At 43.2% G+C, this 126,815-nt stretch overlaps 2 protein-coding genes, 1 long non-coding RNA gene and 1 pseudogene across 3 annotated transcripts in view; 1 reads left to right on the top strand and 3 right to left on the bottom strand.

The window, feature by feature from the left end:
- The window catches only part of TRAF1 (TNF receptor associated factor 1), a 16,695-nt gene extending 7,919 nt beyond the window's left edge, over positions 1–8,776 (bottom strand). The window contains exons 1-4 of the mRNA XM_004594963.2: positions 7,988–8,776; positions 6,300–6,384; positions 833–898; positions 1–69 (exon numbers count right to left, since the gene is read on the bottom strand). The exon at positions 1–69 is cut by the window's left edge and continues 342 nt beyond it. Of these exons, the coding sequence (XP_004595020.1) occupies positions 1–69; positions 833–898; positions 6,300–6,384; positions 7,988–8,127 (360 nt within the window). The 5' untranslated portion in view covers positions 8,128–8,776. The remainder of the gene's footprint in view (positions 70–832; positions 899–6,299; positions 6,385–7,987) is intronic.
- A 24,284-nt stretch (positions 8,777–33,060) lies between these two features.
- C5 (complement C5) lies at positions 33,061–111,395 on the bottom strand. Its single transcript, XM_058672642.1, has 41 exons — positions 111,331–111,395; positions 107,786–107,978; positions 107,064–107,226; positions 103,279–103,349; positions 101,754–101,845; positions 98,602–98,684; positions 96,275–96,365; positions 94,664–94,778; positions 92,120–92,246; positions 89,879–89,994; positions 88,215–88,400; positions 86,641–86,844; positions 85,361–85,570; positions 85,088–85,237; positions 82,698–82,827; positions 81,042–81,104; positions 79,833–80,030; positions 77,975–78,065; positions 76,565–76,638; positions 75,057–75,196; positions 74,524–74,751; positions 74,039–74,099; positions 69,849–69,938; positions 68,063–68,272; positions 67,540–67,615; positions 64,128–64,287; positions 61,244–61,339; positions 59,490–59,661; positions 56,538–56,749; positions 54,222–54,374; positions 51,650–51,712; positions 49,041–49,122; positions 48,017–48,074; positions 43,267–43,369; positions 42,877–42,951; positions 42,654–42,759; positions 41,514–41,597; positions 39,599–39,688; positions 36,433–36,516; positions 34,403–34,541; positions 33,061–33,832 (listed from the first exon to the last, which is right to left on the bottom strand). The coding sequence occupies exons 1-41, from the start codon at positions 111,393–111,395 to the stop codon at positions 33,694–33,696; spliced, it is 5,043 nt and encodes a 1,680-aa protein (XP_058528625.1). The 3' UTR covers positions 33,061–33,693.
- Positions 70,931–72,604, top strand: LOC131481933 (dnaJ homolog subfamily A member 1-like; annotated as a pseudogene).
- Positions 111,396–115,266: 3,871 nt separating the features above from the next.
- LOC131481897 (uncharacterized) lies at positions 115,267–123,230 on the bottom strand. Its single transcript, XR_009246632.1, has 3 exons — positions 123,012–123,230; positions 117,350–117,463; positions 115,267–116,077 (listed from the first exon to the last, which is right to left on the bottom strand). It is a non-coding gene; the product is annotated as an uncharacterized LOC131481897 (long non-coding RNA).
- Between the last annotated feature and the right edge of the window lie 3,585 nt (positions 123,231–126,815).

Genomic DNA, 126,815 nt, shown 5'->3' with positions numbered 1-126,815 from the left:
TCCCAGCAATAGGTTAAGATGGGAGGCCTGGGAGGTGGCCTCGTGCTCTTGCAAGGATTCTGCATTCCCCTGCCAAGACAGCGAGGATGGTCAGTGACCACAGAGGTGGAGGAGGGACCACAGAGCAGTGGGGAGCCCCACCTGTCACAGGTCTGTTCACGCAGCACCTGTCTGTGCAATGGGGGAGAAGGGTTTGCAGGAGAAAGGGTCTATATCAGACAGGACCACAGTCAGCCAGTATTATCCCAGACCTGAGGGCAACAGTCTTGCACAGGCCTTACACCACAGCATGATTCAGCACCAAGGAGAGAGACACAGGGCCATTTTGATGCTGCTAGACCAATGCTTCGGTGGTATAGAAAACACCACAATGGGCCCGGTGACGTGGCCTAGTGGCTAAAGTCCTCACCTTGAACACGCTGGGATCCCATATGAGTGCCGGTTCTAATCCCGGCAGCTCCGCTTTCCATCCAGCTCCCTGCTTGTGGCCTGGGAAAGCAGTCGAGGACGGTCCCAATGCTTTGGGACCCTGCACCCATGTGGGAGACCTGGAAGAGGTTCCTGGTTCCTGGCTTGGGGAGTGAATCATCGGATGGAAGATCTTCCTCTCTGTCTCTCCTATTCTCTGTATATCTGACTTTGTAATAAAAATAAATAAATCTTAAAGAAAAAAAAGAGAACACCACAATGAGTTAATAGTGAGATTTGTATCTTGGGCAAGTCATTATTTAGAAGGGACAGCTCCAGGAAAATTCTGGTGGGGTTGGAATGGGGGACCCGAAGTTCTGGGGCTGAGGAGGGCACATATCTTTTCTCACAGGTTAACACTCACCTTGAAGCAGCAGCCGACGCCTGCGAAGGGGCACCCGGCTCCAGCCTCAGCCACCTCTGGAAGAAGCTGGAAATAAGAACTGTGTCACTGGATTTTCTGGGGATCGCTATGGCCACCTTCAGGGCTCTTGCCAGGGCAGGAACCAGGCGGGGTCACTTGATTGCACCCCTGCTGCTCCCTGTGGCCCCCTTGTGCCTCAGTTCTAGTCCCTTCCTTTGAAAAGGACCAGGGTTTCTGTGATGACCCAACCAGCATGGCTGCTTGTCCTGTCAAAATACATTCCATTCACTGTTGGGTTGTCTCCCAGTCTAGGGGCTCTGGGAGGGTTACAGTTGCATTCCCAGCACCTCACCCACAGCAGACACATAATGTCCCCCTCCTCCTGAAGTCTGTGGGGACAATGCTTCTCATTGTTCCCATTGGTATCCCTTCTTGTCCATCTATCCTTCACTGAGGTGTGCCAGCACCACGAGGACGTGGGTCAGGGCTCTGGGGACCTGGGTCAACAGGACCAGGATTTGTGGTGCCTGGTTCCATGTGCAAGGTTCTCCCTCTCCACTACATAGTCTTCACCTTGACCAAAGGATGGCCTCACCTGAAGCTGGGAATCAATGCAATGGGGGATGGGATCAGGCTTTGGGTGTGAGGCAAGAGATGGGGCTCCATCCCAGGCCTAGCCTGGTGAATTTCTGAAAGCCCACATGGCCTTTGGGAGTGGCCTTGCTGCTTGTAAATGAGAATGAAACTTGCAGTGGAATTTCCTTGGAGGAGCAAAGAGCAAGAGCGTGACCCAGATGTGAGCCTGGTGAAGGCTGGGCCTTCTGTTTGCATCTCCACTCTCTGGCTGTGCAGGAGCCTCGCTGGCCACCCAGGCCCTTCACAGCACGCCACTCAGGCTCTCAGGGGGAGGCCCTGGCTGGGAGACCTGAAGAGTGTTCCAGAAGGTGGGTGTTGAGAGGAAGCAAGCAGCCTGCGTGCCACTGCTGTGCAGAATAACGAGGACCCGGACACGCCAGGCACTGCCCACTCTGCTGGGCCAGGCCCCAGGGGCTGACCGGGCTTCTGGCTGCCCCAGGGCTGTTTCTGCTAGTGCTGAGAGGGAGATGGGGAGGGACGGGGCTGGGCCCATGTATCAGACCAGCTTGCTCTCTGCTAACTTCTGCTCAGCTCAGTCTGATTTTTCTGGGTGAAAGTGGCCTTGCCCATTCCTCTTTTTCTCATAGTTGGTGGTTCCAACATTTCAGGCCGACTGTTATTCAAACCCGCATCAGCCATGTGGAGGTTGACCCTCCACATGGAAGCCACAGGAGGAGATGCTGCCGGCCCAGGAGCCGGAGTTTACCCCTGCCTCTCACTTGGTGTGACTTTGCTGTGACTTTCAATGCAGGCAGGCCTCCTTGCAAAGCCTTGAGGTATCACCAACCATTAGAATAGAGACACCATGACCATCTACCGCATAGGATGCCACTGTGATGAATGCAAATATCAGGATCAGAAGTGTAGGATCCAGTGGTTCATTTCCAAGTGTCACACACTTCAGGAGACACAGATAAATGGAATATATGCACCGCAGGGCAGAGGGACCAGGGACAGGCTCAAGAAAACCAGGGTTAGTGCCTTCTCACAGGTCAGGGCTGTCTCAGGGAACAGGAAGATGACCTGCCCTGTGGTGGCCCCAATAGGAGACAGACTTCAGCTTAACACAAATAAAGAACAAACACTGTCCTAGGCAGAGTCCTGCCCATGTGGAGGACTCAGTTCCCTGCGTGATGAGGTTCCTGTGTTGGAAAGGACACAAAGGAATCTAGAACCAAAGGGCAACTGCCTGGGGTGGCTGGCACTCCTGGCATTTTCTGATTCTAAAGTAGGTAAAGGTGGTGCTTGGAGGCCCTGGCATCAGAGACCAGCTTATTTCTGGCTTGCACATATGGGCCTTGGAGAGCAGCGAGAGCGAGAAACCATCCATTTGCGCAGTCTTGCCCAGCAGAATGGTATGTGATTTGCCAACCATAGCAGTCATCCCCTGCTTTACTATCCCTTCTGGGGAAAGATCACTGCAGGCAAGGACGGAGACTCTAAGAAGGGCAACATTAATGCGCCTCTGACTGAGCAAATAGGCTGCGGCTCTGGACAATTCTAGGGGGCTGTATTGCTAACAAACTCAGGATGGGCACACACTGATAAGCAGGTGAACGAAAGGCAGGTGCAAAGATGGATACCTTTGGGCTTAGGCCAGCAGCTCTCCTGGTGGGGGATCCCTTCCTGCAATCCCAGGAGGGAATGCCCAAACTTAGGAACTACCACTCGTGCAAAGTGGTGACTTACAATCAAAAGTCCCCTTAAAGTTCCCACGAGGGCCGGGAATCAGTGGAGCCCCTGGGTTTTCTGGTGTGTGGCTTTGTGCAGATCAGGCTGCTGACCCCACATCCCACAGGCCCCTCCCTGGGAAGCAGGACCACACCAGATTCAGAGAGGGTCTGTCCACTAAGGGTTCTGTCTCAGAAGCTCTGACTCCAATGTGGTGATATTGACCTCTGTTTCTGCTTCTCTCTCTGTAGCTTGCCTTTCCAACAAAAACAAATAATTTTTTTTACGAGTGAGTCCAACCATGGAATTGTTTTATCTTTCTGTCCGGCCACATGCTTTCTCTCTTACATGTGCTCCCACCACAGTGGTGCTCCTCCCCAGAGCCCACGCTGAGGTCAGTGTCATGCTCTGGGACCTCCACAGCTGTGCACTAAATAAACTTGTTTTCCTTAATAAGTTACCCAGTCTCAGGCATTTCTTTATAGTAATGAAATGGACTAATACAGTGGGGAAGCCGGTAGGGAGGGCAGGGCTGGTGCTCCTGGAAAGTCTGCCTGCATCAGACACGTCCCTGCCCCACGACACAGGCAACCTCTTCTCCTCCTCAGCCTGTTAGAACACCTGCCATTTTATCATGTAAGACACCTCATCAGATTTAGGGCAGCAAGACTCAAACTGTGCTCTTCAGGAGCCTAGGAATCCCCAAGGTCGCTCAGGAGCTGTGACAGGGCAAGGAAACAGGGTAACTGAGAAGATGGGGGCCAGGCTCCTCTCCCACTGTCATCACATTTTGCTTCAAGAAAGGTACAAGCGTGAATGCCAGTGGATTAGAGATATTTATATATGTCTTGCCTATGCTATTTAAGATATGTGCAGTGGATATGTGTTGCTTTTGTCAAGAGCAAAGCATACGACAAGTTAGAAGCAGCAGGCAGGAGCCACTTCTGCAGGTGGGTCCTGAGACTGGATCTGAATGAATGCACTGATAGGACAGAAGATGGCACAAGTTGGGGGTGAAGACATTACTAGGTAAGATTAAAAGCAGGCTTCGGCAGGGGTGACGATACTCCCACTGCAGATTGAAGTACCTGGATTTGACACCCAGCTCCAGCTCCTACCCCAGCTTCCTGCTGATCAGGGCCGTGGGAGGTGGCAGGGGCTGCTGGCAGTCGGCAGGCTGTAGGTATCTGCTTGTGTCTTACTGCTAGTCCCTGAAGAAGGCCGGACGAGCAGGCTCAGGGTGCTAATCCACAGACCCCTGTACCACAGGAATGCTCTGTCTAGAGTGTCAAGTTGGGGGTAAATGCATTTCATACTTACTGTCATTCCCCCAGGGGGCCTGCCAGAGGAGGGCTAGGAAAGCCCTCAGAACCAGCTCAGCACAGGGCAGGAAATTCCCCTGAATTCTCCGAAAGGCAGGGGCCTGTGTGAGACAGGAGGAGTGGGGGGACTCACAGCCTCAGGTTCAACAGCGCGAGGGCGAGCCGCCCTGGCCACTGCTGACTCACACCTGGACAGCCCCAGCGCTGGGGAGGCCACGCAGCGCCTCGTGAGCACCTGGAAACACAGGACCCAGGACTCGCCTCCAGCGCCCTCCTAGGACGCTTGGCTGCCCACACCCCCCCTAACCCCCAATCACAGCTTGTTGCAAGGGGAAACTTTGGCAGAAAAAAGTCGGGCATCTCAAGGTGGGGGCAGGGAGGTAGTTGGGCAGTGACATTCTTGGCCTTGAGACTTCCCTGTGGGGAGTGGGGGGACTCCACGTGAAAGGAAGGGTAGGTTTCAAACAGTGATTTCTATGTGTTTGGATTCCTGGACCAATACAGGTGGGTTTTTGTTGTTATTTAACTGAGACATTAACATAAAAATGTTATCTTTAAATTTTTTCTTATTTATTTATTTGAGAGCCAGAGAAACAGAAAGCAAGAAAGAGTTTTCATCCACTGGTTCATTTCCCAAACGCCTGCAATGACTGGGGTAGCGCTAGGCCAAAGCCAGGAGTTGGGAACAAATTCAAGTGTCTCACACAGGTGGCAGGGACCCAAATACTTGAGCCTAAACCCCTTGCCTCTTAGGGTCTACACCAGCAGGAAGCTGGAGTTGGGAACTGGGAGCTGCGTGCTGAACCAAAGTCCTTGGATATGGGTGTCAACAGGCCAGGCCAAATGTCTACTCTAAGTCCCAATCCTGTCCAAAACTTAACCACCTGCTATCATATCGTGTCATCTACACAAATACATCTATAGGAAGGACACAATCTCCCAGTAATGGTTGATTCTATCAATGGAAAACATCTAGTTTTCTTTAAAAAACAAAACAAAACAAACCTTCATTCTAGTTTCTTCATTATTAGTTCACCCCGCCCCCATTGTTTTGTGAGGAACTGGTGAGAGTGGCTGATTTGTGGCTGGTATGGGGGACCCTCTGGGCTGAAGACAGCACCCCTGAGCCACTCCTCTTTCAGTTGGCAAGGCCCCGGGTGCTGCATTGGGGTGCCTAGGAAGGTCTTTGCCCTCCCCCCCATGCTCCTCAGGGTGCCCCAGAGCTGTGCCAACAGTGGCTTCTCCCTGCTGGAAAAGGGCGGGTAGGGCAGACAGAACCATCTAGACCGAGGGCTGGTGCCCCTCTTTTACCAAGGAGTAGACCAGCAGCTTTTTTGGGTTCCAACGTCTCTGTGCAAGTATCAAGTGGCACTGCCTTAGGGAGCCAGTGGCCACAGGAAACATCCAAGGGAGAGGGTGTGGCTGGGTCCCAAGACAGCTTCTCTTAAGGATACTGCAATTTGAATTGCCCATCATTTTCATGTTACCCCCAATATCATTCTTCTTTTGATATTTTCTTTCCAGCTATTCAAATATATAAAAACTCAAGGGCTGCCACAAAGCAGGTGATGGGTCTAGAGCTAGTCTTTGTTGGCCTCTTGCCTGGAAGTCATTGTCACCCTCACGGTCTCTGTCCCCCAGACAAGTCAGTGACTGGGGGGTCTGGTCTTCTGCCACTGTGAATACCAGCCTCTTCACAGACACATTCAGGGTAGAAATACATTCAAAACCACAAGGGAGATGCTAACCAGCGGCCACGCAGGTAGCTGTCTAGCTGGCCTCAATTCAAGACAACCTGAACAACGGAGGGACACTGTTTCCTGGCTTTGCCAATGTACCTTCTCCTGTGTCCGCAGGCTTCCTGGGCTCGCAGACTGGAGATCGTCCCCTTTGCAGGCGAGACAGATCCGGTCCTCGCTGTTCCTGGGGAATAAAAAGGGAACAAATCCCCTGGGTGAGACTCCATGCCCCTTGCACTCTCCTGCCAGCTCCTAAAGCCTCCACAGTGCTGGGCATGGTGATAGCTGCCTTAACGACCCCTACCGACCGGGCAGGTCTGTGATCTGCAATCCTGCAGCCACCCAGGCTCTGAGCACCTGCTGCTCTCCTGAGTCTGTCATAACCTATCCCAGCCCTGACTTGTCCCACATGGTGCAGTGCACACATTTTCTTGCAGAAACATTCGCATGCTTGAGAATAGGGTGCCACTCCAGTTCTTCACTGGAGGAATTACGGGACTTGCTCTTGCACACCTGAAGGCACCTGCAATTCCCAAGCCCTGGTGTGCGGGCAGGGGAATGTGGGCGTGCGAGGGCCTGGATCCTTCTCTGGGTCCTCTGCTTGGGGCTGGGCTCCCATTTCTGATGACCCCACAACTCTCAGAACAAGGAAGGGTCTCTGAGACCTAGGCTGGCAGGTCCTAGGCAGGCGTGGCCTGTGTCACTGCAGGAGACACCCCAAGGCATTGCAATTCTGGCTGGGGCAGGGATTGTAAGGGAGAGAAATGAGGTCCCGGGGCATGTGGGTTAGCCTCAGCTGCATGAGTCAGGAGCAGCACTGGGCAGCCACTTGGGCCCAGCCCCCTTGGGCCAGCCCCGGCCAGCTCCTTCCTCCTGCTCTGATAGGTTGTAGGAGGATGGAGAGGGAAGCCCAGGAACTCTGCACAAAAGCCCCAGACCAACCTCCAGCCCAGATCTTGCTGGGGAAATGGGCCAGTGCTGACCCTGACCCCTGCCGCCCCCTCTGCTACCCTTACCTTCTTGACATCATGGCCTCCTCCCGTGATGCCCCCACCCATCCCTTGCCCGGGCTGGTCCTCCCACCTCCTGTAGCTGTAAAGCCCCGAGGAAAAGGTCAGGTTAAAGGCTTGTTTTCTTCAGGGAAGTGACCTGGGACCATCTGACCTCATCTTTGGACTGTATATCCCTTGCAAACATAGGATGAGAAAAGTTCTGATCTGACCAGGCTGCTCGGAAGATCTGGGGACACAGTTCTTGGCACACAGTTGGGGTATAATAGTTGCTCAAGGAAAGATGCTGATGAGGGTCCTGGTGTCATACCTTTCTGGGTTATATATATTTTCAACACAAATACATACGTAGATAAAAGTATATACTTATATACATAGATGCATATATGTAATAAGGACGTATGATATATATATAGTATACGTGTGCTATGTGTCTCTATACTTTGGCCACCTGTTGCGGGGCTGCCGGCTCACAGTAGGACTCGTTTCTATGAGCCCAGGCTTCCTCCTCATTATTCTAAGTACTTTCTGACTCCCATGCGTGGGACCTCGTGTCACCTCTGTGAGGCAGCAAACAGCCTTTCCGAGGCAGGTGACCACCAGGCACTCAACAAGCAGGTGCCTCTGCTTTTGCTTCCAGCAACTTCAGGGAGGCAGTGCCAGGGCCCAGGAAGGGAGGGGGTGCAAGCTGAGACCCATCCCAAGTCTGGGACGGTCACCTGCCACCAGGGCGCCCCATGCCCCGCCCCCACACCCCACTCAGCCTTGGCCCCTCACCTCAGGTTTTCTGGAAGGCAGACTGTGCAGCAAAGGGCCCTGGGCTCCGACGGGTCCTGGGAGGCGGTCGGGGGACACCCAAAGGGAAACTCGTTCTCATCGGGGGCTGGGTGGGGGCTGCCAGCCGAGCTCGAGGCCATCTTGGGGGCGCAGGGAGGTCGCAGGCAGGCTGTAGGAACTGCTGTAGGCAGAGGGGGCCAGCTGTGTCGACGGTGATGAGAGGAGAACCAGCTGGTGGCCCCAAGCCGCCCTCTAGGGCGCGCGGGAGCCTGACGATTTTATCTTCTCCCTGGTGAGTGGGGTTCAACGTCACGGCTGAGTCACCGCAGGGATGGGGGTGGGAATTACCCTCTGTGGTGAGAAAAATTCCCCTGGATGCTGAATGAAGGCTTGAGGAGTGTGCAGTCATTTTTTGGAGTGAGCAAGAATGAGACACACAGAGAGAGCGAGAGAAACACCAAGTCAGACGTTCAGGAACCACAGAGGCAGAGCACCACAGGCTTCGTCTGCTGCCCCTGGCTTCCTCCTTCGCTCCCCAGCACTGGGCGAGCAGGGCGAGGAGGGTGAACAGGCAGCCCCAGCCGGCTCCAGCTGGCCCTGAGCAGTCCTACTGTTCGGCCATAGTGCTTGCCTGGTCGCTGGAAAACCCCAGGATCCTGGAAGCAGGTTGCAAAAGTTCTAGGTGCTTTAGAACATCTGGGTGATCTCAGGTAAAAATCACTTCCGCACCGCGGGTTTCAGATAGCCCATCTGGAAAAGCAGAAGTTACAAGGGGCTGTGCTGGTACTCTCACACCAGGCTACTGGAGGCGGCAGGGTGGAGCGGCCACTCCTCCCTAGTGTGGCAGGGACCACACACAGGCCCACCTCCCCCCCCCCCGCCCCCCTTTGAAGTCTGTGTTGTTTGGAATGCAGCCTCTGCAGGGCCCTGTCCCTGCTGCCTGATTCAGGAAGTCACAGGTGGCTGTGTGCTCGGGTCAGGCGCCACCACTTCCCCGTCCTGAGAGCAAAGCAAACGCGACATCACAGGGGGCTTGCTCTCAGCAGCCCAGTGGGACACAGGTGGATTTTTACAGTAAAAGAGAACCTTGGAAACACAGCTCCAGACACATCCACTGCTCCTAGGGTGAGGTGGGTGAGGTGGTCCCTCACAGTCCTTACAGCAGCCTGCCAGGAACTCGGTGGGTTCAGAGACGCAGCAGGCTGAGTCTCCATGCCGGTGGAGTGGGAAGTCACACCAGGGCTGTGGGACTGAGAGCTGTGCTCTTCCACCAGACAAGAGAGACAGAAGCAAACAGGTTGGGTGTGGGGGAGGCTAGGATGATGGGCAGGGCATCCACCTGCCACACCCACTGAGGGGATGGGACAAGTTGCTGCTGCTGGGGTTGCCTGCATCCCATGTTGGAATGTCTGGCTCCCCCACTTCCAATTCAGCTTCCTGCTAACGCACAGCCTAGGAGGCTATAGAAGATAGGTTAAATCTCTGAGTCCCTGCCAGCCAAGTGGCATACCTGGATGGAATTCTGTGCTCCTGCTTTTGGCCTGGGCCCATCTTGGCTTTTGTGGACATTAGGGGAATGAACCAGCGGGTGGACAATCTCTGTCTTTCTCTCACTGTCTGGCAACCTTTACAATAAATGGACATTAAAAAGAGAAAGAAGGTGAACCCTGCACATTTTTCTACCCTGTTGGGGCTTTGAATTTTATTATTGTAGGCTTTAGAATCATACAGCTCTGAATTGTGATCAGGGTTGACCAGTTGCTAATGGTGAGTATTGCCACAAAGACCCTCACAGTGACTTGTCCCATACACACACACACACACACACACACATATATATATATATATGTGCATTTTAAGATTGACTTATTTATTTGAAAGGCATATTATGGAGAGATCTTCCATTTGCTCAGTCACCCTCCAAAATGGCCCTGCCCAGACCTGGGTTAGGCCAAAGCCAGGAGCCAGGAACTCCCGAGTCTCCCACATGGGTGTGGAGGCCACCCTCTGGTGCTTTCCCAAATGCATTTGTAGGGAGCTGGACTAGAAGTGGAGCAGCTGAGATTGAACTTGCACCTACATGGGATGCCATCATTGTAGGCAATGGGTCAACCCGCTACACCACAAAGCTGGCCCCAAAACTATAGTTTTTGATCTATAAAATGGGGATAGCAACGGGACCTTCATCCCGCCCTCTCCCCTCCAAACCCTCTGTTCGCACCTGTGGACAGGTACTGTGTGGTACAGGAAAGGCTTCGCCACCTTACTCAGATGATGGCCCAAACCCCGCTAGCTGTTGCAAATCAGGGACCTGGGCTAATGTCATCTTTCACATCTGTCACCGGAAAGGGACCCTGCCAGGCAGGCAGAGCCTGTCAGATGGTGTCATCTGAGCTTAGAAAAATTCAGCAGTCCCTCTCTTCCTCTGGAAGGACAGCAACAGCTAGGAGCTGCAGGCAAAGTGGGCATGGCCCCCAACGGCTGCCTGGTGTGTGGGGACCGACACCTATACCTGAGCCCAGTGTCCAGTTCATTCAGTGAGCCTGATGCCGTGCATAAAGGGGCCCCCTTGACTGTACGCCCCAAGCCACAAACTGCCCTGGCTTCCCCTTCCCAGGGCTGGGAGAGAGGAACCCAGCCCCTCCCTACAACAGCCTCTGGGTCCTTGTTGTCACCCAATCTGCTCTTGTCAGAAAAGTGAAGATGTCCTGCGTTTTAGTGCTGGGCCAAGTCCTTTGGCAGACCTCACCTCTCCTAATTGTCACCTGAACCCTAGGAAGCAGGGAACGCCTACATCATGCCCATTTCACAGATGAGGAAACTGAGGCAGAGTCCAAGCACCTGCTCAAGGCTGGGGAAGGGGAGGACCTTCTGAACTCAGAACCCATGCCTGAATCCAACAGACTTTAACCAGTTCTTCCTTCCTTCTCCAAGTCCCCCCACCCCCACCTGCCCTTTGGTCCTCCAACAGTGGAACTTGTAGAAAAGGTGCCCACAGGGGCTTTACAGGGCAGACAACCATTTCCCCAAGATGGCCTGCCTCCTTTCTACCCACCCTGTCCCTTGGCCAGCACCTGGGAAGGGCCCCAGGCCCTGCCTTCAGGAATCACTTTCCCCCAGGGAGCCCTCTCGGGTCTCCCCAGCTCTTTCTTCTGAAGTCCCATCTCACATTCCACCCACGGGAGTGCCCAGGGCCAGATGGCCTAGGCTCAGGCTCAGGCCACGGGGCCAGCTCAGGAGGAGGCCTCTGGGGTTGCCCTACACTCAGCCTGCGATCGTTCCCCCCACGGCCAGCGCAGGTGGCTGTCACCTCGCCACCACCAAACCTCCTACTGTGAGCAGCAGGGTCCCAGCCTGTTGGAGACTGAAGAAGCTGCAGCGGGGGAGGGGAGGGTTGGGCTATGCCCGTGACCGATGGTGCCTGCAGAGCTGGCAGCGCGTTGGCGTCGTGGGGTTTGGGGAGCGGAGCCGAGCGGGCTGCAGGGCAACCACCTTTGGCGCAGCCATCCTCTCTGGCCGGGTCCGGGTGGTGACCCGGTGCCCGCGTCTGAGGCAGTCCCGGGGGAGAAAATGTTGGCCCCCCCCCGCCCCCGGCTGGGGAAACAGGCCTGGCGGGTCACCAAGCGTACTAACAACCTGGCTCCCTGCCTGTCTGCTGCAAAGTCGCGGGACCCACGCCTTAGCCCACGCGGATTTCCGTGCGGGAACCTCAGGCTGGCTGTCCACGCTTACCCTACATGCTCGCTCGGCTAGGAGCTTCCAGTCGACCGGTGCGTTACGGAGCTATTTCTGTGTTTTGTTTATGCACATGCCCGCACGCAACAGGGGACCCAGATCCTAGATACACGGCGGTACGCGTGTGTGTAAATGGAACACTGGGGCAGACTTTTCATGCAAAAGTTACAAGCAGACTTTATTTTTGCATCCCACAGTGAGACAAGGGGTCCTCTGTGAAATGCCGGCCTTGGGGTCCTGTCAGGTTTGACCTTCTGGTGACGCTGTGATATTTTCTTTATGTAGCAGCGTTTTTATGTCTTGACGCCCAGCTGCATTCTGGGAGCAGGGGACTGGGCTAGCTTTGACTTCCTGTGACTTTTTTTTTTGTTTTTTGAACCTGGGAAGGATGGGAGTCTCTCATGCCTGTCACAGCCAACTACTATCTTGAGCTTACAGTGGATAGGCCTATACAGCAGGACCCGCCTGTTGGTGAAGAGAAGTGTGGGTCCCCTGGCCCAGGAAGGGGGGATGCCAGCTTGGGGACAAACAGGGGTAATCTTAGGAACCTTCGGAAAAAATCTGAGAGAAAACAACTGAAGTCTGTTAGGGGCCGGGCTGTGGCTCAGCGGAGTAAGCTGCTGCCTACAGATACTGGCATCCCACATGAGCACAGGTTCCTGTCTTAGCTACTCTGCTTCTGATCCAGCTCCCTGCTCATGCGCTCCGGACAACCAATCAATAAAGGATTGTCAAAGACCTTGGGTCCCTGTGTGCACGTGGGAGACCCAGTTGAAGCGCCAGGCTTCTGGCTTTGGTCTGGCCCAGCCCTGGCTGGTGATGGAAGATCTCTCTCTGTCTCTATTTCTCTTTTTCTCTGTGTAAAATAAACAGGTCTTTTAAAAACCTGTACTGATTCTTGGGCCCTGCGCAATGGCTCGATTGGCTAATCCTCCCCCTTCAAGCACCGGGATCCCATATGGGCACTGGTTTGTGTCCCAGCTGCTCCACTTTCCATCCAGTTCCCTGCTTGTTGTCTGTGAAAGCAGTGAAGAATGGTCTAAACCCTTGGGACCCTTGCATGGGAGACCCAGAGAGGGCTCCTGCCTCCTGGCTTTGGATTGGCTCAGCTCCGGCCTTTTGGCCATCTGGGGAGAGAACCAGATAGAAGATAGGAGATCTTTCTGTCTCTCCTTCTATCTGTCTTTCCAATAAAAATAAATGAAACTTTAAAAGAAAGTATTGATTGTTGATGAAGTCCATGAGACAAGGTTTCCCGGGGATTTGAGACCCTGGGCCCAGGCTCTCCGCAGCCCCCAGGCCCCCTGAACCCCTTTCTGCCGCCCTAAGGCAGTGTGAGCCACAAAAGCAGGCCATCTGACCTCACTCTCTTCAATGCGCCACATCCTGTTTTCAGATTAATGAGCTCACTTGCTGGAAATTTACCAAGGGAAATAGTTTAATTTTGGAAAGTACCAAAAACTTATCTGCAGTCACTTGGCTTCATTTGGGGGGGCTCCTGAACTACAGGGGGCATCACCGGAGGCTCTGGGAGCACCCCGGGAAAGGCATGAATGTAGAGACTGAGACCCAAGCCCAGCGAGGCAGAACCTGACTCAGAAAGGAAATAAACCCTTTTGGAGACCACTCAGCTATACCAAGGAGAATTTCTTTTTCTAAAAATAAGCTTGAAAAGAGAAATTAGCCCATCTGGCCAAGGCCTCAGGTCTGGCAGTTGAGGAACCAGAAAGTGAACACAGGGAAGTAGGTGAGGGTTGCATCGTGGCCACCTCTCTGCAGCCTGTCTAGCCAGCTTCGAGGCCACCTGCCCCCTTACCCCAGCAAAGGCGTTCATTCTCTGATTTGGCCCTAATCTCTTAGCCATCAGACCCTTGACTTTGAAGTCTCCTCCCTGGCCCCATAGTCTTCTGGTTTGTGCTTCCTGCAATCAGCTCGAGACAGGCTTTCTGGAAGAATTCTGGTTGACTTAAAGATGGATGGGCCATTCTGTGTCAAAGATGGTAGAACATAAGCGGATCCCTCTAACCTTTGCCTCTAAGTATCTCAATGCCTCCTGGCCCACTGCTTCATAGGGCGGAAGCGTCTTGTCCATTTCAAGATGGGCAAGGCAGAAAACGGTGCAAACTGATCAGGTCCTGCCAGTGTATTCCTGAGGTGAAGGAAACGTGCTTCCCCATAGCCCGGCTGAGTGACATGAGTGGTGGCCCGGCCGTCAGGAACCCTGGGTTTTGATTTTGTCCTTGTCCACTAACTCAGCTGCTTCAGGGGAAGGGACAGACAAATCAAAGAAGGCTTAAGTAGTAACTGAGAAATAATAATACCCAGATTTCCCAGTCATGGTTGTTTAGCAGCAAACAACTCTTAACATTTATTTATTTAATTTTAAAGATATTTATTTATTTATTTTTATTGGAAAGGCAGATTTACAGAGAGGAGGCGAGACAGAGCGGGAAAGATCTTCCATCTGCTGGTTCTCTCCCTAAATGTTCAAATGGCTGGAGCTGAGCCAATTTGAAGTCAGATGCCAGGAGCTTCTTCCAGATCTCCCACACAAGTACAGGGTCCCAAGGCTTTGGGTCATCCTCTATTGCTTTTGTAGGCCACGAGCAGGGAGCTGGATGTGAAGTGAAGCAGCTGGGACATGAACCAGTGCCTGTAGGGGATGCAGTGCTTGGAGGTAGAGGATTACCCAGCTGAGCCAATTGAGCCAGCCCAGCAAACAGTTTAAACATCTTGCAATGCACTTGGTTTTTCTAATTTGGTACGAGCTGTAGGACCACAGGCTTGAAATACCATCTTATCTGCAACCCAACAATGCAGAGAGAAGTGGCAAGGCTGGGCTAACTAGCACAGGTGGCCAAGAGCCTCTGCACTAGGCTTTTTACTTCCCTAACTTGATTGCAGGGCTCCAGGCCCCTGCACGTTCCCACAGTTTGCAAAGCACAGAGCCCACTGGATGTGGAGACTGCCATTCTCCCTCCTGGCTTGCTGCCTCACCTCTGTCCTCTCAGCCCTTTCCCTGACAGAGGCTGCCTCACCTATGTCCTGGCCCAGGGCGCTGGTGACAAAAGGCACAGTTAGAGAAGGGACAGGTAACTCACGCCTGGGTCATCAGCCCTCCCTCCCCTCATGGGGTTGGGAAGGTCAGACCAGATTCGAGCTTAAACATCTGGAGGACTGGGGTCTGTGGTTGTGGAGAAAGTAGTCAGAGATAAACAATGGGTGCCTGTCGCTTAGCGTCAGCAGCTGCTCCAAGCACTCGGCAGGCGGGGCTCCTGTTCGTCGTGAATAGCATCACTAAGCAGCAGTGAGTAAACAGTTTTGTGCTTTCCAGATGAGAAAACCAAGACATGCTGAGCCCAATCACGTGATGAGGCTCATACAGTTGGCAGGCTGTGGGTGGGTGCAGTGCATTCGCTCCAGGATCTAGACGCATTTGTCATTTGTTCTGAGTCTGGAGCATGTTGGGATCCCTCCTGGTCCCCTCCATGGGCCAGCCTGGAGTTGTCTTCTTGCTCGGGGCTTCGACAAGGATGGAATAACAAATTTTCAGGATCCTTGGCATGCCGAAGTTCTCAGTGTAGGAGATCCAGGAGTGGTGGTTTGGGAGGGCCTCAGGGAGGACCACCTGACTCCCCGTGCAGAATCCATGCGTCAGCTGGCTCTCCCCCTTGATGCATGAAGTTGTTTTTCAGACGAGAGAGACGGATCTGTGCTGTAGTGTGGCTCCCATTCCTGTCTAAGCCTCAGGAGGGCCGGGGGAACAGGGAGAGTGCAGGGGTGGGGAGGGGTTGGGGGAAGGTTTCATGGAGGGGTGGAGGGAATGGCTGGTGGGGGCCCTTGAGGCTGCAGCCGTTTTCATGGGCTCTCTTCCTCCTTCCCTTCCAACACATACACTGGTCGAATATGTATGAACTGCTAGGGCATAAGCATGGTTCCAGTTCAGCAGCTGACATGGGTCCCAGACCCTAATGACTTTTGTCTTCTGGAGCAGGAGGGTGGGAGGGAAGTAGGGAGTGAATGCTGTCAGCTAATAACAACTGTTTGGGCAAGCTTTTGGTTGTCAACATGTAACATGGCACCCTGGAGGAGACAGCCACGTGTTCTCCGAGGGCCCTAAGGCCTTCTTGGGTGGGATTTATGTTCCATATTTCTCTGGCAACAACAGCATGCCTGGTGTCTGCTATACTCACGCTTGTACTTGGCACAGTTGGTGAGCACAATTTCTGTTAGCAGCATCTTGATTTTCCCTGATCACTCTTGTCCCGAGTCATCATTGACTAAATGGTGACATGATCTCAGCGACCTGCTAGATTAGAAGAGTCCATGGTGTCTTCCTAAGAACCAATTACAACAACAAAACCAAGCAACGCACCAACTCAGCTCATAAATACTCGCATACCAAGCTGCGTGTTTGGGTGTGCCAATGAAAACAGAGCTCAAGGTTTCCTTCTTCAGTCATAAAACCAAATGAATTAGAGATGCGAAAGCAAAGCTGGGTCTGGGGGAGAGAGGAGCCCTCTCCTGCGTGTTGAGCTGGTGAAGTGACTAACCGGTCAGGCATTCTACACGAAGGTTTTGATCTGGGCCACAGGGGGTGATTTCACTGCCTTCGGGTACATGGAACACCTTTGGCCTAGTCTCTCTCTCTCCCTGGGTGTTGGGAAGTTAAAGATGGGAATGCAGCCAAAACTTGCAAAGAGGTTGTTTCTGGAAGGGGTTTCTCCATCGAGTGACTTTCCCTGGAGAGGGACTCAGCCTTGCAGCCAGACTGAGCGGCCTGTGGGAGTTCTTTGTAGGCAGCAGGCTGTCCCTGGGGCTTTTCTCTTAGTCTTAGTCATTGGCTGCCTTAGTGGCTTCCTGGGGATGGCAGTTTAGGATCTGGGTGTCGTGCTCGCTTCAGCAGCACATTTACTAAAATTGGAGCAGTACAGAAAAGATTAGCATAGGATCTTGGTGCCAATGACACCCTGGTCAGAGGATGTGCTACAAGAGAAAGGTTTGATCGATGAAGCCCTGGGACAAGGGATGCAAGGAAGAGGGGGTGCACACCAGCCACTCCTTTGCTTCTCTTTGCCACCTCAGGCCACGCACACACTCTGGTTTTAGCTCTACGTCAGGCCCTTCTGTGTGGAAGCTGGAAGCCAAGACACTGGACCAGGGCCTTTGGTTGGGTACAGCACAGTGACTTCCCTCTGTACTTGCCTTGGTGAAGCTGCGGTGCTGGCTAGGGCAGAACAATAACTTGGTGTTGGGGACTCAACCGTGGTCAACATTTGGTTTGGGAGGGATGTAGCCTGAGTGCTCAACCTGGGAGAGTAACGCTGAGGAGTGGGGAGGGCTCTCACACAGCAACCAGGAGATCCACTTCTGCCACTGACTGCAGGTCTCAGGGAGAAAATTCTTCCCATCTTTAGACCTTAACATTCCCACATGCTAAGCAAGAGAATGGCCTCAGAGGACGCCTAACCTGTGAGCAGACCCTGATGCTGGGACAGAAGTACAATGATACCACCTGTCGGAGGACTGCGCTTCCCATCTGGACTTGGGGTGGTACCAGGGACCTTGGTGTCAGATGCTAGACCTTGTTTTTTAAATTAGGGAAGCTGTGTGAAAACCCTCCTTGGGTGGATTTCTTTGAGAGGTCAGTCCAGACAAGTTCCCAACAGAAGCCAAGGATTGAGAGCAGGAATGTGGGTGGCAGCAAGAGGCTCAGCACCCAGCCTGCACCCCTCACATCCTTGCAGAATGCCAAGGCGTGGCGCTGGGAGGAGTTGTGAAAGTGGGGTTGGTGTTGGTTCATTTCCTGTGGCCTTTTTGTCCTACGGAAGGGAGAAAAACAAGCTTGCACAGGAAGTTAGAGCTCCAGAGGCCTCATTCAGGTCCCTTTGTCCCCAGAGAGTTCTATCCTTTTGTCCCTGCATCCACCGCTCGCCACAAGACTGTGTTTCCAGAGGGCCAAGAAGCAGGGCAGATACAAGGGATGTTCAAAATTTCATGGAAAATGCGTATTATCTAAAAACTGTGCATGGATTTTATAATGTTTTTGACCCTAAAGAAGCTCATCTTTTCTTAAGTGCTCTCTTTCTCTCTCTCTCTCTCTCAATTTGAAAAGCAATAATGATGGAGAGAAAGGGACATATTTTCTATCCACTGGTTCACTCCCCAAATGGCAGCAATGGCCAGAGCTGGGGTGATCCAAAGTCAGGAGCCAGGAGCCTCCTCCAGGTCCCCTATGTGGGTGCAGGGACCCAAGCATCCGGTCCATTTTCTGATGCTTCCAGGAACATTAATTGGAAGCTGGACCAGAGGTAGAGCATCCTTGAACTGGCATCTGTATGGGATGCTGGCACTGCAGATAGTGGCCCAAACCACTATGCCACAATGCCTTTCCCTTAAGTTTGTCTTCTAATTTCATTTTCCCCCATGGGCTTTTTGAAGTCCCTGATAGCTTTTTAGCTCCTTTCCTTGACCCCCATGTCCAGTCCCTTTCTTGTACATAGCAAGGCACAGTAGGCATCTATGGGAGGGGCTGGTTTGCCAACATTAGAGGGTTCAGGGATGCTAGGAAAACATCAGTGTTATCTTTCACACCTGTGAGCTCCCCCTGTTTTGTTTTTTTTTTTTAACGAGTTTGTTTTCAGCTTCTCCCGGGAGATCTTAATCATTCCAGAGCTACACTTGTAACAGTGGCTTACTTCAGAGGAAGAGAGAAGAATAAAGATCCTATTTAGTGGTACCTCCCAAAATACTGCACAGTGGCAGGGCTGGGTTGGCCTGAGTCAGAGAGCTAGGCCTGGGAACCCAATCCAGTTCTCCCACATGGGCAGCAGCAAGAGTCCTGTGACCTGAGCCATCACTGCCTCCTCCCAGGCTCTGTTCTAGAAGGAAGCTGAAATCAGGAGCCAGAGGCAGACACTGAACCCAAGGTACTCTGTATATTGCCACAGGTGTCTTAACCACTGGGTCAAATGCCTGCCTTTCCTTTGAACGTTTTAAAATGCAAAATCAAGTAAATGAAACAAGCCACGATGTTGATTTCCTGCTTCCTCTGTTAGCATCCTCCGGAGCCAGGGCAGAGCCGCCAGGGAGAGGCCCAGGATACCTCCCTGTCCCCACTGCACCCTCCTGCAGCAGCTGGCTCCTCCTCTCCCCCACAGCAGGGCTGCACATAAGCTCAACCGAGCCGCCGTGGCACCCTGCCAAGTACAGCCCTGGAGACCGGCCAGGAGGGCGGGCACCCTGGGGACCGACAATAGCATCAGGAAGCAGGGCTGTGGCGGGCAGGCACACACACGTGCACACTGGAGGCTTGCATCCTTCCAGGCTGCAAGAGAACTGAAAATCTGGGGTTTTATGTGAAATGTCTTGTTTTTTAGAGCACTACCTGAGCCAAAGTACAAACTCACACCACACAATAACACTCCTTGGTTGTGTCCACGGGTCACTGTGACCTTTGGGGTAGACTGGCATTCCATCCACACATCCTAAGCAGACGTGCAAACATGCCAATATGTAACTTGTGCATTGCCTTTCCATCAATGCAGACATGCATGCGGGATGGAGCCCCTCGCTGCACACTGACACACAGTCTACATCCCAGGATGGGGTTTGCATCCTTGTATTTTATAGCCAAGAAGGGTAAATGTCCCAGAGACCACCAAAATCACATAGTGGCTGGCTGACCTTGAAGCCCAGGCTTACCAGACCACCAAGCTGGGGTTCTGACCTGCTACACAAAGTACGCCTCCTAACACCTGGGCAAAGGATTAAAGGTGCCTGCTAGCTTGCTCCTCCATTAAGCTCCAGGGGTTGGGGACTATGTTTCATTTGCTGTCACTTCTGCATCTAGCATTGTGCCCAGGGATGCCCTGTGAGTTGACACAAAGGGGATGGGCATGGCATGGGTAAACCTACAAACCCCCACTGTGTCCAATAACATGTGCTCCCCACACCCACATGCACCCTGCCCACCCTTGTCTCCCATCTCCCAGGGCACTGGAACCCCAGTTGAGCTACCCCAAGTTCCTCCTGCCAGCCCAAAACCTCCAGCCCAAAACCTCCTGGAGAGTGTCCTGGACCTCAAGGCGGTTGTAATGTTCTCTTTCCTTAACTCGGCAGACAGCTCAGCAGTTTTATTTTTCAATGTCTGGGATTCATAAACCTGTAATCCTCTGTTCATATTTTCCACCAGAATTTTCCCTGGCCTATTGCTTTTTTCCCCTTAGGCCAAGGAGGTTACTCTCAGAGTGCCCCCTGCTGGGCACTGTCTTCCCAACCCTGGGGGTAGTTGCCAAGCACATGGAGGGGACCAAGGGGGACCTATTTCATGCTGCTTGGTAACTGGGGAAACTGAGTCAGATGCTGGCAGTGGGGAGAAGCTGGAGGACGTAGGCTCATCCCCAGTGGGTACCAGTGCATGTCACTAGCGTGTGGTGTTTTGTTTCATTGGAACAGGTGTTTCATATAAGGAACAGGTGCAGGCCCTCTGCTTGCCCCACAACTCCTGGTGGAGCTGAGGGGTGAGGTTTACAAACTTCACCTGATTCACGTTCCCTTGAGTTATTCCACATCGTCTTAGTGTGGAGTCTGGGATATAGAAAGGTGCGGAGAGAAGAGGTGAGGTTGAGAGTCACAGACTTGTCGCTACATGCTGCTAACATTTGCCCACCTCTGTAACCTCTGACCTTTGCAGACACCATTGGGAGGAAGGTGGCTTCCTTCCATTATACAGATTAATTTGCAGAGGCTCGATGAGGCCTCAAGGCCAGAAAGGACAGGGGGAAACACTGGGACATTTGTGGGAAGCCCCCTTGTTTCTTGGCCTTGCAGCCTCCTGGGTGTTCCCCCTTTGGCTTCAGGACTGGTCTGCTCTCAGCACACGCACACGGTAGTTTGAGCATGGAAGGCAGATGTTGGCACCTGAGAAGGCTCAAGGCTGTGACACAGGCAGCATCTAGGAAAGGGCAGCTCTGCTTGGAGTCCCCGACCTTCCGAAGCTGGTCTGGGCAGAGGACACTGTGTCCATGCCCAAGAAGAGCTGATGCCAGGCCTCGGGGGTAAGCCCCAGGCACTGGTGGAAGTGCGCAGTGGGCTACAGGGCGTGCACCCTGTGAAGAATGGGGGTCCTCAGCGATAGGGATATTTGTCCATGCACAAATGAGTCAACTGAAATGCCCCCAGAAGCCATCGTGATCAAGTCAGAGCGCTCCTGGTTTCTCTTTTTCCCTACCTCTCCTTGCTGCTCCATCCCTTCCACAGAAGTCACACTGAGCCTATACAAACATGCTACTGCACTCCGTGAGCTTAGAAGTGGCTGAGGCACTAAGGTTTACGCCCCACGTTTTACAGGTGGACTGGCACAGGTGGATGAAGCTGCAGGTAGCAAGCTTGGGAAGATGGTTCTGGGGAAAAGGACCTGCCTGTGCCCCATTTCCGGCTTTGTGGGCCCTCACCTGCAGCAGAGCACGGCTAGGAAAGAAGGCTGAATTCTAACGGAAGCTTGCAATTTTGTCCTTGCATGGGACTGAACATTTAATTGACGAATGGGATTGTCTGGTCACGGACATCATCAGCAAACTTCTTGCTTCCTCGGAGTGATCAGAACGGGCTCATGAGATGCCTGAGTTTTCTCAAAAGTCCAGAAAAAGGACTTCTGAATACATTTTATAGAGGATTAGAAGACAAAATAAAGTTGATTCATGCCAGGCAGTGATAGGGAATAGATCTGCTAAATGAGAGCTCTTCTGCTGTCGTTTCCCGGTTGCTTCTATCACTGTCGTCCAAAACCATGCTGGCCTCACAGCCATCACCTGAAAGTTCAGCTGTGCTGCTAACTAGGGACCGTGGAGCAACAGAAATGCCTCCTTCCACACTTCTGGAGGTGAGACTTCTGAGATCAAAGTGTCACCAGGATGGCTCTCTTTAGGGGCCCTGGGGAGAATCTGCTTCCTGTGTCTCTCCCACCTTTGGGGTTGACGTGGCCGTCTACTCCTTGGTGTGGTCTTCAGGCTGTGCTCTCGCTGCTGTCTCTGACTTGGTGTTCAGGGTTGTTTGTACTCGTAGGAATAGCCGTGGTGTTGTGACTTCTGCTTAACTACTCATCATCATCTACTTGCGATAAAGCCACACCCTGGTGTCCTTCGGGTAGCATATCTTTTAGGGGCACACGGCTCAATTCCTAACTTCTTCCTTCCGTGTTTCTCTACATTGTTTCTTAGATTGGTTCCTACAACTTCTGGGGGCAAGAATCCATGACTCATCATCAATTCTTCTGCTTTCATGACCCACAGTTCTTTCAGCCCCACTCCTGACATACGCTGCCTCCATCCATCTCTCTCTGCCTCTGTTTCCACCCTCTACTTCCGGTTGGGATCACCTCTCTCCCCCAGCTGCTCCCCTTGCCACTCTTCTCACTGCCAGTCTGGCCTCCAGACCTGTACTAGGTGCTGTCAGGTGATAATACCCCCAAATTCTCCCTAGTGCTAATTCCCTGCCCCCCGGCCCCTCTCGCTCTGCTGGCCCCTTCTCCCAGTCTGGGCTTTTTTTGTATGCAGCCCCACCAACCTCCCTGGCCCACTGACTGCTTAGGGTCATCAGGCTCCTTTTCTGGAATGTTCTCTTCTGAACCTTCAACAGCCTGGTTGTCCTTCTCCACAGACCCTTTATTTTAATTATCTCTGGTCGGGGCCAATGCAGTGGCATAGTGGAATAGTGAGTAAGTTGCCGCCTATGATTCTGGCATCCCATATGGACACTGGTTCAGGTCCTGGATGCTCCACTTCAATCTAGCTCCCTGCTAATGCTCCTGGGAAAGCAGAAGGGGATGGCCCAAGTACTTGAGCCCCTGCACACCCACGTGGGAGGCTGGGAAGAATCTCCTGGCTCCTGTCTGTAGTCTGGTCTAGCTCTGGCCGTGGCAGCCATTTGTGGAGGGAACCAGTAGATGGAAGATCTTGCCCTCTATTTCTGTAACTCTGACTTCCAAATTTAAAAAAATGAATATTTAAAAAGTGACTTGTAGGGGAATTAGGAAAGCTGTCATTTTCCTGATTTCTGTAAGTGTTAATCATCTGTCTCCCAAGGCTGCCCACCTTCAGGAGAGCAGGACCTTGATTACCAGGAATTCCCCACTTGGAATCCTCCAGTCCTGCTCATAGGATAGGATGCACTCTACAAATACATACTGAATGGATAACTCATCTTCCACACAAGACCTTTGTGTGCATTTCCTTTTTTAAAATTTTTTTCCATTTGTAGATTTACTCTGAATACATAATTCAACAGGAAGATTTCTCGAGCAAGAGATGCAGTCATGTTCTGGATCATGAGATGTATTGTCAAGTGGTCTGTAAAGAGGAGAGATCCATTTCTCTTCACTGGGTAACTTTTTGAATTCCCTGTGCCAAGGCCGGGACTTACAGTATGTGGAAGGGGGGAAGGAAAGCCAGGTTCTGGGTGTGGGGATGCAGGTGAGAGAGGACTGCCTTGGTGGGACAGGAAGCAAGTGGCGACAGTCATTGACCAGCCTAGAGCCTGTGCCACAGCCTGTCAGGAGGCACCCACGTGGGGGCAGAGCTCCCGTATGTGCTTGGGTCTGGTGCTAGAAATCGAAGTGAATGGAAAAACTGGCGAGCACACCTGCTCTTCCAGTCAGGGAGGTCCTAGAGGCACGACTGGGGAGTCGTGAGGGGCAGGGAACCGGGACACAGCATGGGTGTGGATGTGGAACCGAGGCCCTTTACAGAGGTTATTGTTTCCTTTCTTTAAGGTTTCTATCAGAAAGGCAGAGTTAGAGAGAGAGAGGGAGAGTGAGAAAGAGAGAAAGGGACACAGAGAGAGTGGAAGAGAAAGAGAGAGAGAGAGAGATCTTCTGTTACTTTCCAGATGACCGCAACAGCCAGGCAGTACTAGGGCAGGTCATGAGTAATTCTGGATTATTCCATCAGATTTCCCTTATGAATGGCAGGTGCCCAAGCACTTGGGTCACCATTGGCTGCTTTCCCAGGCCCATGAGCAGGGAGCTGGATCAGAAACGGGGCAGCAAGAACTCTAACCAGGAGTTTGATATAGTATGCCAGCATTGCAGGTAATGGCTTAATCCTCTGAGCCATTTTGTCAACCCTGGAAGCTACTTTGAATGGGACTTCATCTCTTTAGGACACTGGACCCGGGGCATTTAGCGACACGAGTTCCTGCACACCTCACAAGCAGAGCGGCCTGTTTTATGTAGGCACGCAAAGCCAGGTCTATTTGGCTGTGTTCTGCCCTGTGTTCTCATGTTTGCTTCTAGGTTAGCAAGTACAATATAGGCAGAATTTTTTTTTTCAAATGAGCACCAATAATACTTGGTAGGAACATTACTGAAATTTGAAGTGAACAAGGAAAAAATATTTAAGACCAGATATAAACCAAAAACAAACAAGCCAAGAGAAATTATTACAGGTGCAAAAAATAAACCAGCATGAGTCAAAGGAAAAGAACAAATGATTCTGAGGAATGTTAACATGCTGGGTTCAACATCACAGGTAAGCCTCCACTGCTGAGAGGGGCAGTCAGGGTCCCGGGTTGGTGAGGGGCAGCAAGGTGGTCTCTCAGAGGCTCAGGGCAGTGGTTCCCAGGGTCCTGAGCCTAAGACCCCCCCACTTTCCGGCTGCCATTTTCCTCCCCACTCAGGCCCTTAGTGGTCTTGGTTCTCCCAGCACTGGGCCAGCTCCTGGGATGGTGATCTCCCCGTTCTTCCATCAACACCATGAGGAGGCAGCATCTGTGGGCTAGTGGGACCTCAACTCCAGTCCCAACCGCAGGGCCTTGGCAAGTCACTGGGGTCCCTGACCCCTCCCTGCATTTTCAGGTGAGACCTCAGGGGAAGACAGAACTGACCAACTGAATGAATGTAGGAAACACATGGACTCAGAATTGGCGCATGCCCTGGCCTGCTAGGCGCACATTCTGTGCCCCAGCACCCTGCTCTATTCCTTCAGAATCTCTCTCTCTCTTTCTGTCTCTCTCGACCACCTGTTTCCCTATCCTTTGGTCCCTGGGGTCCTTCCCTCTGCCTTTCTACAACCCACTCCTGAAGATCATTCTCTGCAAAGCTGTAGGCTGTGAAAGGTTTATTTCCCTTCTTGCAGGAGTCCCTGACTGTGTAGAAGAACACTCTAGAATCTCCTCACTCAAGGTCCAGTACTAAAAGCATCAGGAGCAGGGGCAGGGCAGGGGGTGGTATGTGAAGCAGGAGAATCCACAGTAGGCACAACCAGTGTGTGGCCCTGCTCTTAGATCCGTGGCCTCCGGGACTTTTTCCTTCTTACTGGAAGAAATAAGCCTGTGACTTTTCCCCACTCTCAGAGACACATTAGACAGCCTCCACCTATGTTATCTTGACACAAAGATGTTTTTAGTTGTAAATGTTATGCCTATCTTTGCTCCAAATTCTCCAACTTAAAAGGTCTTCCATGTATGGGCCCTTATTTTACCCCTGTAGCAGATACTTACTGTCAGAGGCCTGGGCTGTAGTCCCAGCTTTTCCACTGAACAACACCGTGGCCATAGACAAACTTGCTCCCCCTGGGCTGTGGTTCCCCCAGCCAATCGGAGGAGATCAGCTTTCATCCTTTCTGGTTTGGACATTTCAGGATTATGTAATTCATGACCGTTTGCATAACATACACACATCTGATTATGATGATAGAAACAGTGAGTGAGTGTACAGGGTGTTCCAAGGAAGGGAACTGTTTCTGCCAGCATGTCTGTTAGGGTGACGAGTCTCCAGCTGAGAAGGATCCAGAGGATCTTAGAGTTCTCATCTTAAAACATAATTCTTGGAGGAGAATCAAGATGGCAGAATAGGGTGAGGACACGTTTAAACAGATGGAAAAACATTAGTCAGTGTGAAGCAGTGAGGGAACATTCCAGAAAACAAAAGAGGACAGAACAATAGCAAAGGGGTACCAAGAGACTGACAGACACAGGAAAGCAGCAGATACAATGGTGTGGTTTTGCAGTGACTGATACCCCAGCGGCATTCAGCAAATGGTGGTTTGAATTGCAGCAGTTGGAACTTCATCAGCAACAAGGTGGGAAGGGACGTTCACTGGGAGCTCAGGAGGTGAACGCAAAGAACTGTCCATCCTGCTGGTCTGTTTGATCTGACCAGGAGCAGAGACAGAGCAGTAGGTCCCAGAAGGGCAGTGCAGGAACAGTACAGTTCGCACCACAGAGCTGAGTGAAGCGCCATTTTGTCTAGAGAGACAAAGGCTATGAACAGTGTTGCACATGCATTGAGCTGGGAATGAACTCATTTCTGGCTCAGTGAACTGCAAGAATGTGGCATTCTATAAGTTCCACCCAAGACAGGTCTGAGGGCTACCCAGACCTGATGGCCAATAGATCAAGAACTCTAGTAGGGGCACATCAGTCACCATTTTGTACGGTGTGGCAAAAGCTTTAAGACTGCAGTGACGGGCCCAGCGGCGTGGCCTAGCGGCTAAAGTCCTTGCCTTAAACGCCCTGGGATCCCATATGGGTGCCGGTTCTAATCCCGGCAGCTCCACTTCCCATCCAGTTCCCTGCTTGTGGCCTGGGAAAGCAGTTGAGGATGGCCCAAGGCTTTGGGACCCTGCACCTGCGTGGGAGACCTGGAAGAGGTTCCTGGTTCCTGGCTTCGGATTGGCGCGCACTGGCCCATTGTGGCTCACTTGGGGAGTGAAACATCGGATGGAAGATCTTCCTCTCTGTCTCTCCTCCTCTCTGTATATCCAGCTTTCCAATAATAATAAAAATCTTAAAAAAAAAAAAAAAGACTGTAGTGACAACATTGAATTGTGCATGTGCTGAGCTGGGAGCGAACACACTGAGCTCAATGCATTGCACTCGTCCCACAGGAAAATAATACCGACTTTGGCATCATATGGGTCAAAATAGGTCTGTTTGGCCTTCAAACCAAATGGCCAATTGGTTCCTGGCAAGATCAGTACCACCAACAACCTAGCTATATAAGACACGTGGTGTCTCCCTAATCCTTGAATCTGCTTCAACCGGAAGTGGGAGAAAGGTTGTACAGACAATGGTGCATCCTCAGCACGGTATCACAGGAGGTGGAGAGTGGTAAGCCAGGAGCCTGGGCTATGGAGACCATGGTGGAAATCTAACATAAGAACCCAGACCTGGAACTCACTGGAGGAAGTGGCACAGGTGACTGCAGACAAAGAGGAGCAGTGTACCAACTGCAATAAGTAAAATCGAACTGTAGACCTGTGGGTGACAGAGCTTAGAAACCTGCACCAAGGAAAAGAATCTGCTAACCAGAACTACAATGACCAAGAGCAAAAGAAGAAACAGAGGCACAATGAATACTACTGAAGACTCTCCTGCAAAGGAGCAAAACCCTTTGCCAACTTCAGAGTTAACTGAGGAAGACATCGATAAAATGGGAAATACAGGGCCCAGCGGCGTGGCCTAGCGGCTAAAGTCCTCTCCTTGAACGCGCCGGGATCCCATATGGGCGCCGGTTCTAATCCCGGCAGCTCCACTTCCCATCCAGCTCCCTGCTTGTGGCCTGGGAAAGCAGGAGAGGACAGTCCAAAGCCTTGGGACCTTGCACCCGCGTGGGAGACCCAGAAGAGGTTCCTGGTTCCCGGCATTGGTTCGGCGCGCACCGGCCCATTGGGGCTCACTTGGGGAATGAAACATCGGATGGAAGATCTTCCTCTCTGTCTCTCCTCCTCTCTGTAATCCGGCTTTCCAATAATAATAAAAAAAGTCTTTAAAAAAATGGGAAATACAGAATTCAAAACACTTTTTATAAAGCTTCTTATCAACAACAAGAAGCACGTAAAGCAGGCGTTCAAGGAATTTAAGGAATATGTCACACTGGAAATGAATGCAGATATATCAGAAATGAACAGCACAGTTGAGCAAACTAAAAGTACAGTGCAGAGTCTCTAAAATAGAATGAAGGAGGCATAAGAAAGAATCTCAGAATTAGAAGATATTTTTTGGTACTGGGGAAACAAACAAAAAGCTGGAAGTAGAACTGGGTCAAGCTAAAAAAAAGTATTAAAAAATTGAAAGACACTATTAAAAGACCAAATATAAGAGTTATGGGAGTTCTAGAAAGTGCAGAAAGCTGGAATTAAAAGGTGTATTTAATGAAATAATATGGGAAAATTTCCCTAAACTAGAGAAAGAATTGGGAAATGACATCCAGGAGGGGCACAGAACTCCCAACAGGTTTGACCAAAAGCGATCTTCACCAAGAAACATGATAATCAAGCTCTCTTCAACCGAACATAAGGAAAAGATCCTTAAATATGCACGTGAAAAAAAAAATCAACTGACATATAAAGAAATGCCAATTAAACTCACAGGAGACCTTTCACAGGAAACTCTACAGGCCAGAAGAGAATGGAGCAACAGATTCCAGATTCTAAAAGCAAAAAATTGTCGGCCCAGGATAACGTACCCAGCAAAGCTTTCCTTTGTCTTTGAAAATGAAATAAAATTCTTCCACAGTAAAGAAAAGTTAAAAGAATATGCCCTATAAAGGATACTTAAAGATGTTCACTTGACAGAGAAGATGAATAGCACCCACCAAAACCAAAGGTAAATGCAAAGAACATCCCAGTAAAATAACAACAGAAGACTGAATCAATTAACAATCCCTTGCTAAAAGTATAGGACCAAATTACCACCCATTCATATTAATCCTGAATGTAAATGACTTAAACTCATCAATCAAATATGATAGATTAGTAGACTGGATTAAAATAACAAAACTCATCTATTTGTTGCCTACAGGAGACAAATTTCACCAACAAAAGTCAGCAGAAACTGTACCTCATGGATTTTGATTTTTTTGGTTAGTTTCATCTCTTCAAAACGCTTTCTCACTAAATTCTTCAGTGACTCATAGATCATAAAGTAACATTTTCCTCAAGAAAGTTCTTGATTTTCTTTTTCATTTCTTCCATGACACATTAGTCATTTGGTAGCATGCTATTTAACTTTACAGAGTTATTAATTTCTTTTTTCTTCCTGTTATTGATTTTGTTTTGTGGATTTTCAATTAAGGGGAAGTATAGTAACTGTGTAATGGAGACTATCATATCTAGTAGCATGTTATTTAACTTCATGGCATTTAAATTTCTATTTTGCTTCCAGTTGTTGATTTTGTATTGTGGCTTTTCATTTAAGGGGATGTATAGTAACTGTGTAATGGAGACGGTCATATCCAGATGTGAGGATACAATGCAGTATGCATCTCTACTTCCAGACAAAGATGGACTCAAAATGAAACTTTACTGTATCTTGACAACAGGATGCTGGGCTCTCTGCCATTGTCCATGCCCACAATGATAGACATATGACTGCGTATAAAGAACTATACTATAGTAATAATATGGGAACTCAGTGATGGGGAGGGGGTTGGGAAGGGGACAAAGGAAATCTCAGGGTCTATGGAACTGTATCATAAAATGATAATAGTAATAATAGGAATAATAAAAAGAAATAAAATAAAAATAATATAATTCTTGGGCCTGGCACAGTAGCCTAGTGGCTAATGTCCTTGTCTTGCATGTACTGGGATCCCATATCGGCACCGGTTCATATCCTGGCTACTTCACTTCCTTTCCAGCTCCCTGCTTGTGGCCTGGGAAAGCAGTGGAGGACTGCCCAAAGCCCTGGGACCCTGCATTCACATGGGAGACACAGAAGAGCCTTCAGATAGCCTCAGTTCTGGGCGTTGTGGTTACCTGGGGAGTGAAATCAGTAGATGGGAGTTCTTTCTCTCTGTAAATCTGACTTTCCAATGGAGATAAAGAAATCTTTAAAAAAATAAAAATCCTTCCTTCTCTCCCTCCTGCCTTTCCTTCTCTCTTCATTCCTTTGGCTTTCCCTCATTCTATCCTTCTTCCTTCCTTTCTGATTCAGAGGCATAAAGAAATATTGTGATCTCCCAAGATTGAGGAGCATGTTCCCGGGGGCGTGTCTTTTTTTCATCACAATAAATACATAGAATCTTTCTCTTTTCAGGAGAAGAGAGGAAAGCATTTGAAAACACGACTCAGAGCTACTGGACACCTCTCGGGATCTCCATGTTGGGCTGCTAAATCCCTGGGGGAGTCAGCCACACTAGCCACGTGTGGACTTTCAGGGGAGCTGCTGAGCTAGCATGGGAGTGTGTGCATTTTCCTGGGGAAATGGGCTTGAAAGAACAGAGCCTCGCTCATCAGTTTGAGCCTGCCTGGTCCTTGGAGTTGGGGTATGTTGCCCTCAGAGTCTGGCGTCACAACACCAACATCAGACAAGGTGGATCAAGACAAAAAGACAACTGCATACTGACGTGTGATGTGTGAGTGCAAGGTCCAAACCACAAACATGACCACGTAATCCTTTCCTGGTGAAAGCGAGAAGGCACCGCTGCTTTTCTCCCAGCTTGGAAAGAATTAAGGGTTCCATCCTAGGACTCCCCCACTTTCTGACAGCACCTGACTTAGCGCAAGGCTGTACTTTCTTGAATTATCTCAGCATCAACCCGCCTCAAGCCCCTATTCTGCAAATCTTTTCTGGCACCCTCTTCCCAAGATGCCTACTGGTTTTTGTGGTGGTGCTCCCCCTAGGTGTAAAATCAGTAAACTCGGTTTGGCTCAACCACAGGTGTAGCACCTCTTGTCTGAGCAGAGGAACCTGACGACTAAAGCTTTCGATTCTGAAAAGGAGATGCATGTGGCTGAAGAAATTCCTACAACCCTTGCTGGCCAGTCCCAATATAAGCTCATGACTAAAACTTGACCCTGATCCTAACAGATGATTAGGCTGCAGGTTCTCAGTTTGTGGTCTCCGTCTCTTCCAGACAGCTATGCTACCCTAGCCCTTTCTCCTCATGCCTTCAATTGCTTTTCATCATCCTCTAGCCCAGGTGATGACCTGCCTTCCCAATTCTCTGAGAAAGGAACTTGCAAAGACTTCACTGTCAGAGCCGCCTGCCCAACAGCACCTGCCCCCAGCACACCAGCTCCGTTTCTGGGGTTTGGAATCCTGCCGCCCAAGGATATGTCCTGGCTACCTCCCAAAATGGTTTATCCTTTTCTGCATTTTCCATGGCTGTATTTGTCTTATAACGGGAGGGTTGTGAAGTTGGCAACAGAGACTGTATGACTTGCAAAGCCTCAATTATTTAGAGGGACTATAATGCATGGCGCCTTCGAGAAGTCTCCAGACAGAAGCACAGTCAGTATTCTTATATACAGCCAAGTCATCCACTTGTGTTCCAGGTCCCATCCACATCTTGAAGGATTCCAGCAGCTCTCCGTGCTCCCCCTAGCATGAGCAATTCTTTGCTGTCTTCAGGGTCATGCCCCTCAGTGCTTTCTCATCTCCACTTCTCCTTCACTCTTGCCCCCAAACCTATTTCTTTTGCTCCCATGTGTGACAAAAACTTTTGGAAAGCATTGGTTATACCACCTGTTTCCAAATCTCCTGCTAATCCTTAGACTCTCTCCAGTCGGGCCTTTGTCCCCCAGTGCTCCACCTAAACTGCATTGGAGAAAGTCAACCCATAGCAAAGTCTTCATTTTCTCTCTCCTTTCGGCAACATATGACACAGACCAGCATGCTCCTAGAAATGCTTCCTTTCACTTAACTTGTGGGACACCTCACAGTCTTGCATTTCCCCCTAATTTAATGGGTTCTCCATCTCTTTCCCTCAACAGCTTAACATTGAACCCCTCCAAAGGTCTTCCTTAATCTTTTCCCCTCTTCTCTTTATGTATCTTCAGTAATTGTATCTAGTTGAATGGCTTTAATATGCTAGTGGATCTCAGATTCACATTTTCAGCTCTGACATGTCTTCTGAACTCCAAAATTCTATGAGCAATTGCCTTCTTAATTCCTTTCCTTGGATGTTGAAGTGATCTCTTCTAAAACTCAATTAATCCAAAATGGAAGTCCTGACTCCAGCTTCCTCTGCAATCCCCATCTACTTTCCCAGGCCATAAAACCTCGATATCATCCTTGACTACTAATTTTCTCTCCCATTTATTTCCAACCTGTCAGGGAATCCAATCGGACCTACTTTCAAAATATATGTGAAATTCACCCACTTTTCAACATCTAGACTTTTGCCATTCTGTGCTGTTGTACCGTCATCCTTTGCCTGGTTTATTGCAGTAGCTTCCTAACTTGTTTCCTTCCTTCCACCTTTGTCTATTTTCAGCATGGAATCATTCTTTAAGAAAGTACCAGAGGCCATGTCACTGTCCTCTTTAACTCTTGCAAAGGCTCCTTGCTCCCTTCCAAGTAAAGCTGAAGCCATTTCCGTTGGTCTGCAGCATCTGCACCTGCTCCCTCAGCCTCCTTGTCATTCTTATCACACACCAGCATTCTCCCGCTCTTCGCCTGGCACCAGATACCCTGGAGTGTATGCGTCAAACACTGCTCCTCTAGCTAGTTATGTGGCTCACTCTACATCTGTCCAGCTATTGCTCAGGTATCACATTCCCAATGAAGTCTACCCTGACTTGACCATTGTATTTGAAACCATGGCTCTTCCCTGGCCAGTTCCGGTCTCTTATCCTGATTTACTGTTTCCTGTAATTATCACCTTCTAATATGCAAGGTCAATTCTTTTATTATTTCTTTGTCATTGTCATGTCTTCCTGAGTTGGAATCTAAGTGATTTTGGAATCAAGTGCTTACTATGATCAATATGTATTTGGAGGTTGCTGAGTAAATTAACATTACAGGATTTGTAAAAAAAAAAAAATAAAAAAGGCTGGAGAAGACTTACTGGTTCAGAGTAATTTTCTGAGAAATAGGAAGTGAGCGTACCTGCCTCGAACTTGACACTGGGGGATAGCTGGGCCACTGTGACCTGACCTATTTATAGTCACATTCATGGAGAAGACAGCCCAAATGCTCAGAGCATCTCCTGCCTCACATGCCGTTCCCTCCACCCTGCACTCAGCAGGTGACAGGAGACCCTGCCAACTTGTTTCAGAGGTGTCTCTTCATCCCTTATTGGCACAGAGTTTGGGCATCTTGGACATGATGGTCATGTTGACCAAAGCAGTGCCCACATTGTGTGCTCTGACGTTAAAAACAAACTCTTTAGCTCCTGGAAATGAGAAATCTTCGTGTTATTTGTGAAGCACACGACAAAGCCTTGCAGCGTTTCCCCTCATTGGTACAATGCAGATTCTTCAGAAGCGGGTTCATTTCAGGCACTGCTGCTGTTTTACTCAGTTCACATTGCCTTGGGATCCTTCCCGGGGGCTGCTGCTCGGAGGCATGTCTTCTGGTGGAGAAAATACTGGCAAGTTCATGGCGAAACAAATCTGTGCTGGGAGGGAGAGAAAGGGCCAGCGGGATCGCAAGTCTGGGTATGGAGAGGGCCATAGGGCCAGGGTTGGGGAGGGCAGGGAGGAGAGACATTCTCCAACACCCTCAGTTTTGCTAAGGGCCCCAGGGTTAGGCTATATTAGGGCAAAGGTTCTCTACTATTTTCTCCATTTGGCTGTCTTGGGGTGACTGAAGCTGAACTAGCAGAAAACAACATGCCATTTAGCAAATTCTCAAAGCAAAGTCAGGTTTTAATGATGTGTTTTGTGTTCCTTGGTATTTTCTTTCAAGCAAAGGCTATGTTTTGGGTGAGATGCTCCATTTCAATGCGGCAGTGATCCCAGCCCCAGCAAACATTCCCGAGTGGGAGGTTTTAGGCGGTGTTCCGGGTTACGGCTCCTAGCGTCCAATAACCTTGCACTCTCCATCTTCATGTCCCTCACCTCCCTGCCCTAAGCCATATTCTTCTGAGAGTCAAAGTTTTTAAAGTCATTCTCTAATAAAAAGCTAGTGCCCCTAATTCTAAGTATAGTGAGATTGTCAAGTGAGACCAGCTGTGGATGTTTACAAAAATGGGGCTTCAGCATTAGGAGTCTCCGAAAGTGAAACCTGCCTGCAGCCAACTGCCTTCAGGCATTTTCACAGCCATTTAAGAAGATGTCTTCAGCGAACTCTTCCAGAGTAGCCAAAAATGTTTGACACGACGAACATGCTGTTTCTGTAGGCCAATACTCAATCCAGGTGGAGGAATCTAATGGGTAGATGTACCTAGCAAGAAACGATGAGAACAAAGTGTTTGTGATGCTGTATGTGGTCTCCTTGGAAGGCTCCCCTCCACCCCGTTGTGGCAGGTGCCTAAGGGTGAGACTTCAGCCAAACTCTTCTGCATCAGCCCCTCCTGGGGAAGTTCATAAACCCTTGGGGGATGGATTATCAAACTACCAGGAGCTCCCAAGGGGAGAGGCAGGGATGAGTCTGATGGCAATGTTTGTGTTTTGGAAGTAGACAAGACCATAAAATGTATACATAAACATCTTCCTCTGAACAGCCACAGGACCCTGAGCGCATGCTGGGGGATCCAGTGTGGTGGCTAGCCGGGTGAGATTAGCTTGCTGGATTCCTTGCCTGGTACAGTCACTCACCTACGTTGCTTTATCAGGAGCGATGTCCTCAGTTGCGATGTGATGGCTTTAAATAACTCTTAGACTCATTTCACTTATGTTCCTAACAGCTTGTTGGTCAACAGCAAGGTCCATAAGAAGCATACAAAGTATTTAATAATAAACTATGCTCAACTTGGGAGGGAGGGTCAGAGACTGCAGAATATTGACAACTTACTTGATATTGAAATTGTATTTTATCTGCAGGGCTTCCTTCCCCATAAGCAAATACTGTCTTCCTTTTACCAGGTCAGCATTCGCACAGGTTGTCTTTTTAATGAATGTGATTTCAGAGCCTTTCTGAGCAACGGCTTCCCCTGAGACAGACATGAGTAAGGTTAGGACATGCAAGTCTTGATGTCACAGTTGTCAAGTCTCTCAAGTTGTCTGCTTCCTCACGGTGACTGAGAGGCCAGTGGCTACTAGAGAGCAGACAAAGCTCTCCAGGGAAGGCTTGGGACTCCATATCTCTGTTTTTCTATGTTTCTGTAGAGTTAAGACAGACTATTTGGGCTCACCCCCAGCTGAATTGCTCTGGGTACATGATATATGCTCTCTGTACAGGGCTCAGTTCCCACATCAGCCAAATATAAGATATAAGTATTCAGTATTTTTCCGGAAAAATGGGCACAATAAAATCCGCCTTGTAGAACTGCTGTAAGAGTAAATGGATGAATATCTAATACGGCATTAGGACATAGTGAGAATTATGTAAATGATGCAGGAGTTCAAACTCTTGCAGAATTAAAAGAACCCATCAAGAACAGGGTACTACTGTTTTTTGCTATTTCATAGCAAAATATAAAGATATTTGGTAGTTGACAAGTAGAAAAGTATGAAAGGAAAGTTCAGGAAATTAACTTTTTATCCTCCCCCCAAACCCAGGGAAGGGAGAGGGTAGCCATGAAGCTAGTCCCCCTACACAGATGCACTCTCCCCCACGCTGACCTGTTAAATTCCAGACACCTGTACAGCCATCTTCTTCTCTTACAATGTCCGGCAGACATTCCTTGAAGCTGTTTGTCACTGGCAGCTGTTTTCCCTTTACTTCTTTTATATCTGAGTTTTTATTGTGCCATCTTATACCATGTGTCTCCCCGGCTATATGAGACTGCCAGACTGTGTCTGACTTATTGCTGAACAATTGTCTGCTGAATTCTAAAGGCCATTTGAACTTGTTGCTAAAGTGCATATAATCATAAGTGTGTAAGTGGCACACTCTGCTTAGTAATATAAATTCTAGAATATGCATATTAGATCAAGCTCATTTTCTCACAGTCCCAATGACATAGCTTCCTGTTGTAGCAATGTCTGACCAGTGTTTCCAGCACCATCTACCAACTCAGCCCCTGGCATAGGAGGTCGTGTGGTGCTATGGGTCTTACTGTTTTTAAAACTTTTGTTAATGAAATATTTCCAATATATTCAGGAGAGAGAGTAATTGGCCCAGCTTCAGTAATCACTAATTTGTTCTCACCTAGCTCCTCATCCTCTTCAAGCACCCTGGGCCTAGGGAGAAATGCCAGGTTATTTTTATACTCAAACTACCTACTCTTGGTTTACTATAACTGTGGAGCATTTTTTGGATAGGTGGTAGATTACAGCATTTTGATTTGTATATAAACTCAAAATTTGAAATGAGCATTTAAAATGAACACCTAAAGTGAGAAAATAAAGTATGCCAAAAATGTATTAACTCTGGATTTTAAATATAAAAATTATTCTTTGACTATCCAGTACAAAGAGGAAATGACACTGCTCAAGTTCTGTGACTTGGGAGTCATCCGAACTTGTGCAGAATTGCCAAGAGTCTGGAATGTCTTTTGATATGAGACTTGCTCTAGATAAATGCTTTGTATTCAGGAATGAAGAGTTATTTATTATTCCAGTAAAAAAAAGGAATGGCTTATTACTGCTCGTGATATGAATATTGTATGCAATTGATGCTCAAAAGTTGGACTGTGGAAAGATCCAAGTGTTAACCACTTACCTATCAGAATGGCAACCAAGGTTCAAATAAAGGAAATGTTAGCCCATCCATGGCACCCCAGGAAGATGATACCACAAAACAGCTTCTTGCAGTGAAACACAATAATAAAAACTCTGGTTTCTTCAAGTTGCAGCCTTTGTGTCTAACGCAATGCCTGGCACATGGTAACTACTCCTTATTTGTCAGATGGGAGAATGAATGAATGAACGGTTTCTCACCAGTTTTGTAGACATCCAGAAGGGTTGCTGTGTACTTGATGAAAGCATTTTCTTCAGTGATGGATGTGACACTAACTTTATAAGCTGTTTTTTTTAAAATAAAAAAGCAAAAATGAAACAATTCATGATTAATGTCACAATGCCATATCCATTAGAAGCCAGAATTTGTCAAACAAATGAGAACTAAAGCTTGGCAGGCTATTCTTATGTCTTTTTAGGAAGCTGTCCCCCATTGCCTCAGTCTGGTTCAATGCCTCGAATCAACCATCAGTTTTGACCACTGCTATAGAGCAGGCTGATAAGGGCCATGGTAACTTAAATAACAAAAGCACGTAAAGCAGATAAACAAGAAGTCTTTGCTAGGTACACAGTTCAGATGTTGATTCTTTTTTTTTTTTTTAAAGATTTATTTATTTTTATTACAAAGTCAGATATACAGAGAATAGGAGAGACAGAGAGGAAGATCTTCCGTCCGATGATTCACTCCCCAAGTAAGCCACAACGGCCAGTGCTGCGCCAATCCGAAAACGGGAACCAGGAACCTCTTCCAGGTCTCCCACATGGGTGCAGGGTCCCAAAGCTTTGGGCCGTCCTCAACTGCTTTCCCAGGCCACAAGCAGGGAGCTGGATGGAAAGTGGGGCTGCCGGGATTAGAACCGGCACCCATATGGGATCCCGGGGCTTTCAAGGTGAGGACTTTAGCCGCTAGGCCACGCCGCTGGGCCCAGATGTTGATTCTTTAAAAGCAATGGAATCATATCTGTGGGGTCCTCGGAATATCCTCTTCCTTGCCCTGCACATGGCCACAGAGGGGACCTGCTATAAGAGCCTTTCTGTATCCTTGCTTACCCCCTATGGCTCCACTGGCGTCTTTTTTTTTTAATATTAGGATTCTGTTTTCATATTCACCCTTGCTTGGACTGTCAGCTATGTTTGACATGAGCCATTCCCGCTTATTTATGATTCATACAGTAAGAATGAGTGATGCACAGTGGGTTTGACCTCAGCTCTGGAACAAACAGCTTGATAGATCCATGTGACCTTAGAAAAGATCTCCTTTAGTTTTGCTTTTGATGGGGTCCAAAAAAATGATCTAAAACGTTTGTCCATTTTTCAGATCCTTCTAGTCTAGGAGTCTATTCCAAATATGGAGAACCGGTTTCACAGACTGGCAGAAGCAGAGGCGATGTAAATTAGTGGCTTAAAATGGTTGAGAAACACCATGAATTTCAGATTTGTAAGTTCTTATGATGAACAGGGCAATATAGTTACCATGTAGGCATGAGTAGAAAAAGGAAACTGTTTTGTTTCCATTTTATTCTTCCTGTAACAGACTGAAGTCTTCAGAAAAAGCTGAGCAAATCCTGAAAGTAGTACAATGAATCCAGATCCATTTATTTTGTGTTAAGATAGTTTCCTGACAGTTTAAACGGTGAAGGGAAGAAATAACTTAATGAAAATACTGTTTGTTAAAACAATATGAATTTTTATCCTCTTCAAGTCCTGGTATATTTTATATTGTTTATCTGAAATGGTGGGGGGAAGAGGAAGAGAGCAGTTGAGCAATATCTTGCACCCACTGGTTCACTCTCCAGATGTCTTTATCAGCTGGAGGGGCTGGGCCAGGCTGAAACCACCAGCCTGGAACTCATTCCAGATGTCCCATGTTGGGGGCAGGGACTCACATTCTTGAGACACCACCTGCTGCCTTCCCAGGGTGCATGTTAGTAAGCAGCTGAGTTGGTAGCTGGGACTGGGAGCCAACCACTCTGACAAGGAGACATGCGTGTCCCAACCGTCTTGCCTGCTGCATCCAACACCTCCCTTTCACATATATTGTTAAAATCTTGACTGATTCAGGCATCTTTTTGGACTTTTTTAAAAAAATCAAGATGGAATTAAAAGGAAATACCACACATCATACGAAAGTCACTCTGATGGCTGTATTCCCATTAAGAGAACTGGGTAGATGGTGAAGGGGATAATTCCAGAGGACAGGATGTGCCCTACTTGTGTTTCTTCTGGCATGCCTTTGAGAGCAACAATGCCTCTCCCCGAAGCCTCCCTCCCAGGTCAAACAGTATAACGCTCTGCTTGCTCACAAGGTTCTTACCCGACTAGTGGGAAACAGGGCATGGGACGGGCTGAGAAACACAAAGCGTGGTATCAGCTGTAGTTCATTTTTATAAATAACCCCCTTCAAATTTTTAAGGCAGAAAAGAATCTGAGACAGTACACAGTATGCTCTTTTTTAAAACTAATCCAGGAAGGACTAACAAACACTGTGGGGAGCAGACAGACGAGCTCATTCTGCTGTGACTGGCAACCTGGCCACCAGGTTCCCAGGGAAGAGACTCGTCTCTGAGACCCCAGATCAGGGGGTCCTCCTTAAAGGGAAGGTTCTCACACACAGTTAGGCATGTGACAAAGCCTGTGGAGGACTGCTGGACCACATTTATAAAAATGCCAAGCCCTGAGACTACTGCTGTCTCTGTTCCTGCTCCAGCAACTGAAGGCCACAGAACTACTAAAAAGATATAGTTGTTTTTATTGGAAGTGCAGATAAAATTCATAGAGAGAAGGAGAGACAGAAAGATCTTTCATTTGCTGGTTCACTCCCCAAATGGTTGCAATGGCCAGAGCTGAGCTGATTTGAAGCCAGGAGCCAGGGGCCTCCTCTGGGTCTCCTATGTGGGCACAGGAGCCCAGGGCTTTGGACCATCCTCCATTGCTTTCCCACATCATAAGCAGGGAGCTGGATAGGAAGCAGAGCAGCTGGGACACGAACCAGAGCACATATGGGATCCCAGCGCTTGCAAGGTGAGGATTTAGCCATTGAGCCATTGTACAGGGCCCTAAAATAAATCTTTTTTTAAGTACCCTGTGAATATGGTTCAATATCTGTAATTCAAAAGGATTTTTTAGAGAACAGTGCCTTTTCTGGGTGTGTATATCACTTTCATTAACTTTAATTCAGTCTTATTTCTTGGCTGGAGAATAAGTAATTTTGTATGTTAATGCTGAAAATTGATGGCATGTGTCTTCAAGGGGAGTGAGTGGGAGGCTGCAGCCATGTAATCACTGTGTGAAGTTTTGGCCTTTCTAACTGAGCATGTATTCATAAGATTTCACATGTAAAGGAACTACAGTGAACTTTAGAACTTACCATATGCAATCTCAGGTTTACATGCTGTTTCTCTTCTAGTATTTGCAGAGATTGTCAGATCCAGTTCTTCCTTCATTTGCCCACAGTCAGCTGGATTTGTGGAAAATGGTGAAAGTAAGATTAATACAAAGAAGCAGATGTTCTCTTTGGGAGTAAATGCTGTTTCCCCTGAGATAATCCAACATAACCTTACAAATATCAGTTTCCTAACACCTGTCCACTTTCTCCTCCATCAAAGCAGAACATGGCACAAAGCCAAAGCCAAATGAACAAACCCCCAAAAGACCGTGAATGCATGGTGATTCACCTTCAGCTCTTTGGGGGGAAATTTTTTCACTTTGAGTATAATCAAAAGTCCATTGTGGCATACACATAAAGTTGCAGTCTGACATGCTGGCATCCTATATATGGGTACTGATTCATGTCCCTGCCGCTCCACTGCCAATCCAGCTTCCTGCTAACGACTTTGGGCCCCTGACACCCATGTGAGAGACCCTGATGAAGCTCTTGGGCATTGTAGCCATCGGGGGAAGAATCAGTAAATGCAAGATCTCTCTGTGTCTCTCCTATCTCTCTCTCTGCATCTCTTTCTAAATCAATAAATAACAATTTTAAAAAGAAAAAAAAGTCAGTCGTAAGACCTCCAATGACAAGTTTAATTTGTGGATATAGGATTGTATATGTACCTAGGATGTGTGTAGTTGTTTACAATTTTGGAAAAAATTCAAACCAAACCAACCAGCCATACATAGAGTTAGCTTTTTCACCTTTCCTGAGGTCTAGATTTACTCCTTGGCCAAGAAGCCTGTCTTTAGCTCACAGAAGACCAAATGCAACTGGACAAAAGGCACAGCATCACATAAACTGAGAAGAATAAGCAGAAAGACAGAAGAGATGTAGTTTAGTCCTGGACCTCCAGTTCTTAGGTTAGGTTCCTATTACTTAGAAAAAAAAAAAAAAGGTTACGAAACCTTCATATTGTGTCATTCCTCTGATGTCCACTAGCCACTGGATGGTGTCTGCTCCTGCATGTTATCAGCCATCTGGTTCAGGAGTGATGGAGAAGCAGCTTTACCAAACTTAAGGAATTACTAACTTTCAATCAACTGAGATTAAATTTCTAATTATTAAAGAAAGGTTTATTTTGTTTATTTGAAAGACAGAATCACAGAGAGATAGAAATTGGATCTGTTGGCTCATTTCTCAAATGACTGCAAATCCAGTGGCACAGCCAGGCTGAAGCAAGGAGCCAGGAACTTCGCCTGGGTCTCCCACCTGGGTGGCAGGGACCCAAGGACTTGGGCTGTCACCTGCTGCCTTTTCTGATGTACTTACAGGAAGCACAGCATTCAGGGTGCATATTGGCACTCTGATATGGGATATTGTCACCAGTGATGGCCTAACCTGTGTGGTGGTGGCCTAACATTGTGTAGGGTAGAACAATGGCTCCTACATTGCTACTTCTGAACAGTTTTCTCAGAAGAGTCTGATTTATGAGTGGCTGCTTTAAATAAGCATGAGGCTCACATGTTTCAAAAGTAAAATTAATATTTAATTTTAAAGGCCGGAGGAGAGGGAGAGGAAGAGAGAGCAAGGGAGAGAGAGAGAGGGAGAAAGAGAGAAAGAGAGCGAGAGAGAGAGAGAAAAAATGAATCTTCCATTAGCTGGTTCACTCCCCAGATAGCCACAACAGCCAGAGCTGGCCAGATGAAACCACGAGCCAGGAATTCAACTTGGGTCTCCCATGTGGGTGACAAAGACCCACATTTGGGCCATTACCCACCAGCATCTAGGTTGCATACCAGCAGAAAGCTGACACTGGGTGTGGTTGTCCCAAGGGGCAACATGTCTGCCAAATGTCTGCCCCTGTCCTCCTCCAAACCATGTAGTTTAAATGTGCTGAATGAACTTTTACCTTCCACACACTTGCACATTGCTCCTTCACAGATTCTCTGGAATTTGGAGTAGGAAGTACTGTAAAACATGGTGCAGTGTTTATCTGTGGCAATAAAAACAAGGTTAAGAGAAGCAGCTTGGTAGATACCTGATGGACACACTGATTTCTCTGTTACGTGGAATCACAAAAGTCACCTATTCCAAACATTTCTTCTTATGACTAAGGACCACAGAGCTTAAAATATGAATCTTCTGTATGAAGAATGGTTCCTTTACCTTCAGAAAGATCTTCTCATGCTTGCAATTTTCCCGCTCAACATTCATTTTTTAGACTGAAAAAAAATTCTATGGTTCCATGAATCAGAGGAAAATAAATCATGTTATTTAAATAATTGCAATTGTTTAGGTTGGACGAAAGGGCTAATCATAGTCTTTGTGATTTCAGAAATAAAACTAGAATGAATGATGCCATCAGTTTAGTTTATTTTTAAGAATTTTCTAACAAGTAGAACTGCCCAAGATAGTCATCTAACCTATAAACCAATAAGCTCTTCAACTACTAAACACTCAAATAAATGGCTAATAGTTAAATGTGAGATCACTTCCTTAATAAACATTTCTGTGTCTACACTATTACAGATATGTGCCTGACACTGTTAGATACTAGGGACATAAGAATGAAAACATTCTACTTGGGTTTGGTGAGAAAAACATACAAGCCAATCATACCACTACGTGAAATCTGCTCTAACAGAGCTACCTTCGAAGTGTAAGAATAGGAATGGGATAGACGCAGTGGTGGGAGGAACAGAGAGATAGATGGGTACGTGGATTTCTTCTCTAAAAAAAAGTAAGAGCTGCAATGAGTATAAAAGTGATACCACAGATAAACCCAAGACAAAGAAGTTTAAAAGTTGGGGGCAATCAAATCCAGTTATTTTGAAAAAGGAAGAAATCAAAGACAGGTGAAATGATTTGTTTAATGCCACAAAGTAGTTTGTGTATAGTAGTAGCTTGAATGTTCTAGTTGAGACTTCTAAGAATGAGTTCTTCAAGAGGCAATATATGACATTTCCAGGACTCTAGATTCCAGTGGATCTAATATTTCTGTAAAAATTCACAGTAGTCTTCAAAAAAATTTTCAAGTAGCATTGGTTACCTGGTCTGTGATATTCATATACTGTAAAAGTCGCAGGACTCAAATAGCCAACTTGAAAAAGTTCAAATATCCGGAATCGGACACAAAGAAAATCACCGGAAGGAATCTGTCAGACACATGCAAGAATGTAAGGCAACTGTGGGAGAGAAGATATTCAGGGAATTTTAGCCTATACATTTTGAATAGTGATAATAAGGGGAAAATGGCAGAATGGAAAGCTTACTGAATTCACTTGCAGAATCACATGTCCATCTTTGATTTGGTAGTCAGTTAATAGTTGATCTACTCCTTCCACAAGCTGAAGGAAGAAACACTCAATTTTAGTATCATTAGCTTTTTGTTTAAACATATTCACCTGTTGATGGGATGCTAAATCACAAGGAAGTTGAAGAGCAGCTCCTCTTCTTGAAAAGTCTGAGCACATTAACGTGTATGTTCAGTTTCAGAACACAGAAACGTGTGCTTCCGCACTTCATCCTGATAAATCAAGACTTAGGGAGATGGTTGTTTTGGAAAGTGTATTTTGTGTGATTCTATGGAAGTATCATATTAAAATGAAAGAAATGTGTCTAAAATTGAGCGTGCTCAAAACAATGCTAAAGGAAACACGTACAGCTCTTAAGTCATCTTGATTGGCACTGATTCCAGTGGGCAAAGAGATGTCCATCACTGCGTGGGAGGATCCAGATGGCGAATCTTCCTTGTTGGCCTTGTAGCTAAGAGAAGTCAGAGGTTAGGGCGTGGAATAAACAGACACATGGGCACTTCAACAAGCTGATGGAATATGCAGTTGAAAGATAGGTTTACCTTTGGTACAAAAAAAAAAAACTTTGAAACACACATAGGTTTTTCATAAAACACATTTCAATGAGCTTTTTGGTAGATAAGATTTATTTTATTTTATTATGGGAAAGGCAGATACACAGACAGAAGGAGAGACAGAGAGAAAGATCCTTTGTCTGCTGGGCTACTTCCCAAATGGCCACAACAATCAGAGCAGAGTCGATCTGAAGTCAGGAGCCAGGAGCCTCTTCCAGGTCTCCCATGCAGGTACAGGGTCCCAAGACTTTGGGCCGTCCTCCATTGCTTTCCCAGGCCACAAGCTGGGATGGGAAGTAGAGCAACTGGGACATGAACCGGCGTCCACATGGCATCCCAGTGAATGCAAGGAAAGGATTTAGCCACTAAGCTGCTGCTCTGGGTCAGCAGATAATAATATTCTTAAAGAAATGACCCCTGCTGCACTACTCCTTAGCAGACTTTCATTTTTCACAGCTGGGGTCTCCATGTATGTAGATACTGTGTGGGCTAGTATCCCTGACTTTGAGACTTACAAGGAATCTTCCAGCCATCTATCCTCTTTCCTCACTTGACCAATAGCATCAAAGGGCTACTCCACGGCTGGAAGACAGGAGTCCCCCACAAGTGGACCAGCTGGGGAAGCCGGGATGTGAGGAAGGCGTGTATTTGAGCAGACTGTGTCTGCTTCATGCATATGTGAGAGAATCCTTGTCTCACTTCTTGCTTTAGTTAGTGGAGTACATTCAAAGGAGAAAATTAGCTGCAAAGTGTAAAACCACTCAATAATGAGATTATGATGATCTCTCTTCTGCCTTTCCTTCTCTTTCCTCCATTTTCAAAACCTCCCATAATCCTTTATTTAAAAGACAATGCTCAAGGACTATCTCCTGTCTGGGAGGCTAAGGAGAAAGGCAGAAGGGACAGAAGGAGAGAAAAGAACACTGAAGGGAGAAATCAGAAAATTTGGGTTTTATTCCAGTTCTGTCCACAGATTTCCACACATCAAACCCCCTCTCTAGCCACATTTTCTGTTGTATGAAGTGAGCTCTGAAGCAGTACACACGAGTGTTTCAAGTCTGTCTTTAGGATTCTAAGGCTGTGGTCTTGGGAGAGGCTTGGTGCTTCCATCCAGCATGGCTGGAGGACACATAGCAAGGGCAGTTTGGTGGCAGAGTTGGGGGAACAGTGTAAACTTACTTCCGTGTAGGCTGAGTCTCAGGTTCCAGCCTCGCTTCAAGCTGCCTGAAGGGGCAGCTGCGTGTGTGACAAGGGAGCTTGGGAGAGCAGTCAGGAGGAAAGGAAGAGACAAGGGGAGCAGCTCCTCAGCAGGGAAGTGGACTGTGCTCGCCCAGTGGGATGGGGAGCTATGGAATAGGACAGTGTAGGAGTCTGCAGTGGCAGGGCTTAGCTTTCCCCATGCTGCCTTCCAGAGCAGTCCCTGCTTGGAAGTTCCATATGTAACACTTGCCACAATAATTGAGAGTGCTATAAAATCTTAGACATGTAAAAATGTAAAATCCCCATTCTTCACCCGGGTGACTCATTTGGTTCTGGAGAGCGGCTGAGAGCCACACTGTGACATGTGCACATGTCTGGAATCGGGTAAGAGCAGGGAAGTCTTGCTCACAGATGCAAAAAACACACTGTCACCAGGGTGGAAAGGGCCTCCAGAACCGAGCGTTTCCCTGAAAAGGCTGAGGGAGCCTTGATGACTGGTTGCCATGGAGACTGCTTCAACTGTGGAACAGAAATCCTCTTTTTGAGGAGCCTTTTGCTTGCTGCCAAAGCCAGCAATCTGCCCCAAAGGCCTTTTGTTGCGAGAGAAATGAACTCCGTTTTTCCCTTTCTTAGGAACACAACAGGGAGGTTATGAAAAGCTAAGTACAAGCAAGAGGCTCTGGGCAGACAGAGACTACGTATGCGGGTGTTTTTAATCAGAGGGGAATGTGTTGGAAGTCAGGGAACTTCTGACATGAATAAGGGACTACACAGTTCCTTTTGGAATCCTCCTAGCTTAACCTCAGTGTTGCAGAGCCGAAAGGGTATTCACCCCTCCTTCTCTGAACATGCTGTCCTCAGTCCGTAAGGCCAAAGGACGCAATCGTCACTGTGGCGTCTCGCTAGCTTTCCCTTGTATACTGACAATTGGAACTAGGCTTCCTGTTAATGAAGTCAAAGGAGTGAGCAATAAGAACCACTCACTGGGCCCAGAGCGATAGCATAGTGGTTAAGGTCCTTGCCTTGCATTTGCTGGGATCCCATATGGGCACCAGTTTTAATTCTGGTGGCCCTGCTTCCCATCCAGCTCCCTGCTTGTAGCCTGGGAAAGCAGTCAAAGACAGCCCAAAGCCCTAGGACCCTGTACCACCGTGGGAAACCTGGAAGAGCTCCTGGCTCCTGGCTTCAATCGGCACAGCATCAGCTGTTGCGCTCACTTGGGGAGTGAACCATCGGATGGAAGATCTTTTTCTCTGTCTCTCCTCCTCTCTGCATATCCACCTTTCCAATAAAAATAAATAAATCTTAAACAAAGAAAACCACTCACTACACAGCAGACTTGTAGATCCACAGCCTGACATCTTGGCTTTACTACATCAGGCTGGAGAAGCAAGCGCACAGGTGGAAGGGTACTGGCTGAGCCTGCAAGCAGGCGTTCCCCTCTGTCACCCAGCAGCCGGTTTATGCTGACTCTAGAGGTCCCAGTACAGCATCCCATGCATGGATCCCAGCTTTGACCAGAAGTCAGCTGCCTCTCTGTGGGGTCCTCCCTGGACTTAAAGAGAACATTGAGGGCCCAGCGGCATGGCCTAGCGGCTGAAGTCCTCACCTTGAACGCCCCAGGATCCCATGTGGGCGCCGGTTCTAATCCTGGCAGCTCTACTTCCCATCCAGCTCCCTGCTTGTGGCCTGGGAAGGCAGTCGAGAACAGCCCAATGCATTGGGGCCCTGCACCCGTGTGGGAGACCTGGAAGAGGTTCCTGGTTCCCGGCATCGGATCGGCACAGCACCGGCCGTTGCGGCTCTTGGGGAGTGAATCATCGGACGGAGGATCTTCCTCTCTGTCTCTCCTCCTCTCTGTATATCTGACTTTGTAATAAAGATAAAATCTTAAAAATAAATAAATAAATAAATAAATACTTCTTTTAAAAAAAAAGGGAACATTGATTATGTCCCTGTTTCCCCTGGATAGCCCAAAGCATACATGTTTTCTGAAAACCTCTATTTACATAAACATTTTAGAATCATAGTTGTAGTAAACAGAATAATAATCTTCAAAGATGGCTTTGTCCGAATCATCCAAAACTGCAAATACAGGACTGTATCTGGCAGGAGGGAGATTATCCTGGACTATCTGGCTGGGCCCATATGAGCCACAAGAAGTGTTCAAAGGAGACAGTAGGAGAGTCAAGAAGGAGCTGTGACGATGGAGGGTGGTAGGAGCCTGGAAGATGCTGCGAGGCTGCCATGGAAGCTAGAGGAAGGCTACAACCCAAGAAACACAGGCAACCTCTGAAATCTGGAAAAAGGCAAGGAGATGGATTCCCCGCTGAAGCCTCCAGAAGGCATCCAACCCTGACAACTCTTTTGTGTCAGGACTTCTGACCCCCAGAATGCTAAGACAGCAAGTTGTGTTGGGAGCTGGTTTTACGCTGCACTGGGCTAAGCCACCACTTGCGATCCTGACCAGATCTCTGGTTCCAGTTCTATTTTGTCTCCAATCTGACTTCCTGATGATATGCCGGGAAGTCAGAGGATGGTGGTCCAAGTAGCTGGATCACTGCCATGCCTGTGGGAGACCTGGATGGAACTTTGGGCTTCTGGCTTTGACCTTGCTCTACTGTGGCTGCTGTGGACATTTGGAGAGCTAATTAGTGGATAGGATATCCACCCTGTTGGTGTGTCCTCCTTTCTCTCTGTGTCTTTAAAAGAAAAGAAAAGGAAGGAAGGAAAGAAGGGAGTGAGAGAAGGAGGGAGGGAAGAAAGAAGATACTTTTTGTGGGTTAAGTTTGTGTTGTTTTAAGTCATTACGTTTCTAGTAAATGGTGACTTAGTAGACACAGGAAACTAATATGGTGGCTAATTTTGATCTTGCTAGTCAGTCAGCAGAGGAGTTCTCAACCATGGCTATGTCAGAATGGCCTTCAGTGTGGAGGTCTGAGCTTTGGACACTTCCACAAACCCTCCAGCTAACTTTAATGTGCAGCCAAAGCTGAGAGCCACCGAGTGATGGTGGCCAGGTAGGAAAGCAGCAGTGGCTTACGAGAGAAACTTCTGCATCCCTCTCCCATACTTATATCCCATCTCTACTCTTTCAAGAGACATAAAAAGTATTACTATGCTGTTTGATTCAGAAGATAAACATGGAAAAGTAGATGGGAACAAGGTCAAAGCTCTTTATAATTAAGCAGTTATTTAGGAGTGCCTGTTATCTTCCGAATATAAAATAATGAATGATTTTGCATGTTCTTGATATTATTACATTCAGAAAGATACAAAGAAATAACACTATAGTACAAGTATGACCTCAAAGTCTATATTCCCCCTTGTGAAGATGGGCTCACCTGGCACATGCTATTATGCGTTTGTATCCCAATTTGCTGTAGCCATTGTAGTGGGATGCTAGTACACACAACAAACAAACAAACAAACAAACAGGAGAATAAACTGTTTTGAGCAGTTTGGGAACCTGTCAGAACAGAATCATGAATGAGCAAGTCTCTGAATACACTGTCAGTGATGTTAATGAAAATTCATGGCTACTGACAATACCAGGAAGTTATTAATTAACTTGAACAGCTCTCTGCTTTTAAAGAATTTATAATTTAAGGAAGACATAATTTAAGAAGATACGTATTGGTAGTGTGTTTAGGTGATGCTGAAAGGAGGAAAAGGCACAGGCCTGGAGCGGTTGGGAGTCGGCAAGTTTCCTGTAGGAACAAGCCTGAAGGTCATAAATGCAAGGCGTGAGGAAAAAGGCAGCAGCATCCACCCCAGCCGTGGGACAAGGGGGAGGGGACGAGAGTAAGCAAGCCCACTGCCCTTGGGACTGGTGAGGAGGAACCTTCTAGTATAGAGGGTCACACCTTTTTTACTTTTTGAAAGAAAGAGGCATATTAAAGAAAAAGATCATAAAAGTACTGGCTAGACCAGTTAAAGATGGAGGCAGAGAACCGTGCATTTACCGCATCACTTGGAATAGAGGGGTAAGGGATGGTAAACTAACAAGATGAAGAAGAAATGCACTGTCCTGCAGAGGAACACCGACAAACATTCAACAAAGTCATTGTTGTGGACTTAGGCATGTCTGTGGCTCTGCAACCAGTTATACTTCCCAAGGAGCATAGTCAAAACTATTTCTTCATCAGCGGTGAATACATATAGCTTAATTATTAAATATTAGTCTCCAACTATTATTGAGTTATAACTATTATAATAAATTACAATGATGCGTACTTGGACGGCAGCATGCTAAAGAATTTGATTAAAATTTTTGAGTAGGCATGTTTTTCTCAATCAGGTAAGCTGTCTGTTTGATGTGCTTTGTGTTTAGAAAAATTACAATGTAGATGAAATCGTGCTGTTTACCGTCAATGTCCTGGGTATCGATTTTCAAATGAAAGCTGCAAATTTCCTCAGAGGTACTAGTTTTATGAACTATAGTTGTGACCTACATTGGGACAAACAAACAAAAAGATTCTATTTAAAATAGGATAATGGAAAGGGTATTCTAGCAACATTGTTGCTGCAAATGTGATGCTTGAAGCATTATTTTCATCACTGAATATGAATGGTGTATGTTAAAGACTAATTTTTTTCCAGTAGTTACAACTTTCTGCAAACTCCATAATCTGAAGTAGCTGAAAACCTCAAAGAAGGCAGGCAAGATAGCCAGCGCTGACCAGGCGAGTCTCTGTTCAAACCTCAGGCAGTCAAATCTGAGCAAATTCCTCACTTAGGAAAGCTCCCAAGGCTCTTGTCCTTGAACCCGCAAACTTTCATTTTACACACAACACAACACAGCCCAACCCGGAAGGATGGATTTCTCGCAGAGCATAAGCCATTCTGGGAAACACCAAGTCACAGGTGTGTGGATGGGTGGAGGTGATGCTAAGCACAGCCACAGTCACAGCAATTAGAAGTGATAGCAAAGTGGGCAATTCACCCCATGCAGGCAATGTTAGAAACAGTCCTCAAAGCAACAGATTTACTAAAGAGCATAATCAACATACTAAAACAAGGTTTTTTCTTAATCAGTGAATTTTAATAAATTCAAAACTCTATAGTGTGATTTTTCTTCATCTAAAAGGTTTTCCTAATTTATATCCTAGTTTTACAATTTCCTTTGTGCTTTTTTTAATTCTTAGTTTTCAACAGGTTCAATGTGATTATACACAATTCTGAGAGCATGACCTTCTCTTCCTCCCCTCTTTCTCTCCCACCCTCCTTCCTTCTCCCTTTTTGTCATTTTTGAGATAATGTACTTGAAGTTTACATTACAGTAGGATACTTATGCTTTATGAAATAAGTTTAATAGGCAAAAATCAAAATAAAATCCTAGCTTAATGGGAATTTAGAGAAGGAGTATAAACAATAATTGAATGGAAAAATGACCACTTCATCTTTATATAGTAAATTTTAAAATAATCACAGATCATTCAACTTATAGTAGTATATCGTTCTTACCCATTGATTTGACAAAGGTATAAAATAAAGTATTCCAAAACTGTATTGCAGCAATACTGATACCCACAGATGTTTTTTGTTTGTTTTTTAGCTTCCTCATGTAAGACAGAATAAGAGCTATTTGTCTTTCTGGGTCCAGCTTATTTCACTCAACATGATGTCTTCCAGTTGAGTCCATTTTGCTACAAATGCTACCATTTCTTTTTTTCTAGTAAATAATGCTTCACTGTGTATAAGTAGCATATTTTCTTTATCCACTCATCTGATGATGGGCACCTTGGTTGATTCCAAAGTTTGGCTCTTGTAAACAGTGCTGCTATAAACACAGTGGTGCAGGCATCTCTTTGCCACAAAGTGCTTAAGTCCACTGGGTATATACCCAGCAGTGAGATTGCTAGGTCATATGGCAAAGCTATTTCAGGAATTTTAAGGAATCTCCACACCATTTTCCATAGAGACTGCACTATTTACATTCCCACCAACAGTGGATACGTGTTCCCCTTTCTCCATAGCCTTGCCAACATTTGTTACTCTCTCTTTTGGATTTTAACCTTTCTCACAGGGATGAGGTGATAGATAGCTCATAATCAATTGAATGTTATTTTAGGCTCAAGGCATGCAGTTTGATTCTGTATGAGCATACACAGAGGGTTTAGAGAAACTTGCAACTGTCAAATAGGTAAAATAACTTAAACCTTTACAGATGAAACCTCTTCCCTCAAGATGCTAGATAAGTTAGACATGACTGTTACCAACCACAGAAAACATATACACATATATGCAAGCATATAAAGGTACTTCGAACAGCTTGGAAAATAAGTTTATTTTGACTCTAAAATTTTTTAAAATCCATGCACAATTTTTATCATATGAATTTTCCATACATTTTTAAAGACTTTCTGTATGCATAGAGTTCAAATTTGTATGCCAAAATAAACATCTTTTAACTCTATTTCCATGGAGATTTTGATTAATGAAATTTGAAACACAGAGTGAGATATCTCTCTCATTGGATGGTTCACTTCCCAAGTGCCCATAACAGCTGGCTTGGACTTGGCCAAAGCCAGAATCTGCGAACTCAATTCTCTTTTCCCATGAGGGTTGCAGGAACTCAGCTTCTTGCCTTCAAAGGAGCACATTAACTGGGAGCTGAATTCAAGCCCAGGTACTGCAGTGTGGGATATGGGTGTCCCAATCAGTTTCTTAACTATGTTTGCATCCTGCGTGGCCCCATGAACTTTTTTTTAAGTACTCCTGTATATAACCACAACATCTATACAGATATATAATTTCCAGAAATATCCAGAATACATTGCATACAAACAGTAACACAGTCATGACCGTAAGTAAATTGTGTGCCAGCAAGAATGTCTGTACCCAGAAAAGCCATCCTTCAGAAACGAGGAAATAAACTTTCATGATGAGAAAAAAAAAACAACCCTCAATAACTCCTACTGCAGTCGTGATTACCCAAATTCCAATTTCTGTGATTCTCACGATGAAGTACTTACATGCACAGTAGCCAAGCCATTGCTGTGTCCCGTGCTGATGACAAGGTCATCATCGACAGGCACCTGGGAAGGTGGATGGGGAGATCATGATTTCGTTTGTTACTCAGTAGGAAAGGAGGAGAGAACAAGAAGAGTGTGCTGACACCTCCCAGACTCCTCTCTCAGAGCTCTAGTGACCATGAAGGGAGTAGGCATGCTGCAGCTTCCCTCTCCCCTCCACACACAAATAGGATGTCCAAGTTCTCCTGAGTGAGCCAAGAAAGTCCACGTCAGAGGCCGCCGTTGGCTACAGTTTTATGTACATGTGGTTACGGTCAAAACGAATCTTCTTTTCTTTTGGTCAATGCCTGTAAGTGCATAGCTCAGAATCGGCATTCCCAGGGGAGACTGTATTGACACGGAGGACAGGGAGCATGCACAGGCCAAAGGAAGTGCATCTACCTTTGACCCTCTCTTACTTTCTCCTTTGAGCCCTTCCTCATTGTCCCCATTAGTCACTGTCCTTTGTTTATCAAAACCCTGAACGCTACACCCAACGCCAGCTTGCCAAGTCCTTAGCTACTGTGGTTCTTCTTTTCATCCTGCCAGGACAAAAGTGAAGGCAGGAACTGAGTTGAGTAATTCTCCTTTCCATAGAAGCCCTATCATTCTAAAACTGCCAGATGTGTAGCAAATAGGAGAATCTTTAGAGCAAGGGTCTGCAGAGCTGGCTCTTCTTTCCTTCTCTGCAAGCCCCCCTTCCCTTTGCCTAGCAGCAAGTGCTAAAGGGATTTGGTGTGCGTTTGCTTCCTAATGTGTCCTTCACATTTTAGTAAACATTGGAAAAATAGGTCAAGATTCCTATTTTTTTTCTGACAGAATATAACAGCAACTACTGGAAAACGAGTGTCTTGGGCTGCTGCATGAAGAGAAGCTTCTAGGGACAAATAAATTTGGGAATGCTATGCCCGGTGACTGGCATCTGCCTTGGAGTCACCACATTTAGTTGCATACATATCAAAGAACAGGGGGCTTTTCTACCAAATAGCTTGTTTAACTTCAGCTAGAATTTCCCACACTTCATTTGATCACTTATTCTTTCATGGGACACATATCCGGGAATTCTGGTGTAGAGAATTCCAAACCAGATCACAGCAACTCAGAGTTCACAGGGGGTTAGCCTACTGGGCTGAGGTTCAAGTCACCAGAACATGACAACAGGTCCTGGACTCAACTTCCTCTACAGACAAGAAAACCATCCCAGCTTCCTCAGATCGGCCTGGCAGCCTCCTCAGGTCAAGGGCTCTCCTTTAGAGCTGAGACTCAGAACATGAATCTCCGGGAGACACAGTCCCACGCGAAGACCACAAGCACGCCTGACTGCAGAGGCCCAGGCAAACAAAGGAAGCATGGACAATCTCGCCCAGTGTATGCTGTGACAGTGGTGATGCAGTGAACTGAAGAGGGCATGCCAATGCCCACACATATGTCACCAGAGCCTTCAGGGACTGTTGTGATTCAGATTTTTGGATCTTTATATTTAGCATCTATTGTTTCTCTATATATTTATGTGTGTGTGTGCATATACATATATATGCATGTATGCACTCTTATCTATATCTATACCTTAATCTATATCCATACACTTTTCCTTACATCTATATAGATATCTGTATCTATACCCTTATCAACAGTCAATATATTTTCCAACTGACCATTTGATTGTAATTTTTGCCTTTAAATTTGAATTTTGTATGCTATTTACTTACTACAGATTTGTGAAAGATGTGAATAATGAGGATTATTTTCAATTTTTGTGTATTTAGTAAAAGGTAAAAGATTTATACGCTCTGAAGAGAAACCAGAGTATAATTTTTGTGTATTTAAATGTACTTGAATGCAATACAAATACGGTAACTAGAAGAATAAGCATCAATAGCAGTATAATTGCAGCTAACTTTAGTATAGAACCCAGTTTTTCCAAATAAGTCCATTTTCTTTGGCAATTTCTCATTAGCCAGCAAAGTTTTTACTTTCAACAATTCATTAGTAACAAATGACATGGGACAAGGAGTTGGGGGACTTTAAGGCCAATTCCAGCTTGGCCACAGTTTGCATGCATGTGTAGGGTCGGTCAAAATCAATGGCAAGATTCCAAACACAACTTTTCTCTTACTCTGCTGTGGTACCTTCATGTGTGCTGGTCTGAGTCTGGAATGTTCTTGCCTTTCTTCACCTGGCTAACTCTTCCTGTTGCTTCCATATTTAATCTGTACAACAGGACACACTTGACACATTCATCTGTCTTGTCAATGGGAGCAGGAGGCCCTCTCTCGACTTCTAGGTACTTATCCAGTCTCAACTTGTGCATTTGTCTGTTTGAATGACTGTATCTCTCCAGCAGACAGGTTTTTGGGGTTTTCCTTTTGAAACCCTAGGGACCAGGATACAGTGGGCACTCCTGCTTACAACATAACAGACATTTAAAATACGTTTTAGTAGTGAACACATAACATTTCTGAAATAAGAGTGGAACAGATCATTTCAGGGATCCTATATAATTGTTAAACATGATGAAAAATTCTTCATTTACCTCTACAGGTCTCCCAAGGAAATTCTTCTCTGTCATCTTGTAATGCTGGAAGTTACCTTTGTTTTTGTAAGAGACATTGATGTCCATATTCAACTGCAGTTGTTTGGTCAGGAGAGAATATTCAGTCAGGCCCTCAATGGCATTAATGGTATCCTGTCAACAAGAAGACATTAAAAAATGATCCTGCAGAGTCGGAAGCTTTCTGCAAGGAGTAAGATAACAAATGTAGACCAGGTAGAGGCCCTGGGCCAGAAGCCGCACTTCCTCCCCGATCATTTTTTACCTCTTACGCTTCTGTCTTAGCTTGGATAATTCTACAGTGAGGCCCTGAACTCTGCCTCCCATCATTAATCTCTGTTTCAATGTTCCCTTTCTGCCCATTATAAACATTCATTGCGATATGTACTATTTTCGTTCACAGTTTATTCTTTCCAACCGTAGTGTAAGATAGGTGGGGCCACAAGGTAGTATCTAGCAGATCTTTTTGGTGTCTACTTACTTTGAATGTATCCCCAAAGTTTATGTGTTGGAAACTTGATCCCCAGTATGACAGAATTCAGAGAGCCTAATGGGAGATGCTGGAGTCATGGAGGCACCCATCTTATGACTGGATTAATGCCATTTATACTAGGAGTGGGTTGTTTATTAAGGGGCACATCTGTCTCCCTCTTCTAATATTCTCTCTCTCCCTTGATGTCTCAGAATGATGGAGAAAGAAGGCCCTTATCAGATGCTAGCCCCTGATCATGGATTTCACCTCTAGAACTTTGAGTTCATTAACACACTTCTGCTCATTACACATGATCCAGTGTATAGCATTTTGTTACAGCAGCACAAAAATAACTAGTTAGAAATGTTAGATCATTGATTACTTCCTCTGCCAATGCAAATACAGTGCTCATTTCTGGTAATCTTACAATTGTATGCCTGCACAAGGAAGCCCTAAGATGATCATTAAATTAATCCTGAAGAACCCACCACTTCTGCCTCTACACACACACACACACACACACACACACACACACATTATACATGCACAGACACTCACACATACACACAATATGCACTCCCTCATTAGTTAAACATCCAGGGCACAGGGAGGATGCTAACATTTGAACTACAGTTGAAAAATAGTTGCATAATCAGGTGTTGGTTCTTCATGGAACACTTTCTGAGACTTCTATTGCTACATTATTTAGTCATTGTGAGAACGACATGGATTGAGACAAGCTTAGATGAATTTCAGGCCTGTAGTAAACATTAGAAGTGTGAAGTTGCTGCTGGTGTCACAAGGTAGTCTGTTTTACAGCAAACCTTTATAAGTAGGAATACACCCTAAAATATTGGTTGGTGAATCAGTCTGACCCAAATAGATCTTATGGATACTTCCCTCCAAACCATCAGGTCTCAGTCCCCACGCTTGCCTGAAAGTTTCATGACCCTGTTACTGGGAATCACCCAGAATTCATCTCTCACCTACACTAAAACTGCCCTTATTCATGGGTGTCCCTAGGCAGCAATTCCATATCCTAAAAACCCTAGAGCTCGCTAAAACCAGCACTATGGTCTTTCACCATCATGACCAACTATCATTTACTGTACACAGTTGCATGTACCATCCTTTTATATGCCTGGTAACACAATGGATTCATGTGTACCAGCATTACCACAAATATGTAAGCAATGTGCTGTTAGGATGTTACACCGGCTAACATCACTAAGCCATAGGAATTTGTCAGCTGCATTATAACCTCATGTGTGCTAAACCATTACACAGTGGTGTGGTGAAGAGTGATATGTCACGGTTTGGTACACAACTCTACATAACAATTATAACACTATACAGTAGTCATGTGTAACACAAATGTGCACTCATAAGAATTTGTACCAACAGATTGGTAAGCATATATCAATCAGTATTTCTCTACCTTTGCATTTATTCTTTGTGGGGGAGGAAACATTGGTATCTACATGGCAGCCACGGTCTATTACATAATACGTGATGCAATTGCTAGTAAACTTCCCATTAAGAATTTAAAAAGGAAGTTCTGGGCTTGGCAACAGGAGACAGAAGTTCTGATTTTGATTCTTTTGCCAATTTCTTGAATGAACTTCCCCAGCTCATCTCTCCCACTGTGTAATAAGGATGTCAATCCAGTAATTGGATAAAAGGGAACCTTGCAGTTCTAGACCTCTATTCATTACCTAAGGTATGCAGCTTTAGAAGACAGAAGTAAGGAGGACAGAGTGGGTGTGGAATGTGCGGTTTGGGAAACAGTAAGAAGGTATCCAAAAGATGACACAAAGAAACTTTACCTGGGTTGAATAGAAGCCGCCCCCATACCTCTGCTCTTCAGTTAGCCACTTGATGATTGGGTTAACATAGTTCATCTCCTTCAGGTTCAGATAGGTTAGCAAAGCATAGGCAGTGGTTTCTACCATGCCGGCTGTGCCAGCATTAGGTGTGGAAGTTTCTTTATTTTGTTGAAGACCATCTTTCCAAAACCGGTAAATGGGTGGGTTACCACCTGCATATCAACAGTGGACATTCATTAATATGATTGAAAAATGTGGTAGATATATTCTGGCTTTCTGGTTTCAAAAAGGTGTTTTTTTGTTTGTTTTGTTTTATTGGTAAGAAGCACTTCCTTGGACCCAGCGTGATAACTTAGTGCCTAAATCCTTGCCTTGCAAACACCAGGATCTCATATGGACGCTGGTTCATGTCCCAGCTGCTCCATTTCCCATCTAGTGCCCTGCTAGTGGCCTGGGAAAAAAGCAATAGAGGATGGCTTAAAGCCTTGGGACCCTGCAGCTGTGTGGGAGGCCTGGAAGAAGTTCCTGCCTCCTGGCTTCAGATCGGCTCAGCTCTCACTGTTGCAGCTATTTGGGAAGCAGAAGGAAGATAGTTGTCTCTCCTACTCTTTGTATATCTGCCTGTCCAATAAAAATAAATAAATCTTTCTTTTAAGAAGCACTTCCTTAAGATGAGCAAAACAAAATAAAATCTCTTAATATGTTATTAGTCTTTTTGTGTTTTCACATGTCTTTGACAGAGAGAAAGAGAAACAGAGAGAAACATCTTCTGTCCACTGGTACGCTCCCCAAGTGGTTACAATGGTCGAAACTGAGCCGATCTGAAGATAGGAACCAGGAGCTTCTTCTGAGTCTCTCACGTAGGTGCAGGGTCCCAAAGCGTTGGGCCATCTTCCACTGCTTTCCCAGGCCACAAGCAGGGAGCTGGATGGGAAGTGGAGTAGCTGGGACTTAAACCATTGCCCAAATGGGATTCTGGCACTGCAAGGTTGAGTATTAGCCTATGAGCCATCATGGCTCCAACTCCTTGTATTTTAAAAGACCAACAAACAATATCTACATGTATTAGTGAGTAGTAGTATAGCAGAGCAGAAAGTGCAATAAATTGGCAGTTCACAAGGCGAGGTTCCCTTGGGTAAGTCCCTTTAGTTCTGTAGGACTTGACTGGCTAATGTTTACAGTACACATAGTTCTTCCTCTGTGCAGTAAAACTCAAAGGAGATACAAATGTAAAAGTCTTTATACACCAGAAAACACTGCTTCCATATGAAGGACCACTACTATTAACACAGCAAAATAAATTGGCAAATTTTTTCCCTGATGAAAAAAAGATTCATATCCTGGAAAGTATAAGATCACATCCCAAAAGCCTTGGTTAAGTATTTTATGACCTTCAAATGCAAAGTACCAGAGAGAATTTCATATATGCAGAATTTTCATTAACTTGATTCTAAATTATTTTTTATGTGTTATTGCAAAAGTAACTTGAGTTTGTCATCTCAGGTACAAACTTTGCAATTTGTGTGGAACAAATTACAAAATATATCAGTAAAATATATTTGGGAATAATTTTTAAAGGTTATTCAAAATTTTGATGTATCTGTATCCATATTTGTCTCAGATAATCACAGCTGCATTATTTTCATGACATTGGACCAGATACCTCCCTTTCTTTCAGATTTTGTTGTATTTAAATTGAAACATTTAATTGAGGGTTTGTTTTTTTAAAAACAAAACAAAACAAAACAAAACTTTCAGCTCACACAGTATTCGCATTATGAAGTTTCCTTCTAGTTTTAAAATCAATTCATTTTACAGTCTTTATCTTAGAAAGCCCAGGGTATTTCTTTGGCATTATTTTTAAGGAAATACACAAGTGGTTTTAAAGTATATGATGAAATGTATTCATGACAGAGTGAAACTTTGCAGGCAGCTGTAAACCTCATGTAAGACAAAATTTCAGTCAGGAGAGGGGTCAGGAGTTCCCAAGAATGCCAATGACTTTTGCTATGCCCTATCTCAACACTCCTGGCTCCAGAAAGCAGTAGTTTTATTATTCAAAACAAAATACTTGGCTTCACAGAAAACTTGGAAAAATACAAACCAAGTCATGCATTTTGCTTGAAATCCCCCATCTGAATGTGGACGGGCACTCCTTGCTCTGGGTGGAGGTAGGCCTGAACCAGGCTACGGTGTTGAACCTCACATTCAGTCCACCTGCTTGCTTGAATGCCATGTCCCTTGCACACCTGGAGATCCCCTGTAATGATCTCTTATATTGTACATGACCTTCACTTCCTCCCTCCCTCTTCCTTCCCAGACCCCACTTTGGACTTCTCGTATCGCACTTCTTTACTGTTTGTCCTTCTTGGAGTACCAGATGGGCTTGTGCCTTTGGGCTTTGGCACGTGCTGTTTCTCCACCAGGACCACCCTCTGGGTAGCCACCAGGCTTGCTTGCCTAGCATCTTTCAGGTCTCCACTCGCAACCCGTCTCAGTGAGGTTTCTGCCCAATCACCTGATCTAGGATGATAGGACACCCCTTCACTTTTCCTTCTTTTCCCAATTGATTTTACTACACATCAATCATCACTAGCTTTTTCATGAAGTTTTAATTGTTTATCATGAATTTTTTTCTCCCCTTTTTGTATGTAAGTTTCATGAGGGCCTAGATTTTTGGGGAGTCTGTACCATTTATTTGCTTTATCCGCAGAGCCTAGAACAGTGCCTGGCATGCAGGAGATATGCATAGAATACTCAATACCAACTTGTCAATAAAGGAAAGGATAAGTACTTGCTGAATGAATGAAAAATAGCATCTGTTGCCTAGTATTATGAGGTTCTACTCCTTGAGGGTAGGGGTTTGTATCTCACTGCTCCAATCTCCCAGAATCCTGAGATTCTGTGTGTGTAATAAACACTGGCTGAATAAACTTAAGAGACAAGTCATACCTTTAACTAAAGCTGCCCTCTTCAGAGTTGAAGCGATGGAACGAAACTGTGAGTGAGTTCTATCTCCCAGGGAAAGAGCGTAGGCTGCAATGGCCAACGTGAAGGTGCTCTTGGCCTGGAGACTGTTTTCAAGCAGGAAGTTCTCAGCTTTCATTAGAGCTGTGCTGACTTTCTGAAAACAAGAACATAAGACACCCAAACTTCTTGGTCAAGCATCAGGTTGCTGGCTCCTGGGAGCCACCCTCAGGGGATGCCATCCTGACAGAGCAGAGGCTGGAAACAGGACTGACGGCATGGAAGTGGACAGCACGTCTGGGACGAGGCAGAGCTCCATTGCCCAAAGCACAATGCGCCTGTTCCAATTAGGACGAACCCTTGGCTTCTGACCTCTTTCTCTCTGGAAGTTCTGTGCCTTTGGTTTTTGATCCCAATGTCAAGCCTGGCTTCCAGGAAGATGTATGAGGCATAGATACAACTTCCAGCATTCCCTCTCAGCATAGTTGAGACGGGCTCATCATGGGTTCAGGAGGTGTTATATTAAAAAATGAGAAAAGGAGCCCATATGCCAAAATAGCTTTCAATCCTAAGAATCCCCATGAGAAGAGTCCCTGTCATTTTGTCCCAGCTGTTCTGGAGAGTGGGTTAGCAGAAGGCATGATGTGATGCTGCTAGCCTCCTGTCTGGCTGCTTCTCTGTCAACTCTGCATGTGCCGACTGCTCATGTGGCCCGACCCCCTTGGTTCCAAATTGTTATCCCGGGCTCTGGGATGCGGTCCTGGTTGATTATCATTTTTTAAAGTTCTACTGTTTTTATTTGAGAGGTAGAGATCACACACACACACACACACACACACAGAGCTCTTCTCTGCTGCCTCACTCTCCATATTCCTGCAGTGGCTGCATTGAGGAGCTGTGACTACCACCACTCACTCTCCCCTGTGAGTGGCAGGATCCCAGTTCCTTGAGCCATCATCACTGCTTTCCAGAACCCAGCCTGGAGGATATAATTGGAGTCAGGAACCAGAACCAGAATGAAGCCGAATGCCACTTCCTTGGTATTTTACCTTTAGTATAAATACCAATGCTTTAAAAAGAAACCCATAACTTTGAAAAATGGTTTTCTTTTGTGGTTCCTGTCTTGCTAATCCCCTTGAATTTTCACAGCGTGGTTCTGTATCCTGGTTTGAAGGCAGCATCTGATTGATTTTGCACGTGCAGGTGAGAGTATTTAACATTGGTTCAGGGAATTACCTCTTCCCAGGCCATCCCCACCCACCAGCTCAACTTCTAGGCAAAAGAAACAGTACAACCCAATGAAGCGAACCTATTACTGTACATCCTCAACTCTTGTCGCATGAAGAGGGACTCCACTATAGAATAACAGCAACACATACAGTAAGACCCAGCAGAAGTAAGAGAGGGACACTAAGGACACTGGGTCATTTTCCCATTATAGTCCCGGTTGCTGGTTGTAGTCTCAGCTTCACAGTTTAGTAGCCCATGATGGAGCAATCAAATTCACCTTTCTCAGAGGTCTTAGTGTTCTCAAGTCAAGCAGGTCAGACTATGGTTAGTCTTCAATCCCTATGACATTCCTGAAGTCCTTTCATCCTGGGGCTTAAAGCTACTTTCAAGCAATGTGAAAAGAAGGAAAAGAAGCTTTGGAGACAAAGTGTCCTCTGGTGGGTGGCCCCTTGCAGTATTTAGTACAGAAAACCTAAGTGCTAGAAAGAGAGAAAAAAAAAAGCTCTTACCACCAGGGGGCATATGTCATAAGCCTTTCTAATTCCAATCACTGCAAAGGCTGTAAGATACAAGGAGTTCTCTCTGGCTTCTTCAGGCAAGGTACCCTAAAAACAAACAAGTTTTAAAGGTAAGGGAAGAGATGTCTTTAAAGTGAAGTGTTGTGGTCCTAGTATCTATTGTGTGCTTGATTGCTGACTCCTGCCATTCATGTACTTGAGCTGGATAGCTTCCTGGCATTCCTTACCTCCATGTCTGTATGTGTTCATTTCTCCTTCCTGAGGTCCCTTACCGTTTAGCTCTTGGTGGTTCCAAACCCTCGGATGACCCACCTTCCCTTCTAATTCAAAATAACAGACATAACAAATGTGTGAGGAAATGCTAAAATCACTAATAATTGGGTGAATGCAAAGTAAGACCTCAGTGAGATCATCATATACCCACTAGAATGACTACTACAAACTCGAGGTAAAAAGAACTGTCAAGAAAATGGAGAAAAGAGAAGCACTGAACTTTGTTGGTAGGAATATAAGTACAGCCATTATGGAAATCAGTATGAGCATTCCTCAAAGAATTACAAATATAGCTACCATATGAGTCAGTAATTTCACTTTTGGTTATACAGCCAAGGGAAATGAAATCAGTATACTGAAGAGACATCTGCACTCCCAGATTCTAAGCCAAGATAACCTGACAGCCTAAATATCCATCAATGGATGATGGGGGAAAAAAAGGAAACACACACACCCACATACACACACCAGAACACTTACTCAGTCTTAAAACAGAAAGAGCTCCTGTCATGTGTGACAATATGGATGAACCCAGAGGACACTGCATAATCTGAAGAAGATGAACTCACAGAAGCAGAAAATAAAAAGAAGGCTGGGAATGGGAGGGTGATGGCAAGGATGTTGGTCAAAGGATGAAAATTTTTAATATAGTCAAGAACAAATCAGGAGATCCATGATACATCATGGTGACTATGATTAATAACAATGTATTCTATGATACTTGAAGATACTGAAAGAGTTGATTTTAAATGTTATCACAGGGACCAGCATGGTAGCCTAGAGGCTAAAGTCCTTGCCTTGCATGCTTCGGGATCCCATGTGGGTGCTGGTTCGTGTCCCAGCGGCCCACATCCCATCCAGCTCCCTACATGTATTCTGGGAAAGCAGTCGAGAATAGCACAAAGCTTTGGGACCCTGCACCCACACGGGAGACCCAGAAGAAGCTCTGGGCTCCTGACTTTGGATCAGTTTCGTTTGGGCTGTTGTGACCACTTGCGTGAATCAGTGGATGGAAGATCTCTCTATCTCTCCTCCTCTCTGTATATTTGACTTTCCAATAAAAATAAATCTTTTAAAAAATGTTATCAGAAAAACCCCACCAGTGATTAGCATATTAGGTAATACATATGTTCATTAGCTCATTTTGTTCTTTAACATCACAAAAGAATGCAATTTTAATTTTCAACTAAAAGAAAAAGGATGGTATTAACCCTATAAGTGCCAGGTATTGTCTGCTCCACATGAAGTGCTCTTCCTGCTTCCTTCAGCACCTCATTCCCTGGTCAATTCATTTAATTAATTTACTCAGCCTAGAATAAGTCTGCTGTCTGCAGTGAAATTACGTGTACAACGCACTTGAAATGACTTAATCCAGACTTGTACAACAGTGAAATTACATGTACAACACACTTGAAATGACTTAATCCAGACTTCTCTGCTGAACTGTAAGCTGTATAATCTCTGGCTTCACCTATTTTGTTCACTGTAGCATTTAGTACATTCAATATACATTTATTTAATAGGTACATGAACTTACATTTTCATGAAAGTTGCTGGTATTTATCCTGGTTTTTTGGAAAAGATTAATTTATTAATTTTGGATATCAGACTTTCAGAAAGACAATGACAGAGAAATTTCCAGCTGCTGGTTCACTCCCCAGGTGAGCTGCAGCAGCCAGCACTGAGCCAGGCCGAAGCCAGGATCTGGGAGCTCCATCTAGTTTTCTTTCCAACACATGAGCCATGTTACAATGCTTTTCCCAGCACTGGAACATGGGATGTAAATCAATGCTTGTGTGCGATGCTGGTGTCACAGCATCCTCTGACATCATCACAAGGTATGTCAGAATCTGTACCACAACCTTCTCTACCTCTACTCTCTGGGGTCCCTCCTTACCAACTTAGGTGCTCAGCTAACGCCTGTAGCATAACTGTGAATGGATGGATGGATGGATGAGTATCTTAGAAACCAAGATGCAGGATTTTATTCTTCAAATGTCAACTAGATAATGTCAGTTGTCTGCATTTTATTGTGGAAGTCTTATGAAACTCATTTTCAGCCATTGAGCTCACTCACACCTAATAGCAAAGAAATTGGATTGGAGGAGTCAAGCAAAGAGAGAAAAGATCAAATCTTGAAACATTCTTAGGAATAGACGACATTACGAAGGTATCTTAGAGTGATGGTATGACTTTATAACTCAAACTTGTAAGTAGATTCTAGTCTCAAGGAATACTTGGCTGTACACTGGTATTAATCAGTCCCCATCTCTACCAGTACAATCTTATATGACAACATCATGTGTCTCCAACCTACAAGAAGACTCTCAACAATAGGTAGAGATCCCACACCAAGGGCCTGGGAACAAATCTGTACGTTTTACTCATGGTGAGAGTCCTAGAATTTATGCCCTGTGGACCATAAATGTCTATGGCATGAAGAACCTAGGATGTCTCTTACCTGACCTCTAGTGAACTTTCTGTTTGCTTATTCACAGAGGGAGTTTCTTAATTTTGTTTCTTTCTCATAATAGGATGAGAATGCAACACAAACTTGTATGTAAATAAAACTATTGCTAATGTGTACACTTGGTTTCCTTACCTGCAGTTTTATTGGTTGATAGTTGGAATTTTCCCTGAAAGATCCATTTTCTAATTGACAATTCTCAATCAGCCAATATAAAGAATTACAAATTGAATTTTTGTTCTGCTCTATGTATTTATTCACTTGTCCAAGCACTCTTAAAGCAAAAGCTGTTAACCTTTAAGATAAAATCAAACATTCAGAGAATTGAATCCCTTTTAACTTTTGATTCATAAGGTCTATCAATTAACTAGTTTTCAATCTATAAAAGAAAATGACATTTTAAACATAAAATTCCATCACTATGCAAGTAAATCTATATTGTGAAATATACAAAGTTTGTACACTTTACATAAACTTTAAAAACAAAAAAACAAAGAAAACAAAAAAACATAAAATTCCAAAGTAACCCACCACTTTAAGAGAGAAGGGAAAATTTGGGGGAAGATCTCCAAAATATTCAAACAAATGTGGAAACACATCTTCATAATTACAGCAGTTAGCCAAGCTAAAAAGTGATTCCTGATGATACAAACATTCTCTACATTAAAAAATAATAGAGGTGGGCCTGGTGGCGTGGCCTAGCGGCTAAAGTCCTCGCCTTCAAAGCCCCGGGATCCCATATGGGCGCTGGTTCTGGTCCCGGCAGCTCCACTTCCCATCCAGCTCCCTGCTTGTGGCCTGGGAAAGCAGTTGAGGACGGCCCAAAGCTTTGGGACCCTGCACCCGCGTGGGAGACCCGGAAGAGGTTCCAGGTTCCCGGCATTGGATCGGCGTGCACCGGCCGTTGGCGGCTCACTTGGGGAGTGAATCATCGGACGGAAGATCTTCCTCTCTGTCTCTCCTCCTCTGTGTATATCTGGCTGTAATAAAATGAATAAATCTTTAAAAAAAATAATAGAGGTGAAGCAGATTAGAGGCACATGATTTACTCATAAACGCAAGATATGGAGGCATAACATCATGAAATTATGGATTGTGAAATTTGTACGAGCTGTGACACAAACCCGTGTCTGTGGCCTTAATCCCCTTTCCCAATATCCCCAGAATGGTTTACATTGCTTCCTCAAGCTCTGCATCGATGCAGAACTTGCCATATCACAAGAAATCTTTGTTTTCTATCATTTTAATTGATTCATCTTGTTTATTTGAGAGTTAGACTGACAGAGAGCCTCACACCTCTGTAGCAGTCAGAGAGGGAGCAAGCTGATGCCAGGAAGTGGGACGTAAATTTGAATCTTCCAAGAGAGTGTCAGGGACCCAAGTGTTTGAGTCTCCACCTGCTGCCTCCCAGGGTGCACATAAGCAGGAAGCTAGAATTGGAAGTGGAGCTAGGATGCAAGTCAGGGCATGTTGATATGGGATGCAGGTATCCAAAACACTGCCCAATCTGATGGGCACAAAGAAATTCAAGGATTGTGATTGCTCAGCCAAGACAATTTGAGCCTTTACTAATATTCTTCATGGTATTGCACCCCAAACTCCCGCGAGGGCTCTTTACTCTCTTGCTGGTCAAGAGCCTCCCACTCTCAGCTTCTCACACATCCAGGACTCAGGCTACTTGATTTCACTTTACTTTTAAAGTTTATTTTGCTTTCATTGTTTCTTAAATTTATATTTCTTTGATAGAGAGAGAAAGAGAGAAAGAGAGAGAGAGAAAGAAAGGCACTCCACCAAGGTCTCCTACACAGCTGGCAGGGACCTAAGTGCCTGAGCCTTCACCCACTGCTTCCTGGGCTGCACTTTAGTAGGAAGCTAGAACTGGGAGTGGAGCTGGGATTCCAGTCTAGGCACTCTGATATATGGCATAGTTGTAAAATTAAATACTACATGGCAACAAAAAGCAATGTGCTGCATCTACCTATATTGCAAGGTCTAAAAAAATGAAGATTGGAGGAAAAAGACAAGTTGCAGCAACGTAAGTTCAATATGATGCTGATTATAACCATGCTAATTCATATGTACATTTATATACATATTTTAAACTGACTGGGAGGGATGCATAATCTTGTGATAGTGAACATCCTTGGGATGGGGAGTAAACAGAAATTCAATGGAGGCTTGGGGTTAAACATAAAATCCAAGCTATTCTGTAATTTTTTCTTTGTTAAAAAAGAGTAGGCTCATATGAGGAATGTGATTAAAGTCATGCTAGTATCAGTGATATTTGTACATCTTGCTTCTTTTATACATTTCTCAAAACGTTTTTTGAAGATGTTCAGGTGCTAGCCATTTTCTTCTTCATGTAAAATTTCTTTACAGAAACTTGTGGATCTAGCACTCAGATGTTCATCTATACCTGGCTGAACACCACCCACTCAGTCTTGCACCAAATTCTTGAACAGCTCTGGGTGTTACCTAGAGGTTGTCCTATCTTGCAGATTTCTGTTCTGCAGGCACCTGTTTCCTAGCTCCTGTTACAGTGGGTTCTAATCTGCCTTGACCTCATCCCGATCCCTGCTTATCCCCTAGTTGGCACAATGAGGTTCCCATGTATTTTAAAATGTGTACCCACACCTGGTCAGATCCAGTTTGGAGTCCTAAAACAAGCAGAGGTATCAACAAGGACTGCTGATGTTGGCTGCCTTGGTGGCAGGTGGCATGTAGGGTACTGCTCTGCACTGACTGAGGAGACAGAGAAGTGTATTGGAGAAAGACTTTGGTGTGGATTGTGTGTGAAGGACCTCCGGCTTCCAGGCTGGGAAAAAATGTGAAGCCAGAGGCAGGACTTAAGGCACTGATTAGGGCATCATTGACATACGGGCAATTAAAGTCAAGGGCAAAGATAAGGTTGCATGTGGAGAGATTACAGAAAATCCAAAATGGCCAAGAAAGCAAGCCTGGGACCTCTAGGTAAAGGACAAAAATCTATTCACCAGGCACTAGGAATACTTGGAGCATATGTTCCTTTGAGGGAGGTAGACAAGAAGCGTGGTGAAAATGTCAATGATACATGCTAAGGAGAAAAGGAATGTAGCAGAGATTGTTATGACGTATTGGCTAGATCAGGTTCCAAATAGCCCACAACAGCTGGAGCTGGGTCAGTCTGAAGCTGGGATCCAGGAGAGCTTTTTGAGTCTCCCATGTGGGTGCAGGGTCCCAAGACTCTAGGCCATCTTCCACTACTTTCCCAGGTCATCAGCAGGGAGCTGGATTGGAAGTGGAGCAGCCAGGACCCAAAATGGTGCCCATATTGGATGCCATGAAGCAGGCAGAGGATTGTTATCCCGTGAAACCACTGCACTAGCCCCCAGGATAATTTTGAAGGTAAACTTAAACGTATTTACTGAATCAGATGTGGATCCTAAGAGAAAGGGAGGTGTGAAGGATGCCTGGCCTTTTAGCCTGGGTGATTGGATGCATGGAGTGTCCATGATGGTTGTTAGCCTTTACTCAACCGCTGTAGAAAGACACAAGGCTTTCGACTTACCAAGTGCTCGCACTTGCTCCCTTCCACATGCTGTAAGAATGGTCGGTGTTTCTGTAGGACAAGATGCTCACTATGCCTAGGAGGCACAAAAAAACAGAAAACAGTGTTTCACTCCCCTCCCGCTCCACCTAAAGAACATGTGAGCAGTCCTGTGGGAACAGCAAGCTTGCTCTGGTGTTGGGCAACACACACACATGCTCTGTGGCCAACCTGGAACGTCTTGAAGGAAGTGTACAAATTGCTTGAACTGGAAATTTACCCAGCGGAACATTCTGCTCTCATTCAAAGAGCAGGAAAGGACCATATTGAGTCTGGAATACAAGTGCCTTAATTCTCAGCCAGGTCTTTGGTAAGTTAAGCCAAAATGCTTCCAAAATAATATTTGTTATAGTAGCAGAATCTACCTTATGATTTTTTTTTTTGGATAAGGTGTTTTTATAGTGAAGATTTTATGTAACTCATAACAACTTAATTCTTCATTTAAAATCACTAGATTTTGATGTAAAAAATAAATATATTTTACCTTCTTTCATTTTTTTCTTCAGGTTCTGTTTTTTAGTATGTGAGTCAGAAAAAATATTCCAGTGATTTCCTGTTTCCAGGTAGTGGAAAACATAGAATACTGGGGCCACGCTCATCAGCTCCGCCTCTGCACTGCCCTTGGGGAGGTGGGTTAGGATGTTGATGCCTTCCTGACTTAGAACTGCAGACAGGACCTCACCTATAAGTAGTCCTGAAACAAGAAAGAAATCACGACAGGCACGAACACTTTCTGTCAACTTCCAACAGGATGCTTAAAGGCAAAAGGGCAATCATGTCTATTCTTAACTAGTCAGTTGAGCTGCTTCTTAGAAATCACATGAGAAAAAAAAAGATGTGTTGAGGAAAACAAATTTAAAAGAAATGAAAAAATGAAGACTTAAAAACATCATTACAGGAGTTGAAGATGCTGACATTTTGTATTGGGTTCAAGTTCCTGCTATTGTGTACTCTGGGAGGTACAGGTGATGGTTCAAATGCTTGGGTCCTGCCATCAGTGTGGGAGACTCGGTTTGAGCTCCCAGCTCCCTGCTGTGGCCTGGCTCAGTCCTGGCTATTACAGGCATTGCATTTAGGGAATCAGAAGATGGGAGTGCTTGCTCTCTCTCTCTCTCTCTCTCATCAGATGGCAAAAGTAAATGGTGGGAAATGTGGTGCATGTATGGATTACTGCACAGATGACATGGCAAATCAACTGCCCTCCAACCTGATAGGGTTAGACAGTGCAAACCGCAGCAGTCAATCCTCACATGGAACAATGCAAAGAGCCTGAACAGTGGGTGTGTGTGGCCATCATGTCCATAATTCACTACACAACCTTGGGCAAGCCTTTCTCTAATACACCAGACAACAGGATTACTCATAATCCAAATGGTCCTTTCTTAATATTCTGTGATTTTAGAATTTTATCTGAGATAAAAATATGGTCAGGGCATTCTGTCACTTTGGCGAAAGGTTACTGAATTGTAAAGGTTGGAGAACAGAGAACACTGATCAAACACACCACTTGTGTGGAACAAACTGGAGAAGACAGAACTCCTGCTGAGATTCTAGCACGTTCTCCTCAGAATCTGTATGTTGAAACCAAGGTGACAGTGTAGGAAAGTGTGGCTTCTGGAAAGGTGAGTAAGGTCAGGGGATATGCATGCGATACAAGAGATGAGAGGAACCAATTCACTTCTTGTTTTCCCTTGAGCCCTTCCTTTTGCCATCTGCCATCAGAGACATCAACAAGATGTCATTGAGTCTGGAGAGCAGCCTTGAAGACTCTGAATCCACAGGTGAGACTTGCTAGCCTTCAGGTCTGTGAGAAATAAATCCTGTTCTTTAGAAATGACTCACCCTTAGGTACTTTGTTACAACAATATAAAGGGCTGAATCAAATCCTTTGGGTCCAGGAGTTTGGCAGAGTGTTTCTGTTCTCTTGGCGTTGTTTGGCTCAGGATTGGTTGGCCACTAAGACCAAGGAAAGTTCTTTAAGTTTAAAGCAGCTGCACTCCCACTTTAGCAGACTCATTGGGCCAGAGATAGCCTTCACCTTCTGTGGTAAGATAATGAATCTCCATTGAAATCAGGTCAGTGGAAAAAGATGGTTAGAAAAGCGAGTAAGCCTTTGAAGCTGGGACTGGGTGAGAGTTTTAGGGGCAGGAAACTCCTAGAGGTATGTATACTACTGATCAGAGAAACAATAATTGATAATCAAGAAAATACTTTTTTTTTCTTTGAAGCACAAAGTAAAATAAGAAATAAGACAGCATTTATTAAATTACCTTTTACACTCAAAATCCGTTGGACATTTGTTTTGGGGACCAAATCTAATGGTATTCTATATGGGAACTCCTTCCGTCTGCTAATGACACCTGCAATATATATATATATATATAAAAACATTGATTTACAGAGTTCCTAGAGGGAGACCATTGACAGGTTATTCGTAACTTGCTTACTTTCAAAGCATTTTTCAAAATAAAACGCTTATAGAACACTATCACAATTTTACAGGAAAGTTAAAAATTCATGAGTATATTAAAACAAATTCTAGTCATGTACGATCTCTTCAAATAAAGTGTTAAATTTGGCTGTGTGTTTCCTAATCATTTCAAGACATGACATAAATAGATTCTACAAATTTTATTTGTCAATAAAATGTAGTTTATCATTTTGTTTAAAGAGACAAAATTGTTCCTAAAACCGAAATCTAAAGCTAGCTAGCACTGAGGCAGTCATTTGTCATAGTGCATAATATGCCCCTTTGGTTACTGGCATCCCATGTTGGGGTATCTGGGTTTGAGTTCCAGCTCTGCTTTTGATTCAAGCTTCTTACCAAAGCACAGGGATTGTGACAAAAGACTCATCAAGATATTATGTTTAAAGGTAGATTACAGCAATTTAAAGCAATTGAAAGTCAAATCTATAAAGTTAATATAATGCCCAGCAATGTCCTTACACACTAAGGGTGAGGAAAGACTTTTGAAAGATTATCTTAAAAATACATAATCATAAGATGAGATGATGATAGATTTGATTTTACCAGAATAAATGCTTCCTGTTCAAAACTCCCTTGAGAAATGTAACCATTTAGCTGAGCTATCTCAGGCATGGTTCTGCTAAAGTTAAAGGGTCTACATATATCTAATACATTTACTTCTGCTATTCATTAATAGGATCACTGTTGTCCAAAAATATACACGAAGAGACAAAACCAAGTGGAGATAGACCCAAAAAAACCCAAATAGAAATATTAAAAAAAGTGCGAAAGCTTTGAGCAGGTAATTAACAAAGGATCAGCAAGCATATGAAAAAATGCTTAAAATGACCAGTAAGCAGAAGGCTCCAAATTACAACAATCATAATGAGATATCACTTTATATCCATCCAGATTGCCACTTTATGGAGAGGTGAGTAATAACAAGTGTTGGTGGGGAACAGAATTGCCAGGTACAGCTGGAGGAAGTATAAATTATACAGCCATTTGGAAGAGCAATGTAGCAGCAGTAAGTGACAGTAAATACACGTATGCCCCTTGACTCAGCAGTCCCACTCCTGGATATAGTACAGATATAACCTCATAGGATTTTTTTAGCACAGATATAAGGAATAAGAATTTTTTTCATTGTAGTGTTTTTTATGGTAGAGATGAATCTGTCCTAGAAAGTGGATAAGAAAAGTTGTGGGGGGAACATATCCTAAAATTCTATGTATCAAGCAATGAATTGGAATTTTCTAGAATGCATGGTGTGAGAGAGGAGGAGCAGCAGTTTCTGGAGCTGTGAATGGTGCATGCCCCTTTCCTCTGCTCACCATGGGCCTCAGCCTACTTACTCACCATCAAAAATGGTGAGAGAAATCACTTACTATGATGTTTTGGGAGTCAAACCCTCTGCCACCAAGGGAGAACCGAAAAAAGGCCTGAAGAAGTTGGCTTTAAAGTACCACCCTGTTAAGAACCCAAATGCAGGAAAAAATTTAAACTGGATTCTCAAGCTTCTGACATTCTGTCTGATGCAAAGCAAAGGGGATTATATGACAAAGTCAGAGAAGAGACAGGTAGAGGTTTTTTTTTCTTCCCTATTGGCATCTTGGATATGCTTTTGGAAGAAGGCAGTAGAGAAAACAAGAAAACGGAGACGTAAAAATGTTGTACCTCTTAGAAGATTCATACAAAAGTGCAACTGGCTCTGCAAAATAATGGGATTTGTGACAAATGTGAAGGACATGGTGGTAAGAAAGAGCAGCAGAGTGTTGTTCTGTTGCTGGAGTATGGGGGTTACAAGTAAGAATCCATCAGCTAGGAACTAGGATGCCTCAGCACATTCAGTCACTATGCTGGAAGTGTGAGGATGGTGGGTAATGAATCAGTCCTAGGGATAGATGTAAATGCTGCAATGCAAGGAAAACAGCTCATGAGAAGAACATTCTAGAAGTTCATACTGACAAAACATGAAGGCTGGCCAGATATAACATTCCATGGGGTAGGAGATGAAGAACCAGGTCTGGGGCTAGGAAACACCATTGTGCTAGACCAGAAAGCCTGTGATGTTTTTATTTGAGGAGGAGAGAATGTTTTCATGTGTAGGGACATGGAATTGGTGGAAGCATTATTGTCCACTCTTGACAAATGAACCCTAGTCGTGACCTCACAACCAGGTCAGATCACCACACGTGCAGATATCAAGTGTGTGCTAAATGAAGGCATGGCCAAATTAATGCAGGAATTAAAAAAGGGGGGCTGTCTAATCAGAATTCAAGGTAAGTTTTCCTGAGAATTTTTTTTCTGTCCTGATAAACTATTTTGCTGGAAAAACTCCTCTTTGAGAGGAAGGACGTAGAAGACACCAGTTACTGGATGTGGCAGAACTGTAGACTTCGATCCAAGCAGGAGAAATGGCACCATCATAAAGGAGAGGTGTGTGAGACTGATGAGAATGAGCCAGAGGAGGCATTCAGTGTTAAATCTTTTAAGGGGGGCACCAGATGCCACGCTCTGCCATCCTTTTTTTTTTTCAATGCAGTAGTGAGTGACTGAAAGGTTAAAGCCGGAATATGTGCACTACTTGCTATTATTTTGTTACTTTCAACTACAGCACTGTTTAAAAGTCAGAATGGGGCTGGCACTACAATGAATTCAGTAGAACCTGACTGTGATGCCAGCATATCATATCTGAAAGTCAAAATGAATTTTGGCTGCTCCACTTCCCATCCAGCTCCCTGCTAATGTTCCTGGGAAAGCAATGGAAGATGCTTCAGTACTTAGGCCCCTGCATCCATGTGGGAGACCCAGATGAAGTCCTCGCTTATTTGAGAAGTGAACCAGAGGATGGATGATCAATCTCTCTCCCCCTGCTCGACCTGCCTATCTCAGTCTTTCAAGAAATAAATAAACATTTTTTTAAAAAAAATTAATTATCTTTATCAAGTTTTCAAATAATGTGCTAGGTAAGAATATAAAGGAATTTTAAAATTATTTTTAAAGATTCCTTTGTATTTATTGGAAAGGGAGATTTACAGAGAGAGCAGAGAAAGGTCCTCCATCTGCTGGTTTACTCCCCAAGTGGCTGCAATGGCTGGAGCCTTTTTGAGCCCCTGCTGGGTTTCTCATGCAGATCCAGGGTCCCAAGACCTTTGGCCATCCTTACTGCTTTCCCAGGCCATAAACAGATGGGAAATGGAGCAGCTGGGGACATGAACTGGTGCCCATATGGGACCCTGGCGTTTGCAAGGCGAAGGGTTAGCAATGGAGCCATTATGTCAGATCCAGGACTTTTTATTAGGTCGTCTTTGGACTGATGGTTCTATAATAAAACATTATAAGCCATTACTACTGTAGAAAATGACTAACATACAGAGATGTTATGCATTTCTTACTATTTCAATGCTTTGTGCCTAAAGTTATAGAATTACTTTTTTCTTGGCACAGTCATCTATAGCATAGTAAAACAAAAGACATCAAATAGGGCAGTGATTTAAGAAGTGAGTTTTTGGGCCTGGCACAATGGTTTAGTGGCTAGTCCTTGCCTTGTATGCCTTGGGATCCCATATGGGCGCCAGTTCTAATCCCAGTAGCCCTGCTTCCCGTCCAGCTCTCTGCTTGTGGTCTGGGTAGGCAGTAGCGGATGGCTCGACACCTTGGGACCCTGCATTCATGTGGGAAACCCAAAAAGAAATTCCTGGCTTCGGATTAGCTCAACTCTGGTCATTGTGGCCCCTTGGGGAGTGAACCAGCAGATCGAAGAGCTTTCTCTCTGTTTCTCCCTCTCTCTGTAAATCTGACTTTCCAATGAAAATAAATAAATAAATAAAAATCTTTCAAAGGAAATAAGTCCTAACAAAAAGATAAATTTAGAGAAGTGAGTTTTTCTGTTCCTAGTTAACACTTTGAATAATAGTATTTTAATTCATTAAATACTTAAATTTCTAAAACAAATGGACAACATATGAAAGGCAAAATCATCTTGCCTACCATAAATACCCTTGGGGTCCAGAGTAACACCGGCGTGACTTTCCCTTTTGACACCTTCTGGCTAAAAATAAAGGCATAAAACAGTCAGCAGCTGAATTAAATGGATGGAGCCTGAGTCCCTTGGAACAAGAGTTCTTGTATACTTTTCCAATGGGGAAAAAAAGAAAAACTATTTTTTTTAAAAGAAAAACATGTATAAATAGTTATATACATGATGAGGGATCAGGCTTTCTGGACATTTGTATAGGGGTCAGAAGAAACACTTTTTAAAAAAGTCTATTATGAGCCAAGTAATTGGCTGAAGTGTTTTGTATGCCTTGGCTCATTTAATCTCTCCAATCTCTATGAGGTAGGTGCTACTTGAATTTCCATTTGACACGAGGTACATAAGGTGCCAGAAATTGATGAAGCCAGGATCCAAAGCCAAGCTGCTCACTCCAGGGTCTCTAGGAACTCACATGCATCGGTTTAAGGGCTTTTCTTACCACCACTCGTAAGGTTTTTACTAAAGTTTCTCCTCCGAATGGAGTCTCCAGGGAGAAGTTGATGCTGTGCAGGCCGGTTTCCAGCGGCAGCACACTGAAGGTCACCAAGTGCGTGGAGGAGCCTTCCACCCTCTGGCGCACACATGCGGGAGGCCGCCTGCCCTGACGCTCACTGCCTGGGTTTCCGGATGTACAGATTCCCTCTACAGCAGACATTTTAACACAGAACTGAAACAGCAAGGATGAAGAATGAAGTAAAAAATCCCTCACCTCTAAAAAAGTCTACCCTCCAGTATGTTTCTCTGGACACAGACTCTCTTCCTTGGATTCTGGGGTACAGGAGCAAGCTCATCTCAGGCATCCTGACTACACACGTGCTGCTGTGGCACTTAGCAACAGGGAGGGATGGTTACAAACTCAGCCCTGACTCTCAAGTGTCTGCCCTGTTCTCGTTAGACTGTAAAACAGCCGACTCAGCTTGGCGTTTCGGTCGTGTGTTATGACAATTTCGTTAGATCATCAGACCTACTTACCATCATGCCAGAAGTCCTATAATTGTAAACAGTTCCTTTCAATTGGATCTGTTCCCCTCGGACGACAGAATATGGTATGTTCATCTCCAGGAAGACATCTTTGAACACCTTTGCCTTGAGAGTGTCAGCAACACATAGACCTTCCGGCCAAAGTGAAAACAGAGTAGAGGCAAGTTAGGGAATTTCTAGAAAGCTTTGACAGTCCTCAAACATCCCACATTGGTTTTACTTCAAGGAAAACAGAATGTAAGATGACGTTTTTATCTATACTATCATTGCATGTCTTTGGATTTTTGACTCACTATCCTTTGTTCAACAAATACTTAATTCTAGGGTATTAAAAGGTTTATCTCACCAAACCATCAACTCTTCTTGGATTTTATTTTTTTCTTCATTTAATGAATGTATAGTTCTGATTGTGGAAACCAAAATAACATGAAAACAAAAACAACAAATGGGACTGGTGTTGTGGCAGAGCAGGTACAGCTGCTGTCCATGACACTAGCATCTCATATGGGCACAGGTTTGAGAATCAGTTGCTCCACTTCCAATCCAGTTCCCTGTGAATGCACCTGGGAAAGCAGCCCAAGATAGTCCAAGTACTTGTGCCCCTGCACCCATGTGAGAGACCTGGAAGAGGCTACAGGTTCCTGGCTTCAGCCTGGCCCAGCTCTAGTCATTGTAGTCATTTGGGGGAGTGACCCAGTTGCTGGAAGACCCCTCTCTCTCTCTCTATCTCTCTGGGTCTTCCTCTCTCCTTCTCTCTACCTCCACCCCTCCATGTACTCTGCCTTTTAAATAAAAAAATAAGTGTAAAAATAAATGAATAATATAAAGTAAAAGGTTTATAAAAAAGGTATTATTACTCTAAGAGCATTAGCTCAAGAAGAAAGGTGTATGTTTGTTTCTAATTGTCCTCAAACTCCCAATGACTGAGAAAAGCAAAGGAAAATAGACACCTGACATTAGAATTTGTAGATACATAGCTACTACAAGAACAAAAAAATCAATATGCCAAATATATGGTTATATTCAAGTCTCCTGGTAATATATAAAAAGAATGTATATATATATATTTATTTAAAGTCTTTATTTTTCATGATAAAATTCCTTAGGCTCAGGGATTTCCTCTTCTACCCTCCTCATTCTCTCTCCCCCAACATTTTCTCCTATATTGAAATAATAGTTTGTCCCTCAAAAACAATCACAAGTCCATCATCCTGCTATTTAAGTGTATCCTGACACTGTAGGTATAGAGAATGATAGAAAGTCCAGCAGTCCAATCAAGACATATGTAACACTTTCACTGGGAGACCATCTTTTATTAAGAAGTAGAGATACATACTGTAAAATGTATGTGATTATATTTAAGTCTTCTGGTAATATATTAAAAAGAATATTTAAAAAAATGTTTGATGTAAGTCATGGGTAAGCTAAGTAGACAATGGTCACTCTATCTTGTTAATTAGGTTACTCCTTAAGTGAATATATAACATAAGCTTGCTTACCGCTGTCTGAAATGCCAACACCCTGAATTTCCCACGTAGTTAGAGAATCAGGTAGCACAAGCTGCAACTGGCTTCTGTAAGTTAAAAATGTTGATATTATAATATAGTGGAATTCTGATGAACCCAATCTGACACAGCAGCCATGAACTGCATTTTTGCTTCATACTACGTCAGAATAGAGAGAGAGAGAGAAATCACAAGACAAAATTGTAATAAGCAAGAAAGTTGTTTGGCAAAACTCTGTTCCCTGTGTTTTCAGTTACTGCACCTGCATCATGAGAATTCAAGTTTAGAAGGATGCTTTTAAAACATTGCAAAAATTGAAGCACAAAACAAAACAAAACAAAACAAAAAAACGCATTCATTCTAAAATAGGGATGCAAAGTCAGGAATCTTAACATTGCTCAAAAAAATTGATACAACCAAAATTTCTGATTACAATTAAGTTTATGTACTTATTTATTACTATAGTCCATCAATTGTGTCAGTTCTAAAGCCAAATACTGCTCATATAGCACTAGTAAGATACAGTCTTGACTTCAAGCAATTTACAGTCTAGTGGAAGAAATAGTGAAGTAAATACATTTTACTATGTCGTAATGACTGTATCACTAAGTTATTAAGAGAGTTCAGTGGCAGTGTGCCCTCATCCAATACACTTATTTTTGACTCTGTACAAAAGGGATCCTCAACCAGGTGCTAGACATAAGACAGAAATCTGAGTAACAAACACCACGTGGGAGACAGGCAAGCCAACAGGCCCATAAGGTCCTGTGTGATTCATGCAACAGGGCTAATTGAGAGGGAACGAATTCAAACAGACACGGTAGGATGCTAGAAAGTTTTACTAGAGAAAGTAACAGCTAATGAGCAGTGTCAGATGAAATGGACAAGCGTGGAGGAAGAATGACCAGGGACGAAGAAAGGTCAGGACAGGATGATCCAAGAGGCTCTGGATGTGATACCTGGAGTCTTATCGGAAAGCCAGCATCCGCAGCCCACCTCAGAAGCAAGAGAATTTGAGGAATCAAGAGCCTTCACTGTTGGTATAGCGGATACATTCCACAAAAATGTGTTGAATAAAATGTTTTAGTAAGAAAAGAGCTCAAGAAACTTTCTTCTTGTTTTATAAATTTCTTGGAGTACAGCTATTCTAGGATGAAACCAGCTATTTGATATAGTAAATACACATAGTTGTATGCAGTGAATGCGTGCTGAAGTGAAATAAAATAAAATAGTACTCTCTTTCACCAATAACCAGAGCAAAATAAAAGCATCAAGCAAACAAAACAAACTTGATCAAACTGTAGGATCATCTTAACTCTTAAGCAGTAAGCAACTATTGGGAAATGGGCAGATGATATTTGCATTTTCCACATGATTTTCAGAGGAACATTAAAAGTACAATACCTTCTGGAAACATGATGAACTTCCCATAACCAGCTTTCTGGAAAATAGCTCCGGACTTCTGGCTTACTTACTGGTAACAAGGGCATTGTATCTGGATAAAAATAGCAAATTCAGTTATGGGAAAACCACATATATTCTGCTTATACCTGAATTGTTAAATATGGTCATTAATTGATAACAAGCATTTTTCTGAACAATCAATAAAATATTTTGTTTAGTTCTAAATACAAGTATAAAGGTCTTTAGGTTTTCCCACTAATAGCATCAATAAAGCAAAGTGTAAACATATCTTTAATCACTTATTTCTTGAAGTGTTAAATGTTCAAAGGCAGGCATCTAGCCTATTGGTTAAGATTCCAATCAAGAGTCTCATGCTGCACACCAGAGCACATGGGTGCAATATCTGCTTGTAACTCCTGACTCCAGCTTCTTACTACTGCAGATTTGGGCAGCCAGGGGTGACGGCTCAGATAATTGGGTGCTATAGCCATCCACCTGGGAAATATGCATTGAGTTTCCATCTCCTGACTTGGGCACTAGCCAAGCTTGACTAGCCACGTCAGGGAGTGATCCAATAGATGGGAGAGCATGCTCTTTCTCTGTCTCCTAAATAAATGTTTTTAAGTTTAAACTGTTATGTATTCCTGAGATTACAGATATTGGTTATGCCATAATTGTAATATAATTGTGGTTGCATTAAAAAGTAGGGTGAGAAGCTGGTGTCGTAGCCTAACAGGTTAAAATGCTATCTGCAATGCTCACATGCCATATGGGCATCAGTTTGAGTCTTGGCTGCTTTACTTCCATTCGAGCTCCCTTCTACTGCACCTGGGCAAGCAGTGGAGGATGGATCAAGTCCTTGGGTCCCTGCCACCCACATGGGAGACCTGGATGAAGCTCCTGGCTTCAGGGTGGTCCAGTTCCAGCCATTGTGGTCACATGGGGAGTGACCCAGTGGATGGAAGAGCTCTCCATCTCTTCACTCCCTCTGTAATGTCTTCAAATAAATAATGTCTTTCTAATGTCTAATAATACTGTCTAGTAAGTATCTAATGTCTAAAAATGTCTAATAAGTCTAATATCTTTCAAATACATAAAATAAATCTTAGAAAAATAAATAAGAATTAGGGAGGTTTCATGTGATTTTTAGTCTTAACTTGGTCATATATTTGCATTTACTTCAAGAAAAAAGGCTTGTATGTCAGCTTTAAAGAAAACATAGAAGATGTTATCCACATAAGATTGTGGGTTACTTCTATTGAGGCCTGAGTGTTGAAAGACACTGGGTAGACACAAGCCTATATGTGTATGAGGGCCAGAAGAAAACTGGACATTTCTGTGTGTTGGAGCAAGGAAGCAAGCCCTGCCATTGTCTGGTAACCTGATGAATGAGTCCAGCCCTGTCTCTGGAGACAGCTTAGGGAAATCACATCTGCCCTTCACCAAGGGAACCATGATTAGGTTCAGGGAGGGATTCCACACCTAGGAAAGCCCTCTATCCATCCAGGAATATCTTGGAAAGAACGTAGGGGGAGGGGAAAGAGGGACCACATCCAGCATCTGTTAGACTGACTCTTCCTGCTCCAGGGTCAGAGAGGATAGATGCCTAGACACATTTATAGAACGAATTGGCTTTCCATTTATACTGAGTGTTGACTCCACACTTTTGCATTCTGCTCTATAGTTAGTATAACAGCGATTGCTAAAAAGGACATTTTTTTTCCTGGTGGGTATTTCCAAATTTTCTTTTCTCCCTTCAATTTTAAACCAAGTATGAAAACTGCATTTCTTAACAGTATGAAAATACACAAGATTCTTCATTATCAAGCAGAATTCTTCTAGAGAAGCTCAGACTCACGTAACCTTCCCAGTTGGATATTTTTATGAGACATATTAGCACGGAACTCTGTTGCGATGATGCAGCATTCACTGAAGGCTTTGACGCACTTTGGGCCTATTGTAATCCGGGCTGCTCGCTGCTCACAGCTCTCATCTTTGTTAAGGTGGGCTCCATGATAACAACAATCCTTTATCATTTTATGCTTGTATTTGGCAGCTGGAAAAATTATCATAAAAATGCCTGAGATTGTACCTAGAGTCAGCACATCTCAGACTGGGTAGAAATCACAATCCTATGGCCAGATGATCCCCCTTCCCCACCATAGCCCTGGCTAATTAATTGACCAGCTGGCTCCAGGAAAGGTGAGAATGTGACCTCATCAAGTGTTTCATTCTAAGTCACCTTTCATGGCTAAAGGATTTCCTACAATAAAGCCAAATACTCATGCTAAATCTTGAAACTAGCATACTAGGGGAAACACTCTGAGTAAAGTAAGTTAAATATCCAAGTATTTGAACACAGCTTTCATCAAGAGTCAAGAATTTCCTTTTTCAAGCTCTATGTAATCCTAATTTTTCCAAACATTTCTTAACATGTGGGTTGTGGAGTTTAGGAGTAGCCTAATCCAAAGTTGTAAAGATTAAGCAGCTCATCTTTTTTCAAATGGAAGAACTTAAAATTAAGCTCAAAATTAAAATAACTCTTATCCAAATATTATCTTATTAATAATAACTATTATTAATTGGACGCAGGTCATTGACTCCAGTATGGTGTTCTTTGCTATAACATGACCTATGATCATATTACCATTGAAATAATTCTTTTAAAAAATTTCCTTTATACCTATTTTCAAAATGATACCCAAATGCTATTGGCTTGTTAAATATATAAAGTAGAAGAAACTGATTTCTAGATATATGCTAAAGTTTATCAGATTGTGAATGTTATCAGAATGAAAGAATATGATTTTTGACTACCAGATGAAGCTTGTGACAAATAAAGGTTAATATTTCATATTCTAGAAATAAAAATAATAAAGACCTATTTTCTTCCGATTAAAGGTTTGGCAAATGAACTGGATTGACCTTTCTTAGGGAGGTAAGGTAGACACCCATTTCTACCTTTTCATATTGGAATTAGGGGAAAATTACACAGAGTTTTACTTTCTCCCTCTTGTGAGGAAAATGACCACAATCTTTTTACAATTATATGAAAATCTGAGAGTACCTGCTTTATTTATTTTCTCTAGCAGTGTTCTTTTTGGCCTGAGGATTTCTTTACAAGGTACATCTGTTAAAAAAGAGAGAGAGAGAGAGAGGGATAAAAAAAAAAAGAGGGAAAGAAGATAAAAACCTTAAAAAATTAGTTTCATGAAATTACTTAAGTATTCATGAAATTAAGCATTAATTTCCAAGTCAGTCATTCAATACAAGGTCATGACAGCCTCTTTGTGGTTGGTCATTTAGCACCGCCCGTTTTAGTGTTATCTGCTTGATCTTAATGGTACTCGGCATCTAGAGTCATACAGCTTGACTTGTTTCATCTGAATTCGGTTTTGAATTCTTCCCCTTTTTGATTCATTGAGTACTGAGAAACACCTAAGAATTTGGAGTAATAAGTTTCTGTCGAGTATGCTATTTTCTTATTACAGGTTCTTTCTGTTACATTACAAACATACTGTGAATCACAATATGAAGTATGAACATGAATATCTTTGAAATTATAGAGAGAAGGAGAATGAGATGTCATCCCACCTTTGAAGAGCTCACAGTGAAGCAGGTGAATCAAGAGGCGACACAGCCTAAGAATGCGCAGTGATGGCGGCAGACACAGTGGTGCAGCTGCTTGGCTGCTGCCTTCCCTACTGAAACCCTGGTGCAAAGCTCAATACCTTGACTTCTGGTTGAGCTTATACTGATGCACTCCCTGGGAGGCATCTGGTAATGGCTCAAGTTCTTTGGTACCTACCATCCACATGGGCTATCCAGATGGCATTTCAGCTCCTGGTTTTGGCCTGGCCCAACTCTGGCCGATGTGGGAATTTAGGGAGTGAACCAAACAATAGAAAGTCTCCATCTCTCTCTTTCTTTCTCTGTCACTCTGCCTTCCAAGTAAATTAAAACAGATAAATAATAAGAAAAAAAAGAGGGGGCTAGCACCATAGTGTATGCAATGCTGGCATCCCATGTGGGTGCCAGTTGAGCCCTGGCTGCTCCACCTCTGATCCAACTCCCTGCCTAAAAAAGCAGCAGAGAATGGCCCAAGTGCTTGAATCTCTGGACCCATGCAGGAGACCCAAGAGAAGCTCCTAGATCATGGCTTTAGCCTGGCCCAGCCCTGGCTGTTGCGGCTATCTAGGGAGTAAACTGGTGGATGGAAGATATCTGTCTCTCTTTAGCTATGCCTTTCAAATTACTTATTATTACTTACATTACTTAGAAAAGGATCTAGCTCCTAGAGTATCTTCCCCATTTAATAAAGAGAGAATGGTCAGTTCTGTATAAGAAGATCTCATAGAGATGATTCTTACATTCACTTCTCCAGGTTAATTAAGGAGACAGTAGCCCCAGTAAGTAAAGATTCAAAAATTCAAAATACCCTAGTGCTTTCCAAGTACTTATACTGGGTCCTATAAAAGCTAAACATACAGCAAGCTTGGAAAGCAGGTTGAAAGACAGAGCTGGGGAGAACATGAGAAGCTTTGAGGATGACATTAAAGAATTTATATTTTATCTTGCAGTCAATGAAACATTTTATACAGATGCGTTACATGGTCCTGGCCTTGTAAGACTAGTATACACCACATTACAGAAGGGTGATGACAAGGGATGGGAGGTGAATGATCAATGAAAAGTCAGGGATAAAGATGCTGAGCATTTTTACCACTTTCTTGGGAGTCATCTGCATTTGCGTTCGTGAGGAAGGTGAGCCCAGCTAGACGGAACACATCTGCATTGTTGCGGCCACCACCTGCTCCACAGCCCAGGTCACTCTTCTCAAAGGCTTGAAACACCTGTTTAGAAAGGCAAAAACATTGAGTCTACTCAGATATGTGATTCATTCCTCTAAAGAACTAAATGTACTAGTTGTTACGTGATTTAGGGTCAGGGTGAAGACCTAAGCCGTTCATTTATCAAATGTTCAGAGCCCACTTTACTCAACTTCATTCCTTTAGCCTGTCTTTTCATGTATCTAACTGAAATTAAGTCAAGTATAAGTCTTAAGCAAAAGGCTTTGTGAAGATACTCTTGGAAACAGAACCATGGTAGAACGCACACTACAATCAAGACAATGCTCAAAACAAACAAGTGAACTAGCAAGTGCATAATTTTGAAGCTGCTGAAAAATAAGAGCAGTTTCTTCTGTGTTTCAGAAAGGCTCAGGGTTCTAAGTAGGTGAGAACTTGTCTGGGGAGTTCCTTTAAGTTTTAATTTGGATCTTAAATATCCTTTGAATACATTTTTAGCCTCTTAACCTCAATATTTTTAGCCTGCATTTTTGTTACTCATTTTAATTTTATTTGAAAGACACAGAGCAAGATCTTACATTTACTGTTTCATTCACTAAATGCCCACAACAACCAGGGCTGGGCTGGGCTGGGCTGGGCTGAAGCCTGGAGCCCAGAACTCAATCCACATTTCCCATGTGAGTGACAAGGATCCAAGTGCTTGAACCATTATCTGCTGCCCCTGGGTGTGCATGGAAACCAGGCCCTGTGTTACGGGATGCAGGCTTCCCAAGTGGAGATGTCATTGCTGTGACACACCTGCCCCCATGTTCTTATTTATTTGGTAGGGAGAAAGAGAGAGAGAGAGAAAATATGAGAATGCTCCCACCTAGGGCTCTACTTTCCACGTACCCAAAACGACCAGGGGCAGGCTTGGGCCAAAGCCAGGATTCAAGGACATTACCCAAGTTTCCCTGATGGGTGGTAGGAACTCAATTAAGTAAGCCATCATCGCTGCCTTCCAGGGTCTGCGCTAGCAGGAAGTTGCAGACAGGTGCCAGAGCTAGGAATTGAACCAAGGTACTTTACTATGCAATATCAGTGTCTTAACTGCTAGGTTAAAAGACCATGCTTGGTATATGTTTGCAAAGAAAGAATCTGGCCTTAATTTGATCTGTAATACTACAACAAGGTGGAGGAATCCACCATGGGGGGAGGGCACCAGGAGGGGTTGGGGGAATCCCTGAGCCTATGAAACTGTGTCACATAACGCAACGTAATAAAAAAAAAAGATAAAAGATAAGATGCATTGAGGTTGTGGAGTAAAAAAAAAAAAAAGACCATCCTTAAGCTATAGTTTCTCAGTTTTTTCTTAATTGTTTAAATAAATTCAAGCCTAGAAAATGATAGCTCAGCAGAGTGAAAATAAATGGAAATCAGTGGGAAAATTTTCAAGTTCTTCTTTGCCAGAGATTTTAACACACACACACACACACACACACACACACACACACACAAAGGTTATCTATCCAGTCTTGGGCTGCTATATCAACTACCAGCACTACTCTGCTCCAAATCTGAAAATTCTCCTCCATGAATGTAATTCTTGCTCCATGAATGTAATTGATATCATGGTTGTATGTTTGAAAGTCTGTAATCCATACCTAAAAAAAGGAGTGACCTGGACTTTGGGAACTAACATGAAGGTAACTTCCTTTCTTAAGAACCACGGCGTTGATTAGATTATGAAAAAGTAGCTCTTTCCTCAATTCCATCCCTATGAACTATCCTGATTATAACCTACGCACAATGCACTGAGCCATTCCATTGTGCAACAACCACAGAAACGCACAAAAATACTGTGTTATCCATGGAGGAATATGTTTCAAGACGCCTAGGGGATCCCTGATAGGACAAATAGTATACTATGGTGTTTGTTTTGCCTATATATATAACATGGTGAAGTTTATAAACTAGGCACAGTAATAAATTAATAATACCTTAATAAAACAGAACAATAACAATATATTGCAATAAAATTGCCAACATCATTACTCCTGTGCTTTGTGATCATTATGTAAAATATAAATTCCTTGTATATAAACACTACAGTCCATCTAATAGCAGGCAGGGCAGCATGGATATGTTGGAGAAAGGGATGATTCATATCCTAGTGTAACAATGAGAGTTTTCAGAATGGTGGTCAACTGAAAACCTATGGGTTGTACACTTCTGGAATTTTCCTTTTAATACCTAAGTTGACCACAGGTCAACGAGATGGCAGAAAACAAAAGTGTGCATAAGTGGGGAGACTACTGGACTTAACTCTTTCCATGGGCTTTTTGGTTGTTCTTTGAACGCTGTACACAGCACTGTCCACTGCTGTTAATGCCACCCATGAATGTGACTCCGTTTCCATACTAAGAGACACAGATTGACCTGGAGAATATGCATCCACATCTGGAAACAGACGGACCTGAAAGAGCATTTGATAAAGATAAGTTGAATTGTATGAGATGAGACTTTGCAGAGGCATCTATTTCCTTAGCCTTCTTCATTCAGATAAAAATTCAAGTGTAATGTCTAAGTTGTGTCTCACCTGAAGCTGGTTGCCACACTTTTCTTCAATGTTCAACCACACTGAGTCAGACACTAGTTCTGCCGTCTGCTCTCCTGTGATGATATAGTAAACCAAGAGGCGGGCTGAAGGAACCATGTTCTGGGTCACTGGGATGTTTATACTTTGATAAGATGAATCTGAAAGTTTCTCCCTTGTGCCAAAGTGCACAATTTTTCCCTTGGATAAAATCTAAAAATAAACAATAACATTAATAATGAATACCAAGGGCCCGGCACTGTAGCCTACTGGCTAAAGTCCTCGCCTTGCATGTGCTGGCAACCCACATGGGCACCAGTTCTAATCCCGGCAGCCACGCTTTTCACCCAGCTTCCTGCTTGTTGCCTAGGAAAGCAGTTGAGGATGGCCCAAATCCTTGGGTCCCTGCAGCCACATGGGAGACCTGGAAGAGGCTCCGGGCTCCTGGCTTCAGAACAGCGCAGCTCTGGCCATTGCGGCTGCTTGAGGAGTGAATTATCAAACAGAAGAGCTTCCTCTCTGTCTCTCCTCCTCTCTGTATATCTGACTTTCCAATAAAAATAAATCTAAAAAAAAAAAAGGAATGAATACCAAATCTGTGCTTCAGGATGGAGCTTGGAGCTAGATCAAAAATTATATTAAAGAAAATGAAAGATAACAAGTTTGGGTACACCGTATGCCAGGAATGTTAATACCTTTTTAACTCCTTTAATTCACACAACACATCAAGAGCACAGGAATATTGCCTCCATGAAATGAATTGAGACCCAGGCACTAAATAAAAGTCACACTGACTTTAGTTCAAAAGCACATAACTGGGATATTAGAGAACTAAAACTTGAACCCTAAACTGTTATCACACTTATTATTACAATCACCTTGCTGGCATCCAAAGTGGGCACTAGTTCAAGTCCTGGCTGCTCCACTTCTTAGCCAGTTCCCTGCTAATGCTCCTGGGAAAGCAGTGGAAGATGGTGTAAGTGCTTGGGCTCCTGTACCCACACTGGAGACCAGAAACTAGCTCTTGGCTCCTTTCTGTGGTCTGGCTGAGTCCTGGCCATGGTGGCTCTTCAGGGAGTGAACCAGCAGGTGGAAAGATGGAAACTCCCTCTTTTTTTTCTGTTTTCTCACCCCCTCTTTGCCTCTCTCCTTCCATCTGTAACTCTGCCTTGCAAATAAGTAATTTTACTTTGAAAAATATAAGTCATTCTAATGCTTTTCTATAAGCAAATGAAAATACTCCAGGTAGAGAGAATAAGATGTAAATCTATCGCAGTACTTACCAGGTAATTATAGTGAGTTATTTTGTCAATATATGGACTTCTGGGGGTAACCAACAGATTGAGATGTTGTCCCACAAGCAAGGCTTTATAGTTTTCAGTCCAGTCAATATACAGGTAGCTCTGGCTGAGAGATGAGTATGTTACTGCCTGGAAAGTTTTGCTGGCCTGATTTTCTTCTGGAAGATCTGGGGCATTGGTATTGACCTGAAAAAAAAAAAAAAAGAAAGAAAAACAAAACAAAAGCTCAACAAGACGTGATGATTTCTGTGAAACCTATCTTTTAAATTCTTTCACTTTAGAAATTTCACAGCACCAAGTGCTAAAGAAAACAGCAAATCTATCGCTCCAGTGTTTGTACAGCTGTCCTCTCAAGTAAACTTTATGAAGACTACAGAAAACAACAATGAGATAATGGGCTATGGTGGAAAAGCCTGGTAAAACAAAGACAGATGATGCTCTAGGAAAAACATCAGCACACTTCCTGTTATGTCACTGTAAACTGGGGTTTTCCTATGGAATGAGGTGGCAGGAATTAGGGGTAGGAGAAAAGACATGATGGGAAGGTAGCAGCGGTTCTTGAGGATGGGGGACCAGGACCGGGAATGAACATTGCAGACCACTGCCCTAATTTCATCATGAAGAGTGGAATAGAGGGGTTTATAAGTGCAGGTGGGCAAAAATAATATCACAGCAGCACCACCCACCTGCAGACAGCCATTGAGCTAATGGCTCACACTCTGTCAGTTTACATCTCAGAACAAATTAGACCTTCTGAATAAACAGTGTAATAAAAAGAGAGGTTTCCTCAGCCATAAAATGGCAGGTGTTGGGCTTGGCAGCGTGGCCTAGTGGCTAAGGTCCTCGCCTTGATCCCATATGGCCGCTGGTTCTAATCCCGGCAGCTCCACTTCCTCTCTATCTCTCCTCCTCTCAGTATATCTGACTTTGTAATAATAATAAAATAAATCTTTAAAAAAAATGGCAGGTGTTCTCCACCTGTATTCTGACTGCATGAATATTAAATGTGTCCAGGGTTTAGCAAGTGTTCATAGATAATAGGGAATATACACACGCCGCATTTGCTCATCTGTGTCATCCAATGACTCATCCTGTTTCTGAAATCGAGAACTTCAAACTGTCTTCCAGGAGAGAAGGCTGCTAAGTGAGCTCTGAGGTAGAGTGGTTTGTGTATTAGGAAAAAGGGAAGCTTCCATATTTGAGCTCTGGTGACTGAAAAGAAATAAAAACTGGGTTAGGGGAGGGGAGAGAAGCTATCCCGACAACTGGTGCTCACTGGAGCTTCTGGATTCTAATACCTATAGCAGTTATATTGATGTAGGGAAAAATAATTTGGCCCTTCATTTTAAAGAAACACTGATAAATTCATCTTCCTCAAGGACCATTCAGTGGGTTGGCAGATTGTCTCTGGTACTCATTTGTTTTGGATGTAAACTTACAGAATTGTTCTCTGGACTTGTGTATAAAATCTTCCACATCTGTTCTGTGTTCTAGCCAAAACATACGGTGAAAAGTACACGTTGTCCTAGAAAATAGAGCAAGAGAATTTAGCTTACGTCAAAGTTGAGTGCCGTCACTCCAGATGGCAGATTAACCACAAACGAGGCTACTCCATCGCTGAGACGTGTTATGCTCTCCTTTGACTCCAAGTCGGATGTCTCTTCGTTGACATCGACTGTTTGTGCATTCAAGGTTACTGGAATCCCTCCGACGAATTGGTCAAGCGTATCCTTAACCTGCACCTGTGTGTCCGAGCAATCCAAATCCATTTCAACAGCTCATCACTTCTCTTACAGCATAACAATTCTGAAATAATTTTCCTTCCTCCCCCTAAAGTATAAATTATATTTAATTCAGAAAAGAAAAACATGTTTTCAGCTAGCAGAAATGTTGCATTAATTAAATCATTCTGGAATGTATCCTCCTGTATTTTAAGAATTTTGTGGAAAAATGAAATTAAAAGATGTTTTAATTTTTATGAGATCCCCTATATTTATAATGAGCATTTCCATGAACTTTGTGAAGATTCTTGGTGTGTATGAATTTTAAAATTTATTGCACCAAAAGAAATTTGTGTTTTCATTCCTTTTCTCTCCATGAACTATTTGAACTCCGCTTATAAATATTGCTAAGTCAAAGAGTAGCTATGATATGGCCTTGTGCTATATATAACGTCTGCATTTTCTTGGATGGATTTAGGATTGTATCAGGACAACCTGAGGCAATCATTTCTGAGAATGATTCTTTTAGATATGACAAACAGTAAGGAGACACATCCATCTCTTATCCTTTCCTAAATGAATAGAATACTATATGTATGAATTTTACAAATCTATGTGATATAAAATGTATAAAAGATATTTTAGATGCATATTCTATGTAATGTTACATTTTACATGATATATGTGCACTTTATGTGATTAAATATTATACACTGTATGTGCATATAAAAGGTACAGCATATTTAAAGTTTGCTTTGGGCTGGGTACATCTTTTTGTCATAAAAGTCAGTTACCTAGTTAATAATAAATTATGCATTTTAAATGTAGAACTTGAAGTAATAATTAATTTTGAATAATAAAATAATTTTAAATAATTTTAAATCATAGGATTTCTAAAACTGTAGATGTGGACCCGGCATGGTAGTCTAGTGACTAAAGTCCTCGCCTTGCACATGCTAGGATCCCATAAGGGTGCCGGTTGATGTTCCAGCTGCTCCACTTCCCATCCAGCTCCCTGCTTGTGGCCTGGGAAAGCAGTCGAGGATGACCCAAAGCCTCGGGACCCTGCACCTGCGTGGGAAACCCAGAGGAGGTTTCTGGCTCCTGGATTTGGGTTAGGAGAGCTCCGGCCCTTGGGACTACTTGGAGTGAATCAGGAGATGGAAGATCTTTCTCTGTATATCTGCCTTTCCAATACACATAAATAAATCTTTTTTAAAAAATGTATAGACATGTCAACTTTACTTCCACATAATTGGATGCAGTCTTTATTTATAGAACATCTCACCAGGCTGGCACTTGTCCTAACGGTTGAAATGACTGTGCGGCGGCAGCTGCTGCACAGTTCCAGTCCTGTCTGTGTCCACAGCAGCGGGTCTTCCAGAGTGAGTCCTCACTGTGTTGCCCTCCCCAGCCCCTGCCCCCTACTCCCCATCCCTGCACTTTGCATAAACAGACAACACTCGTCATCTTCAGCAGGGGTTTTCTTTCCCATTTACCTTGATAGAGTAGGGGATTCCAGGCTTCAAGAAAAGAGGAGTAGCAACCAGATTCAACGTATAGGGAGAGAGGACGTATTTGATGCCAGGTACTTCTGCCTCTTCAGAAAATCCACCTAAGGAAATGACAGGCAACATGCTGACCTTTTCTTTTTAGGAGTATAATGATCTGCAAGGACATCTGTTGTCTCTACAGACACGTTCAGCCATTCACTCCCTTCCTGTTCACACTCATCTACTGGCAGGAGTAGCGTGTGGTTCTTGGTTCAGAGGGGCAAGCTGGAGAAGAGCTTAGGCCTTAGGAGTTTGTAAAGTCTTACATTCGTGGCTCATGTGGAGCAATGCCCTTGTGCAGGCAGAGCTGTGAGACTGGACCAAAGAGGAGTGCCAGGAAGAGATACCACTTTTCATAATGGCCTATGATTTGGTTGAAAGTGCTCAAGAGATTGAGGAGACAGGGAAGAGAGTAGACCAGAGATTGGGCCTTACAGAGACTACACAAGGGCAGGGGTTAGGGAAAGTGTTCACAACAATGAGGAAAAGCTTGATGCAGAAAGAACTCTCTGGGTCCACACAACAGTGTTACCATCCTGCTAAAACTATTAAGAATCAACTCAGGTTAAACTATGAAGAATAACACATGCAGTTCTAGAATCCTCGAACTCCTTCCCAATACCACATCCCTAATGCCACCCCCTCCGCCCCGCTTCAGCTAAACTGGAAAATCTGGTATTCTACAAGCTTTGCTTTCCATTCTTCCTGGTCTGCCCTTGCTGAGAAAGGTTATTCACTTCCCCTGTCTACCATCCTTCCCCTGAGATCCTACTTAGTGTCTTTCAAGTCTGATTGTCTTCAAGACACCCATTTTAGCTGCTCAACAATTATGCAGAAGCATGCCCTTCTTTGAAGGCATTAAAGAATGTTCCTTAGACCAAGTACAGAATTCTTTCTTCCAATGGATTCCTTGGTTCACCTCTCTCACCTCTGACTGCTGGGTGCATTCTCATTTGCAAGCCTGCCTGTTTGACAATATTTTTTAATACTTCATATATACTGATAAATTTATTTGAAATTGGTTGAGGGCAAAAAATAAAGTAAGAAAAAATTTCAAATAATGTTGAAAAACTAACTAGGGCATAGAGTATAAAGATATTATCAATCTCCAACATGTACTATGCACCTATTGAATATATTCAAGGTGCTCACAGCTTGACGATGCCCTGAATTCTTCCTTCTTCTACCACTGAAGGACACATTTAAAGGGGTGAGAGCCATCTTGGAGATCAACTAGTTTACATATAAAAATTTGGCTCAGTGTGAGAAAATTGCTTGTCCAAGTTAGTTGGGGGTTCAATATAAACATGAAAATACAAAGACCATTAGTAATCAAGGCATGTCAGAACTAGGACAGTTTCACTCAACATAAAGGAGTAATTAACAGTGTTTAAAACAACAGGTGTGGGTTTGAGAATCCTGGGCAAGATATTGAGGAAACAGCAAGTGGACCCTTGTGAAGAAGAAGGGGATAAGGGCAATGAGTGGAAGGAAGGAAAGAGGAGGGGAGAGCAAGAGGAGGAAGAGAAGAGCGAAGGGGAGGAGCAATGAGAGGAAGGAGAAGAGGAAGAGGGAAGAAGCAGACCGGCAGAAGGAAGAGGCAGAGAAGGGGAGAAGAGGGAGCCTTGCACGGCACTCTCTGTTAGAGTGTCTTACATCTATGGGCTTTTTGAGTCTCACTGTAACCCTATGGGGTGGGCTCCTCCATTAACACTCATTTTAGAGACATATTAGCAACTTCAATTTCAGATAAAATTCCTGAATCACACAGCTGAAAAGGGCTTTAGAGACAGTTAGTTCAACTCCAACATCGCACAGATATGGGAATTAGAACAAAGATAATGATATTACCTTTACCTACATACTACATTACATACACAATCCCATTTGGGGCTTGACGAACAAGACTGGGGTGTCAGATGTTTAAGCCAGAGAGCCTGCAGAACCACTTTGCACACCAATTGGGCAGTGCTATCCCATCTTTGCATTTGAGATAACAGGAGCCCAGTGGCAGTGACAGTGCTCTGCAAACCCAGTTTTTAAAGATATAAAGATATAAGCAAAGATATAAAGAAAGAAAAGAAAATGAAAAGAAAATATAAAAGAACTATGGAGATTATTTATACTGTCAATATTCTGTTCAGTCATTTCCAAAAGAAAGTTCACAAACACACACACAGCACTTACCTGTGGCCTCTGTGACTGTTACTGCAATATAAAGGTACTTGTTGTTTAATTCTTCTAGACTGTTGTATGACAGTTCTTTAATTGCTGCTTCAGAATCAAATGTGACTTGAGCAATTCCATCTGTCAACTTTTTAAAGGGGGAAAATGTAAGAGTTACTTCACAGAATCCACAATGAAAAATTAACAAACTCTGCACCTCCACATTTCAGGCAAATGTTGGGGGAAAGATGAAACATCACCAGTGAAGGGAATGAGCCCAGAATGCTTCTTTCTAACCTGTTTGTATATGGATGGGGCAGAGTCTTAAACAGCAGGTGGTTCAGCAGAACTTTCTGGTACTTAGCTGACAGGAATGTCATCTTTTGCCCTCTGAGCCACCACCCATCTTTCCAGGCCTCTTAGCTTATTTCTGTCCTTGACTAAAGGTTTGTTGGGTTTTAAAATGCTTAAGTCTATATCACTATTTCCAAATTTAAGCACTACTTTAAAATTATACCCTCAGTAAAGGGATACAGGGCAAATCATAATATTTTATTTAACAATCAGAGCAGTAAAACAGGTTTTGTCCTATTTTGTTCTCTTTTTTTAAGTCTTTTTTCTTAAATTGGAAAGTCAGATATATGGAGAGGAAGATCTTCCATCCGATGATTCACTCCCCAAGCGGCTGCAACAGCTGGTGCTGCGCCAATCTGAAGCCAGGAGTCCAGAGCCTCTTCTGGGTCTCCCACACAGGCGCAGTCACAAGGCTTTTGGCCATCCTCCACTGCTTTCCCAGGCCACAGGCAGGGAGCAGAATGGGAAGTGGGGCTGCCAGGATTAGAACCGGTGCCCATATGGGATCCCAGCACACGCAAGGTGAGGACTTTAGCCATTAAGCTACTGCACTGGGCCTTTTTCTTCTAAAACTGATTTAAGGAAACACATATTTGTTTTATTTAGCTCTAAATCCCAGTGTTTGGAGCAGGAATATTAATTTTTAAAAAGGCATTTAATTGTCTTGAGTAAATAAGACTGTCCTTTTTAAGAAAAAAGTCTACGGCAACAGTGTCATGCAACAGTGCAGAAAGCTGCCACCCACAACTCTGGCAGCCCATATGGGCGCCAGTTCGAGTCCCGGCTGCTGCACTTTCGATCCAGCTCCCTGCAACTATTGCTGGGAAGCAGCAGAAGACGGTTCAAGTGTTTACGCCTCTGTCAGCCATGCGAGAACATTTGAAGAAGCTCCTGGATCCTGTCTTCCACCTGGCCCAGCCCTGACTGTTATGGCCATCTGGAGAATGAACCAAAAGGTAGAAGATTTCTCTGTCCCTCCTGCTTTCTCTCCCTCTTTTTCTGTAATTCTGACTTTCGAACAAATACATTTTTAAAAAATAAAAAGTACAAATCAGAGGCTAAGCAATGAATTTGAATAGTGAGGGGCAGGCTGCTGGCAAAGTGGTAAAGACACTGTTGGAACATCTGTATTCTGTATCAGAGTGTCCACGTTTCAGTCCCAGATCAACTCCTGATTTCAACTTCCTGCCAAGAAGTACCATAGGAAACATCAGGTGACAGCTCAAGTAGTGAGTACTTGCCCCCCAGGTGAGAGACACAGTTCAACTTCCCAGTTTTTAGCCTCAACCTGGCTCTCTGCTTTGGCTGTTGTGGGCATTTGGTGTGTGAACAAGTACACGTAAGAGTCATTCTCTCTCTGTCTCCCTATCAAAGAAGTTAAGAATTACTTAAAAACAGTGAACAAAAGTGAACCTGTATCATCTGTGGTGATGCATAAAGCATACCGAAAAAAAGAAAAGGGAACATGGCTCTAATCTCGCTTCCAGCAGCCTCTAGCCCTAAACCTGGGACAATATTGTCTACAGGCATGTAACCGGAACAGGTCAGATCACAAGGAATTTAATGTCCAAAGTGAAAGATAAGTAAATTAACTGTTCTGGTAAAGAAGAGTTTTGTCAACCTGGGCTTTGATAACATTTTATACATTAGGCTGCCTGGTTGCAGGGGTTGTTCCATGCATTCACTACAGGAGTGCAGCAGCCTCTGGGTCTCTTTCCACAGAACCGCGCTAACACCTCATTTCCCATTTGTAATAGTCACAAATGTCATTCTTGGTCGAGAGCCACTGCCATAAAGTGGGGGAAATGCTCCTGACAGAGAGACCTGGGGCAGGGCCAGCTACCGAAGTTTAGAGGAATTGGGGCAGCTCCACAGAGAAAGGGCATGCACATTGAGACTTAACAATTGAGAAAGCCCTAGCCTGGCAGCCAAGAGGCAACAGGGGACAGGAGGAGCGAGCATTCCCAACTAGAGGCACTAGTTCCACAAAGCCAGGGAGGCAAACAGAACTACAGGGAGAAGTTGCAGGAACAGCAATAAGAGGGAAGGGGGAGAAAATGGCAGGAAGCAGACGCCAGCAAGTTTATCCTGAGGCCAATGGGAAGCTAAGGGAGGACTCCCCCTGCAAGTTCCACATCCGTGTAAAGCCAGGGATCGGACCAGGGGATTTCTCACATCACAGACATAAGCGACTGTGTCTTAACATCTTACCATTGTGCTCATCATTGCTTTATGCATCATTTCCTTTTGATCATTCTGTAAGTCTTCTCTTATTCCAAAAAAGATAAAAACTTCAGCATCAGAGACTACTTTATTATAAAAATAGCTGTTGAACAATACAATGAGATCATTTAGCTAATACGGTTACAACAATGAGCTCTGGATAACATGCTAACGATCTGAAGTTACAAAACCCTTTGGTATGCTTTAAAGCGCTTTCCACCTTTTATCACATTCCATCTTCATAGAATCACAATAAGAGAGCTAGAGGATGAACAGATTTATTTCACTCACTCTGTGCTACGTGGGAAAACTGCTGTTGGGAGATGAAAGGGCTCAGCTCCACACTCTCACCCCGGGCCATTTTATTTTCTCACAGATCACGACAGTGGTGGGGAGTTTCTCAGCACAGTATCTTAGGTCTTTAAAAGGAGCATGCGCAATAGCACTGTTATAAAGTACTTCTTTCTAAAAAAAAATAAACTCTGTTTCCATTTTAGTTTAGAATTAGAGCAAGAATAATGTAAACTTTCTACCTTGCAAATAATACCGTAGAGAGAGAGAGAAACTTTTCCTTGATCATGGTTTGGACAATAATTTGTTTCCATCATAAGCATTGGTTTCTATAATTTTCTCTCAAGGAAACCTTTCATTCTGTTTTAAAGTAAGTGACAACACTGTTTTCCAGAAGTGATAGAGAGCAGTGTTTCAAATCCAGCACCCGAGAAGCCGTGCACTGTGTGAACTTGCGCAAACTTTTTAACACCATATACCTCAAGGTTTCACTTGTGCTCTACCTTGCAGAGTTGTTACGAAGATTAAATGTGCTGATACATGCAGAGTTCTTACAAAAATGCTTGGCACATGTAATTATCTAAATTGGCTAGTAATAGCTACATTATGTAGTCATTTTCAAGTGATCTAACCTCTTAGAGCGGCTTCTTGCAAAATTAATTCTGATACTTCACCTCTCCATGGAGCCACAGCCTTTGTGGAAAGAATCTACTCCTTGTGGGGTGGCTATGGGCAAAAGGAAAGCAGTGCACGTGATGATGTGCCAAGTGCATGTCCTACGTCCCCAGAGAATGCTCATGCTTCTGTTCCTTCTCTGTGAGCGTTGCTACTCTTCCAGGCTGGCCTGCAGAGTGACGACACACACACTGACCAGCTGCCAGTCACTTCCAGACATGACTGCAGCCCTGTGGCTGTGCCCTGATGACGTCATTATGGCTCAGACCAGTAGAAGTGCTCAGCAGAGTTGTAAATTGTTATGTGTGTGGTTTTTTTTTTAAGGCATTGTTTTTAAAGTAGTTTGGCAGCATTTAGCTGAATTAGTAAGTCATGAAAAATGGCGAGCTGAAGGCTTTAATAGTTCACTACAAGTATCCTAACTCAAAGTGGTTTCTGAACATATACACTGGGTTTAGACCCTTTAAGACCATTTTCTTGCTAGTGCATAACTAAAATAAGAATAAGCAAGTGAACAACATTAAGCCATGGAAAACTCTGCTAAGAAACCATAAATCTTATTTTGGGTAATTATCCACAAACTAGCTGGCATTCAGTATAGCTGGTTAAATTGAAAAAGAGGAACTTTCTTACCTTGCTTTTATAGTAATTTCAAAATTCTTAAAGTTCTTAAAACCAATAAAATTACTTTCTGGTTCTATCAAGATAGTAAATTGTGGCAAGACTGAAAATAAAAATGAAAAGATAACATTCAGAGATTTTTTTTAAAGCATAGCAAACAAGTATGCTTGGGCAAGCTGTAACATCAACAAGATATTCATCATCATCATCATCATCGTCTTCAAGGACAACCAGAGCAGCATCTTGGGTTGGCCTTACTGTTCCACCTGAGGTCACACAATTCTATTACTCCCAGAGGCGATCACTTGTATTTTGATTATAACATTATAGGTAATAGATTACTTCCTTCACTGGAGTGTACACAAACAACCATTCTCTATCTTTTTATATTTCCCATCTCTCCTTCTAATAATTATTTAACAAATAAAATCTGTGCAATTTATGAACTGAAAATAAAATCTGTTCAATTTATGAACTGAAAATAGAAAAGGAAAATTCTGACTTATTAGCAATTCAGTTTTTTGGTCTGGTACGTTAAAATCCATCTAGTCTTCACATGTCAGCATAAACCTCAGATGTTAGTGAAAAAGAAAGACTTTATTGTTAACTATAAGAAAGAATACCAATAAAAAATGGGAAATCAGAGCAAAAACGGAGTTGTGGATTTTTTTTTTTTTGCCTCTGGGAAATTGGTTATCCAGGAGAAAATGGCACTGTGTTTTTTACAAATTCACATGGATTCTAATTTTATTAATCTGCATGGAAGTTACTATAAAACTAAATGATTAAATAAACCTGATGTGTGGACAGGCTAAGTGGAACAATTGATTGAGATACTACTCACATGTGTTATGGATAGTGAAGCCCAGAAATAAAAGAACAAAGCAATCTGTTGCTCTGGGTTGTGCTCCTATGCTAACAAAGAGCAAGCATGTTCTCACCGTGACAAGAAGTGCTGGGAAACAGCTCATCCTTGCTTGCAACGTAGCAGGCACCTGCCTGACAACAGGATCTACTAGTTAACAAGACAGACAACTGTTCTTGATGAACCCATAGGAAAGCAGGGAGGAAAAGACATAATAACACATAAACACCTAAACCGCAGTCATGAATACTGATACAACATCTTGGGAATCCTAACCAGGAAAGAGGCACTGGGGGAAACTGCTCTGAGTCAATGACCTTTGAGCTGAGACTTGCAGTGTGTGCAGGGGTTGTGGAAGAAACAGCATCCCAGGCACAAGTACCTGCACTAGGGGGAAAAGAGGGGAGAGGTGGTATAAAATGAGACCGAAGAGGGAGGGACGATGGGAAGAATTCAAGAAGATTCTGATTTTGCAATAAAAGAAATAGAGTTGCTGGGGACTCTTCAGTGAGAAATCACATGGAAAGATTTCCGTTTGAAGGTTGAGGTAATTTCAAGCCAAACAGTTTGGAAGCAAAGACAGTGGTTTGCAGCAGCTGAGAGGAAGCTTGGTGAGGAATGAGTGACAGTGGCTGTAGAAATAAGAGGTGAATGAATTCTCGAAGGCTTAGAAAGCAGCAAAAACACCTGGAGGAAGGGAGCTTGGTTAGGGTTATATGCCACGGGAAGCCTGTAATCTTTAAGACTGAGTTTCATTTTAGCAAATTTGTTTTGTCATTGTTTTCCTTGTTAATTCTGAAAATCTGTGCACATATTGCTTTCTGCATCATTTTGTGTCTCCTGAGAGAATAAAAAATGACATCAGGGAGAAAACAGCTAAATTTAATAGCCGAGCGCATACATATTCCAGAAAACTATGAAAAGAAATGGAAATATTGACTATATGTCAATTATTAGTTCATTAATATTATTGATTTCAAAATAAGAATATCTCACATTTTCATTAAATTATCAGGAAGTTATGATCCAGAAAGAAAACAGTGTTGGACTAGGGTAATTTTCTTTGTCCTATCACTAACTGGTAGCAAGCCTGTAGGAAACCATTTATTAACCTTGCCCGGTTCAATTTTTTCTTCTGATTGCCCTAACTTTCTCCTAAAATTTTAATTCTAGAAAACACTGCAATTAGCCCAACTCCTTAAGAGATGAGATCTTCCAACTCTGTCATGATACACAAACAAGTCCAAAGATTCAGTCCGCTCGGTTGCGACTGGTTAACAGGGAAGTGCATGCTGGAATTAGAATCTAGATATGCAAGCAACAACCACCCTACCTTTTCCCAACCAGTGCTTGTAGCGACAGCCACAGGTTGCCTCAGAAGGAAGCAGCTTTTAGTTAAGTACATTAATGAAAATAAACTATTGCAAGGACATTAACTTTTTATAGGTAGACTTCTTTAATGATCAAAAATTACCATATTCTTTAACTTCAAAATAAGCTGTTCCAGTTGTTGAAAAATCCTCTTTATATTTAGCTGTAATTGTCCATACACCATATCTGTGGGAACAAAGTATTTGAAATTACAGATGTAATCAAGCATATTCAATCCACTCAAAAAAAATCTAATACATTCTTGCTTTAAAGAGAGAATAATGCGGGCCCGGCAGTGTGGCCTAGTGGCTAAAGTCCTCGCCTTGAACGCCCCGGGATCCCATATGAGCACCAATTCTAATCCCGGCTGCTCCACTTCCCATCCAGCTCCCTGCTTGTGGCCTGGGAAAGCAGTTGAGGACGGCCCAATGCATTGGGACCCTGCATCCGCTTGGGAGACCCGGAAGAGGTTCCAGGTTCCTGGCTTCGGATCGGCACGCGCAGGCCCGTTGCGGCTCACTTGGGGAGTGGAACATCGGACGGAAGATCTTCCTCTCTGTCTCTCCTCCTCTGTGTATATCTGGCTGTAATGGAATGAATAAATCTTTAAAAAAAAAAAAAAGAGAGAATAATGCGCATGGATAGTCTGAGTAATATATTTTATGTGTGACACACTTTTAAGCAAAAAGCAGAAATAATTGACACTTCCAAAATAAAAGGTAATATTCAATAATTCATTTTTAATGCACTTTTACTCTAGATACTGTATCTTCTTATCATCATTAGTTTATATTTTAAAAGCTTAGTTTTGATCCCAACTAGGGATCATAATTCTCAGTGAAATAAGTTAATCCCAAAAGGACAATTCTCATATATTCTCTCTGATATAAGGCAACTGCCTTACAAAATACAAGATCAATAATCCTTTCAATACTCTTTTTGCTGCAACTCATAGGTTTTTACATTTTTGTATTTATTTTCATGTCTTCAAAATAGTTTTTTTCTCTTATTAAATTCTTCACTGACTCATAGGTTATGCAATAGCATAACTTTCTCCAAGGAACTTTTTGCTTGCCTTTTCATTTCTTCCGTGACACATTGGTCATTCAGTAGCATGATATTCAACTTCATGTTATTGTAAAATTTTTAACTTTATTCTGTTGCTGATTTTGGCTTATGGCTTTTCATTTAAGGGGATGGATAGTCACTATGTAACTGAGACTATCATATCCAGATGTGAAGCTACAATGTAGTATGCATCTCTACTTCCAAATCAAGGATGGATTCTCAATGAAACTGTTAAATATGTCTTGACAATAGGATGCTGGACTCTCTGGCATTGTCCATACCTGCAATGTCAGGATGCACTTTAAAAAAAGGCAGAATGATGGACTTATGACTGCTTATGAAGGACTATTGTAATAATGTAGGGGAAATCAGTGGGGAGGGAGAAGGAATTTTGAGAGGGGGTACAGAAAATGCCAGAGCCTATGGAATTGGATTATAAAATTTAAAAAATAGTAATTATATATTTTAAAAGCTTAGGTTACTAGAGAGTTTACTTGATGGAACATTAATACTTACATAATCCTAAAACCCACACTATAGTAGAAAGTCCATAATAATGTGTCTAGGAAAATATGTATTTACCTGGATGATAAAACTAACACCTTACATAATGAAGTTGTGGCTGGAGACAAAGTGTGCTTTTTTTTTTAAGGAGGAAGATTATTTTGTCAACAACCTTCACTTAAAAACATTTACTAAGTACCAGATAACTACTGGAAACAAAAAATAAAAAGTAGAGAAAAACCCTTGAGTCATAGCAATACTTTGTCCAAGAGAATTCAAACTCTCACTTTTTCATTTCCTGTCAGGTTTCATTTGGGGAAGTTACTTAACCTAGTTTATAAAATGGGAGAACCAATATCTATTTTGCACATTGCTCACAGAACCAATAAATGCCAATGTTATGGTTATCATCATCATCATATTCAATTGAACAAATATTGATCTAGTGTTTTTGGTGTTGAAGCGTTGGAGATATAACAAATGAGCAATGCCAATTGGACATCATTGTTCAGGAGTTTATAATCTAGTGGGGAATAAAAAGGCAAGCAAATGAATAATACATAAACATGACTGCGATAAACGAAGAAGATATCTGTGGTATTTTGCTGGAGAGAAAAAGAAAGTGAGGGACCACCTTAGGTTGAATACAGTGGGACCCTGTTGGAAAAGACATCATTTACTCTGAGTGAAAAGATGCAAATAAGCCAGTTTTGTGAAGAACCACCCTCTGAGCAGTGGGACCAGCATGGGCATAGGCACTGAGGTACATGAATATTGAGCATGACACACACCAAGCCACAGGGCAACAGGCAGAAGATAAATTTGAAGAAATGACCACAGTACCAAAACAATGGATTCCATGCTGTTCTATACAGCATGTAGTACTTTCAAGTTTATACTTTTAAAATTATCCAGATTGTCTAAACCCTCCAATTTCAATTCAAATTTTCAGAAAAAATAACAGTGAAATAACTATAGACTCCTTTATAGAGGGTAGAGGAAAAAGGAACACTGGGGCCTGGCGGCGTGGCCTAGTGGCTAAAGTCCTCGCCTTGAATGTGACAGGATCCCATATGGTCGCCGGTTCTAATCCTGGCAGCTCCACTTCCTCTCTGTCTCTCCTCCTCTCTGTATATCTGACTTTGTAATAAAAATAAAATAAATCTAAAAAAAAAAAAAAAGAAAAAGGAACACTGTAACAGATTTTGCTTTAAGGTTGTATTGTAGCCATTTACAGGTGCCCACCTCTTATTCCCGTCTTCTGTCTTCTTCATCCTGCTCTATTACAAGTTTTTTGAAGGCAGGAACTGCAGTCTTCATCTCTATCTTGTATATTTCATTTCTATTACAATTTGTATGCACCAGGCATAGGTTTGCTATGTGTTCATTTTACCAAATCCTGCTTAAAGATGCTCTTAAATCTTTTCTCATGAGGCCAAATGGAAGAAATGGATAGAGTGTGGGAATGAATGGGATTTTTATTTTATTATTTTATTTTATTTTATTTTATTTATTATTGCCCAAGAACTGGACCTAATTCTTCGCTAGATTTAAAGTTTACCTATACACATGTATGACACCTTTTACTATCACTAGATGGCTCCCTCTAACTGAATATTTGCTTCACAACAAAGCAGATGGGCTTTGTAGAGGAAACTTCACGAATAAATACTTTTTACATACTTAGGATTCGACGGAATCTTGAAGTCAGGAAAAGAGACGATTCCAGTATAATCAGTTTCTTCTACCATGTCAATTTCCGATCCTTCAGGATCCTTTGAATAAAAACAAACTAGTTAGTTTGGTTTTGCTTGCTGTAACAATGTATCTGCAAGCGGGTCATTTAGAAAGAGACGAGATTTATTCTGGCTCATATTCACAGGGGCTGGGAGGTCCAACAGCATGGCGCTGATCACTGTCAGGACTTCATCCTGATTCATTTCATGGCAGATCAGTGGAAAAGCAGAAGGCAAGCAGGCAAGTGTGAAAGGGAACACTTTCAAATCATAACAACCACTAGAGCACAGGAACCACAGCTCAAGGTTTTTAACTGATTACAGTCTTGGGTCTACAAAAATATCTTCAAATTCAATATGAAGGAGGAGGATCAATTAAATTTCAGAGAAGGCAAATCTTGTTCATTTAAGCCATTTCTTCTCCATCTCTCCTCAATATCTAGAAGAGGTTCAAATTTCTATTATACAACTTTAAAAAAATCCATAAAAGTAAAAGAGAAACATCCTGACGGTTAAATAAACCAAATACCTAAGATTCTTTATGGATTTCAGAATCTGATTTTTATAGATGTTCATTTAAAGGTTTATAAAATACTCTATAAATTGTATTTTTTAGCCACTCAGTAAATGTACAGTACATCTGTTATATTTGAACTTGATAATGGCTACATATATTTGACATTTTCTTAATGCTTCCCCTTAAGTTTTATATTTATGTTAATTATCTGTTAATTGCTGAAACTAGTTTTGACTTTCCATGTTTGTTCAGTTCAGCTTTAACTCAAAATCTTGGCACCATTTGCCATGACTGAAACTCATGGTCGGAATTGGTTCTCTGGAATTAAACATCATGAAGCTTGCAAGAGCCTGTTTTGAACAGTAATTATACTTGTAGCCAAGCATCTTCCTGCTGTTCTTCATCTTGTCACCCAGTGTGCGTAATCCCCCTATGATGATCTTTCTCTGTGAGTCCTGCCCACACATGGACTCCCTGCAGCTCTGGGCTTGGTTAGCTTCCCCGATACTCTCTTTCTGAGGACAGTCCTTACATGGGGTAACTGGCGTCCGTTCTTCTGCTATGCAGGACCAGGGTTCTGACGATTCCAACCCTGGAGATGTGATGTAAAACTCACACACCCACAACCGTGTAATCTCCCACAGAGAAAGGGCATTTTCACTTTTTCACTGGCATTGCCTCTGTTTAGTTTTCTTCCAGATCTTCCATCAGGCAATTTATCTCCTATTCTCATTTTCTCCTTCTTCCTGCCCACCTCCCCTCCTCCCCAACACAGCTGAGTTTATGCTGCTTTCTACATGGAGTGAGCTTCATTCTTTTCAAAGAAGCTAAGTGAATTCCTTTCAAATGACCCAATTCAAGGCTTCCTTTACCTATTCCATTCCAGCAAAGGACTATTTTTATTAACTTATAATTGTGTTCATTTGTTTATTATTTAAGTAAATAAGGTACTTACTATGAATGTTAGGACAGTTTCTCTCTTGGCTGGCTTCAAGTCATCGTTCAATGAATAAACTCTAACCTTTACTGTAAGAACAAGTGATACCATCAAAACAAAGCTACTTTGAGAACAATCATCCTTATAAGACTCCCACCACAGGGAAAAAGTCAGTACACATCACCAGATAAAGTTTAAAAGAAAGAAAAAAGTTAGTTTGTATACACATCCATTAGTAAAGATCGGTTTATTTTAAAGAGAATCCTTTGGAATTATTTTAAAGTGCTGATTTCCCTAATGAATTTATTCAGATACATTTATATACAAAGTCTTTGGAATACATCCATGGTTCAAAATTGGCTAAACTATAATTAAATCATTGTTGGTCAAGAATTTCATAGCATCAGGGCCAGAGTAGTGGGCTAGTGGACTGGGCCTCTGCCTGAGGTGCTGGCATCAAATATGAGTGCTGGCTCAAGTTCTGCCTGCTCCATTTGCAGTCCAACTCCCTGCTTATGGCCTGGGAAAGCAGCAGTGGCTGGCCCAAGTCCCTGGGTCACTGAATCCATGTGAGAGACACTTCTGGCTCCTGGATTCAGTTGAGCCCTGTTCTAGCCTTTACAGCAATTTCAGGAGTAAACCAGTGGACAGAAGATCTCTCTCTCTCTCGGTCTCTCCTTCTCTGTAACTGCTTTTCCAATAAAAATAAATAAATCTTTAAAAAAAATTCTTAATTCTTTGGGAAAAGAAGAATTTCATGGTATCAAGATAGTGACATTATTACAAGGGAGTGACATATATTAGTGTCTCATATTAGAGACAATATTGGTTCAATTCAGACATTATACACTCTTCTAATTATGAAAAAGTGAGATGTAATTGAATTGTATATTTTGTTATTTATTAAACAAAATCCCATCGCCTGTAAAAAGCATATTGGCAGAGCTCACTAACTGTTCCTTCTTCTCCATCGCCTTCTGTTTTTCAACAACAAAATGTGTAACTTTTAATTCATAGTTGTTTGAGACAATTGAGCTGGTTCTTTTCAGTGATAGATTATCATCTCTAGGTTTCTGCTGGTGTTCAAATCATTTCATGGTCAAAAATCTGTCCATGAAATTAAATAGAACTATCACCATAAACCTTTTAAAGGATCAGTGTTGTGTGAAGTTACATTAAAATCACATCAAAACTGTTCTTATGGGCCTGGTGCAATAGCCTAGTGACTAAAATTCTCACCTTGCATCTGTTGGGATCCCATATGGGTACCGTTTCAAGTCTCTGCTGCTCCACTTTCTATCCAGCTCCCTGCTTATGGCCTGGGAAAGCAGCAGAGGATGACCCAAAGCCTTGGGACCATGTACCAGTTTTGGAGATTTAGAAGAAGCTCTTGGATCCTGGCTTTGAATCAGCTCAGCTCCCACCTTTGAGAACACTTGGGGAGTGAATCAGAAGATGGAGGATCTTTGTCTCTCCTTCTCTCTGTAAATTTACCTTTCCAATGTAAAAAAAATTAATCTTAAAAAAGCCCTGCTTTTACAGGGCCTGGTATGATGGCTAAATTATCTAAACCCTTACTTGCAAGCGCCAGGATCCCATATGGGTGTCTCTTCGTGTCTTGTTTGCTCCACTTCCTATCCAGCTCCCTGCTAATGTGTCTGGGAAAGCAGCAGAGGTGGTTCAAGGGTTTGGGCCCTGTGCCTAACTGGGCTCCTGATTTTGACTTGGCCCAGCCACATCTGTTACAATCATTTTAAGAGTGAACCAGCAGATAGAAGAGCTCTCTCTTTCTCTCTCTCTCTGTCTCTTCACCACTCTCTCTGTAACCCTGCCTTTAAATAAATCATTATTTTTTTAAAGATTTATTTATTATTATTTTTTTTATTTTAAAGTCAGATATACAGAGAGCAGGAGAGACAGTGAGAAAGATCTTCCGTCTGATGTTTCACTCCCCGAGTGAGCGCAACAGCCGATAAGTGAGCGCAACAGCTGATGCTATGCCAATCTGTAGCCAGGATCCAGGAACTTCTTCCAGGTCTCCCACAGGGGTGCAGGGTCCCAAGGCTTGGGGCTGTCCTCGGCTGCTTTCCCAGGCCACAAGCAGGGAGCTGGATGGGAAGCGGGGCTGCCAGGATTAGAACCAACGCCCATATGAGATCCCAGCGCATTCAAGGCGAGGACTTAAGCCGCTAGGCCACGCCGCCGGGCCCCAATAAATCATTATTTTTAAACAAATAAATAAAAGTGGAGCAGCCAGGGGCTTGAACCAGTGCTTAAATGGGAAACCATCATCACAAGCATTGGTCTGAAAAGCAATGGTTTAACTAAGGTTCCAGCTAATGCCAGAAAGAATTGCCTATATACAGAAAACTAGCAACAACACCTGCTGTTGATTGGTAGGCGCCTCCTCCCCTAGTGGGAGGCATGTATTCAGTCCTAGTCTCTAACTCCACACCATGATGGCGTTTGGGGAGTGAACCAGTCGATGGAAGCTTGCTCATCTGTTATTACTTTTTCTTTTTCTCTCCCAAATTAGTAAGTAATTTTTGAAACTCCTGTTAAAAAATAAGAATACCATATCTTCTTAAGGTAAAGTAGATAGAGAAATAATAAATAAGGTGATTCATAAGGTCTTGCTTGGCGTGGAAGGCCTCAGGCCTGGGGTAAAGGACTATGATCTTATGGGACAAGGACTGATGACTTTAAGTGGTGAGTAGCGCCAACAGGACCCAATCAATAAAGCATTCTGTACCACAGGACAGAGGCCAGGATATGTTTTGTTATTGTTGTTGTTTTAAAGGGCCTAACCTTTATGGGCAGAGGCTTTCCTTATTCATCAGTCAGCTTCCTAAAGTCAAGAGACAGCACTACAATGGTACAGCACTGAAGCTGATAGCAACAGCCCCACCTTCCCTGGGTCTTTCCTTTCCAAGCCAGTCTTTAGGAGTGCTCCTGTTGAAACTGTAATGGAATAGCCAAGTTCTACTCCTCCTCCTCCTGTTTGGTTCTCAAGTATCCATTATGTGCAAAGATCTTCAAGAAAGTCAGCTGGTCTTGCCTCCCTCTCTCCACACTTTCCCAACAACGCCATTAACAAAATTTCATGGCCTCCTCCTCCCTCTTATGTGTACCTCATAATTCCATCCCTGTTGTGTGCAAATTCTCATGCTGGAGAGATCGAGAGACAAAGGAACTGACGGCTTTACAAACATATGATTTATGAGCAACTTTACACTTGCCTATGTTTTATGATTCACCCTTTCTCCCTCTAACAGAGCCATCAACATCAAACTTCTAACAGAAACTTTCCTAAAATAGATCCTTTTCTGAAAATTAATATTCATATGTTTTAGTAATCTAGCTTATACTCACTCAAAATATTTGAGTCCCCATGGTTGGAGTAACATTCTGAATTTGAGAATTAGCTCCAGAGTGGATTTCTTTTATGATCATGGCTCTATAACAAACTTTTTGTCCATTGTCAAAGATCACATTTCCAGTTAAAAATCTGTATTTGTTTATCTAACATGATTTTTAAATATTATTTTAATAGATACATTTTTCTATTTAGAAGTAACTATTGCAAAAAATAATGTAATTACTGATACTGCAACTTATTTAGCAATTTTTTATGAATTATAAATTAAATGTTCCTTGAAAACATAAAATTTATGGTAATTAAAAGTTTTCCAAATACATTTGGAAATCTGTCTCCACTTGACATCAGATGATGTTAAAAAGCTTTGCCATATAATATGAATCTCACCCAGCATCCAACCTCCAAGGAAGAGAAGCAACTTTACCTGACTGATGTGGAGTGTAAATAGGTTTGTCTGTATGAATGATGAGAAATCCATTATCATAGGTTACCGGAATTTTTTTGGATTTTGAAAAATGCTTTGAAACAACTTCCAAATAAACATATGAAGCTGCATTTTGTCCTCCAGACAACTGTTTGGGTTGTATCTGTAAAGGAAAATGTCAATGGAAAAATATATAAAATGTGAGAGTTTATATGCATTGTTCAAAAACATGCTTCCAGCTTTTGCACAGCGCCTGTAGTACTGGCATCCCGCAGTACTGGCATCCCGTATGGCTGCTGCTTTTCTGATCCAGCTCCCTACTTATGGCCTTGGAGAGCAATGGAAAATGGCTCAAGTTTTTGAACTCCTGTACTCCACGGGAGTTGCGAGGAAGGTCCTGGCTCCTGGGTTCAGATCAGCACACCTCTGACTGTTGGGCCCTTTTGGGGAGTGAATCAGCAGATGGAAGATGTCTCTGTCTCTCTCTGGCTCTCTGTAAAGATCTCCCTTTCCAATAAAAATAAATAAATCTTTAAAACATCTTCCTCTGTTTAGAATGTTCTGTTTTACTCATATTCATCATTAGTAGCTGACATTCATCTAATAATCACAGTGACAGAGTAGTATAAATAATCAAATCTATATGCTATCAACATTTAAACTCAATGTATTTTGTCAAGAGTATTCTGTGAATAAAAACAAAATGCAAGATAAATACATACTGTTAAGGTTGCAGAATTTTGGAATTTATTTTCGGGGGTTAAACTAACATACTCTGAAGAGTAGCTAATTTTTTTATCAGGATAACTTTTAATAGAGATTGTTGCGTCAAATGCTTCAGTGTATCCATAAACTTGAATTACAACAGTTTCAGATGCTCCGACACAGAATACTTTGGGTGCTGAGATGACATATCTGTTGAAACAAGGTGAAAAAAGAAGGTTCAATATCTTTACATGACATGTTTTCTTGTATTGCTGATGATTTTTCTCACACTTAAGAGATCTGAAGTAAGATACATGTAGTTTAACTTGCATGCCATTTAAAGCAAAACTCATTCGTGATCTATGATAATCTTAGCATAGTCTCCAGGAAGAAATAATTTGGGATAAAGAAAGACCTGGAGATTAAGCATTACCTTTATAAAATCCAAAATGGCTCTTCTGAGCCTTTGCCACCAGAGATGACCTTTCCTGGTGTTGGCAGGCGTATGTAAACGGGGTCAGCACATTTTTTTGCCCGACAGAACAAAGAACAACATAGGCGGCAGTGGTTGAACTCTGTCTCTCTTTTGGCCAAAGTGACCATCATAATGTCACCATCCCTCTCTGAGATTAAAATGCTCGAACTGTGACTGTGGTTAGAGCTCAATAAGAACATGCATACAAAAGCAATCAACATGCTTAGTATTCAAGACAAAATATGATTCATTAATTTCAGTATGCATTGAAAGGAAATAATCTTAAAAACAGTATGTCATACTGAATAGGTGAAGAAGAATACCAGTAGGATGGGAAGAGATGTACCTGGAAACAGAAGTAGGGATGGATGCCCTGGAGGCTCAAACAACCACAATCAAACAAGAATGATTGTACATCACTGAGCCGCTGCCACCTAGCAGAGGTCTAGTACTGCTGTGCATACAAGTCTTCCCGTCTTCATCACAAGACAATGATGTAGTGCTATTCTTATTCCATTTTTACAAGTGAGAGAGGTGAGTTTGATCTAAGGTTCGTAACTGAATGAGGTAGGACTTGATATTCAGGTCTGTTTCTGCTACACGGACAATGGAGGTCAATGGGACAAGGGTTGTTCACAATCACAGAAGCTTCTCTCCATTTTATTTTTTCATGAAATTTATACAAGAATAGAAGCAAATCTATATAAGCTTTTAAAATTTAACATGTGTAATTTTATTAATTGTTTGAATGGAAACTCAAAGATACAAACCAGATTCTTAATCATATATCAGAATAGCATCTAATTTAAAAAGTGAGACCCATATGTGTTACTACATGGAAGAAGTGTGTTTCAGCCAAAAGGAAATGGTGACTGATTCAGGTGGCCACATAGGCTTGGGGAGGGGGGCACCCAGATTACTTCACCTGGCAGAATTAGGGCAAGTTCCTGCCCACATTAAAAAATTTGAAAGCTTTTTAAGAATAGAAAAGCTTTCATAACTATACAAAATTACAAATCAAAATTTTTTACAATTTTAAAGAAAAAGAATCTTTTGTTAACAATGAAATCAGCTTGGCAGTAATCAAATCACAGAAGGCATCTAGTCATTTACAAGTAAATTGCAAAAGAGGGAAGAAAACAATCTCTAGACTTCAGCAATTAGTTGAATTCTCCTTACTAAGTGCTTAGCAGGGGGAGGGTAGAAAATGAAAGTGCAGCTGCGAGGTTACATAGTAATGTGGATTTCCTGTAACCACAGTATGTATTTAAAAAACTCCAGTACAGGTAAACTCTTTGTGTTGCTAAAACGACTCTGTGAGAAAGGTCTTATTATTTCATTGGAAGATAAGGAAACTGCTCATTGATTTGTCCACTTTCACACAGCTAACAAGTTACAGAATTAGGAACTGAATACAAATGGCTACTTTCCAAAATGAATATTTTTAATCTCTGTACCTAACTGAACTTAGCAAGAAATTTTTTTTTTTATTTTAGGGCTGGGCAATTACCCTAGCAGTTAAGAGTTTGCACTCAGAAAAATCTAGAAGGGAAAACAAAAAAGCTATTTCAATGCCAGGATCCTTAAACATTTTGTTTTCAATTTAGTATTCTTTTAATTTTGAATTGTCTAAGTGGTGGCGGTGTGGAAACCTCCCTAAGAGATGGAGCTGGAATCACCCCTCATACAGACTTCAGTCTTCAAGTGTTGTCAGTAGCACCATCTCTCCAGAATTTCATACTTTCATGAGTTTTATCAACAGATGCAGAGGATCGGGTCACGTACTTTGCTCAGGAGCAAGTCGTTCTCTCCCTAGAACGCTTTTTCCAAGGTACCTGCTTGGCTTGCTCCCTCATTTCTTTCAAACTTTGACTCCCACCTTTGTAAGACAACCTCCCCTGCCTATACTTCTGTAGTACCCTGTCATTCCTTTAACCTCTCTTTCTCCTTTGTTTGTCCTCCTTATACTAAAAACCACCTGACCTGTACCTAGTCATCTCTCATTGGCTCATTCATTCCTCACTGGCTTCTCTCCAAAAAGTGTAAGCTCCAGGAATTGTCTTCTCCCGGTTGCTTGCTCTACTCTCAGAACTTCTCACATGATATGTACTTAAAACACGTTTGGTGACTCAATAAATGAAACGATTCGTTTGTAACATGGCGATTACCACAGTTTCTTTTTTACAAAAAGTGAGGAATATTTTTTGGTAAGGGCCAGGGCAGTGTATTAGAAGGAATTCAGAATAATTCTGATGGAAGGATCAGGGAACCCAGGTTCTAGCCTCATTTCTGCTGCCAATGTGAAATCCCTTCATCTCGCTGAGCTTTTCCTTGTCTTTCAAAGGGGATTAAATTAGAAAAACCACCTTACAATGTAATGGTATGACTGGTCATGTGATCAGATCTGATTAGGCACAAGAGTGTCATATATTGATGGCATGCTAAGTATATATGCATATTTAGAATATATTCGATATATTCATATGGACAGGCTTATGGAAAAGTGGAGAAATCAAAGGAGCAGATGAGATGGAGAAAGTCCTGCCTCTGTCTCTCCAGCAGTGCTGGTTACTTCCCTTGCACTTCACTGCGTATGAAAAATGAGCAGATTTGTGTAGATAGCTCTCGTAACTTTCCAGTCTTAAAATATTATTTCCACATCTGACATCATCATATTTAAGGCATTGATTTAAAAGTACAATACTAGAATAATACTAAAATTGTGAAGAATCAGCTCATAAATGCAGAAGTAATTATGACAACAGAGTCTTCCAATCTTATAACTGATTCTCAAGTAACCCTGACTGAACCATGTAGTACATTAAAAAGTAATTCCTGAGAAATTTCATAATCTTGAGTTCATCTTATACATTTTAAAATGGGAATTTGAACTAAATTTTTACAAATAACAATTATACTTTTTTATTAGCCACTCATCAAATCAAAATGTTCCATGACTTTCATGGGTAGTTCGTTAATCTCAAAAACAGAAAGTTATATTTTCAAGTTGACAGGATCTGTTGAACTTAATTTTCACTCATCATATCTAAGATGCATTGAAAAATGAAGACAGTTTGTTTTACTTACGTTTGCTCCTGTCCCCAACTTTTCCCCATGAATATTAAAAAACACAGTACTCCCCAAAGGCCCATGACTGGAGGTAGCGGTACACCATGGATACAACCCTCCTGAAGTCACTCTCCTTTAAAACAAACTGTGCTTGAAAAATTTGGGTAAATTAGTTTTCTGGTTAATTATTGTTAGGAAGAAGGACGTCTAAGTAGCAAAGTTAAAATTAGGAGTAAAACACCCTTTCTTACCCAGGAGTAAGGCTAAGGGATGCTTTATTTATACTGAGGGAATACATATATATTATTTATGTATATATATAATGTATATATAACATATAATTTATATATCACATATAACTCATAATACATGATTATATATATGATGTATATATATTATATATTTAATTATCTTGCAATGATACAATTGCATAGGCTCTGGGATTTCCCTTAACCCCCTCCACAAGTCCCCTTTCCATCCACTGATTTCCCCAATGTATTTTTACAATAGCATATTCCATCAAAAACAGTCATATGTCCATCATTCTGCTATTTAAGTGTATCCTGACATTGCAGGTATGGGCAATGGCAGAGTCGAGAATCCCATTCTCAAGACATATTTAACAGTTTCATTGAGAGTCCATCCTTGATTTGAAAGTAGAGATGCATACTACATTGTAGCTTCACATCTAGATATGATAGCCTCAATTACATAGTTACTATCCATCTCCTTAAATGAGAAGCCATAAAATAAAATCAACAACAGGAATAAAGTTGAAAATTTTACAACAATATGAATTAAATAACATGCTATTGAATGACCAATGTGTTGCTGAATAAATGAGAGCGAAAATGAAAAACCTTCTTGAAGAAAATAATGCTACTATATGACCTATGAATTTAACAAGAGAAAGAATATTTTGAATACATGAAAACAAAAACATCAAAACCCAAGAGATGTAGCAAAAACAGTATTTAAAGGGCTATTGGTCTTATATTTTGCAAGAAGATTGCCTTATATCAGAGAGAATATATGAATATATATTCCAATAAAGGAATATTGTCCTTTTGGGATTGACTTATTTCACCGAGCATAAAGCTGTCTAGTTTTGACCATTTGGTTGCAAATCGTAGAATTTCATTCTTTTGAACGGCTGAGTAGTATTCCATGGAGTGGATATACCACATTTCTTTATCTGTTCCTCTCCCAATGTGCACCTGGGTTGTTTTCATGTCTTTACTATTACAGATTGTGCTGATGTAAATATAGGATTACAGATCACTTTCTCACATGCAGATTTCATTTCCTTTGGATATATTCCCAGAAGTGGGATAGCTGGGTCATACACTAGATCAGTTTTCAGTTGTTTTAGCATTCTCCATACTGACTTCCATAATGGTTGTACTGAGCTATCCTCACAGCAACAGTGAAGGAGGGTGTCTTTCTTCCCACATTCACACCAGTAGATATTGTTAGTAGAGTTCTGACTATAGACTAGTCTCCCTGCAGTTAGGTGGAACCTCAGTGTGGTTTTCATTTGTATCTTCCTGACAGCTAGGGAGCCTGAGCATTCTTTCATATGTCTATTAGCCATTTGAATCTGTTCCTTTGAAAAATGCTTGTTCATTTCCTTTGCCCACGTTTTCACAGGAAAACACTTTCAGCAATGTAAATAAAGGGACTCTACAATGGGAGTCTGGCACCCTGGAGGACACTGCTGGACACTAGGTCCACATTGCCTTCAGCCTCTCCTCCCCGGGTCAGGAGTTCTGATGTGGCACCAATTTGAGGTCACCCCTCAGGTAGGGCCACACTGGTATTGATTGATCAACATCTGTTTCGAGTCAATTTCAAACTGATAGGGTGTATGAGATGGGTTTTTTTAGAGAAAACCTAAACGGTTGAGTCTTTGGTTCCGTAAATTGTCTAAGGACAACCTAAGATTGCAAAGGGCATCCAAGGAATTGCTCCTTGGTTTGTCCCATTTTAGAGAAGAAAATTATAACGTGTACCTTTCAAACAATAATTAAAAAAAACTTAAAGAAATGAAAGATCACTAAATATATTTCTACAAATCAGATATTTATCATCACATCTGCACTTTGCCTGAATATTATATTTACCAACATAATGGTTGAAATTCTTTAGAGAAAAGGCACTCCCGAGAAATCTGACATACAAATTTGACTAAAGTTTTTTACTGCATGCCATTGAAACAGCAAACATCCACAGCTACTGTCTGACCACAAGCTCATTTCTTTCAAAAGTAAATCTGTAGAATGATTAAGCTGGATTGCGAAAGGTGGATCAAGTCAGAATAAACAAAGTCCTTTTGTCGTCATTTTCAGGAAAAAGAAATTTAAGGGAGGGCGGGAAATATTTGAATTTTAGTTGTGTTCTAGAAGAAAAACTTCTACATGATATTGGGACATCACTGGCCTGTTTTTCTGCTAGAAGACATTTTTAAAATGATGAATCTCAAAGGTTTTCAAAAGTAGCAAAGTATAACACTTTACAGGTTCTCAACTGTTTAAAAATTGTATCTGCCTTCCATATGCAGCTCAAGGATGGATTTTTTCTTTATATTCTAAAATGTACCTCAGAGGGAATTTTTTTTAAGATGAATTTATTTTTATTGGAAAGATAGATCAGATTTACAGAGAGAAGGAGAGATAGAGAGAAAGATCTTTCATCTGCTGGTTCACTCCCCAGGTGGCTGCAATGGCTGAAGTTGAGCCAATCTGAAGCCAAGAATCAGGATTTCTTCTGTGTCTCCCACATGGGTGCAGCATCTCAAGGCTTTGGGCCATCCTGTACTGCTTTCCCAGGATAGACAGGGAGCTGGAAGGGAAATGGAGCAGCTGGGACACTAACTGATGCCCCTAGAGGAGCCCGGTGGATACAAGGTGAGGATTTTAGCCATTAAACCATTGCACTGGGCCTCTCTGAGAGAATCTTAAACTTTGAATTCTAAAGCTAGAACTGATTTCCCTCCAAATGGAATACTGCATTTCTTAATGAGGCAGAAACTTTGGTGCTCACCTGACCTTTGTGCAAATGCTACCTTGACTAGGACCCCAAGATCAAGCCCAGTTGACTGCATAAGCCACTCCCTCATCACAGGCCCTGCTTGGTTCCTGCTCAGTCTTCTCAAGGGAATTATTTGTGATTATTCCCTGAAGTCACCATGATGTCAAGGTGCTTCTAGCAGGATAGTAAATTTGTATGCTTCAAACAAGCATTCTTTAAGTAGTGGTTTCACATTTAGTAAAATATGTCTAGAAGCAAATTTTTCATTAATACAAAATACAGAACTCTTTTTTCTCATATAATGAAAGCGTATATTTGGTATGATTTTCAAAATCAGAGAAGTTGTAGAGAGGCACATTCATGGGTTGAACTCTAGAGAATGAAAGTTCAGCAATACTTTGTGTGCTATCATTTTTAGAAGTTAAACTCACCACATGGCTAGCCACAGGAGCCTGAAGGCTGAATAGGGGGAGTAAGGTGGTATAATCCATAATTGCTTCTTCTAATTTGCATGCGCCTATTGCAAGTCGAGACAGCCAGCAAAATACAAGTGTCTTCTAAGTATGAAATTGCTTTAAGCTTACATGTGAGAGTCGTGCCAGTTTTATTACACAGCAATGGAGGTGGGCAATTCTGAGTATGACACAATATGAAGAAAGAAGATTCCATGCTTCTGTGATTCCTCACAGATAACTTCACTTGAGCTGTACCTTCTAGCCCTTAGATTTGCTAATGAATAAAAGCCCAGCCCATTCACCCTCTTTGGTTCCAGCAATGCATGCTTTTACCTTCAATCTTACATCTTGTTCAGTCTAAGTTATTCCACCTAATTCTTTCCTTCCTTCCTCTTTTCCTTCTTTTTAAAGATTTATTTATTTTTATTGGAAAGACAAATTTACAGAGAGAAGGAGAGATAGAGAAAGATCTTCCACCAGCTGGTTCATTCCCCAGATGGCTGCCAGGGCTGGAGCTGAGCCAATCTAAAACCCGGAACCAGCATAAAGTTTCAGGAACCAGGAGCTTCTTCTGGGTCTCCCATGTGAACATGGGGTCCCAAGGCTTTGGGCCACCCTCTATTGCGTTTCCCAGCCACAAGCCGGGAGCTTGAAGGAAAGTGGAGCAGCCAGAACACAAACTGGTGCCCATACAGGATCCCCATCATGCAAGGTAAGGATTTAGACATGAGGCTATTGTGCTGGGGCCCAAACAGCCCTTTCTAGACAAACAGACCCTCAATTGTAGTAAATATGGTATAGCAATGTTTGGGGTTATTACTGTATTGGAAAATTACTCTGCAGTGTTTATAGTTTCAATAGTCACTTCTTATCCCATGAAGCATTTACTCCCTAATCTGCCTTCTACCCAATACCCAAAAACTGTTCAAGTGCCTTCAGTTTCTATAGCTTTACTTAGGGAAACCTTTCCCCAACTCCCAATCACTCTCCACAAAATGTGACCCTATCTTCTTCACAATAGATTAAGATTTCAGATAGTATTGATGGTCTTCCACGTCCCTCCATAACTTTCCACCTACTTAGATGCCTGTGCTCTAAGTGAAATGATTTTGCTTCCTCGTCTTTTGATATTAGTGTCATGCATTTACCTGCTTGCTTACATTCCTAGAGTTTTGGTGTTGGATAGTATACTTTTTAATCAACTCTTGCAGCATTGCCATTTATGGCTGGGAAATGGTCTTCAAGCATCAGCAACTGCAGCACATCAATAATACAAAGGCCTATAAAAGATAACAATATACATTAGTGTGCTAGTAGGTTCCTTGAGTATCTATTTTTCAAATTCTCATCATTTATTATGTAGAAAAGAAAATCACATATGATGCTTCTCTCCATTATGTATCTCTCTAGTTCTGAGTTCTATTTAGTAGCTTTATTTTCCTAGTTAATTCATATTTTAAATATTTATCTATTTTTAACGATTTATTTATTTATTTATTGGAAAGGTAGATCAGATTTACAGAGAGAAAAAGAGACAGAGAGAAAGATCTGCCATCTGCTGGTTCACTCCCCAAATGACCGCAATGGCCAAGGCTAAGCTGATCTGAAGCCAAAAGCTACGAACTTCTTCCGGAATTTGGCCTTCTCAGTTCTTGATGCCTGCACAGTGGACAGAATGTCTAGATTCACATGGGGGACATGACAACCAGCTCATCCAACGCAGCAGGGAAAATCAACTGCCTCGTCAAAACAGGTTTGGACAATTTGCCTGGCAAGCTTTACATCATTTTCCTGGGTCAGTGGATGCATGCAGGTGGAATTGTCAACCAGTAAACCTTGGAAAGATTTTCTCAATCCTAAAGTAATGAAACCAAGTGGATTGGTTAAGATAGAGAGATCTTGGAAACTCTGTAAACTTTGCCGCAGTTGCTGATGCTTGAAGACCATTTCCCAGCCATAAATGGCAATGCTGCAAGAATTGATTAAAAAGTATACTATCCAACACCAAAACTCTAGGAATGTAAGCAAGCAGGTAAATGCATGACACTAATATCAAAAGACGAGGAAGGAACATGGCTGAAAAACAGAGAGTTAGGACACATTTATGGCTGCTGATGCCTTTTCGTGTGTAATCTTTTAATTTTCCTAGCCCACATGCCTCTGGTTCTTGTGCACACCCAGGGGTGCTGTGGCTTAGCTCAGCCCAAGCTCAGCCCAAGCTGCCCTCAAACGTGGCCCATACTTATGCCTTGCCCAGTCTGCACATCTAAGTTTTTATACTTCTTACAGTATAGTCACCTGCATAGTTACTGTGCTATATAATCTTTGATTACAAAACTTAGAACAGTAGCAAATTGGAATCAGCAAATACACTTCACGAAAATATCCTTGAACCTAAACTATGGTACATAAGCTGAATCACAGTTGTTTTTACAGTGAGCCTTAGGAATGGTTCTCAGTTTAGGGTCCAGGCAGGTGTTAACAATCATGTCATATTTGAGCTTGAAATGAAACCTGTTTGACATTCTGAAAGAAAAAAAAAACTTTCTTACCTTTTTCTTACCCAACTCTTACAGTAATCTTGAAGTACTCAAAGTTTTTATGGCTAACAAAGTAATTTTCTGGTTCCATTAAGATAGACAATTGTAGCTTCACCAAATGCAAATCTAAGTGCAAATGAATAAATAAAATATAGTTGAAATGATAACTGTTATTTCAAGCGAGAAGTGTTTTGGCACAAGGTAGGTGAATATCAGCAACACCAATACTCTTTCCTTCATTGTGACTATCGTCAGTGCCCCAGAACCTGGTGAGCTTCCACAGTGATCGATCTCATCTTCCAGTTCCAGCATCCCCGGCCTGCACGAAGGCACTTGTACTACTGTCCTACAGCCTGAGCTCTAGAAGTCCAAAGTCCTGATCTTGTTTATCTGGGCAAACCTCCCTCCCTCATGCCTTTCACATGGGAAAGGTCTGATTAATGCTTACTAAATTAGAAAGTCTTTTTTTCTTCAGCATGTCTCTTGTATTTAAGCAATTCCATTTGATGTCCAAAATATGAGCAGGAATCTCAGCTCTCATCTAAGAAAGACATCATCTAGTTATTTGTTACCATTTTTAGCCTGGGAAAACAACTTACAGCAATGAAAATTAGAACAAGGAGAAATTTTAGAATTTCCCTTTGGTGCTACAGTAATTCACAAATAATATACTATTTTGACTGCTTATAAGCTGTATATTTTTCTTATGCCCATTCAAGAAGTGACAATAGGTTAACCAATCCTATTTGCCGCCTACTGGTTGCTCAACCCAATAATAGAAGGCTGACCTTTGAAGAAGAGGGAGACTTGGCTCACACAGCACAGGTTGTGCGGGACTGGCTATTGAAGGGGAAGCAGGTGTCTGGCTGTTCTGGCTGCTTCTCTTTCAGGATATAAGGCAGACAATCACAGCAATATTTTTGTAGCCATGAACACACCCAAGAGAATTAACGATTTCAAAGTTGACTTTCATTGCTTCAGAAGTCACTATATTTTGTTGCTATGGTGTTAGCATGCTAAATGTTCCAAATTTTTGCCTGTGTTCACCTAAACACCTGTTTTCTGGTCCACTTGGTGGCCAGAAAACTTGGTTTAAATGGCCCCCTCAATGGAGTCGCTGGCATGGATAGCATTCCTGCTGATGTGGGTGCTAAAGTTCCCCCAGATGGTCCTGGGGGCAGCTTCACAGGAGTCTGTGACCCCTATCATAGCCCTTAACGTACAGACCATGGCCACCATGGGTCCAGAGCTCAAGTAGCTGAGAAGGGCCAGGCAGAAGTGCTTCTCCTGCAGGTCCTGATAGTGCCCAGCAATGACACTCTCAGGTACCTGCAGCATCTTCATCTCCATCACTGCTGGACACCATCTGGCTTCACCATGATCAGCGGCCGCTCTGAGGCCAGGAGGGCCATCCCAAGCCACAGTGCACATTCTGAGACTGCCATTCTTGTGAACTCAGCTTTAGATTTCTTGGTTAGTCTTCAGGTTTGTTACTAATGTCAGTAAGATCACTGAAAATCAAGTCTAGAAATGTAAATGACAGGCTTTAAATTTTGGAATTCAAAGTGAAGAAGCTAGGTTTTGATGAGCAAGTTGCAAAAGATCCAAAAGGGAGTCTCGGTTTTGAAAAAAGTTTCAAAACTGGTTAAAGACACTAAATATCTGGAAGCTATTCTGGCCTTGTACATTTTCTGGGCACAGTAGATACAGTTGTTAGCCTAACCATATTCACTTTAGTGAACCAGTACACTCATTCTACAGATTATGTGAATATCAACTGCTCAAGTTTCCTAAACTGCCCTTTTCCAGGTTATTCATCTCAGTCATGGAATACATTTTGCCAGAAGATGCCTTAGAAGTCACACCTTCGTGACTGATTCTGGGGGTACAACAGGCTTGCTCCCTTTCCTCAAAGTGGGACAACTTTGTGGGCTATAATCAAGCTAATGCTAGACCTCAGTAGAAACCACATATTTGCTTAGTTTTTTGTTCTGCCCTATTATTGTATTTGCCTCTCCTCTCCTGAGTTTCTCTTAAGCGTCAGTCTCCCAACAAAGCACATGGATGAGAATGTCTGTTTTGGGTTTTACTTTCAGTGAAACTACCCTAAATTTAAGGGGGCTGTGTGTGGACCATCTCACTTCTGGACATGGTTCTGAGGCTCTTGTGTGAATTGGGGCCTCTGAGGCCTCTATTGATTTAGAGCAGATTTGAAATCTCAAGGCAATCTCTCAAACACTGAGGTGCTCCCAGGAACCTGGGATTAGAGATGGGCTCCCCTCACTTCTCAGCCTTTTGGCTAAGATCAGATGAAATGGGCTCCCATAACCAGAACACAAAGAAGTTGTGAAGACATCAGCTGTTTAGGTTTCCTCCAGTCTGCACTCAACTATATGGGTCTCCACGTAGAGGTGGTGTGCGTGGTAGTTAGGGGGATGGATTTTATAATCACCTCTTCACCTGTCCGCTTTCTTCTCTACATTATAATTTCCATGAAAACAGACACTGGTCTAACATCTTAGAACTTACTATAGTCCCTAAATGACACTTAGACCCTCAATAAATTGTTGACAAATGAATGAATAATCAAGCTGGCAAGGGGAGATGGTGTTGAAAGGCAGTCTGATAGCAGATTGTACATGGCCTTGACTGCTATGCTGAGGAGTTTGGGCTTCATATTGTATATAATGGGAAATTAGGGAGGGAACTTTAACTTTACTGCTCCAATCCTAAGAATGCTGCTATCGCTTCAGAGTATTTATGTTCTTTGTTCTCTCAAAAGGATAGCTAGATCTTGCTGTGCAAATTATTCAGGGTAAACTGTAAGCAGATTTGGATGAAAGCCTATGTCAAACATTCACCCACAACAGCAAATTTTTAAAATAATCTATCAGTTTAGAAGATGTTCCTGAACATCAGCGACATCACTTCCCAAGAGAATGTTCCTTGACTACTTGTACAATTAATGTGAAAGCGTGGGCGAAGGAAATGAACAAGTATTTTTCAAAAGAACAGGTTCAAATGGCTAATAGACATATGGAAAAAAAAAGCTCAAGTTCCCTAGCTATCAGGGAAATGCAAATAAAAACCACACTGAAGTTCCACTTAACTGCAGGGAGACTAGTCTATAGTCAGAACTCTACTAACAATATCTACTGGTGTGAATGTGGGAAGAAAGACACCCTCCTTCACTGTTGCTGTGAGGATAGCTCAGTACAACCATTATGGAAGTCAGTATGGAGAATGCTAAAACAACTGAAAACTGATCTAGTGTATGACCCGGCTATCCCACTTCTGGGAATATATCCAAAGGAAATGAAATCTGCATGTGAGAAAATGATCTGTAATCCTATATTTACATCAGCACAATCTGTAATAGTAAAGACATGAAAACAACCCAGGTGCACATTGAGAGAGGAACAGATAAAGAAATGTGGTATATCCACTCCATGGAATACTACTCAGCCATTCAAAAGAATGAAATTCTACAATTTGCAACCAAATGGTCAAAACCAGACAGCTTTAAACTGTCACATAATGCAAAATATTAATAAAAAAAAACTAGACAGCTTTATGCTCAGTGAAATAAATCAGTCCCAAAGGACAAATATAGTATATCCTCTCTGACATAAGGCAATCTTCATGCAAATTACAAGATCAACAGGTATATAGGTAAACATGTATGCAAATATATATTTATCTAGAGGAACTGTAGGATGGAGACTAACATACCAAGCACTGAAGATACATTATAATATGCATCTGTACTCTCACATAAAAGACGAACGCCCAATGAAACTGTTAAATATATCTTGAGAATAGGATGTTGGACTTTTTACCATCATCTATGCCTATAATGTCAAGACACACTTAAATATCAGAATGATGGCCTTGTGACTGTTTTTGAAGGACTATACTATTGCAATAATATAGGGGGAGTCAGCAAGGGGCAGAGGGAATGAGAAGGGTGGAAAGGGAAATCCCTGAGCCTATGCTATCATAAAACATAATTTTGAAAGCGGGTAGGCTATTATTTATTATTTTAAAAAGATCTATTTTTAAAGATATTCTTTATTTGAAAGACAGTATTCCAGAGAGAGGAGGAGAGATTCTGTGTGTGTGTGTGGGGTGTGTGTGTGTGTGTGTGTGAGAGAGAGAGAGAGAGAGAGAGAGAGAGAGAGAATGAGAATCTTCCATCTACTGGGTCATTCCCCAAATGGCTGCAATAGCTTGGACTGGGCCAAGCTGATGCCAGGACCAAACAGCTTTATTCAAGTCTCCCACAAGGGTGCAGGAGCTGAAACACTTGGGCCATTTTCCACTGCCTTCCCAGACCTAATAGCCAGGAATGGGAGCTAGACAAAACATGAATCAGCAAGGACTGAAACTGCTGCCCAAACAGGATGCTGCCTTGCAAGCAGCACCTTTACCTGGTGTATCTCAACACTAGTGTCTATTTATTTATTTGAAAGGCATGGTTACACAGAGAGGGTGAGTTACAAAGAGAGGGAATCCTCTACTTGCTGATTTACTGCCCCCTCCATGGCCACAATGGACAGGGTTGGGCAAGGCTGAAGCCAGAAGGCTAGAACGCCAACCTAGTCTCCCATGTTGGTGACAGGGGCCACATACTTGGACCAACTCTCCAGTTTTCCTGGGCATATAATCAAGGAGCTGGATAGGAACTGGAACAGTGAGGACTCTAACCAGTGCGCATACTGGCATCAGAAGCATTGGTTTAACTTTCTGTGCCACAACACCAGCTTCATGGTAAGTTGATATTTCAACTATAGTTTGAGTTCTGAACCAAATCAAGCAGGATACTGTAGGGACAAAGCCAGGAAAATCACTGTATCAATAATGCATCAGAAGAGCTGATTTTGTACAAAACAATCTATCAGTCAGGTTGACAACCCTGACTCAGTCTAGTTCAGAGCATTTTCAGACAAATAGTAACGGGAAATGTTCTGTTTGATGAGAATGCTTGTAAACTGTGCCTTCATTTTTGGCCAGTTGTCTCAGTAAGCAAAACCATCTGAATAGAGAAACAAACAGCCCCCCCCCCTCAATTTCAAGGGTATGTTTAACATTGTGCCAGCTCTTCTTACACAGATTTCACAATTGGGGCCAGCAAAGGACAATTTGTGTTTCTTGTTTACATTGTTGCTGAGGGGGGACAAACACAGTGACACAGATTTGAAACTTCCCCACCTTAGCACCCTAAAAACAAAAGCCAAGCCCAACAAGCCAACAGGCTTATGATCAAACTTCAAGCTACTCTTACTATGTAACTTAAGTTATAAACATTTACATGCTCAAATACTGAAACCTTTGGAGTTGCTGCTCCCAATATCTGACAAACAGGAGGGAAAAGAGAAACAGTGCAGGCGTGATGATCTCAGTGGTGTTCCTGCACAGCACTGCTGACATTCTGGGATGTATGACTGAGGTGAGCTGCCTGTGAACTGTAGACTGCTTAGAAGCACGTCTGCTCTGTAGCCATTACAGGTCAGCAGAACCTTTTCTGACTTATGACAACAAATGCCCCTGACATTGGTAAATGCTCCCTGCTGCAGAGAGCAAGGCAAAAATGGTCACCAGTTGAAAAATTACTGAATTGCTATGTGGTTGGCTGAGCTTTTTATTTTTAAAGGAGAATGAGGAGAGTTCTTACCTGTGTTTCTATAAAATTCAGCAGGCTGTTGACTTGAGCTATTTTTTAAAGTGACCATTGGAAACTATAATTCCCTCGGTTTCCTTCACAAGGAGCCGTCATCACTTTAAGCACCATTTCTCTACCGATGACTTCCAAATGTACTCTCCAATGGCAACCTCTCTCCCCTTGATGGACAGAACACCAGGGGTCTGTGGCTCATACTTTTTTTTCCATCTGCATTTGCTGGAGAGGCAATATCACGGAACTGAATGAACTCGAACACCATTTCCATAAACCTGCATTTTATTCCTTAGATCACTCCTAAACTCCAGAATTGTATGCTTAACTGCCTTACTCAAAAATCCCCACCTGCATATTTAATTAGCATCTTAACTATATCTAAATCTGAAATTCCAAAAAGCTATCCTCTTCCAACAGAGTAAGAGAATTGCTATCTCTAATGGTCTCTAATACGAAAGTTGGGAGCTAAAGCAACCACAGAAATAAACAAAAAACTTGGAAGAAATGGAGGCTATACAAAGAAGAGATTCTCTCTGCTAAACAACCTCCTTCATTAACACACTCCAAAAATAAGAAATCGTAGCCTTTAAGAACAGAATATAAAAAGCGAACATCTAGAGAACAAAGTGAGTTCTTAGATATTACTAACATGGCAGCATAAATAGAAACATGTGGAACATGAAGTTGCATTTTCCAAAAAGCAAAGCAAAAGGACAAAGAGACGGTAAATCTGAGAAAAATGAACAGGCAAAAGTGACCAGCTCAGGCTTTCCAGCAGCTAAGAAATGGGAACTCCAGAAAGAGTGAGCAGAAACGACAGGAGGCACTATCACCAATGAAATAACTAAGAATGTTTTCCAGAGCAGACGTACACAGCTGTCAGACTGAATGTATCTGCTCTTTAACACTAGTCCTATTATGTCTGGGTATTAAGTCAAAAGCTCAGGCTTCAAAAACAAAAATAAAGGGGACTACATCAAACCAAAAAGCTTCTGCACAGCAAGTGATTGGGGAAAAAATATTTTTAAGCCATTTATCCAATAAGAATATAACAATCAAAATTCTTTTTTTTTTTAAAAAAACCCTCATATGTCTCAGAACAAATCATCTGAATTTTAAAATGGGCAACGGATCTCATTCATTGGTTTTGGTATGGTGGTATGAAGTATCTCAGCTTTAGTTAAACAGCAAACGCAAAAGCACATGGTGCCCCCTGATGGAAGTCACCTGAATTTCCTATTGAGGTAAAAACCATCTCTTGCTGTAATGAAAAGTGACTAGAAGCCGTTGAACTTGACTGGACAATAAGATGCTGGACTCTATGTTTGGTATACGCTTGCAATGGGGGAATCTCAACTGAACTTGAGCTGTGGTTATGCAACAAGGTGGAGGAATCCACCATGGTGGGAGGGTTTGGGGAGGGGTGGGGAGAACCCAAGTACCTATGAAATTGTGTCACATAATACAATGTAATTAATGAATTAAAAATAATAAATAATTTTAAAAAGTGACTAATGCGATTTATAACAATATCCATCTTCCAGCTTTAGCTGTTCTACTCAATTTTGTGCAAACCATACTGAATCAATGCCTTGATATAACTTTACACTGAATTAGCATTATCAAGCTCTTTCTGGGGTTCTCAAAGTTGTTCACTGCCAAGCAAACTCTTTCCTATCCACATATTCCCTGACTAATCTCTTCTCTTTTTCAAGCCTAAATTGAAACATAACTTCTAGGAAAACATTGCCTAGTAAGGAAAAAGTTAAAATTGAGAAATTACTATGGGCTAGGCACCATTCTAAATTCTTCCAAATACATTTTTATAATGACCAAAACGCATTATCCCACTTTGTAGATGAGGAAACTGAAGGCTTTCTGAACGGTGTTATGTGGGTGGGCACTTGTCCCAGAGGTTTTGCGGGAAACCCACATCCATATGAGAATTCTTGGGTTCCAGTCCGGGCTCTGCTTCCCATCCCACTTCCTGCTACAGTGCATCTGGAAGGCAGCAGGTGGTGGCTCCAGTGCTGAGTCCCTGCTGCCTACAGCCTACATGGGCAACCCAGATGGAGTTCCAGCTTGCACCTGGCCCTGTATAGCCTACCGAGGGCATTTGAGAACCACTGTGTGCAACCCCAGTCCAGGCCGAATGGAATTCCGAAGCAGGTGTACTGGCTGCACCTTTGGCTCTTCATCCTCATGGATGTAGTGTTGTTTGTCTTAGCGTATCTTTTGCCCTGATTTGCTGACACCATAATTGAAAAGCTGGTTTGTGAAGTGGACTCTGAAAATGACTACATACTTCTTGGATAAAGAAGAGCAGATTATGCTATAGCCATATTTCACATCTCTGAAGGACTTTTTCATTTTTGCACATGCTCCATCATTTGGAAAATTACATTAAATAATCGCACTTATTCATAGTTAAGTTCTTAAATTCTTTGATTGATGTTTACCAACTTTTCAAATACCTAATGGCTTTATATGGACTGAATATAAAATTATTCCTACCAAAAGGTTTAGTGTGTTCTTCAGGTAAAATACAGCAATGCCTTTCCTGTTTTAAGGGTTAAATAGGGCGTAATGTGATGCAGATCACCTAATGAATAATAAGGTGAGGTATATACTAGTTCAAAGTAAATTATTCAAGGGTAGAGATTTTGAGAGAAAGAAGGAAATGTACTTGTCTTGGCCTTAAATGCTTTTTAGATTAAGTTGGACTGTTACGAAATGTCATGGTTGGCAGGTAGAGAGTCTTTAAAAGATAGTAGATAACAAACACTAGAAATCTAGCCTGCAGGCCCCTTTACCTGAATGCCTTTCTTTAATTCCTTTTATATTCTTGAGCTCCCTGAAATAGGTTTGTGGGTTTCAAATCTGTTTTTTATTGCTGTTGCATTCAACTGTGTTTGTGACCAAAATATAGATTTCTTTTGGTGATGTTTGTAAGTTCCTTATATACTCCAGGAAATCAATGTATCTCTTCAGTCACTAGTTACATGAACCTTCTCTCTGTAGACCAAGCATTATTTTATTTTTATTTACTTTTAACTTACCAGATTCAATAACATCCATTCCCGTCACTCACTAGGCTGGAAGAAAACTCGAGTCCTCCAAGGGGTGACAGAATTCCTTGAACTGAGACTTCTTCCTCTGAAAACAGCTAGGCTGGAACCAAGAACCAGAGATGGATATCAAATCCAGGCACTCAGAGGGGAGACTGGCTCCCTAACTGCTAACATAAATACCTCTTTTGTTGTTTTGAAGTTCATGTTACTTAGGAAGAACTGTCAGTACAGGAGTAGCCAGCTAATATGTAATCAGAAAGGTCCCACTCAGACAGCAGTTACCTTAAGTACTTAAACTATTCCTAGTAGCTCCACAGAGTTTATAAACTAACGTTAGCAGCGGGCTCTTGGCACAGACATTAGTGGCATTTTGTGTGTGTGAACTGTCTTAAAGTATTTGGGGCTATTATTTCTTCCCCCTGTAAAATTCAGTTAGCTTTCAGAGTAATGCTGCATCCGAACAGGTGTGCAGTTGTAACATCTGAACATCCAGTTTATCGCACAGACTGCGAACTGTTTTTGCACTGCTTGCCCACAATTTTGCCTAATAAATGTTTATTTACATGGCAAAAAAGAATTACGCTGGCTGAGATTGCAGAGCAAGCACGCCGGTAAGGCAGTGACTGCATTGGAGATTTCTGCACCAATATCGCGGTCCTGTGTTTATCCTGGAAACCAGAAGGCTGGTGTGAACAGATACGCTTGGCGGCAGCGTTTAAAGAAAAGCCCC

This window comes from Ochotona princeps, chromosome 14 (assembly GCF_030435755.1).
Source record: "Ochotona princeps isolate mOchPri1 chromosome 14, mOchPri1.hap1, whole genome shotgun sequence".
Classification (NCBI taxonomy): Eukaryota; Metazoa; Chordata; class Mammalia; order Lagomorpha; family Ochotonidae; genus Ochotona; species Ochotona princeps.
The sequence above is the reverse complement of the archived record's forward strand: the minus strand, read 5'-3'. Positions and strand labels throughout refer to the sequence as shown.

What these genes read in the sequence shown, in the direction of transcription:
- C5 (XM_058672642.1), bottom strand. Translation starts at nt 111,395, where the DNA reads ATGGGCCTTTGGGGAGTACTGTGTTTTTTAATATTCATGGGGAAAAGT. An exon ending in CGATACCCAGGACATTGACG is followed by an intron (nt 48,075 to 49,040) that starts GTAAACAGCACG and finishes TGTGTGTACTAG; the next exon opens with CATCCCACTACAATGGCTAC. An exon ending in TGATTCTGCAAGTGAATTCA is followed by an intron (nt 42,760 to 42,876) that starts GTAAGCTTTCCA and finishes TGTGTCTGACAG; the next exon opens with ATTCCTTCCGGTGATTTTCT.